This window comes from Orbicella faveolata, unplaced genomic scaffold (genome assembly GCF_042242905.1).
Source record: "Orbicella faveolata isolate gen_17 unplaced genomic scaffold, um_ofav_v1 contig_1, whole genome shotgun sequence".
Taxonomy (NCBI): Eukaryota; Metazoa; Cnidaria; class Anthozoa; order Scleractinia; family Merulinidae; genus Orbicella; species Orbicella faveolata.
The window spans coordinates 7,547,914-7,690,599 of NW_028301536.1; the positions used below are offsets into that span (position 1 = coordinate 7,547,914).

The 142,686-nt window shown below is 39.1% G+C and overlaps 10 protein-coding genes and 3 pseudogenes across 16 annotated transcripts in view; 8 read left to right on the plus strand and 5 right to left on the minus strand.

The window, feature by feature from the left end:
- Positions 1–2,183: 2,183 nt before the first annotated feature.
- LOC110054707 (programmed cell death protein 4-like) lies at positions 2,184–20,811 on the minus strand. 2 transcript variants are annotated; one of them, XM_089287379.1, is made up of 16 exons: positions 20,619–20,811; positions 19,424–19,692; positions 17,253–17,365; positions 16,587–16,664; positions 16,252–16,287; positions 15,694–15,735; positions 14,153–14,191; positions 11,328–11,406; positions 8,972–9,033; positions 8,444–8,541; positions 6,657–6,771; positions 6,462–6,509; positions 5,513–5,572; positions 4,937–5,047; positions 4,532–4,671; positions 2,184–4,157 (listed from the first exon to the last, which is right to left on the minus strand). In XM_089287379.1, the coding sequence occupies exons 2-16, from the start codon at positions 19,638–19,640 to the stop codon at positions 4,106–4,108; spliced, it is 1,290 nt and encodes a 429-aa protein (XP_089143505.1). In that variant the 5' UTR covers positions 19,641–19,692; positions 20,619–20,811; the 3' UTR covers positions 2,184–4,105. The 2 variants fall into 2 exon arrangements, with proteins under 2 accessions (XP_089143505.1, XP_089143501.1); XM_089287375.1 differs by lacking the exon at positions 20,619–20,811 and having other exon boundaries at positions 19,424–19,887.
- Positions 20,812–21,955: 1,144 nt separating this feature from the next.
- Positions 21,956–30,205, minus strand: LOC110054668 (solute carrier family 68 member 1-like). Of its 3 annotated transcripts, none has more exons than XM_020761019.2 (7): positions 29,916–30,205; positions 28,584–28,663; positions 26,699–26,740; positions 25,889–26,287; positions 25,649–25,766; positions 24,448–24,716; positions 21,956–22,852 (listed from the first exon to the last, which is right to left on the minus strand). In XM_020761019.2, the coding sequence occupies exons 1-7, from the start codon at positions 30,060–30,062 to the stop codon at positions 22,420–22,422; spliced, it is 1,488 nt and encodes a 495-aa protein (XP_020616678.2). In that variant the 5' UTR covers positions 30,063–30,205; the 3' UTR covers positions 21,956–22,419. The 3 variants fall into 3 exon arrangements, with proteins under 3 accessions (XP_020616678.2, XP_089143489.1, XP_020616679.2); XM_089287363.1 differs by lacking the exon at positions 29,916–30,205 and adding an exon at positions 27,720–27,854; XM_020761020.2 differs by lacking the exon at positions 29,916–30,205 and adding an exon at positions 27,720–27,791 and having other exon boundaries at positions 28,584–28,634.
- A 1,474-nt stretch (positions 30,206–31,679) lies between these two features.
- LOC110054663 (uncharacterized) lies at positions 31,680–54,413 on the minus strand. Of its 3 annotated transcripts, XM_020761011.2 has the most exons (18): positions 54,194–54,385; positions 53,781–54,083; positions 53,442–53,543; positions 52,973–53,148; positions 51,354–51,469; positions 50,189–50,325; positions 49,565–49,647; positions 48,995–49,117; positions 46,159–46,252; positions 41,732–41,823; positions 41,115–41,149; positions 40,397–40,543; positions 40,047–40,118; positions 36,812–36,931; positions 36,245–36,367; positions 35,684–35,813; positions 34,657–34,778; positions 31,680–33,829 (listed from the first exon to the last, which is right to left on the minus strand). In XM_020761011.2, exons 2-18 carry the CDS (start codon positions 53,881–53,883, stop codon positions 32,824–32,826), a joined length of 2,781 nt encoding a protein of 926 aa, XP_020616670.2. In that variant the 5' UTR covers positions 53,884–54,083; positions 54,194–54,385; the 3' UTR covers positions 31,680–32,823. The 3 variants fall into 3 exon arrangements, with proteins under 3 accessions (XP_020616670.2, XP_089143527.1, XP_089143532.1); XM_089287401.1 differs by having other exon boundaries at positions 34,657–34,775; positions 53,781–54,413; XM_089287406.1 differs by lacking the exons at positions 53,442–53,543; positions 53,781–54,083; positions 54,194–54,385 and having other exon boundaries at positions 53,047–53,148.
- Positions 54,414–54,424: 11 nt separating this feature from the next.
- LOC110054666 (uncharacterized) lies at positions 54,425–84,552 on the plus strand. Its single transcript, XM_020761014.2, has 31 exons — positions 54,425–54,624; positions 56,488–56,634; positions 56,945–57,103; positions 58,889–59,011; positions 59,613–59,666; positions 60,685–60,810; positions 61,174–61,302; positions 62,711–62,857; positions 63,719–63,792; positions 64,379–64,535; positions 66,430–66,559; positions 67,113–67,322; positions 67,573–67,770; positions 68,555–68,707; positions 74,179–74,283; positions 75,584–75,687; positions 75,935–76,127; positions 76,507–76,735; positions 76,875–77,124; positions 77,411–77,620; positions 77,955–78,202; positions 78,297–78,492; positions 78,867–79,167; positions 79,595–79,717; positions 80,898–81,136; positions 81,648–81,950; positions 82,911–83,045; positions 83,302–83,402; positions 83,488–83,590; positions 83,783–83,869; positions 83,961–84,552. The coding sequence occupies exons 1-31, from the start codon at positions 54,550–54,552 to the stop codon at positions 84,150–84,152; spliced, it is 5,001 nt and encodes a 1,666-aa protein (XP_020616673.2). The 5' UTR covers positions 54,425–54,549; the 3' UTR covers positions 84,153–84,552.
- A 6,611-nt stretch (positions 84,553–91,163) lies between these two features.
- Positions 91,164–95,364, minus strand: LOC110052345 (uncharacterized). The gene is made up of 4 exons (XM_089276520.1): positions 95,353–95,364; positions 94,707–94,893; positions 93,681–93,912; positions 91,164–93,007 (listed from the first exon to the last, which is right to left on the minus strand). Exons 1-4 carry the CDS (start codon positions 95,362–95,364, stop codon positions 92,680–92,682), a joined length of 759 nt encoding a protein of 252 aa, XP_089132646.1. The 3' UTR covers positions 91,164–92,679.
- A 1,123-nt stretch (positions 95,365–96,487) lies between these two features.
- LOC149117906 (uncharacterized) lies at positions 96,488–97,520 on the plus strand. Its single transcript, XM_089287408.1, has one exon. The coding sequence runs from the start codon at positions 96,698–96,700 to the stop codon at positions 97,385–97,387; it is 690 nt and encodes a 229-aa protein (XP_089143534.1). The 5' UTR covers positions 96,488–96,697; the 3' UTR covers positions 97,388–97,520.
- An 8,262-nt stretch (positions 97,521–105,782) lies between these two features.
- Positions 105,783–107,495, plus strand: LOC149117907 (uncharacterized). Its single transcript, XM_089287419.1, has one exon. The coding sequence runs from the start codon at positions 106,185–106,187 to the stop codon at positions 106,974–106,976; it is 792 nt and encodes a 263-aa protein (XP_089143545.1). The 5' UTR covers positions 105,783–106,184; the 3' UTR covers positions 106,977–107,495.
- A 6,491-nt stretch (positions 107,496–113,986) lies between these two features.
- On the plus strand, positions 113,987–115,652 carry LOC149117908 (chitinase-3-like protein 1 pseudogene; annotated as a pseudogene).
- Positions 115,653–118,409: 2,757 nt separating this feature from the next.
- Positions 118,410–120,508, plus strand: LOC149117909 (chitinase-3-like protein 1 pseudogene; annotated as a pseudogene).
- Positions 120,509–123,587: 3,079 nt separating this feature from the next.
- LOC110054708 (chitinase-3-like protein 1 pseudogene) lies at positions 123,588–125,186 on the plus strand (annotated as a pseudogene).
- A 687-nt stretch (positions 125,187–125,873) lies between these two features.
- On the plus strand, positions 125,874–129,977 carry LOC110054687 (TIM double twin CX3C motif protein-like). The gene is made up of 3 exons (XM_020761043.2): positions 125,874–126,013; positions 128,276–128,416; positions 128,959–129,977. Exons 1-3 carry the CDS (start codon positions 125,924–125,926, stop codon positions 129,166–129,168), a joined length of 441 nt encoding a protein of 146 aa, XP_020616702.2. The 5' UTR covers positions 125,874–125,923; the 3' UTR covers positions 129,169–129,977.
- Positions 129,978–130,523: 546 nt separating this feature from the next.
- LOC110054670 (BTB/POZ domain-containing protein 6-B-like) lies at positions 130,524–133,127 on the minus strand. Its single transcript, XM_020761021.2, has 2 exons — positions 132,720–133,127; positions 130,524–131,936 (listed from the first exon to the last, which is right to left on the minus strand). Exons 1-2 carry the CDS (start codon positions 133,089–133,091, stop codon positions 130,818–130,820), a joined length of 1,491 nt encoding a protein of 496 aa, XP_020616680.2. The 5' UTR covers positions 133,092–133,127; the 3' UTR covers positions 130,524–130,817.
- A 4,468-nt stretch (positions 133,128–137,595) lies between these two features.
- LOC110054709 (eukaryotic translation initiation factor 2-alpha kinase 3-like) overlaps positions 137,596–142,686 on the plus strand; it is a 30,761-nt gene continuing 25,670 nt past the window's right edge. The window contains exons 1-2 of one of the 2 annotated variants that reach the window (XM_089287463.1): positions 137,596–137,892; positions 137,971–138,100. In XM_089287463.1, coding sequence (XP_089143589.1) covers positions 137,765–137,892; positions 137,971–138,100 — 258 coding nt within the window. In that variant the 5' untranslated portion in view covers positions 137,596–137,764. The remainder of the gene's footprint in view (positions 137,893–137,970; positions 138,101–142,686) is intronic. The other variant, XM_089287466.1, reaches the window with a different exon arrangement.

A 142,686-nucleotide genomic window follows, 5' to 3' on the forward strand; every position in this document is an offset into this window, starting at 1 on the left:
TTTTTCCCGTGAACCGCGTCTAGACGTCTGTCTAATCTGTCAAATTTATTGTATCAAGCTCTACAAATATGGTAAGCGTACATAATTTTTGGGGGGCATTCTTATTTTTATTTCATTGTAGTTTTCTATATCTTGAGGGCGTTTTTAATGAAACAAATATTCCACTCGCGCTTGTTTGATATATAAACAATAGCCCCCATATGCTGGGATATTTGTCCGCGGACATTATCTGTTCCGAGAAGCGAACAGTTTTCCGCAGCGTAGTACGAGGAAAACTGTGAGCTTTGAGGAACAGATAATGTCCAAGGACAAATATCCGAGCATATTTTCGCGCCAAATGGAGGCTATTGTGTTTATTTATCCGTCAAATATTTTTCGCAACACGAGCGGTTTTGAAAATTGGAGAATATATATATCTTATTGGATGTTTTGGTGTGTAGTATCGTTGTATATTTTTACGAGTTGGGTCGTATTTTGACGAACCCGTAGGGCAAGTCAAAATATAAACAATGAGTAACAATATTAAGCGATTCTACACTCCAAAACATCTAATAAGAGATTTATTAACCAACTGCTGTAGTCAATAAATTTATCAGTGAAAGAGGGAGGGTGTGAGAGTTTTGCGTGCGCGCGCCGACTTGTCCGGCAAACAGGTTTTCTACTGTACAAATAACTGTACAATATCGCATACAGTCGAGGCTCTCTTAACGGACACTCTCGTAAGCGGACAGCTCTACTTACGGCCTCCTTGTTTGAAACCCCGTTTTAACTCCCATACAAACTCTGTATTTTTACATTCTCGTAAGCGGACATTCCCGCAAGCGGCCGCGGACACTTTCAGAGGTTACCACTTAAACTCTTTCTTTGTTTTTGAGGTCCCGTAAGCGGACACCCAAAAGAAAATCCCATTAACAACCTCCGTATCTTGTTTTTATCAATCAACTTCACATCGCCAATCGTCACAATGATTTTACAGCAATTACAGTACCATATTTCAGTGTTTGTTTTGTCGTCATCCACGTCCAAATCCCCATTCTTAGCCTCTTCCAGGCGTTCAGTTAGCAGGGGCGCAGCGCGAAAAACGGCGAGCAAAAAAACAGGGAAGATGCGCGGCGAAGAAAAGCGCTTTCTCTCGCCGCGCTTCTCTCGTATTTTTTCGCTCGCCGTTTTTCGCGCTGCCCCCCTACTGACTGAAAGCCTAGAAGCGGCTACCCAATTCTAGGTCTCATTCCTATGAGGTTAATCCGTTTTAAAATCCCTCTCAAGTTAGTTACAGATTACTCCCAGCTTCAGAAATCCCAGGAAAGTCTAACTGAGAATTAGCCAATCCTGTGACGAGAATAATACTCACGTGGACAGCCCAAGCGGGTTTAAACTGAGTTCACTCTCCACGAAAACATCTACATAACGCGCGTAGTAATATCATGGACGGGAGGACTGGATGCCGTATCTAAAAATAGCTTGAGAAGGATGCACGTGGAGAATCAGTCTGCATGGGGGATTAACCCTGTTATTCTTCATACTCTCTTGGTTTAATGGTGATCACAACTCTGAAGTTTTCCGGAGTTTTAGGGATGGTAATTAAATCGAAGATATGTCCAGAAATGCATGCAGTAACGAAAATGGCAGATTTGACGAAATTATGCTGACAAAGTTGACAGACTTGACGAAACTTAATTGGAAAACCTTGGAAAACTGTGGAAATTTTGTCAAATATGGCAAGTACGAGATTTCGTCAAAATTATCAAATTCGCCAACACGTTACCGCCGTATCTGATGAAATAATTTGCATAATCTGACTTCATAGCGGAAAGTCGCCAAAACCGTCAAATCCGCGAACTTGTTAGACCTTATCTGACAAGATAATTTAACTAAGTGAGTAAATCGACCAAATCTTCTAGTTTTCGCCGGAATGTCAGGTCCTGAATTTGGAGGTTTCGTTTTCAGGACTTTGATATGGTTAATAATATCGGAGTACTCCGTCTGATTTTTAAAAATTGAATAAATTTCACATTCTTTGTTGTTGTAAATGCATTAGATTAAGTAAATGTTTTAAACACGATCTGATCAAGAGAATCTCAGACTTGACAAAGTCGGTCCACCTGGACTTTGTAAAAATGCTGTCCCGACTGGATTAGCCTCGTAAGCTCAACTTGTAGGCAACGTAAAGACAGGCGACACTCGACGAGTTTGAATTTTTTATTTGCTTATAAAGTTCAGTAAGCCAGAGATTCTGTACAATTTTCACATAAGAGAAGGGAGACAAAAAGTTTGAATAAGCAAGGATATGTTCTGGGCTGATTTTCACTGTCAAAAATGAAAATACACACATGGCAAAGAAAAAAATTCAAGAGGGCTTCGATATGTCGCACAGTTCATAGCGCATTTTTTAAAATACCTTTTCCCTTGCTACTTGCACCATGATTTTAGGAGCAAACTATATCAAACTAAGAATACACTAAGAAACCGACAGAAATAGACAACTGTGAGAATCAGCTACGACAACCTGTATCTAAACCAATAAAGATTAAAGAAATTTTCCTCCCTGCACATTTTTTCAAATTACAAATACCCAATTCAAATTCACCTTGTCCAGTTTCAAGTGCTTAGATGCTATCAATACCCATCCTAATTTTCCAAGCCAAAGAAGTTTGGACGTTAATTCGCTATTGCTGACTAAGAACTGCGCAAGCATTAGTAGCAATTCTAGATGTGAAACAGAGTAATTCCCCAAATAAGTTACAACATTTTACCTGCACTGAGGAACCGGTCAAAAAGCATGGGGGTAGGTGGGCAGAGCAGAGAGGGGGTGGGTCATCAGTTTTTGAGCCCTTGGTAAGGGGTGGGTCGTTCAATTTTCAGCTACCCATGGGGGTGGGTCATCCTGTTTTTTTTTTTTAACAGGAATTGGCACACATTTGACACAATCGACAACAGAGGTAACTCCTTTCATTCCCAAAGGACTAAAACTTTTTGAGCTGTGGTTGAAAAAGTACACTTGGCTGGTGTACAAATAGAGATGACAATTTATGTGTTGTAAAATCTGTACAAAAGCTAAGAAGTCTAACGGATTGAGCAAGGAGTCCCAGGGCACATATATTGAAACTACTGCACTCTGCCAACATGCTGGTCTTCAAGAACACCAAATGCCAAACTTGTGTCTACATACTATTTGTCCCTAAGGGCACAGGACACATGTTCATAGATCTGGGACTTGTATTTTTCTGGCTATGTTACTTGCAGGACTCACTACAGCTGTTTTCTAGATGGATCACTGTTCCACGTGTAGCAAGGCTGGAGCCCTAGTGTGGAAGGTTAAAGGTCAAGTTTTCTTAGAGTTTACAGACACGACTTTAAGTTGCAAGAGTAAAGAAAAACAATATTATTTTCAGATGATTTTGTATTATTATTATTATTATTATTATTATCATCATCATTATTATTACGAAATAAATCTAAAATCTAAATAGCACCACAATTTCATACACAAAATGTGATTTTGTTGGATTATGCAACCAAAAATGTCATGTTTTATAGGGGGTGGGTCATGTGTTTTCTAACCACCACATTTTCATATGCTCTGGCTCATCCCCCCTGTACTTTTTGACCAGTCCCTGATGACAAACTAAAAACCTTTATTTACATCACAGTTCTAAACAACAGTACTGCACAATACTAAAGTAAACCCTTCAAAAACCAGTAGTTCTATCATGAGTCATCAACAGTTACTGTTTCAGTAATAGCCAACAGTGATAATTTAGGAACCCAAGCAACTCTGTACACTACTCTCAAATTATATATTTTTTCCAATTTCTTTACAGATTATAAACAGTAACAACAGTCAGATATAATGAAAGCAATGTTAATGTATTGAAAGGGGGGGAGGGAGAGAGAGAGAGAAAGGAAGGGGGAGAGGGGGGAGTAACGACTTTAGAAATCATCACTTGACCCAAGTTTTACCCTTTGTCACACATGCCCAGGAAATACCAGAGTGTACAGATAGATGTGAATCTTATTCAAACCAGAATGTTCTCCCTTTTTGTTAGAGGTTATTAATTATTATGTCTGGCTCATCAATTGCTTTCTGGATTTATAGATAAGCGAGTTACGACTTCACAATCCCTCCATCGCCCTCACTGACAAATCGCTTGCGACCCCTGCAAGTACAAAAGAAACATGTTTAGGAGAAGAGGCCTTTCAAATCTTACCATAAAAGCAACATAATGTGAGAATGCAACAAGGCACTATTAATGTTTTATACTACACAAATAATGCATTTGTTGTGGAAAAATGACCGCATTTCTTGCCCCATCTTCAATAAGATACTCCTATAATAGAATCTTAAAATTTGATATAGAAAAATACATCATGAAGAAAGGAAAGGTGACATTGCTCTACTCAGGACTGTATTGCCCTAGTTAAAATTGTATAAATGGACCGAGGTCTGTTTTATTATCACAGGAATTACACAAGTCAGAGGAATAAACCCTGCAACTGGCTATGAAACTACCGGCTGTATTACCATAAATACCTGGAAGGGACTTTCAAAGTCAAGGAGATTGGAATGATTCCATCACGGGCACACATGTCAGTGAACTTTTCCAAAAGGGTGTGGGCATGTGGAATATCCAGCTGAATGTCGGCAAATGAGTCAAACACACGTTGAAATCCCTGTTAAAAAAAATCAGTTACAAACAGTTTTGAAACACAGCCAAAGTCACAGCACATGCATGCACCATAAGCTGTCATACATGATATAGTCATAGGAAACTTTAACTAGACTCATTAACTGCTTAGTGATGTGTCTCCTTAACCTACCGAAACTGTAAGCAAAAATGAACAACTTTAATACTCAATACAAGAGTGTGGATTGCTTACATGACATTAATTAGGTGCACTCTCAAAAGAATTTGTAAGTTCTCAGTCACCAACTTACGCTTTTAATTTGATCTGGCTTGACAATGTTGGTATTTGAAAAGAACTGCAGAAGATTCTTCATCAGTGTCATCACTCGTTCATGGCCATCTTCCAACATCATGACGATAGCCTGTGAAAAAATTACGATCAAATTAAGCCAGCAGGTAAACAATTAACAGGGAAAATCCTACTGTGAAAAAAAGATTACTGAAGGAAAGGATTTTAAAAAAATGAGCTTGGTGCAACCCAGACGTATTAAATAATAAATACAGGCATTTTACATTTTATAATAACTGGCAGAATTCTCACACACTCATTGGTCAAGAGCTATAAACAATGAGTACATGTCATGAAATGGTTTAACTTGTAATGCAATGCAAAGCAACTTTTGGAAAACTCACACACTTTTTTGGGTAAATTTGTAAGAATTCATTGTTGCCTCTTTTTGAGCAAACAGGAACTGGAGAAATGCAAAATGTCAATTGGGGTTTGGGGCAAATGTCAGATGAATTTATTTTCTTCAAGTAGACAAGAAGAGATTTTTCAAACTGCTATGCATACAATATATTGAGCTTAGAGCTAACTTATAATATACCTCATAGACCAGTTCATGATAGAAATGTGGAACTTCCAGCTCCTGGACACAGCGACTAGCCTAAGAAGAAATAAGGCAATTAACAGCCAGTTTTAATGAATCCTTCTACTAGTGATAAACAAGATAGAGAACTTAAATGGGTAAACTATTTGTTCAAGTAAAGTCCGCTGCACACTAGCTGATTTTTTGTCGATTGACAAAAAATCTTGACTTGTTGGCTAGTGTGCCATGAATTTAGACAAGTCTGCGACAAGATCAGGGCTTGTCAGGTGATATCTGACAGTGCTAGATTTCAAAACGTCTTGTCGGGCCTTGTTGGCCAGTGTGCGGTGGACCAAGACAATTTGTCAGGGCTCGCGCGCACCTCAACCAATTAGGAAATGTCACAAGAGTCATGTGAGTGGAATAGGCACCATCTTGATTTTGGACGACTCGGCCCCAAGTCTCAACGCAGTTAGTCCTGACAAAAAATCAGCTAGTGTGCGACAAGCTGATGGCCCGACAAATTTTAACCTGATTTGACCCCAACAAAAAAATTGCAGTTCTACGACAAAAAATTGGCTAGTGTGCGGCAGCCTTAACACGCATGTGTGACTATACAGTATATTCTGTCAAATGCTGCAAAACCTGTTGATTGCATCGTGACACATTACATAGCAAGTTTCCAGAATTAAATTGAAATATGTAAATTAAGTTTATTTAGGTTTTTAAACTGGAAAGCAAGCCACTCTAATGCCTGCATTCATGCTAATATTCTTATCTGTCAATAAAACAGTTAAAAGGTTACAAACTCTGACTGGAAGAGTCTACAAAGATCTACTCATAGGATAAAACAAGTTTGATACGGCAAACAATTCTGGTATTCAGATCTTTGTGGTGAGAACTTGGACGGCACTAATTACCTGATAGGATTTAGAAAAGGTAAAATACACATTTTAAGGTGACTCACTTCTTCAATATCTTCCGAATTCAGGTATTCTTTGAGCAACAAGATCATCTGAAAAACAAGAGTTATACATATTATGTCATCACTATATTGCCAATAACTTAAATGTGGCATCACTGCAGATTTACATTGGAAGTAACTTCATTTTCAGATGTTCCATGTTCATTTGTGGCCAACCTCATGTCCTTTGAAACTCACCTTTTTGACAAGATGTTTGACTGGGCGGCGACCTCCAGCCACACCCCACACACTGTCCAAACGCACCATTCCATGTTTCATTCTCAGCAGCAGATCAGCTTCATTCAAAGCTTTGCTGTTTTAAACAAATATCAGTTAAGTAGTTTATGCTCAAAAACTTAAGCACAAATAATTATATTTGAGCAATTTAACATTGCATGTGTGGTTCCAGAAAATATCCATACCCCCAAAGGAGGGTCATGGAAATTCCGAGGGGTAGGGGTGTCTGACATAAGTAAATTTCCAAAGGGGAGGAGGACTACTCAAAGAGCTTTCTTTCCAGTGGGTGTGAAATGTGATTGAATGAACACTATTGTACTTTCCCAACTGATTCAGGTAACCAAACCAACAGAAATGTTCCATCCGTTGAAGTAAGTGTTTGATTCTTTGTCATATATTTTCCATTTTTCTTCCAACGTTGTACAACAGACGGGAATCCTGAGCATTGTGTTTATAGGATGTGAAGTCGAAAAAAATGCCGACAAAGAGGTGCAGCAATACATGAACAATGAAGGTGATATTTTTTACTTTGAAGATCGTGCTGTATTTAGATTAAACGTAGCTCAGATGCTTTTTCCAGCATTAATCATGCCGTCAATTAAATGAGATTCGTTCTTTGGGCCGTTCTTTGTTTATTTCGTTTGATACTCGTACAAAATTATTCCCCATTTCAGACCTGCCGTAACTAGGTTATCACATATTTTCATCGTTATCCGTGTAGTTAATAGTTTGCTAAGTGAGCAAGTCAATTCAAAGCCATTTATCTTGAACTGTATGTAACTGGTGACAGCGAGGAGTGTTGGAGTGGTAGCCAAGATTTCATTCGGTCATTTATAGAATGACTGAACAATGCATGTTTCACGTATGAAATTTGTGACAAATTAAAACAAAACTAAGGCATAAAATGATTTTACTATCATTTACAAACTACAGAGACAAAGCGTATGACTTAATCGATGTATTCCTTTGGTGAAAGGAACAATAAAGCGACATTTGAGACAGCTGTTTTGAAAAAAATGTTGCGTGACGACTTTACCGCATGTGTAAAGTAATTTGATATGTTGTGTTGACCATGCATAAATTAAAACTTTGACTGGGTTATTTGAACAAGTTTTATGTATGTTTCGAGATTCTTGACATTATGAAAACTTCTTTTAATGAAGAAAAAGTCGGCTGCTATGCCATTTGGGAGTGAAGCGCTTCTAAGTCAGTTGTTTATTAGTTCAAACATTTTAACATGACATGAAGGAACAAGCCGCGTCTGCAGTCTACCGTGAAAAAGTATGTCTTCATCTACAAGGTAACTATAAACAACTGCGGCTGAATTTTATTACATTTAATGAGTTAAGTCTTGTTGTTTATGGTATGGAATTTCTGAGGGGTAGGGGGGGGCCCCTAAGTAGAAAAATCATGGAAATTCCAGGGGGTGGGGGGTCATACTGGAAAAACCCTCTGTGGGGGGTATGGATATTTTCTGGATCCACACAATAAGTATTGCCAGAATGACAAACACTTTCCTGTGGACACAAATCTTCTTTTTTTTTTTCAAATTTCAAGCTGTAGAAAACATCACACTTTTACAAGAATGGTCTTAAAATTAGCACCCTTTATTAATGTTTTCATGCTCTTTCAATTCCTGGCACCTGGTCTGTATTACCTGCAACTACTTAAATATGATTGACAATATCACGTGACAGGGCCGCATGCAATCATTAGACTATTATATAAGATGTCTTCAGATTACTTACCCTTGATTAGAACCTGAAGGAGTGTCTCCTAGATTGGTGACAAATGCTGGTGGCAAACAATCATCAGCAATGGCACGGGCAATGAATTTTCCCACCATCTATATTCAGCATTGGATGTCAAAACAAACAGATCACTTTTAGTGTTAAACCATAAGCCTGCATATCCTATGAAGTACCAAAGCCACATTTTAGTGTGCTTGCATTAGCCCTAAAAAGCCCCATTGGGGGTCAGTGGTTGATAAAGATATTATTTTGTATACATTCATTTTAGGCTTTTCACATGTTTTCTTTCTGATCTACTGGTCAAAAAGTATTTTATGTCACTAAACATGGCATCTGAGTTTAATTTGAATGCATTCAGTTTTTAAAAGGAAAGGGACTTATAATATCTGGACAATGCAGTTGAATAAAATCAATATTTGATGGCTATTATGTAACACACACAAATGGTTTGTCTGTTGTTGCCATACATGAATGTGTAACTCTAGAAATATCTGCATACAAGATTACAGCAACAAGGCATATCACCTCAGGAGCATCTGGGGTATCCAGACAAAGGTCATCAAGGTCATCTAACAGCTGCTGAAATCCTGCAAAGCAGAATACTCTTCAGCTCTCTAATAACATTGAAATTCTTATTAATCATATTGAAGTCTTCATCTAATCAAATAAATCATGCAAAAGACAAGACTTGTACAGTGCAGAAGCATTCTGTTTCAATCTGGTACAAAAGCACAGCTGTGCTCTGAATCAATTCTTTAGTTACAAGCTGATTAAAGCACATAAAAGGCTATGAGGGTTCAGAATTACATGTATTAGGTATCGTGGTAGGTGAATTTTTACGAAAAATGCAAAAAATCTTTGTTTTGCTGTTCAAACTGAGAAGACTGAGATAAATATTTTGCAAAACGAATGGGAAAAAAAGCTTTCCTACTTTTTAAGATAGAGAGAGAAAAACTATTTTGGAATCTCATTAACCCCTTACGGTACATTGACACCTCTAAATAAAATTCACCACGGTTAGTCACAAGTAAAGTGAATTGCAGTGTGATATTTCATTTGTGCAAGCGAACTATTCTTGATCTGGTTCTTTCATCGCAAGCATCAGGACAAAAACAGAAGAAAACTTCTTGCCTATTTCTGTCTTCGAAAAAGCCAAAGAGAGGGGTGGTGAATGGTCCTTCAAAAACTCTGGGTCTCGTAAAATTTTGGTTGAATTTCACAGGTCTCGCAGTTTTTTAGCAGTTATGTGTGTCTCACAGTCTCAATTTTTCTACGAAGCTGTCTTGGAGTCTCGATTTTTCACAAGGCTAATGGTCTCAAAGTCCCAATTTGTCCCTTTATCTGTTTTTATTAATGACGTCTTCCGGCTTCACTTGATATTGAATTTCAATGAAGCAACTTACATATTTTCTGAGAAAAAGTTAATCTTAACTTCTCCTAAATTGTCTTAATTCCACAAAAAGGTACAAAACCTACCACAACATCCATTTTGGTGCCAGAAAAACAGTTATTTTTCTCTGGGATATCATAACATAGTGTGTTATAATCGAATTTCCAGTTCCAGTCAGTTCCAAGAAGCTGGCTTAAGGCTGTACAAGCTCATTCTAGCTCTCAACTAAATCTGGGGCTTGAATTTTAAGAGTCTGAACGTCTCACACTCGCACTCAAAGCACTTTGAAGTCTCGGTCTCACAATCTAAAAAGTGAAAATGTCTCGGGCTCGCAAAGAAAAACGCTTGTCTCGCCATCTCACAAAGTCTCACATTTACCATTCGCCACCCTTAAAGAGGTAAAAATCTGGTGGACCCCACAGGTTCAGCATTGAACAAGATCTTTGGCTCTGAGAGCCCGTGGGTCGCACTGTAACCAAGAAGAATGGTTGAAGGAACTCGAGGACAGTAGTCCCACCAATGAAGCTGAAGAACAAACTACAACAACTTCCACAACAAGAGAGTCAAGGGCAGATGTAGACCTCGAGATTTCCTCTTTTGGCTTCAGGAGGCATGGTTTCAAAAAATATCAGGAGAACAAAGAAGCCTAACCTTGAGCAACATAATACTGATGCCGCTGATGAAATCTTCTAAGTAAAAAAACATAATGGCACTTTAAATACAAACATGTATAAAGCTCTTGGTAGTTTGTCATACCTCAATCAATTTCACTGCGACTGGTTTCCGGGCCAGAATTGTAGAGGTCTGTTTATTTTAAGTTGTCATAAGCCATTGTTGTGGTAAACTGACCCACGCTGACATCTGTCAGTGTGGAGGGGGTTTTTAAGACCTAATCATACCAATCTCATAAAAGGTTTTTCGTCTTTTTCTTTATAAAATAAAACTGCATATAAGGATGAACATCTGTAGTTCGTTTACATGCATCTTCCGACAGAATTGGCTAAAAATTGGCAGGTATGCTCCACAATACCTCTTTCAAAAAAGGGTGTCGGGCTTTGTTTAATTTCACTTCCGTTTCAAAGTTATGGCCTCTTTAGTAGAAGGAAATGTCCACATTGAGAACATAAAACTTTAGGAGGCTTTAGAAAAAAAAAATTAAATGACACCTGGAAAATTGCCGACACCTTTTTTGAGGGTGATGTGTGAGAAAACATTTCCAATGTTAATCGCGCTGCTCCGATAATTCACGTGTGGAAGCGAACCAGTTTAAGCGAAGCAGTGTTTCTGGGTATCTCTTTTAATATCACTGCGACAATAACGTTTTTAGAAAATTACAAAGATATGATTGTATTCAAAAACTATTAAGTTTTCAGAAAATATATAGGTTGATGAGGTTTTCTTTCAAAGCGCCAGCATAAGAGCACAATTTCCAAACCCTGTCAAGCTACCTACCATGATACACTTCAGAGTATGGTGTTAGTCAGAACATACCTTGAGCTATGTCATGTTGAGTAAGGTGCCTGCCATACAAGTCTGAGATCAGGATTGATGCCATCTCTCTCTGAGTTGCCTGTGAAAACAAATAGAAAGAATTAAAGAAGCCCCCATCGTAAGGACGGTGCCTACTAAATACAAAGGTTTTTGCGCCAGGTTAGGACCACGCAGAAAAAGTAGATCTTTGCAAGGGTTACTGGAATCCCCGATGAAAAATTGGGGTAGCCATGCATTTTTTCGAGTTAATTAGCCTTGAATCTCAACAAAAATGCTGACATCAGCATTTTTCTGAAAAAAGAAGGAAAGGATATTTCGTTACAGATTTCCTTAGAATTCGCCTTTACAGACAGAATAGCAAACAAATTTATAAAGATCTTAAAACTACATGGTAAATGGTAACATAGAAACCATTTTTGGTATGTTTTTAATAACAAAATCCTTGCAACGGTGCTTTTAGGGTCTCTGACAGCCTTCCTCTGGTTCAGCTAAAAGACAGTCTAAATACCTTTTGCTCACAACCAGAAACTAATCACGTGTTGACTAGGCTTGCCACTTCCATTTCATAACATAAAATGTAGGGGTAGCCACGCGTTTTTTAAAGTTATTGATCTTTTTTGAAAACTTTTACGGTGTCCGTGACATCTTTTCCTGTCACCTCCCTAGTATGTAAAACATTTGCGTATCACGAACTTGTTTTACGCACGCACTACGCCATCTGCTGGTACATGTTTACAGTTGGATTTCAGTATAATTTTCCACAGATAACAGCTAGTTTTTCAGCTGGAAGATGTTAGCAGTTAGTGGTTAGCAATATGCTGCTATTCTGGTGTTCCTGGTTTAAGGTATCATGGTGGGTGGATTTTTACGAAAAATGCGAAAAATCTTTTTCTGGCTGTTCAAATTGAGAAGACTGAGATAAATATTTTGCAAAAAGAATGGGGGAAAGGGATTTTTTACTTTTTAAGTTAAAGCAAAGAAACTATTTTTGAATATTATTAACCTCTTACAGCGCGTTGACACCTCTAATTAAATTCACCGCCAGTTGTGACAAGTAACGCGAATTACGGTGTGATATTTCATTTGTGCACGTAAACTGCTCTTGATCTGGTTGTTTCATCGCAAGTTGGCTTTCGTTCTTGTCAAATTTTCTTTATGTCAGGGTAAAAAATTCTTGCCCCTTTTTGTCTTTGAAGAGGCCGAAGAGGCGAAAATCTGGTGGAACCCACAGGTTCAGCGTCGAACAAGATCTTTGGCTCTGAGCAACCATGGGTTGCACTGTAACCAAGAAGAATGGTTGAAGGAACTCGAGGACACTAGTCCCGCCAATGAAGCTAAAGGACAAAATACAACAAGTGCTAGTCGAACAAAATTGTTGTAGAACAGACAAGATTCCACAACTTCCACAATGAGAGAGTGAAGCGTAGATGCAGATGTTGACAATGTAGATCTCAAGATTTCCTCTTTTTAATGCTTTTTGGCATCACAAGGCATGGTTTCAAAAAATGTCTGGAGAACGAAGGAACCTAAACTTAAGCAACATAACACCAATGCCGCCAACGAAATCTTTTAAGTAAAAGATCACGGCAGTTTAACTTGTAGTTTGTCCCTTCTCGGACGACTTCACTGCGACGCGGGTTTCTGCGCCAGAATATTAGTCGTCTGTTTATTTCAAGTTGTCATAATCCATTGTTGTGGTAAACTGACCCATGCCGACATCTGTCAGTGTGGAGGGGATTTTTAACACCTATTCATACAAATCTCATGAAAGGTTTTTCGTGTTTTTCTCGATAAAATAAAACTGCATATAAGGATGAACATTTTTAGTTTGTTTACGCGTGTCTTCCGATGGAATTGGCTGAAAATGGGCAGGTATGTTCTAGGATACCTCCTTCGAAAAACCGTGTCGGGCTTTGTTTAATTTCGCTTCCGTTTCAAAGTTATGGCCTTTTTTGTAGAAGGAAACGTCCGCATTAAAAATATCAAAGTTTAGGAGGGTGTAGAAAAAAAAACCAAATCACATCTAGAAAATCGCAGACACGATTTTGAGGGTGATGTGTGAGAAAACAATTCCAATGTAAATCGCGCTGCTCCGATAATTCACGCACGGAAGCGAACCAGTTTAAGCGAAGCAGTATTTCTGGCTATTTCTTTTAATATCACTTCGACAATAACTTTTTAGAAAATTTCAAAGATATGATTGTATTCTATAACTATTAAGCTTTCAGAAAATGTATAGGTTGATGGGGTTTTCTTTCAAAGCGCCAGCGTAAGAGCGCGATTTCCAAACACTGTCAATCCACCTACCATGATACCTTAAGTACAGGTTCATTAAACTTGATTTGGTCACAGTGGGAAAATTTTGCTTTCATTTTAGTCGTGTACTTGGTAGCGTAGTTGATTGCGTCAGTGTCAACCCCAGCGCGCGTGTGGCGCTTAAACCTGCCTTGCGTGATGCACAAAACATGTGTGCACTAACAAAAGTAGGCACCATCCTTAAGTGTGACAAACCCATGCAATCACTGCTCTGATCAATCTGACTTAAAAAATCTGGATTTAATTAAAGATATACATCCATAGTCTTCATATTCCAATATGTTTTGGAGTATCATTATAATTGCAAACATTTGCTGCTCAAACTACAGTAGTAAAGGTGGAAGTCTTTGTTCTAATTCTTCTGCAAGGTGCTTTAGTCTCCATTGTCTGAGTAAAAAAGATGGTATTTATCTCACTTAATGCATGATTATCACAGGTCTTCGTCAATATTAGGATGGTTAAAATAAGGCTGAAATGTAAAATTTCAATCAATTATCCAGCTCACTTACTTTTTTCTCTAATGCAAGAGAAACTGCCAAGGCAGGAACCTGTAAATGAAAAAAGTCATTTGTCAAAACACATTTGAGATAAGGCACCTCCTGCAGAGTCGAATATTGATTATACTAACAAAGAAGCAAGGAGTCCATATGAATGCAGGATTCATTATAATTTGCTGTAAATTCTGATGAAGTGGAATTCTGATGAGACATGACCTCAAGAATACTTATTGTTTACCACATAATTGGAGATTGATGGAAACTTAATTTTGACAATACTAGCCACCTCAGTAAGTGGCTTCTCTGACCCCATTAATGACTGGGCTAATTTCTATCCCTACTTTAGTGTCAGGAGTCTAAACATTCAAATTTCATGTTTCCTCCTACCAATCCTCCTGATTGAACCAGATTTAGTTTTAACTATTGAAGTTTCAACCAATGGAGTAATGCCTCATTCTCCTAATTTAGGCCTTAGAAATATTATGCTTTTTTTGGAAAAAATGGGAAGGGGGGGGGGGTAAATTCAATTTGATTACATGACTGAGGACTTCAAAGAGAGCCTAATTGTATTTAACAAATACAGTCATTTATTTTTTTCTCAAGCATCTGAGTGGGCCGGATTCCTATATCCTCGAATTTGATTGGCTAATCATACGCACGTGACCGGCCCAGCTTTTTACGATATGGCCCAGTCAGGATTTTTTCTTTGCAGCCTAAATTTCGCTCCTAAAAGTTGGCGGTAATCGTCAATGTTTTGCCTTTTTTACACGTCCATTGACGATTAGTCAACGCAAGTTTATCTCTGTTCACTTTAAAATGGCACGGAAAGTCACTGTAAGTAAATTCAATTGAGTGTTTTGAAGTTGTGAGGGTTTGTTTGGTTGTTTGTAGCTTGGTACTGTAATGGCGCGTAATCCTGTGTTTCTCTCGCCATACAATTTGAGTCAATTTCAGTCGAGTTTACCTCTCTGATCGTTGCTGTATTTAGGAGAATTTCTGTGGAATACACTTAATGAATTTCCTCGCTTTCTGCTATTCAATTTACGGTAGAAAAGTCTGATTTCAAGTGATTTTAAAAGCAACAACTGACAGAAATTGTTTTTGTAGTAAAGCTTCAAACTGCGCAGGAAATTTCACACCACAAAAACAATTTTGGAGAACTTACCTGGTGAAATAAATGCAACTAACACAAAGTAGTTTGAAAAAAATCTGTTTTTTAATACATCTTTCTTCGTCTACTATCTGAGTTACTCGCTTGTTGCCGAGATTTTTTACAAATCGTTAGTAGACGGCGCGCGAGCTGATTCAATGATAAGAGTTGCGTAAACAAACCCATTTGTAATCTGTAAAACCAATTTACTGCAGGGAGAAAAAAAATAAACATGTTATTTGCTGGCTTACGGTCAGTCTGTACGGTGAAAACTGTGACCTTGGGCTTGAAAATGCCTGCGGCCTCGGGCAGCATTTTCAAGACCTCAGTCACAGTTTTTCACCACACGGACTGACTGTAAGCCAGCAAATAACATATATATATATTTAAAGTAGTCACTTACCTTATATTTCCTTGAAGAGATGTTAAGTTCTGCTAAAGAGAGCTAGGTTTGAAAAAAGATATAAGATCAATGATGGGTGAACTTGTTTAATTTTTATGCTTTGAAAAACCTTTTACCTTGCTTTAACTGTCTCAGGTGAGGTTTTTTTTTTCTTTTTCCTTTTTTTGCGGGGTGGGGGGGAGAAGCCATAATTAAACACATTAAAAATTCTGTATATCAAAGCACCAAATTAAATGCATTCTGCCAAAGATGCCTCACAAATCCACAATATTATCTCTCTAGAGTACTTCTGTATCCTTTAGGTGACAGCTCAGGCAAAAAAGCACTTAGCTAATCAATCCTGGCTATGGTTTATTTCATCTACGAGTCTGGCTTAAGTACCAAACTATACATCACATAATTTTTGTTGTTTAAACTTTTTCTCCTCACTACACTTTGGCTACAACAAAGTAAAATCAGAACAATCTAGTGATCAAATGGCTGATACTACTCAAGTCTAGCAAGACCCTAATATACCAGTATTGCAAAATAGTTTCTTCTTTGCTACACACAACTCACCACAACATCCTCTGTCTCCCCATGTTCAAAGTATTCCTGAAAATGAAAACAAATATAAAATATCATGTATTTGCAAACAAACATAATTTCCGAGGTTATTGGTTAGTAATTAAGTTGTCACCCCAACCTTTTTAGGCACAAGATGTCACTTTAGGCAGTAACTTTTTAAAATTACTCCCTCAAACAGTCAAAAATTGTTTGGATATCATTATGGAAGTGAAATGATACACTTTTTTCTTACAAGCTGTTGATAAGTCATGATTATATCAACTAGTGCACGTTAGCTCCTGATCATGGGAGATACCTGTGGAAACATCTTAATAACACTTGTTCACCTGTACAATAGGTGTGATGTTTGTGCTAAACTCTTCCTCAGTCAGCTCTGGTTTACATTCCTCTATTGCAAAAGGCTCCTAAGAAATTAATTTCAGATTACACAATAGCACACAACCAGAGTCTAACATTATTCAAAAACTACCTATAGATTGACACTTGAGAAGAAGAATGTTGACACCTTAAACTTGGCGTACATAAATGAGTGAACAAGTTCCAGTGTTGTTGGACAATAAATTGTTGAAATCGCAAACACAGATGGACATCCAGGGCATGGTTATTTGTTAATTTACACAATAAAGGTCATGCCAACTGTGAGAACACAGTATGATCACTTCATTCTGCCCTGATCGTAGGGATGGGCTCTGGCAAGTAATGTGCCAACAAATTTGTCAGTTCTGCTTTTCAATAACTATTTCATATGACAGTGACTTCAAAGTTAAGAAGTTACCATTAACCAGCACATAATGAACTCAGTCTGGTGATCAGCTAATGCTGAGATCCTGGGAAATTCATTTTAAACAACCAGCATTGGTTTTGTTATCCTTGGTAGTACATATTTGTTTCTAACATGCAAAGTTCTGGTTATAGCACAAAAAAAATAATCTCATGGCTTGCTCTTGTAATTTATATTATGATTACTGTTATTATTCAGGTGTAACTCTCACATCTTCATCTTCCTCCGATTCATAGTTCGGATCATGCTGGTCTCTGATCTTTAAATCTTCTTCATTCAACACTTCACCAATGGCTCCCCAGGTACCCTTTCCTCCAGCTCCACCTGAAATTTAATTGTGATTAGTCTCCTGATCTATGTACATGGCAATAATTGCAAACGTTAAGTGCTCCAGTCTTATAATTTGTAAACCTAAAATTTCCAGCCTAAGTTTTAAACCTACCACTTGTGGATGATTTTCTAAATTAACAGAACTATATTTAGACTTAATTTACAATTATCGTCAATCAGCTAACTGGATCAGAATAAATTCACAAATTATAAAGGGGCTGCGCTGGATCTCTCACAGTCCAGTGTTTAGCTAACAAAGCTGCCAAGCACCTCTACAGTCTCAATCAGAGGTAGAAATGTTCACAAACAGCAGTTAGGGCATGAACTATTTCAGTGTACAATACTGTGCATAATTTGTTTCATTTGCACTTTCCAAGAGGTGTTTATGAATATTTTATTTCACTGATCCATGAACAAATGCATCTTTTGTCTTGTTTATCCTCCCATTTTGGTTAACTTGAAACTGGACTATGTTTAGTGAAACACTGATGATGTAGTTGAGAGTTGACATGCACTCATATCAGGATGTACTGTCTTCAGGACCAGTCCAGTAAAAGGGTATGCAAAACAATTTTTGTGTTATTGTACAATACTTTCTGGAAAAACATTTGCATACCAGTAAAACCTGAGGGCAATTATAATGTAACTGATGTTTTATTTTCAAATGAAGAGATATTCTCTTCTGCAGAAAATTTATTAAACTATGTCTTAACGTTCAGGATATTTCATAATCTTTGCTACAATGGGAATCTAAATTCAATGGTTTTCTGCAGAGCTCGATTTACAGCATGCTTTGTTCGAAAAATACGTGCAAAACCACAGCTATAGAAAAATTATTAAACTAGGTTTTGTTTACCATTGTTTTCTGAGTCTACACCCATTCAATAATTACTCAGAATCTGTATTTAGATGTCTATACACACATTCAATAATTACTCAGATTCTGTATTTAGATGTACTTCTCTCAAAGTGCATGTTCAGTCAATGAAAAAAATTATTTCTTACTTCAAACAAATTACAGAGCTGTTTTTCACTTTGATTCACCTTAAAAGTTCGGTTGCAAACCAAAAGGAACAGTCCAGTCCGACTGGCATCAGCTCACTAAAGGCTAGCTATTGTATATATACAGCTGGACTTCAAGTCATAAAGATTTTTCACCCCAGCGGATAACAACGTAAAGGTCTTTCTGTATTAAACGCTTCGCCATTCGTGCATCCCTTGGAAATTGCAATCAAATTAGCAATAAAACAAATCGGTCAAGGTTTGTTTACATTTCCGACAGAAATGCAATCTCTCAGTTGAAATGTAAACCCGTGAACTTGTAACGAACAACTTCTCGAGTCACTCCGCATGAAAAGCTTATTGAAATCGCTAAAAAAAGATTATTCGCTAGCAAAACAGTCATTCAAATCTTACACGTGAGTACGTACGAAGAGTACACAATATATTTGTACTCTTCGATAAATTTTCCATGCAAGTGTGCATGCATGGAAACACTATTTCGAAATTCTAGCTTGGAAAAACTTCGAAGTTCTGGTCCTTTTAATTTGAAAAACAAACACGGAAATTTTACGCACATCACACTGAAGGATTATAACTCCTTTACATAAAAGATGTTGAAAACACAGTATTGTACATGTACGTAGATGCTTTGTACTAAATTTGCATCGTCCAAGGTTTTGTCATCTTGAACGTGCAAGGGCAAATGCACGAAGGACTAGAAAATGGCGAACGCGGGCCCTGGATAAGGCACGACTCACTTTTAGGCTAGAATTGTTGGTGACAAAAGAGGAAATGCAATTTTTCAAGTCAGAGTAAATTCACTGCTCACGTCGGCCGCGTGGCAGGGCTTCAGATCTAGATCAACCGCACTATATGCAATATTCATGAACCGAGACATGTTTTGATACGAAACCATAGCTCGTTTAAAGGTCCGAAATTTAAGTCAAATGCAAGTACAACTGCACGACAAAATGCCAGTCGAACAACAACGCAATACCATATAAAGAGATATCCGAGCACCTTGCAAAAGACATGGCTAAACTTGCTCACCTTTCTTCGGTAAACCACGGCGTCCGCTACGAGATTTTCTGTCGTGATGTTTGTCTTTCGTGGCTTTCACGAACAACGATTCCTCGCCATTTTGCGCCCCGTTAACACCATTCTTTAGGCTCGTATGAACAGCTTCCACTACTACCCGTTTTTCGTTCTTCGGTGGAACCTCTTTGACGTCTTCAACCGCAGAGGTGGACTTGCTTCGAACTCGCATCTTCTTCGTTGATGCAGTTGGAAATGTGGTTGCAGGGACGGAGGAAGGGGAACTGGCCATTTTCACCGTTCCAGAGCGAGAGAGAAAAAGTTTAGCATAGAACGCTTTGCAGAAAAGCCTTGCTGGCAATCCCTGCTAGCCCGGGCCCCGAGAAACAAAATTGAACAAGCAAAGCTTTGAAATACAGTAAGACAAACCAGTGTGAAGGAGATTATTTCTGATTCTGGAAAGTTTGTTGTTTTTGTCGCAGCGGAGTCAGGTGACATTGCGCTCGCCTTCTGATTGGCAATTCAATAATAAAGAGGGTGGGGGAAGGGGTTTGGTTGCCATTGTTTTATCTGGGGAGGAGTGGGGCATTGAATGTCTCATAAGCGATTTGAGAGAGAGAGAAAAAAATAATCAAGGCAAGTCCTATTAGACTTTAGACATTAGACTTAACACATATCTTCGAGATAATTGCTTAATAACGTTGCACGTTTTTCTTGTATTTTTTTTTCAGAAATGGTTAGAGTTCAAAATCCAAACCAAGTACACTTGAAAAACTCTCCCCACTCACAAAAATAATTTTTTAGAGTTAAAAATCCAAAGCAAGTACATTTATAAAGCTCGCCCTGCCCTCACAAAAAATAATAATAATTTAGAAAAAGCAAACACATTACACGATCGCGATCGACTGCTAGCTGTCACGCATCAAACATGTTTGAAGTTGTCACGCAGTGCATGCGGGCGTGGTTTTGTTTTGCCACGTTTTGATGTACGTGCTTCCACTCAACCGCAAAACAATAACAAAGCCAACCAACGGTAAAAATAATAAACGGAATCTATAGAATATAAAACCACGACGAACTGGTAAAACCCACATTGGATATCTGTTTTACGAGTATTCTAAGCATAAAGTAGCAAGTCCTATATTGTCCCAAACGGGTCTACGGGATCGATATTGAATTTCGCCAAAAGTACGGCACTGTATGTACTCACCAATTTAATCTCGCAGCCCTCTGAATCCTTCTCAGGAGAAACCGAGTTGGCTTGATCGATCAGGTCTGAAAAACCTCACCACACGAGCTGTGAAAATGCCAGTAAGATTTTGCAGAAAAAAATTTACAATTATTACCTTGTTTAATATTTTCCCCGTACAACGCCTCAAGCGATATAAATATATGGACAAAACAGTGGAAATTGAACCGAAGTCAATCACAGGAAATTGTAAACATTACACACCCCGTGCTCTCATTGGACAAATTCCTATCCTTTATTGTTTGACTATTTCATCAGAATAGTCACGTGTCCCACGAAGCGACTCGCAATTGATAAAAGGTCACGTCTCGCATTGTTGTTCTCAACTGAACGCTGTACGACTGCGAAAGATGGTAAAAAAAATGAAAAATTTTCTTTCGATATACATACCGCGAGATTTTAGAGGGCATTTATTCATATTTCGTCTAAATGCCTCTTTGGAATTGTCTTTTCTTTTCAGCTCAGTGAGTGGTGGTCAGTGGTCACCCGCTTCTGGTACGTGACAATTAGCACTCGTTTACACGCATGAAATGTTTCGCGTGCGCGTTACCACGCGTAAGATGCACTCAGATGATGCAATGTCAGCCAAGGGCAACCACATGTTAAAAGAAATAGTTTGTTTGCAAATTTTTTTCTATTTGGAAGCCGGTTAAACAGGCAAAGGTAAACTGAATGATGTAACGTTGAAAGATCACAAAGGCGAAAACGAGAGCAAGGTCGGCAGTATTTTCAAAACTTTTTTCTATCTTATTTCTTTCTTTCATCGTTATAGAAATTTTACAAATGATTTGCATTATTTTATTAAAGGCGTCTAACAAATAGTTTGTTTAATCCCAATTGTAAAATTTTAAGCTATCCCAAGCGCATCGCCCTAAAGTTTTCGTATAAGGGAGAGAAGGAGGAGGAGTTGTGTGACAGGCATGTCACGTTACTAATTGCGTCACTCCGATAGCTTTCGTCATCTTCAACCATTAAAATTTGATGTCATATCAAATTTAAATGCCTTCAGCTATCGTCCCTCAAGTTTTATCTCGGCTCTTAAAAAGTCAAAAACGGAAAAAGAGAAAAAAGAAAACTGATCCTCACGGCAAGGCGAAGAGATTGAGAAAGCACTGAAACAAAACAAAAAAATAATACACTTCTCGGGGACAAATTTCATTTCTTTCTCAATTTCTTTTCCTCACCGTGAGGAACAGTTCTGCCTTTTTTTCACTCATTGTATCTCAAGACTATCAACCAAAGATCGGCCACAGCCACAAACCAATGAGTGCCCAGTTCAAATTTAATAGAGTCGCTAATACTCTTAATAGATTTTCAATTTTATTTCTTTAAAATTATCTTATCCTATCCAAAATACATCTTTTATTTACAAATAAGGTGCTAATTTTCGCAGAAACCTCAAAATTTGTTTTCAATGAAATACGTCCCTAATGATTGAAACTGCCTGATTAGCTGGCCAATTTTAACGTGAAACGCATTGTATCACAGGCTTCAGCCCTGTTTCATAAATATTTGACATGTTTTTATATATTAACACGTTCATGTTGATTTCACATGAACTAGCCAATAAAAACCACATATCTTGAACACGTGTTTGTTACTTTGGCTCTGATTGACCATACATTAACTATGGATTGACTGGAAAGTTTGGAAACCAACAAAGTGTTGTCCAGTGTTTGTCTGCAGCATTTTCCAAGTGGCAACGGCACCACGATTTCCGCTTTGAGAGTGAAACTTGAAGGACTATTTTAAACCATTTATTTTAAACCTCTGAAGATGAAAACCATCGCCCTTCGCGCATTTGTTTCACCCACTGAAGTCTATTCCCGTGCAATTTAAACCGCGTCCACGCTAGAATCTGGATGCACGCGCACGCGATTGGAACGTAAACGAGAACATAAAAACATCCCCAGCGTAACGTGTTATTAGTACTGTCGTGAAAACTAGTTCTGCTGTTGGAAGAGGACGCCCAAAGATCGTCCGAGTAAAAGAGTGAGTGACCGGTCTGTTCGGCTAAAAGCCATGTTCCAATAAGCGGCGCTAACGTCTGGCCGGGCTTGGAAAAAAGCGCTGAAGTTCCAAATATCAAGGCTGATATAGCTTGTTTACGGTTGTGAAGAACAAAATCTTCGTCCACGAGATCACTGATGATCAGGTTGAGAAGTTTACAAGTTCCTTCTGTGAACACCCGATTGCTGAAAACAATAAAAGGAATAAACATTTAGTCCTTGTAGTGTAAAAAGTGACGATATCATCTGTAAAACAGTATTTGTCAATTGTTCTCAGACTGTCCGGAGCAGTGTTGTATGGAGTATTTTAAGTTTTTCTCACCTCCATAGTGATATCTGCTGCTGAGGAAAAGAAACAGCCCAGATAGATCTAGGACGATCTGCTCCGTGCCATAACTTATGATTAAACTTTGCAACTGAAGCAGAAGAGGGTTAAATTTATATACGCTCTTTTTTTATGAGAACCTTGTTTATAAGAACGGCTGAGATTAACCAAAATTTTAAGAACGTACCAAGAACATTCCTCAGGCTGTGAGTCGATTAAGAACGTTTTTATTTTGCTAATCTGTATGTATTAAATGACAAGCATAAAATAAAGGTAACAAAAAACGTAACATTAACCCAAATACTTGAGGGCATGTTTTGTACAACATTAACAGTTGTTTTCTTATTGCATGACACACATCTCGGTTTGTAATAATCAGCAGTTCTTATTTATAACTGTTCCAAAATAACTTCCATACCATCAAAGTCATCAGGTGATACAAAGTCTGAAGTAATATCAAGGTAGTTGACCTTGTTTACCATGTAAATTTACGAACATCTTTAAGAACGTTTTCAGTCTCTAATCGCAAAAAATATAAGAACGTTCAGCCACAGCTCCAAAAGTAGATGTTCTTATATAAAAATAGCGTCTATGTTATTTGCCGGCTGTGAGGTCCGTATAGCGAAAAACCGTGACCGAGGTGTTTTCAAGTCCGAGGTCATAGTTTTTTCACTATAAGGACTGACCCTAAGCCGGTAAATAACTTTTTTTATTTTTTTCCTCTCTCTCAAACCACTGTTATTATTACATGAGAGCCTGGATTGGTAGGCGACTACGGGAACGTTTCAGCGAGCACCTCCGCAGCATTCGAAACCGATCGCGCGGGTTTCCCGTAGCTGTACATTTCAACTCCGCCTCCCACTCCCTGGATGACATCATGGTCTGTGGCTTGAAACAGTGCTCTGGCAGTAACATCAGCCGCAAGCAGCATGAAATGAGATTAATCTTCAAGCTGGGCACGCTTCGACCCAACGGACTGAACATTGACTTCAATTTCTTGTGACTGTAGGTCCTGCGCGTATTACACTTACGCGCGCTAAAACAATGGTTTTCCTATTTGTTAACTTTGTACTTCATGCGCACGCTTTCCATGAGTGTGTACGCGTACAGTTTTTTGTACGGCGTGGCTAAATCCACCTACTGAAGAAGGGCTAAGCCCGAAAAGTTTAGTTTATCAAAACAAATTTGACACTTTTCAGAGAATTTTAGCCTTTTTACAACTTTTCGGCAGTGTCACGCATCGTATGAGTTTTTTGTCCATTCCTACTCACTTTTATTATTGTTGGCCTTTTCTACACACACATCGCGCGCGCGTTACCGTGACCGTGGTCAGCAGGGCGCTTATACGTGGTGGTCAGAGATAGGAAGATCCGGACCGTGCTAAGAACCAGTCAGATTGCAGGATTCGTTACCGTGTTCTCTTGGAAAAAATAAGGAATAAAACGTTAAATCTTACCTCGCTATGTAAAAACAAAGCAAAATAGGCCAATTAGGTCCAACCATCAGCATTATCACACTCAGCCCGAGCTTAACATAGAATAACCACTTGATGACAGAGTACACTCCAAAACGACGACATAAACCCAAGAAATAAAGATTGTTGATGTGAGGGGCGACAAATGACACGCCCAACAAGATGGCACCTGTCTGTGGAGAAATTGAGTCCCCAAGTAACTTGTCAAGGAAGAGTGGGAAGAAGTTGCTGTTGAAATGACAGTGAAATACCTGCAAAAATAAACAAGGACAATTAGATCCTGGGTACTTGTCCTGTATTCACTTTTTTATGTTTGCTCTTGGCATCTTGGTTGCTCAGGAAAAGAGAAAGCCTGACAAATCTTCATGGGGGCGTCTAAACAGTCTTCGACTCCCATCATCCAATCACAAATAACACAAGTTTTTTTCCCTTTCAATTGATAAATCGAAGGGAAACAAAGGATCTGTAACTTAGTGTGAACCGAGAAGACGAGATTAGTAAGATATTTATTATCAGTATGCGTGTTTGATGGGTTCGGGAACATCTTCAAATATTTTCACGCGGTAAGGTAGAATATGGCCCGCCAAATTGACCAATCACAGCCTGCATAGTAACTAAGAGGTATAATAAGAGATAGATAGATAGATAGATAGATAGATAGATAGATAGATAGATAGATAGATAGATAGATAGATAGATAGATAGATAGATAGTCATGTTATATACAACATAAAACAACCAGCAGCTCATATCAGTGCAAGCATTTATGGGATTGTTTTGGGGGGGAGCAAACAAAGTATGGTGGAAAGGTTCAATATGCAGCTCAAGACAGGAACCACTGAACCACCGGTGAGCTAGCCGCCAGTGTACTGAATTTAAAGAATGAATATCCTGTTTTCCTTATGATTATCAAAATACTAACCATTCTCAGGTCAGCACTACTCAGTCTTACAGATGTGGTATAATAGACCAACCGCTACTCTTTCGCTTGGTGCAATTCCTGTATTAAGCTGCATCTAACATTTAGAGGAACGCTGAGCACAGCAGGGATTTCAGTCTAAGCTGATGTTCTTTTCAACTCAACCAAGAGATTATGATCTATCATGGTCTCTTGGCTTAACTTTGTTACTACTAACATCAAAGCATAATAAAATTACCTCCATGAGAAATGGCATAAACTTACTTGTATTAGGTTCATGAGAGCAAACCAAATGAAGTTTGAATGGGTCATCAGCTGCTTGACAAAGATCTTTAGCTCAAGAGCTTGATCAGCCTCTGGTATCGTGGATTGCACTTCTATTCTGTAGAGAGTCAAAATTTATCTCAAAACATTTAGCCCAACTTTATTTTAATTATATCCATAGTTTATAACAGTTCTTCATAATTATGCTCAATTATTTAATATGCAACTTCTGTCACTTACTTTTTTTCTTCCTCAGGAGTGTCCACTTTAACTTTCTTTGAGAGAAAATGCTGCTTCAGCAAAACAGAACTGACTAGGAATCCAACCAGAGAAAACACAGCAAGTAATGCACAAAATACATGGAATGAGGTCATGTTGTCCCTGTCCCAGAATTGGTATGACAGAAACACAGACAATGAACCACAACCACTGAATACTGAGCAGTACCAGTTCAAAGAGGTCCGATCTTCAGATGACAGTGCCAGGTCGGCAAGCAATGCCAGATGGTTCAAGTCAATCATTGTTAGAAAGCCGTCGTACAAACACAGACAGACAACAAACTGGATTGATGGATGACCCCAGCGGAACCAGATGCTTAAGAAGGACAATGTGAACAGTGGTCCATATTTCATTAGCGCCCTGTTTAAAAGGAACAAAATTGTAACATTTGTGTTCTTTATTGGACAAGATTTGGATTTTTGGTTTACACTGAGCTAGCCCAAGCCCCTGGTGTACCTGTTTGTACAATTTGCAACTACAGCAACTGAAATTAATTCAGTTTTAAATAATTTCTCATTTCTCAAGATGAGATTCAATCTAGACTCAAGAATTTTGGAGATCTAATACCGCAAGTTCAAGACTTCAAGACTTCAAGACAGAGACACAGCAGATCTGAACTATTAAACTATTGATAACACATGTGGGTGTTTGGAGGTGTTATATGATGATTCCATTAGTACCAGTTACCTCATTTATAGATATTATTTGTTGTGTAATTTCTTTGGGCATCAGAAGAAGACTCTTAATGAGATATTTGTATGGTTTACTCACCTAAAACGTTTTTGAACAATCTCTGGGTGGCTAAGGCTTGACCTTCAACAGAAATTTAAGCATGTCATATTTATAGTTGTCTCATATGGAATGCCTTCATGTACATGTCACCCACAGAATTAAAAATTAAAGGTTTTGCTAATTGTGTATGTTAGAAATTACCATCAACTTGCCATGCAACTGCCACATTGAACAGCTGAACATTATTAAATCAGATAAAACAAGAGAAATTAATTAAGTATTTACATATTCACTTGGTGGGAGTGCCTGACAGACCTGGCACAACAAGGTCTCACCGGCTCAGTCTTGCTCAACCTTTTCAAGGCACCTTAATTGAAAATTGAGCTCGATCTAGTGAGAAAGTTGTGAAAATGTTTTGTTGCTAAATAAATTGTTGACATATGTGGAGCCAGACAGCTTCTCACATCAACCTGTCTAGCCCCAAACTTGTTCCTGGGATCACCCTCCTCAGCCTCCCTTGGTCATTGGGAGAAAGAACCTGGTTGCGGCTGATCACATGAGCACCTGTGACACAAACTTTTCTACTGGGGTAGAGTCAACAAATAATTTTTGTCAATCATCGCTGGTCATCACCATGTTAAATCACACACGGGCAAATAAACCTTTGAAATTCTCCAGTCCTTTTTCCAAGCTTCACACAGGTCAAGTGAAATATACTTATATATATATCCAGTGTATTGAAGTAGCACTCTGACTTCAATTTCAGCTGGTCAAATTAATAAGACATAAAACTGTTTTGCTGTTTGATGTTGCCTGAATTAACCTCATGGCACATTGATTGCTATAGAATGTTTCATATTTTACCATTTCACAAATTCTTGACTATGCCAAGGAACCATGTTTAAACGTCTGTCCAAATATAAACTTATATAAACTGATGCAGATGAAATATAAGCAAGGGCTTTTGTCAACAAAAATGTAAAAATCAAATGCAAGTCAGAATACTCAGCTAAATACTTTTTAACATCCAAAATACTGCACAAAGAAGAAAATAAATTACCTCCAAATTCAGATATTCAAGAGTCTGATCCACTGGTTTCACTTCAATTCAGTATGTGACATTTCACAAGCGCTAAAAAAACGTTGAAAAGTTTGTGCTCCATTTGGTTGCCAAATTTCTTTGTATGGAAGTCTTCTATATTTGGGAGATGGCAGAATAAATGAAGCATTGTTCATCAGCAAAATTCGACTTTGATACTAGATAAAGCGGGTAGTTGTTGGCGGCTGCTTGAGGTTTTGAAACCCACAAAGTTTGTCACAGCAACAATCAAAACACCTTCCCACAACTTCCACCCAACAGATTTTTTTACCACCCAGATGCTGGGTGGTCACATGACCAGCCACAACCAAGGTCTTTCTCCCTAACGATCAAGGGACGCAGAGGAGAGAGATCCTGGGAATGAGGTTGATCTAGCCCTACACCCATCAGTTTGCATTATTGCTTTCTAGAGGATTGCATCTGTAAATGGTTGTGCAGTGGTGTGCTGAACATCTCTTGATACCACGTTATATTAATCTCTTACAATAACTTAAAAGTTCATTACTAGACTGTGTGGTAAATATAGGGTTGTTGATTTAGGATTACCAGATTATCCCTGGCAATTTCCCTACTAACAAAAAAGATCACAAATATACTGATCTATAATTGTGGTCATTTCTGTTCCCGGGGAATTTATCAGCAATAATCTGGTCATTCAAAACAGGAAAAAACCAGCACAACAAGGTAGAGGTTGCAATATAAACAACATTAGGGCCAGTTCACTCGTAGCCTGGAATAATAAACATTTATAATAATAATAATAAACAATAATAATAATTAAATTTATATAGCACTAATTATAACTTAATGCTAATTATAACTTACTGGTTTTTTCCAAGTGCTTTATGATCACTCAGCCAGCCAAAGAGAGGATCATTAAGAGAGTTCCATACTAGAAAAATGGCCTAGAAACAGAACAAGGCAGATTGCAGAAAGAACTCAACAAATATAACTTACTCCAGTCACCTTATTATTACCCCCCACATATGGGCTATATAGATATGACTATGTGCAGTTTTTCAGCCATTTTGGTCACAAATAGGGTATCAATTTTGGTCATTTTGGTCATAACTAGGGTATGGTTTTATTATAAGGAGGGTCTGAAACGGTGTATTGATTTAAGGGTCAGGTGATAAACAGGGTACCAAATTTTTGGTCAGGTTATAAATAGGGTAAGGGTTTTGGGAAGCAGGCTGCATACCCCCACCCAATTTTTCTGGGAGTACTCCTCCTCCCCTCTGGGACTTCAAGGGAGCAATCTGCCAGAAAATAATCTCGAGCCAAAACAGAGAAAAAGGCATGCTCTGTGTTGCATAGATCCACAAATTATATGTGCTAGAAATGCTAGAAACATGGGAGTTCTCAGCAAGCCTCAAGAGCTGTCCCTGAGTTCCACACAAGGCCAAAGAGAGATGCTATTGCTTAACTACTGCAGTGTGCAGAGAAGTTACTGAACCATCTGACTTGTGGGGAGATGTTAATTTGTCAGCAGCGTCTTGTGGCAGACGGCAATATGTATGTTCAATCTAAAATTACAGTCTCCCAGATTTGGATGTTATTAGGTTGCACCAGAAGCATATCACCTATGTTTCTGCTTGGCACCTATTTGGCCCAAATATATTAAACAAAGGCTGCAGACTACCTAAAATCTGAAACTCATAAATTAAACAATTCAGTGCTCTACAAAAACGTCTGATACATTCAAGGCAAGATAAACTAAAACAAACTAAAAACCAAGTGAACGCTCACTTAATAAACTAAACCAAACAAACGACAGTTGAGTTATTATACTGAACTTATAAACTGCTTTTAACTATTCGAGCTTAGATAGAAACGAGACGTGACTTCAGTTTCAGCGGTCAAAAGACTATTGATAGTCACAAATAACAAACTTTTAGAGAGCTACTTCTCCTTTATAGAAACTCGCAAGAATGAGTTCCATACTGACACGGAATAAAATCGTGAGTTTTTTAGGGCAATCGATGCGCCAATGAAGGGCCTTAATTGGTGCGTACATCTTAAATGTGTTATTTTTTTGTCGAGTATCTTACAAATCCAAATCTTGTTTAATGTTCCCGGTCTGATTTTCCAAAGACAAAACATTGTCTTCATGAGACAACAAAACAGGCCACTTGAGACAAAAACAAATGCACCTACCTCTCCCAACCAAAAGGAATTACGATCGATCTTGTAGACAGAAACAAATATGTCCACGTAATACAAAAGGAATACATTGTGAAGAATCGCTATGAAAAGCGACATCGAACCGTACGCTAAACGAACCGCGACACTTTTGTGGTACATTTTTCCCCGTAATTTAAAACTAAAAATAAGCAATGTTTTTTCCTTCTTAAACTGTAAACTACCGGTGTCCGTCGATCTGCGTATAAAATTTTTACAACATCTCCGATGTAGGGAAAATAAATACACCGCCAGGTAGCCAAGCCTTTACTTTTCCACAGGACACCCAACTCATCCGAGCGTTAAAATTTTCACCAATTTTCACGTCTTATTTAAAACCTGGGTTCTTGTTAAAACCCAACACCATTATCCTGACCATCAACGGGTGCTTTTACACCGTTAACAATTACTAACTCCAGGATGGAGGATTTAGCGTAAAAAAGAACATGAGAAGTATTGCAGGTGCCCAGAAGAAGGTTAACTGATAAACTGACTTTGAAATGGTTGTAAGGACTGCCAGGATCTAATAAATATGGGGAGCTATCATATTCTTTCTTATCATCTGACTTCTCCTTGAATGGTCAAAGCAAAATCAAGTGATTATTATATAAAGACAGAAACTGATGATAAATGAACGCTGCCGCCTCAATTAATCAGGGCTTAGTTTATATAAGGGGTAGGGAACAACCGCGTTCAACAATCGTGTTAGTCTTCTTCGTGTGGGAGTATTTTGGATCAGATTTGATCTTGTTACCAGAGGTGCCAACCTAAAAGATCGAAATTAGGGAGAACACCACTTTTACCTCTCAACCACCAAAACTGTTGTTCAAAGTAGAGCTCACCCACAAAAATGCGTCAAATAATCAAGAATACCACACCACACCCTCGACCCCTTCCAAAACGCTGAAAATCGGCCAAAATGTCTGCAAAGTGTATTTTATGCGCTTTCCTCCGGATTGTCTGGGAGATTGAAGGACCCATGAGGGAGACCGGGAGATTCAGTCTGTATCCGGAAGACTCCTAGATAATCCGGGAGAGTTGGCATAGATATGACTGTTATAAAACGAGAGAAAAAATTATTACATATAATAAGTCAAATTATTCTCGCATTTTGATTGGTTATTAAGTGTGATCTATTGGAGAACTGATATTAACATTTTTTTTAGATCTCTTTATTATATAAAACCACGGATAGAAGAAGACAGTCTCTTTACTATCCATGATAAAACAGATGTTATTTGTTATAAAAGATGTTATTTGCCTTGCGTCTGTTCAGAAATCGATCACAGATGTCAAACCACTTCGTTCTTCCGCAAGTTTTGACGTCATCTGTAATCTATTACCGAACAGACACAGATCGAAGATTTTTGAGAATATCAGAATCAGAATCAACAAAGGTTTATTTTGATGACACATTAGACGGGAATAGACCAGTTTTCCTTTGATTGGTTACTGTTTTGATGCCTTGTTTGTTTGTTTGTTTGTTTTGTTGACTGCTCTCTCTACTTGGTTCAAAGTATTGATTCAGCTTGCTCTATCCAACTGGAAAATATTCTTTTCTTCTAGGCACCAGTACGAAACCTGAAGTAAAATAAAGGTTTAATACGCGGGAAAAAATCCCGCGTTTTTCATGTAGGATTCCAATTGGTTCACTGCGCTTATTCAGCAAGTAGTGAATGGTCTACTGATAGCATCACTTTGGGTTTTGTTTACAGTGTACAGCCAACGTGAGATTTAAGATTTCGCGTAGCCTGTCTAATCCGTTCTTTATTGATTTCTTCTCGAGGTTAAGGACAACAAATGTACACAGACCCGATCCAGCTATGACAGCTTCCATTTCAGCGAGGCGTCAACATGATCAATTTCTAAGCATTTAGTATTGATCAGAGGTGTTGTACCGAGAGAAATGATGAAAAAAAAAAAAACTTACTACGACTTCCGATCTAAATTTCTTGGAAGATTGCAAATACCAGAGGTACAATCAATTGCATAGTTGTAGAGATACTCCTGTGATAAAGTAATTACAGTCGAATCCCTATTAAACGGTAACCCCTATTAGGCGTGGGCCAGTAATCCAAGTCTCGATGAGGACTCATCTATTAATTTAACCTCTATTTAGCGGCCACTATCCATTTCCCCGAAGGTGGCCATTTAGTAGGGATTGAACTGTACTACCATTATTGTTTTATGCAACAGCAGAATAATGCGAACTAGTGTTGCTAAAAACAGCAGAACAATACTTGGTAACTTTTCAATGTCGATTCCAAAAGAGGACGAAGCCGGTACTGATTAAAAGGATGGGGGATCATAGGTTACATTTTCCGGCGAGAAGTTCAAACTTGCTAAAATAATAGGAAAACTCCAAGGCTTACGGTTGCTATGTGGTGAAAATGGCTGCTGACCGGCAAGAATATAAGTCGGTTCGAACCAGTCAAATGCCGAACCGTGGAAAGCGACAAGCGGATTCAGAAGGCGTACTCGAGCCTCTTTATAGGAAAAAAATGACAGCTGTACATTTTACCACAATACCTTGTGAGCCTAACACAGCCTTTGTTCCTGCACTAACTACATTGTGTATGTTATGTTTTAATGTTTTTATGAGCGCTAAGGATTAACGACTTTATTTTTTCCTGCGGAGGATTTGCCAAGCCAATTTAATAATTAATTTATACAGAAAATGTCATAAATTATTCTAATTCATGTATTCAGACTGGTTCATAATAAGAGCTGCGTTCCAAACTGCTACATCAGTCACCGCTCGGAGGTCCCACAGTATGTATGAAAACAGATGGCCTTGAAAGCGATTTTTCACGAGTTTCACGCCGAGAGAGACTGATTGCAGATTGATCAGACTGCAAGGCAGCATCACACGTTTTCCAAGCTATCAGCTTTTTTCTTCATCGGAACTAGCCTCGTACGACACCAGGGAAGGTTTTCTGTTCCTGGAAGACCCGCTTGTTTGGTCCCGTAGCCCGAGGGATTTTGATGTCTCCCTTACACGACCCGCTGTTCTATATCCAGCTTCAGATTTGCTTACAAGAACGTCTGTAGAGCTTTGATCTTTGGAAAGAGCATATTCCTTGAAATGCCTTGAACTTGACCGCTCAGTTTCCCGGCTACGTAACTTCTCCGAGCTTCTGTGATCGCTGACAGTATCAATTTTACTGCTAAGACTAGCGTCTTTTTTCCTTGCGCGGTAATCATCGGCATCTTTACCACTGTCTTCTCTGATTCTCTTTAGCACGCTTTCTAGTGATTTTTCTTGAAAGGAAGGCAAAGCAACATTACCCTTCTGTGGGGAATGCATCCTTTTGGATACATCCTCGCTATCTCGTTTATATGACGCCCATTCACAATTCTTCCTTTCCACAGGACTTCGATTTATATCATGGCTAACTCGTTCTCTACTTTCTTTACGTCTTAGTCTTTCTCGTTCTTTCTCCCTCTCTCTGCCGACACTAGGACTCCGTGATGAGGACGAACGACTAGAAGACAGTCTTCTCTTTTCTCTCTTCACTATGCCACGTTTCAGGCTCCAATTGTCCGCTTTTTTCCCGTCCTTTTCCGGTGAGTACTCCGTCCTTTTGCGACTCCGACGGTTTGTCTCTTTGTGTGAAGCATCTGTATGAATACGACTTTCTCGACCACTCTGATGCCTATGATCTTGTTTAGAATTATTTCCCTGTTGTCTACCTTTCTTCAATTCGTTCTGAGCTGTTCCAGTACTTTCCAACCATTCTTCACTGTCACTGGATTGTATGGAGGATTCGCTTTCGCTGGAAGATTCGCTGGAACTGCATGATGACCTAGACGAGCGTTTTGAGCGGCGGCGAACTTTCGCCGTGGATTTCTTTTTCTTTTTCTTGAGATGTTTGACCTTCTTCTTCTTCCTGAAAAAATAAAGAAACTTAATCAAACCGAGGTCACTACGCCAACTAAAGAGACGTTGCCTTGTAGGGGTGGCCATACTAAGTCGGTAAAACTTGGGTGAACCCGAGTCTCCCTCTCACAACCCATTTCCGATTTTATGCTCAGCCTAGATGGTTTTAAGCGAGTTTTTCATGGGCTGCACCAAACGAACTACATTACCTGTATCATGTAAAATTTCGGAAGTTCTATTTCAGACAATTTTTATCTCATTTCGGACAACAATTTCGGAAACTTTGCTGAAACAAATAGATTACCAGCTACAGTAAATTTACGCCTTCAAAACACGAATTAGACTGAAACGACATTGGTGAAAACGATAATTTTACTAGTGCAGCCTCGAGGTTTTATGAATTCGCCGACGAGAAAATAACACAGTTTTATTTTCGCACACGTTTTTTGGTCCGAAATTAAAATCGTCCGAAATGTTTTGCACGTTATGTACGCGCACAACTCAGATAAAACCCAAACGCAGCTCCTGCATTAAACCTAGCAAAACAGAAAGAGCTGACTTCTTTCTCTGCCAAGAAAAATTCATACTTGTTCACCCGTAATTAAGAGGCAGGAGTAGGGCAGTAGAGGCTAGCGCGAGCTTGAGGTTAACTAGGAAGAGGCGAAATTTGACCATGTAGGGGGGAAATTGATTCCTATAACTTTCATTGGCTATATGTACCATTCCAAGCTAAACTAGTCAAAATGATAAACAATTGGTTCACGTGACTTTCCCCGCGCTTACAACGCGTTACACAGTGATTGGTTAATTTCACGTATCAAACTGTACAAGTCATACCTGTTTTTCTTTTTCTGTTTCTTCTTTGCTTGGCTTTGTTCCTCCAGTATCAGCTCCCTCACGTGACTGAATCTGCTCTTGAGCCCCTTGTCAATCATTGCAGCGGCAGCCTGGGCTTTCTTCTGACACCACGGAACAGAGGATTGGAACAAGGGATGGGTGGGATGGTAGTTTTAATAAGGAGGTAAATGTCAAGGCGGGAAAATTTCAAAGGGAGGTTACGTGTATAAACCATTGATTTGATTAACGTCAGAAAATAATTGGGGAAAACAAAATAACGTTTCAAGAGAAGCATTTCAAAATTGTCATCAGAGGAATCAAGATAAACAGGAATAAGCAGGATTTATGAACAACAAATTGGACAAAGAATGAAACAGAAAGACGGATGAACAGATAATGGAAAAAGGGACAACAGAAAACAAAGCATTATAAAGAAAATACCAAGGAAATGGTCATTATAAATGATTAAATCGCCCATTTAGTTCAAAATGTGGTAAAATAGTCCATTCCAGATTTGGAGGAGAGGGTGGAGAAAGTAATTACAGTAAAGCATGCAACACAAAAAAATATATAACCATACAATAAATAAATAAACGATCACGTAAATAAATAATAATAATAATAATAATAACAATAATAATAATAACAACAACAATGCCAAGAATAGTTTCATATGTAGTTTTATTCAGTTCAAATCAATAACCAAGTTATTCAAACCAAACATCAAAGTGATTGCAAAATCCAGCGAAGAGATTCCATAGTCCAAATGACAACACAGAACATGAACGACATCATCATCCAACAGTTGATTGGTGGGACAAGAGAGCCAGGCATGAAAAGAAAAAGCAAAACAGAACCGCATTAGCAAGGAAATGTAACTGTAATGCTTGGCCTACTCCCCAAAGGACATATCTTCAAAACACTCCTACTACAGTTGTCAAAAAAAAGGTATCTGTCATCATGATCCAAAGGAATTGTAGACTTCAGTTACGTTACTTTTAAGTACTATTGGCAACAAGTCACTCACCTGTTCGTTATGTTCTAGTTGTTGCTGAAGTTTTTCCAGATTCTCTTTAGCAGTTTGTTGATTGTGATCAAGTCCCAATGCTTCTTTCAAACTCTGCACAGCTTCAGTCAAAAGGCCTTCTTTTTCTTGTCTGAAAATTATACACACAGAAAAGAATTAATCTGCTACGGGTTTAATGCAGACCCTTCACCGATACGAAATATTTAACATGTTTAAATGGAGTTCATGTTGTAACTCATAAAAACATCTTTTCCTAGAAAGGAGCATGGTTGACAGAACAGGACGATTAAATCTCTGTAGTTGCAAGGTGATTTCTGTGGCACTGCCAACGTTTTATACAACCTGAACCTGTTGAGTTAAGAATAAACCTTATAAAGCTTATCTTAATTTGATGATTTTCTGTATCCACGTCTATTGTTCTTATAAAAGTCTTGGCATGTCATTCAGCTCCGAAATGGCGCAAAGAGGACCTAAACTCGTAGTATCGACAGTTATCACACAGTTTAAACCAATGTTTTACTTCTCAGAAAAAGTAAGTAAAAGTATTTTCAATCTACTGACTGTATTCCTTGCTCCACTAGCGTTGCTGTGAGATACTTCTTGGCGTTCCTGTGGCTTGGACAAATTGTCAGTGCACGCCGAAAATCTTTGATGGCAGCAGAGAGCTGGCCTTGATTAGCGCAGCTAGAAGGTGGAATTTTGAAGTTAATGAAAAAAGTAAATGTTATATGAAGGATCTTTAGTGGACCTCCGTAACGGTAATCAACCTAAAAGTACTTATTTCTAACACTGAACTGTGAAGAGAGGGGTGTTGACGGGTGGGACGATGTGAAGGGGGGGGGGGGGTGAATTATCCAAATCATCAATTGGTTACCATATTTAAAATAAAGTGTAAAATGCTTATTACAGCTTGAAGTTCCTAAAAACAGTTGATTTCATGTCCAGTAATTGTCTTGGTTTACTCTAACTGTCTTGTAGAGTGGGGCTCTTAACTGCCAAAGAGAGGAACTTACTACAAAATAGAACCTCTGTGGAAGGCTTTTAAAAATAAGTGAACACAACTGAGCATTGACTCAACTTGGCCACTTTGGCCAGTTAATTGAAAACCGCACTACTAGAGAGACTCACAGAGCTCCTTGTGCTACAAGTGCCTCGACATTTTCACCATCAATCTGCAGCGCATGCTTAAAGTACTTCATTGCTGTATCATTATTTCCTGCTTTAAAATGTTCCACTCCTTTAGCAGTGCTGAAAGAAGATAGTAAAAGCCTTTAAACAAACGAGAACTTACGGAAAATAACTGACATACTGAGGAATATCCACCTAGAGAAACACGCACTAATATTTCCTTAAAGACATTATCTGTCCTGAGGGGCAAATTTCTGAGAATTTCTGAGAGGGAAATTTCTGAGAGGCCAAATTTCTGAGAGGGAAATACAAGGAAAGCATTTCGAACCTGAACATGATATATTTGACTTTGAACAGGCATATTGAATGTCTTTTTAAATATTTGACCCTGGACATGATATATTTGACCCTGAACATGATATATTTGACCCTGGACATGACATATTTGACGCTGGACATGATATATGTGACCACGAAGATGACATATTTGACCCTTGACATGACATATTTGACCCTGGACATATATTTGACTTTGAATGTACATATCAGATGTAAAGTATTTGTCGTATTTGACTCTGAGAATGATCTAAAAGATTAAGGTAGTAGATACCCGCAAAAATGGCCAAATTTTGTCAAAACTGGAGTCCAGAAAGTATGACCACTGAAAACCATATTTAATCGTAACTTATGCTACATTAAGACTTTAAGTCTTCAGCTACCTGTGGCAATAAGTTTTAAGAGGTTTCGTCAAATCCTGGCCGAGCTAAGGGGTGTTGACTAGGACCCCTACTGTGAAATAGCTACAATTTTGGGGCAGGTCAATCTCCTTCAAAACCTGTCCTAATTGGGCCGAATTTTCGTTGCAAATGCAGGAGACATGGTAGAATGCAATGACCTACTTTTCACCAGCTTCTGGGGGGGTTCTGTTTCCATGGCAACAAGCAAACATAAAAGAAAACTTTTTTCCAGTTTGGCACTCATTTAATGATCTATGTTTCACCTGTATGGCTTCAAAAACTACATCATTGCATTCTACAGGCAAAAATACACACCCCTGCCAACTTTGGTGAGAATTGGACAATTCGTTCTCTCAAACGACTTGCCCCTAAATTGCATAACCTCAAAAAACGTAACTTTTTCATCTCCAGATTTTACTACATTTTTGAATAATGAAATACATTTGAGACATTCTCAGCAGGTAAATGTTATTAAGACCTTAATAAAAAAGTATCTAAATAATGTTTGAAGTGAAAAATTAAAGTCCAAAAGCCCCAGGCTCATATGTTGGCCCCTCCTGCTCCTCATTCCTTTCACTGCGGCTTTTTCACTGACTGCGACGAATTTGGTACTGTTGTTTTGTTGCCTCTGAGGACTTTTCTGCAGGTGCACAGAGTCTCTGTTTATCAATGGCTGTCAGACCAGACTTGCAGTGCTCTCCAACCGCCAGGTTGAGCCCTCTTAGCATTGTTTGGACTGCTCTAGCACCCCATTGAAGAGGCAAACAGCAATAGCGCAAGCTGTCAACACTGTCTCAGGACCAGCAAAGAGTTTTTTTGGACTGATGTCCCAAACAAGGTGATTTAGGGCCTCATTGTTGTTCTGTGAGAGGCCTTCCAATACACTTTGGAGAAGGTTTCTGTCCCACAAAGCCTCAAATGTGGGAAGAATCTCTTGCATCACAGCAGGGGCCACATTCTTTGGGCTGAATGTGTTGGTGCCATTTGCCTGATCACACTGCCATTTGCACCATGAATCAGGCCCTTCAGGACAGCAGTCATGAAGTGGAGTGTCTTCAGTTGAGGCATAGTGGTTCCAAATGTGAATAGAAGCTGATCTTCTATTCACATCATAGAAATGGGATTTCCCTCGAATAATCCTCTCAGATGTTGGAAGCTCCGTGAAAGTTTTGCAATCATTGTTTGAGCATTGCAACACGAGAGTTCTCGCCAAGCCACAACCACTAACCTCTTCGAACAGTTGCAAAGTTCCTTGAAAGCACTCTTTACAAACAGCACAGGCTAAAATAACTCGCCTTAGAATGTCGACATCCTGGAATCGATATCCATTTGGCCTGTTGTAGGACTCCTTGCTCGATGCCTGAGACGAACTGTCATCTTCCAAGCGAAGCTTCTTCGCGGAGGGAGTTTTCTCTTTCTTCGAGTTAGGTTCGTCTTTAGGTTTCCGTGAACGTTTTCCCCGCGTAACCGATCTTCTAAGCGATCGAAATTTAGTTCTTGGCATTTCTAAGCGAAATTCTTCGAAAAAGCGAGCAAAAACTGTCTTCAAGGCGAGAGAAAGCTAAATATATTTTCACACTTTCGAAATATTGAGTTCCACGTTTCGGAAAGCTTCACGCTTCGTGTAAACTTGGTTCCAGTCTCCTCACGGTATACAAAGAAGTCCCAGGCGTCTCTGGAACAACGAAATCGGGTTTGGGTCTTTCGGGTTGCGTTTTGACCTCGAAAATTGACAAAAAACAACGCGTATGCTAGCTGGTTACCATAGAAACGAGAAATAAACAAAAAATATACAATTGAGGGCCCTTTAGATTTTATTATTTTTAAAGTGCGCAGGATAAGAAAAGCAAAAAATAAGCTCAGACATAAAAAATTTAGATATTGGGGAGGGTTTGTAGCTGCAAATAAGTTTCTTTCAGAATGATAACTTTTTTATGATTTTGCGGGTATCTACTACCTTAAAAGTTTTTAGACCATGTTAGGGGTCAAATATTCTTCCACATTCCTGCTTGAGAGAAGGTAACATGTTAGTTATATTTGAAATACTCTGTTTAATGTCAAACTTTTTGTTGACCTTCCACAAGAAAATAAGTGACTTACAAAGCTTTTAAACTTAGTTTCAATAATCTTCCATTTCACACTATTTGATGGCAGCATAAACTAACATGCAGTACAGGTGTATTTTGGGCACACGAGTGCACATTTTTGTATTAGGCCACCATGTTTGATTTGGTAACTGTGGAGGATTGGGGCAAGGAAAAATTTGCCGAGGGGGGAGGGGGAGGGAAGGAAAAATAAGTGCCCCACCCCCACCCTGCCTCTGCACCAACCCTCTACCAATCAAGCATCTAATTACAATCCAAGATGGCAGCATCAAAAACCTGGTTTATCGAGTAATCTGTTCCAAAATAACGTCTGCACTGCAGGCTACATCATAACTAAATAAAGACTGGTCATTCAAAATCAGCTGCATAATATTTATTGAAGCTCTTTCTTACGTCTCCATTGACCATTTGGCAGACTGTTGTCTCCTTAATGGCTCTGCATATTCACTTTCAGGACATTCATACCTGAACACAGAAACATCAGTGTACAATAACTTGCAATCAAGCCATAAAACAGCAAGACACAGTGGTTAACTGTACCTTGAGGTAACAGAAATGAAGCTGATACTGGTGGAGAAGGTTGGTGAAAAGTCAAATGTATGATATTAGTTAGGACTTTAAAGTCAACTTAAAAATGTCACAAAAATGAAAAAAAATGTATTACAACTTCAGCAAGCATCTAGTAACAATCACTGCCTTACACAAAGAAATAACCAAAACAACGCCCGGTGACACAATGATACCTTTGGATGCTTCTCAACAATGAACATGGAGCAGAAGTGTCCACACCAAGCAGGTCTGTAAGCGTATCAATACTCCTTGGGTTGTTAAAACCTTTATGCTTGGTTAGATGTTCTTCAAACCTAAGTCCCTCTGGATTACTCTGTAACCTGGCAAATCAAAAAGCAGCCTTCATTTATAAATCATTAGTCACGAGGAATAATTTCTAAGCAACTATTGGATAAGATGGAAAAAAACTATTTTGACTGTGGAAAACAATCTATGCCAATGTCCAAGACATAGGAAAAAACTTGATCCACACTTACATGTAGCACTCACAAAAAAATAATTTTTTCATAGGTCATTGTTGTTTTAATTAATTTATTGTTCTATCTTAAGCCAAGAAGTTGGCAGGGAGGGGTATGGGAATAGGACTTCTGACCCTGCCTGCCCACCACTCCCCCATCACCACAAACTACAGATTACATTGAGAACTCAAATCAGTGTATGCAAATGGCACATCTTTTCAAACAGTTAAACCCCACTATTTTAAACTCCTAGGGGAAATGAAAAATAGTTTAAAATAGCAGGAGATTGAAATAGCCGATATCAATAAAATGACTGAAGGGTAAATCCAAGGGAAACAGTCTTGAGTTTGATATAAAAGGGAATTAGAAATAAGCAAGTTCAAATTACCGGGTCCAACTTTACATTGTTTTTATTCTAGAGAAACATACATACCACTTGAAAACTGTATCTGGATCTTCGATGACACCCTAAATGCAGTGAGATGATAAACAATTTCAAAATCTTCAAACACCAACAATGATCACCTATCGTGTTTACAGACCTAATTACATTACTGGTATGATTATTTCAATGAATTAAGGCAGTTAAGAAGACCCATAGTTTTTTTGATAACAACATGCATCATGAAAAACAATGTTATCAATTATTATGAAGGTCTGTAAAAGACTCCTTTACATGTATGATCCAAAGCTCATTTACATTCACAACTAAAAAGGTTTCATAAAGCAGTACCCCAAGAAGGCTGGTGGTTCTAATGTAACAGCAAGAGTATAGTTACATGTAACTTTGAAATACTCTTAAACACGCTGTGAACCTTAGTGCAGTGCAATAGTTTGTTAAGATGCATATTGACAATACTGTGTTTACTTTATCAGTTACTCTTAAAAATAGAGCTACAAAATGTACAATGATGCCATGCATGTGAAACTATAAACAACAAATCTTGGTATCATCAAAAAATGAAAGATAATCAGAATACTGTTAATAAATTAATGTCTTAGTACTATAAATCTTATTACAATAAAGAAACAAAATCAATATATATTTACCAGGCGCAAGTGTTTATGTTCATCGGGCAATCTTGATTGTTTTAATGAAATGGAAACTCTGTTCTCTTGTAAATTCACAGCTATGATGACTCCTGAACATAAAGAGAGTCATATTAATTCCAGAGTTTGTCTGTTGCCAAAGAAGCAAGAAATTATTTGGAGGAATTAAACCACAGCTAACAATATTTTTTTTTTAAATTGATAAATTATATACATCCAATGGACACTTACATACTTACTATACAAAATTACATTATTTGCACAAGCAAATGAAACAAATAACTAAATTAACATGTGTAATAATCAATTAACTCCTACCTTACACTCCTATTTCATTGCTACTAGTTTTGGTATAACTAGCAGCTAACAATAATTAGTATTTCCAATGACAAAAGTCCCTCGAACCAACATGTATTTACATAATTTATGAATTTTTTTAAAAAAATGAAATATTTCAAATGCTGTGATTATTAAGGACAGTGCCTACTTTTGTTAGTGCGCACATGTTCTGTGCATCACGCAAGGCATGGTTTAAGTGCCATGCATGCGCTGGGTTGACATTGACGCAATCAACTATGCTACCAAGACAGGGCTCAAAGTTAACGACCAACTGGTCGCATATGCGACTAGATTTTTGGCTGTGCACCAAAAAAATCATGTATGGTCACATCACCGCGCCTTCAAAGCCAAAGTACAGTGCGACTTCTCTAGTACTTACTCACCTGACCATACTAACGTACTCAGATTGATAAATATCATATAAACATAGATATAACACAACCAGGCACCAAATAATAAAGTTGCATATGACCATTTTCCTTTCATCGGTGTGTGTTCTATTCGTCATCTTTAAGCCTAATTTCCTAGTGGATTCTCTGAACTCAAACGTTCATTTCTTCCCCACGTTCTGTGTTGTAAACAACTCCACTGACACATGAAAATGAAGAAATGAAGCACATGCTTCTTGCGCAATCGATGATCTAGTGGAAAGCGTGGAAACTGGGGATGAGAATTAAATCGTGTGCTCATTCTTCACGAAGAACAGTTACAGAATGCTGTGTTTTGTAAAGAAAGCTTTGTTTTCGCTTGTCTGACATACAAAAATGTCCAGCGTTTTGGGAATGGGCCGGTCCACGAGTTCTATGGCTTGAAAGCTAGCCAAATGAGCAAAGTTCGTGCTAGTTCTCACAAATACCCAGATGTTGAATAAATCAAGAATCTTCGTGAACAGAATTTCAAAGGGAGGCAAACAACAAGCAATTGGATAGTGAGGATACTCAACGGAGCGACGTCAGTAGTTAATATCTAAGCATAACCCTTGTGTGAAATATCCTGATTCTTTTATTTGTTTTCGTTGTGTTCAATACTGCTAGAATAGGCCCATATTACAACACGAAGGCTGAGTCAATCTTTTCGGAGCGTTAAGTATTCTTTTCGAGTAGGTGCTCCAAGTATTTGAAGCTGTGCACCTAAAATTTTTAACTCTGTGCCTAAATTTCCGCAGTGCGCCTAAAAATTTACACCTGGTCACACAAGTGCTCCCAAAGCCAAAAATAAACTTTGAGCCCTGCAAGGACACGACTAAAATGAAAGAAATATTTCCCTGCAGTGACCAAATCAAGTTTAATGAACCTGTAATTAAACCGGAAACACTAGACTAGAAGCATCTTGCTAACCACTAACTGTTACATTTTCCAGCTGAAAAACTAGCTGTTATCTGTCGAAAATTATACTAAATCCAACTGTAAACATGTAGATGCAGATGGCGTAGTGCGCGTGCAAAACAAGTGCGAGATAAGCAAATGTTTTACTTACTGGGTAGTTGACAGGAAAAAATGTAACGGACACCGTAAAAGTTTCCAAAAAAGATCAAAAACTTTAAAAAACGCGGGTTTACCCCTACATTTATTGTTATGAAATGGAAGTGGCAAGCCTATTCAACATGTGATTAGTTTCTGGTTGAGAGCAAAAGGTATTTAGACTGTATTTTAACTGAACCAGAGGAAGGCTCATTTACCATGTAGTTTTAAGATCTTTATAAAATTAATGTGTTTGCTTTTCTGTATATAAAGGCAAATTCTAAGGAAATCTGTGAAGAGATATCCTTTCCTTCTTTTTTCAGAAAAATGCTGATGTCAGCATTTTTGTTGAGATTTAAGGCTAATTGAAGGCTTTCATACAAAAAGGGCGTATATAGCATTTTGGGCCGATTTTTATTTTTTGCAGGATCAAGCTAATTTTGGCAGACTGACTTGTTTTGAGATGAAAAGCACCGTTGCGCAATTGTTTTTGTTGATTTGCATTTCGTTTTCGAGAAATAACGTATGCAAAAAAACTCAGTTCTCCGAGTGCCATCTTTTGGAGCAAATCCTTCCAAGGTGGATTTTGACAGGGCGCGAATTTAAACGGTTACTTTTAGCAGCTTCAACAGCACGGCTTTTTTAAATAGATGTTTTGATTTTTGAAAGAAGTAGAGAAAAAGACTGGGAAAAAAATTGACCAACCTTGTATCAAACTGGTGTCACAACAAAGCAAACTTGAATCCGGCCCCTTCAGCGCCTTATTCGCTTGCGCTAACGAAGCAACAGTAAGAGAATTGCATAATTATATAAAGCTTTAAAGTCAATTGTTAAAGTGCAGTTAATGGAGCGTGACGCTATTTACGTACAGTCACTAGCTTACTGTTGTTAAACGTAACGCAATAGAATTGTTACGCGTTAGAACATTAAAGAAGTCTTTCTTGTCTAGTTTAAACAACATTCACAATAGTCTTTCATGTATACATGTTGCAACAACGTCTGGTTTAACTATATCATGCTTTTTGTATGGCTAGTCTTTTAAATAGCCCCATTCTTGTTTCGTTCAAGGCCGCATGGACTCTGTACGTTTCATGGTACACGATTTTATATTGGTTTAAACCTAGACATCAGTCTACCTATAAAAGAGCTTGGACTTTAGCATCATTCGCTCGTTATATCACTACTGTAACTTTTAGTTAGCCCTCGAAATTGTAACTCCCACCCTTCCCTCCCTTTGGAGGTTTATTGTCCTTGTTCATTAATATAAATAATAAACTGGGGTTCACCTCTCGTGCCACGCTATCGGTTAAGTCTTGCAGCGACTTCCCCAAGCTTCGTTTTCGCTAATTTAGTGGCGCTATTTAACGCTCTTTTATGCCCCTTCTTGTCTGATCCAGCATGTGCTGGTGGAGTCGGCTCGTAGTGCTGGGGAGATAAGTAAGGCTTGAGAACTGTCTACACTCTAGCACGATGCTGACTGGAGGTCAGCTCGTAGTGCCGTTTAGAGTTACGCTACTAGGACGCGCAAGCTTTTGGCCTCACCGACTTGTCCGACCCAGTGCAGAATTAACCGCTGGAGAGATAAGTTTGGCATTTGGTCACACAATGGAAGTTCGTCCGTCACACTGATTGCGGAGCGGTGTTCCCCCCTTTACGCCATAGAACGCATGTTTATTGCTTCTGTTTGTCGGGATAATTAAAGCATTACTCCCTAGGAACTGCAACATTAATGAATAATAAAACTAGCGGCAAATACCACTCTGCGGTGACTTCACCGTTTAGCAAAACAAAGGTTTCTTTAGTTTTTCGCTCAACAAGAGATGTCCAAAAGATACATATGTACCCTTGGAAAACTGAGTTTTTTGTATACATTATTTCTCGAAAACGAAGCGCAAATCAACAAAAACAATTACGCAACGATGCTTTTCATGTCAAAATAAGTCAGTCTGCAAAAATTAGCTCGATCCTGCAAAAAATAAAAATCGGCACAAAATGCTATATACGCCCTTTTTGCACGAAAACCTTCAATTATCTCGAAAAAATGTGTGGCTACCCTAATTTTTCTTTGTGGATTCCATTAGCCCTTGCAATGATCTACTTTTTCCATGTGGTCCTAACCTGGCACAAAAACCTTTATATGTAGTAGGCACTGTCCTTACATAGCAGTAGCTGCTCTGAAAATTTATGGAATCAGCTGATTAGCCCAGTGGTCCACCAAAAACCCTGGAGAACTAAGAGTTATCAAGGAGAAGGGAAGGACAAACGAGAAACAGCAAACAGAATAATTGGCAGTGAATGTAGAAACCCACAGGTTCAAAGCAGGGTGACAATCTGAGAGCAAGATGTATGCTGCCATGCAGGACTAAACAAGGTGCCAGTGACAAGAACTGATCTTTGTGAGCTTTAAGAATTGCACTAAACTAAGGACCATGGAATGTACAACATCAATTTGTATAAGTTATCAAATGTACCACATACTAGTCATGTGTTATTTAACAGACACCCGTCAAAAGACAGCTGAATGAGAGACTTATTTAATCCTGAGTGAATAAGTGATTGTTCAAACATGTGAGTACTCAAATGAGTGAGCTGAATCTTACTTGAGCAATAAGGATACAATTCAATTACCTCTTACAACATCACCAACCACATAAGCATCAGTTGGATCTTTGTATTCCTTGGATATTTCTGAGCTATCTAATTCAGATAACTTACATAGGGCCTGTAGAAGACAAAGAGTAAAAACAGTTGGCATAAAAAGTCCACAAATAAGAATAACATAAAGGACAATTTCAATGCCACTTTACACTTTATTAGCCTTCAGTTGGTGTTAAACATGAATAGTACATCATGGCCAAGTTACGAGGTACCCCACTTTAATAATTGAATCTGAAGGTATCAATTCAGAATTTGTAAAACTTTTTTCATCAAGTTTAAATTAGTACAAAAAGAGGTTGAGTCGACTCCATGATGGTGGTTTTTGGAATAACTAATCTCTAATTACATCAATTCATCTATTTCTTCTTTTCAGTTTTATATTTTGAGATATATGACACTCACGTATTAAACACTATTGGAAGATAATGTTACATCACATTTCAAAACAAATTGAAATTTGTGAAATTATTCCACTCTCTTCCCAGTATTTGGAAATGTGATAAAATACGATCTCTTGTGCTTCATATATTATGTCTTCTACATTTTGCTACTCTTGATATAGAAATGAGATTGCATGTTTATAGATGCTTTTATTAAACATCAGCACGCAAGGTGTGCAAGAGTTATTTTTTTGTGAATTAAAAGCTCCTGGATGTAGCACCACTTAGTGGACTCTTCTTAACAGTTATTATAAGGTTAATTTAACAAGTTTGTCTGGTTATGATGTACAGTGAAAAAAAAACAACAAATTTAAAATTTATTTCACGATAGCATATGTGATATCAAGCCTACTTTTATTGTTTTTTATTATTTTAAGGTTTGATTTTCACAGTCAAAAGTGGCTTTGTTTATTAGAACTACATGGAGCTGTTACTAGCAAGAGAGGTAAACATCATGCAGTCTGTAAAAGCAGCTGACAGTAAAGGGCAGATTGGTGTTGATTCTGGATAATTTTTCTGAGTCATTTTATTACAAGAACCAATTAAATTATAACATCGTCGCGCAATAGTATGGTCTTATTCTGTTGAGAGCAATGATCGTAGTTTTTTGGTTTTGATATTCCACCCAACCACTTCAAATTGATATCGATTTCAAAACCCATTTAAACAAGAAGACATTATTGAAGTTAAAGAGCATTACCTAATTTAAGACTTGAAACAACCAGACACAAGAAAAACTGTATACATTTTACAAGATGCCGTGAAATCTGTAGACTTTGGGAAGTTTCCTCGTCTCATTACCCTTCTCAACGCCTGTGAGCCTTTTTGATGATAAAAAGTCAGTTACAGAAAGATGTAAGTTTACCACTTTGAACTACGCAAGATATCTGTTTCAAAATAAAAGAACCACTGTGTCGCCTCAAAGTCTAACCTAATTAACTTGTGGTTTACTACGATTATCAGTTGAGTAAGGTAAGAGGGAAGTTTGGTTACGAAGTTTTAGCCTTAATATCATATGTTGTCATGGGCAACTCACCTTGTTTCCGTTGGTAACAATATCAACAGCTGTTGGTCGCCTGTTGCGTCGCCTACAATTTTGTGCACTTTGCTGCCAATGACGTTAAAGGCCAACAAGTTGTCAATGGATACAGAGCCAGTTGCTCTTGACAACAACACGATTTTACGTTAAAACTTGGTGACCAAACTTTCGTCCCGCCTTACTCAACTGATAATCGTAGTAACTTACTGCCATGGAGTCTTCAGGAATATTTGAAGAGTTTCCATAAAACAAACCTTTAAGAAAATCTCTGCTAAAAATTTCCATTTATAAGAATTGCCTTTAATGCAAGATATTAAAATGCCACTGAAGAGACTGAAAAAAGAGACTTCCAAACATTTTGTCAAGTCTGGATGTGCCACTAGATTGACTTCTTGTTTGTTTATTCTGACCGTGTGAACAAGAGTCACTGATTTGTCAGTTTTAAATGAAACTACTCATGCGTGAAAAACAAAAGTGTCAAGTTACCATTTGAAGCTAACAAATAAAAAATCCCATTGCATTTACCTGTGGCAAAGACAAATTTCAACACTCCAGCAGCATTCTCATTCATAACTACAAGTCAGTAATTTCTTTGGTTTTGACAGAGAAAACAACTTCAAAGGAGTATCTCAGTATTGATTCCAAGAAACGTTTTAATGAGAAGACAGTATTACTCAGTAAACGGCACTTTTTAATATTGAAAAATCTGCGCAAACATAAATGGTTTCAACTTAATTCTTTTTTCGTGAACTGTACATAGTGAAATGATATCACTGGGAACTGTCACCATCGCAAAAGTGTATTTTGCGCTAAAAACAATGATCGTTCCTGTCCTAGAAATCATTAAGTTGTCTAGCACCTAAGACTCATTTCATTCAAAATTTCAAGTAATGCGAAAAGCAAAGCCTTGATGACATGTTAGTGCGTACCAAAGACTATGATTCCTTGCCTGATTATTGAACTTTAAAATCTTTTGAAACCCATCTACAAAGTCCTGGGCTTAAGCACAGTAAATGCAGCATTGGAAATGTCAGAATAAGGCCAATACAAGAATACCTGTTTCTGTTTATAGAAAAACAAAGATGTCCATTCTATAATTGGGATAAAATCTTCACAAACATGATTCACCTTTACAAGCAGCAATTTGATTGGTTGTTTATAATAGCCTCAATCTGATTGGTGTGACATACATGTATACATCTCTCACTCACTCACTCACTCATCCATTGACCCGCTCATAACATACCCCATACATGTACCCATTGACTAAGAGGTATTTTTTTTACAAAAAAATAACTCAATAAACCTTACACATGTACATATGTACCTGTATATCAAGATCAGTGAAGTCTCTGTTACATCCAAATTCCAGCATTTTCAGTGTCACAATGATACAAAATGGTCTCTTGAAAGCTACTTTTCCGACAACAATGTCTCCTTCCTTCATGCACTGCAAAAAGAAGACAAAATAACTTAAGATTACTGTTAGTACACTTTCGCAGGTGTCCTTAGCTACACAAAACTGTCAGCATGCTAATTTAAAGCCAACCACCACAAACTATGTATCAATGCAAAGCTTAGAAAATGTATTGTCCAATAAAAGTTGTTTCTAATCACTGCCTACATGTCCTCCACCCTACCGCTATCTAGATTTGTTCTCGGTAGCCCCGAGTTCAACTCCTTGACCGCATTGTGTAAATAGCCAACTGGTCAGCCTCCATCCAGTTGGGATTCTTAATAGTTTATGTTATATTTGAAATATTTGTTTATTTATTTACAGTGTCCCCAATTAGCACATTAGTGCTAAATACATCGACACTTAAATAAAGTGATTATTATTATTATCATCATCATCATCATTATTATTATTATTATTATTATTATTATTATATGTAACCTTAAACAACTGGTTCCTTCGAACATCCAAAGGCACTTCCATCAACGTCTCAAGAGGAGGTGTATCAGCATAGAGATCCAACACTAAAATACATAAATAAATAAATAAACAATGTTAAACATGTACATGGGTTTTTAGATGCCATTGAAATAACCTGTACCAAAGAGTGTGCTGAAAGCTTTACTTCTATAACTTGATAGCAACACAGAAGAAGCAAAAGCAGTTGAAATATTCAATGACATATAAAGAGAGTGTCTCTCCTTAAGTTTCATTTTCTTAGGGTATTTCCTAAAAGAAATAGGAACATTTTCTCTTTGTTTCAAGTTATAGAAACACTTGCAAAAGTTAAGGAGAACAAGAAAAACTGTGGAAGCACATGCTTGCAACTCCTTTTCTCACATCATTTCTCATTCTCTCAAACTTCCACTCGTGTTTCCAAAACTCAATTGAGACACTGACAGAAATTTTTTCTATTTGTTACAAGAAATGTACTAAGTAAACCACAGCTACTACAAAACCTTAGACCTACAAATTAATTTTACTTGACTGTTGATTATGCATTGATGTGGCAAGGGAGAAATTAGATATAATCAGCCTTAATAAAAAGAGTTCTTATTCATTAACCCTCTTGGTTTGAATGCATGCCATAGTCTATCCCTCTTCTCAGCTTCTTCTTGCCTTCCATTGAAAACAATAAGTCTGCTTTGGATGCAATAAACTTCCTCACTCTTTGGTGGAAATTTTCGTCTAGGTTACTAGATCTGCATAGAGTGTAAATATATTAATAAAAGGGTTATTGACCAAGCTTGTTCGGTTGAGATGGCTGGATATTGGCCAAGTTCTTTTTTTGCGTGTTTATAGACCGAGACAGAGTTGAGGTCCACAAACTCACAAAAAAAGAACAAGGCCAATATCCAGCCATCTTGACCAAACAAGCTTGGTCAATAAAGGATTTATTATATGGCTATCGGAGGAATTTTTCTTGCGGGACACAGCAGGTAGTCCCGAGCGGGTAAGATAGCTCCATCTTGCCTGCTCGGGAAGCCAATCACAGTGCAGGATTTGATTCATCTTGCCTGCTCACAGAACTAGTCATTTAAGCAATAGACCACAAGTTTGTGGTTTATAGGCTGATAAACCAAGCGGAATGCTGGAAGAACACGAGAAGAATTCTTCAACAGCCTATAAACCATAAAAACTTGTGGTCTATTGCTTTTATATAATAATTCAGAAGACACACGAAATTTCCATGAGTTTACTGGCACAATAAACCATAGCTGATTGACCAATGAGAGCATGTGCATTCATTCAATTATTATATGAATAATAATTGATATTTTTTTTAAATATAGCTTCTCGATACCAAACCATGCATGCATTATCTTTTATAGATGCAAGTACATGTATGTCTGGAATGTTATGTTGCCAATGCAGTCAGAACCCCTTTTCACATGAAAATGTTTTTTGCATCCTAGATTCTAAACTAAACAGATGATGGTGTTGCTATGTTTCCTAACAAAATAACTAAATGTACTTTTGAGGTCTAGTAAAGCTGCTGAACACACTCTCTTCCTGCTTATGTGAAACATTTCCGTTTGTTAGTAGTTGTGGTCAGTACTTTGACTCAGCTTGTTTTACAAGTGTACCATTTGCAAAAAATGTATTGAACTATGGGCCTGACTAATTTAGATGGACCTTTGTACCGTATATAACAAGCAAAATTGCTATAATAGTTATCAGTGGTACTATTTTTACAGTAAACCTGCAAGAGATATAATGATAAGTATACCGTTTGATTTCTTGCTGCTTATTTGATGGATGTAACTCTCTTTCATTTTCAGGCATCGGATGTACTCCACTCATTTCCCCGAAAAATTCACTTGCTCCTTCCGTACGACAACTTGCCTAAAGTATACGGAATTTATTAATAACACAACTGTCAACTGTTTTCAACAAAATGAACAAAAATATCACCCCTAACCAAATGAAATGGAATGTGTTTTGTTTTGTTTTGTTTTTTTTTTCATATTTGAAAAAAAAAATGATTTGCACACTTTGTAATTTTGCATATTTTCAACAAGTACAGTAATTTGTACCTGCTACACAGTTCAATTTGTTTCTGTACTGGTACATCATTTATAAACCTCTATGGAAAAAACCTTTTCACAGTTTCTGCAGCCATCTTGCTTGGGTGCAAACACAGCAAAAATTAACAGTACATGTATGGGGAAAGTTTAAAGTTTGATGGCCAATAATTTGAGAGTGAGTGATGTTCTGAAGATTTAGTGAGTTACAAGGAAAAGAAACCAAAGAGAAAGTTTTTTTCTGATCAAACTTGAAGGTGAGGAATTGCACTTAGTATATATTTCATACAAATGTCTCTAAATTTTCCCACAAATTGTGACTTATTGTTACAGACAAAAGCATGGAAAAATGAAAACCTTAAACAATATAATTTTTGTGGCTTTTCTGACTTTTCTAGAGAGGTTATTTCCTTCAGATTTTCACCTGGTATCATTTTAAATTCATTAATAATATTTCAGGGCTCACATTTTCTGTGAGTTGGTAGACATTGGATTCTCCACTTTCCCCAAACATTAACTGTCAGTTATTTTTGCCGTGTTTGCCCCCTCCCTCCACCAGGCAAGATGGCATCACAAACCAGGGTGCATTCCCCAAGAACTCCAAGCCAAAGATATGCCAAAGCTTTTCAGCCTTTTTAAATTCTACACCAACAATTTTATTGTGGCTTCGCTGCTCACTGTTAGTAGCTTTGCCATAAAAAACAAAGACCTCTGGCACCCAGGATACCAAGCACCTGGCAAGCGATCAAATTCCCGCGCCACTCTGCCCAAATAATCCCAATTTTCTTCTTATTACGTTTACTGGGAAACGTTGGACTCAGATCATATAAGATACCCGTTATCAACCAGGATACAGTATTCAACATGGGATGAAGTGGGGGATAAGGAGAAGTTAATAAGCCATACTTGTCACACCAAGTTGCCTTACATAGTTAAGCGTTTATACACCAGCACCAGCAAATATAAATGTGCTCGCCGCTGAATGCCAAAAACTCCAATAGCACGCCGGTATGCCACAAAATTTTAAAGGCCACACTGAAGATCTTTGGCATGAGCCACACATAAATTATGCACCCTGGATCGGAAATTATTTTCAAGCCCAGACCTCAAAAGTTTATATTTCTGTATTTAATGGAACATAGGGAAGTTATGAGACTGTTTACAAATACTGTTTTTGTTGTTCAAATTTCCAGCCCATAAAACAAAACAAAAAACTTTGTTTCAGCAACCAATAGTTCTCTGGTTGGCACATGAACAATAATTGAGGTCAGGGACATCTTGCTATCAAGAGCAAGCCATAAAAACTAAAATGTTTCCAACTTACTTGAAGCCTATTTCTAAAGTAATTCACAGCCAAATGGTCTGCAGTATTAGGACAAAGGAAGTCTGTTGCCGAACCTTCTCCATCACCTTGTTCATCTTTAGTCAAACTGATCAGGGACTTGCCATGGTATGCTACTGACTGGGCAAAACGATCAATAAATGTTCTTTTGTTTACGTCTGCAAGCACGAAATATTAACGTATGTAGTAAGCACTAAATATTTTCTAGGACACTCAATAAAATGGGTTGAAATAAAATTTAAAAAGTGCATCGCACCAGTTGAATCAATTAAATGATTCATGCATGCATGGCCACACTTGAACAACACATGATACAGTAACGGCAACTCCAAGAGTAATAAGGAAATTACCCTGAGCTTCCTTTTTGTCATTGGAAGCTAGAACATCGAGAAAATTATTACGAGGAACAAAAACTAATGTAAAAGACACGAAAAGATAAGCAATTTCTTACCCATCTCTGTCGCCTCGCTTGATTTGTAGGTATGTACTTCATGTAAGACTACGTGGATGGAAACCTGGAAATCTGGAATGCCGGAAACCAAGGCCTGGAATCCTGAGACCCGGAATGACTTTTTATTTTCAGATGACAAAAGGAGTTAAAATAGGAATAGTTTTGGGTGATGTTTGAAGCTCTTCAAAAATACGGGTCAATACAAAATAACGTAAGAGTTGACCTTATCCACACTTGATAGCACCTGATCATTGACTATAGTTCATGTTGTAGTTGATATCTGAATGTCTCCACAATTCTCTTTACTATTTAACGCAATTCTCCATCTTTTATACATACCTCGAAAGCTTGCACCACCATTCTCATCCCCAGAGGCCACGCTCCTTTTGGCCAGCACCAAGAATTGCGACCAGTTGGGCTGGTCCAACACCCAAAGTTCCATTCTCTTCTCCAGAGGCCGCGTTTCTTTTGGTCAGCACCGATAACTGCGACTTCTAGCCAGGTCCAACACCAGAAGTCCATGATTCATGGACTTTCCGTCAAATCCTACAAATCTGATTGGCTGAGAAAACTAAACAAAAACTGTGCGCATGCTCAGAAAATTGGTTCTGGCCAGAGGTCACGTGAAGAGAAGTGCCGCCTCTGGAAATTGGAATTTTTTATGAACATTAAGTCAAGTAATTTTCGATTTAGACAAAATAATCAAAATAAGTAACATCGGTTGGCTAATAATTAACAAAAAGTAGCCTAACCTTTCCAGATTGTGAGTTCCTCACCACCCATCCGGTCCACGCGTCGCCCTGCTTGGGGAATAGAAGGACGAATAACCAAACAGATACTCGGTTGTAATTTTGTTATGCAGAGCAGAAAATAAGGGACAAGACACACTCGCATACTATTAAACCGGTGGAGATTTCGTTTCAGGCTATATAAAGTATAAAGCTTGCTGTCGTCCCCAATCCCTCGCTCAAGTTAGCGTCGAAAACATTATCAACCAATATATTTTCGGTAACTTTGTGGCCATGGAAGTTAGCGTCTGTTTTGTTAAGGGGGTACTACAGTGGTCTTAAGTTAACAATGTAAGAATGGTATAAACATAGCTTCAAATATGTCCGGCAAGCTGTTGTCATCCCTTGTCCAAACCAAATCGATTGAGTTGGTTTTGGCGCCGATCGCTGCACAGGTTAGTTGATTTTTTGTATAATTTTGATTTGACAGTTTTGGTAGCTCTAAAGATAGGGTTATACTCACAATCGAAGCAACTTCGGATTTCATAGCACCATTCTGCTCTTTGAAAGCCTAGCTTGTATCAGTTTGTCTGCTCAAAGTGGATCGAATTTTGCCCTGGTGGATGTCACCAGTTTGTGGCTTGTTAGTTTCTCAATGGTAAGGGTTCTTGAAGTCCCTGAGATATCTGAAATTTCCCTGTGGTTGCTACCCGGAAGTATGGTTCCAGAGAATGTTGGGCACCGGGGTTGGGCACTGGTCAACTTAAAAGCCCCAGGGATAAATATCTGCAGGGTGCAAAGAAAACCAAATTTTGGTCTTGCTAACTATGGTTTACTAGCCTGAAAGTCAATCTCACTAGCTCCCAAAATTTAATCTCTTATTTCTGTAATTTGAATTTCCTCCAGAATTTTCCCAAAAAACGTTCCTTGTCTAGGCAGGTAAAGGACAGAGCCATTAGCACAACTGCTAAATCCACTAATCTTAAGACTATCAGACACAAATTTCTTTGCGCTGATATGTAGATGCAAAAATTAATTTTGCATTCTCAGTCTATTCTTGGCATTCAATCAGAGAGCTCGCTAGACTGGGAGTTCATATTGTGGTAGGAGGGCTTTAGGAGCTACAGGGCAGGAAAAAACCCAGGTCTGATTGCCCGGGGCAAGTAAATTTTGCTCTTGGGCAAGTGAAAACGGACGATTGGCAGTCCAGTGGGCAAGTGAAATCAGCCTGCGTGGTCTTGTTAGTGATAATTTCCAAAGACTGCAAGATGAGCAAAACAATAAGGTGAAAGCGTGAATTAATTTAGTTGATAAGGCATGAACATGCCTATTGGGCGGGTAATAGTTTAGTGGGGGCAACTGAAAACTGAAATGTACCAGCCCACTGGGCAACTAGATTTCAAATTTTTTTCCTGCCCTGAGCTAGATATCAACAAAGTCCAAATTATTAGCTTATTTACATCAATTTGTTGGAAGTACACAGGTGGTTATATGTCAAGAAGATTTCCTTGTGTGTCACAATCAACTGTCAACTGGATCCTGAAAACGTGCTAGAGAAACTTCAAGTGTTGTTGTTGTTATTCTGATTTGTAGCTTCAAACTGAGCAGAGACTCTACTTTGTGTAACTGAATAAGAGGCAGAATATGACAATACTTGCAAATATTTTACGCAGTTCAGTACTGTAACAGTATTTACTTATTAGAGTACATATACATCTTTGTTCACCTAAAATAAAAGGTTCAGAACATTCTATGGTACATGTGCTAGTAATTAAAAATACTATTTGTGCTTATTTATAATCTATCAAATCTTTGAACAAAGGGACTGTAATAATAAAATTATTCTTATAAAACAAACATGATTTTTTACACAATAAAAGTTGGGAAATTATGTCTAATAATAGCAAGCCAAAGGATTTCAAACTGTGCGGATTGGTTGCCCGGGGTTCACATGGGTAACGATCAGAAATGAAACAGAAAGATTAGACTAAGTGTAAAAATTTCCCAAATCATTTGCGTACAAACTAAGAATGACTTGTTGACATGAAAACATTGTTAAGAGGAGAGAGAAACTGGAAAGGAACCAAAAGCCATTATATACTTTGACTGCTGGAATTTTAACAGCAAGTCAGTAATACCTTGCATTGAAATGAAATGATGTGGTTCCCCATATTAGTCTTGACATAATATTGTTACAGTCAAATCCCAGGGCCTGCAATAGTGGGAAGAACTGAATGTGTGTTGACTGGTATCTGCTTTCATAGGCTTATAATGTTGTTTACAAGTATTAAAATTTAATTGTTTTTAATTACCTTAAGGTATCACAACTGATTCTATTGAATGAGGCTGCACAAAGAGATGGTGTTCCATTGCCTGACTTGGTGCCCAGTGCCCAACAGATCAGAGAGGCTATCAAGAGCCTGATACTGGCTGGACAAAAGTTGGTCTCTGAAACTCCAGATAATGTAAGTGAACCAGTGAACATGCATGATTTGAAAACCCATAATCTATACTCATCTAGATAAGTAGAGCTTTTAACTGACCAAAATTATTATACATTTGTCATAATATTACATTTGATTATTCCCGTATCTTGGCAATTGATACCACTTGTGGGTGCAAGTTTAATGGCCTGGATTGTTGAGTATCTGAATGTGAAGTAAATAATATAATCATGGTAAGAGTTAGAGGTTAGAGAGTAAGAGGTAGAGTTCTCGTGATCATGCTTTTGTCTTAATGAAAAATAAGCTGAAAAAATTTATTGTTAAATGTTAGGATTTGAAGTCAGAAATGCCATCAGCTTGTGATACTGTAAGAGATGCAGGGAATGGTCTATTAATGGCGACACATCAGCTTAAACAGCAGCCATTCTCAAACAAAGTGAGGTACAACTTGGTTGACTCAGCTAGAAATATACTTGAAGGAACCATGAAGGTATTAACCTCACTTTATTTACTACCAACATGTCTAAATACAAATGCTGGTTTATTAGTGCAACTTTCTGCAATATTTAGATCAATGCCCCAAAGTGAGTCCTTCGTGAGAGAGAATAAACATTCATCTTCTATTATTAGAATTTATTTTCTATTCCAGATTTCCAAGAAAAGTAATTATGCTTCTCTTGAGACATGATTTCCAGCCATTCCTGGTGAAATCTTTATTTACATTTTAAGTATTTTTGCAGATCTCCATCTAAATTCCTCAGGAATATAACAATAATGATCTTTGGGGATCCTCAGAATTTTTTCCAAAGATCTTTATCTCTACTCATGTATTTTCTAACTCATGCGCCGTCCATCTTTGACACTTGCCATACAATTAGATTGCAGGCGGTCTTTCATTTGGTCAAAAAGTGGAGGGAAGAAGGAGAGGAATGCAAACGACAATTCAGCAAACAAGCATTGGAAGACAAGGGAAAAGAGAGACTGCACTGGCTTCCTACTGTGTTTCTGAAGCCCTTTAACTGTTCATATCAACGAGACCTTGGCCTTTTTGTTTATGACACTTCTGTATCAAATATTTTTCTGCAAATTGACTGAAGCTGTATCTGTATGATGCGATCAGTGATTCAATGCCAAAGGAGCTTGTATTGCTCAAGGCCAAAAACTGAAAATCCAATCTGCCGCCTGTATCTGATTTTTGTCATACAAGTGTTCATTTAAGATTTTCCATTGAAAACAGTGGCAAAGGAATCTTGTGATGTCTCTAATGGTGATATCCATGACAAGAAACAATACAACTTGCAACAGTTTTAATTACACCTGACATACACAAAATTCAAGTAACCAACTTGTTCGTGGAATATTTCAAACTCTGTCATTATTGTACAATTGGAGAGATTAAAACATATCTTGCAATGGTAGTGAGCAAAAGCAAGCTACACTTAAAGTACATGGTGAATTGCAGGGGTGTCATAATAAAGCAACAGATAACAGCTGAAACCGTGCAGGCCTACAGTATGACCTCTAAACATTTTCCTGTCATTCAGTCAAAAGGCTGTACTCTACTTTAAAGTCCTTCTAATAACACAGCCCAATTAAAAACAGCCTGATTAAACACAGCCTGATTAAAAGTAGAGAATTCAAAATTCAAACAAGAGTGGCAAATACACAAATGTTGTGAGTCATAGGAGACAAACTGTACACTGGAATTGGCAGAATTTGGCATGTGCTGTAGGTTGCTGACAGACGTGGGACATAACTTTGTAGACCAACCAATAGAATTATTCTATCACCAGAGTGCTGAGCATCAGAAACACTGTATGAGACCAGTGCAGTCTCTCTTTACTGTTTGTCTTTCAACGCTGTGCTACTCTCAGCTCAATGCTTGCCTCTTTTTTTTTTTTTGCATTCTTCCCCACAGATTTTCAAGCAAAAGAGACACTGCTTGCAGTCTACCAAACATACAAACTGTGGTTTAATCTTCAGACTTATAGTTTTATCAACAGACTTAAATATAATGTAGGCTGTATGTTAAATACATGTATATGTAGGTTGCTGTATATCGCCTTGTGGAACGTAATAAACAGTACTCTACATATGACAGTATTGCTTAATAACTGTTGTTGTCAGTGGTTTTCTTCCAGAGACTTAAGCACATGCTTATACATCATCATAAAGAGTGCCATATGAAATGAGGGTCTTCGGTTGGTCATCAGAAAATATTGTTTTATTTTAAAGTTTGGGGGACTAGAGCTAAATTTTTGTTGTTTACATGTAGGTCTTGCTTGTTTATGACGAAGCAGAGGTGCGCAAGATTGTGAAGGCTGCTCACTGGGTTATGGACCGACTTGGTTTAGTAGAAGGTGTTACATCTCCAAGGGGATTGCTCGTGAGTTTCAAGGTACTTAGCTTACAATGTGTACTGTTTTTTATAAGTTATCAAATAATCAATGTAAGTCTTTATTTTTAACTGCTTCCTGGGCCTGAAATTGGTTAAAAAATTATCGGTTAAAGAGACCACAAACACTACAACTTTAAAAGAGTGGATGATCAACCAAGTGGTACATTCTTTAGAGAATCAGACCATTTACAGTACGACTACTTCTACCAAGTCCACTTGAGCAAATTCTTTGCAAATTGACCACTGGCATTTTAAAAGATTTTATCAAAATGACCACAAATCTGTTGCCTTTGTAATGTACAGCTTGATTATATTTGTACATGGATAATTTGTTAGAAAACTATTGTTAACCTTCACAATTCTTATTCGTTAAAATTTTAGAAAATTTTGTTGGATGACCCTTGGTTAGAATAGTCGCACTGTAACAATGAAATTGTTTTTTGCCTTACCAGAGCTTGAAAAAAATCATGTCGAATAAATCTGCTGTGCACAAGTTGCACATGCTTCTACATTGTATAGTATGCTTGTTCCAAATAGACTTACATCTATCTGTTGCTACCTGCTAAATTATCATTTAGATTTTTTTTTTCATATATATTAGGGTTTCACAGAGTCTTTGATGCTCTTAGCAAGCTTGTGCAACAAGAGGCAAAAGGTACATGTAGATGTACTCCATTTTAAATTTTTTTTTAGCACACTATGTCAGTGTTATAAAGTTAACCTCTAGTGTAATTGTTAATGAAAGATCTCTACAATCTGCGGTGAAAAATGCTTGCAAAAGAAACACACTTTGTATATTTAAGCAACAAATTTTGCCAGGGATAACTTTGATGTTACTATGTTCAGTGCACATTTACACACAATAACCAGTGTGTAAATAAGCATTTGGAAGGTGAAAAATACATATAGGAATGTGCCCAAACAAACAAATGATTGTTTTGTGTGAAAAGTGCCAACAGACCATTTAATTTATGGTAATTACAGTAAGCCTTTTAAACTCTGGTTATATACATGTAACTCAACATGCTTCTTCTTGGAGTATTCATTGTTACTACTTTTGGTTGGGATGCTAGTTCTTTGCAAGTTCACCTGGGTGAAGTGATGCACTGTAAGGGAAAAGTCAGTGCATTGTCCAAGAAAAGAATTTAGCAATCTGGCTGGCCAGGGCTACAACTTAGACCTCTTGGTCCTGAGTCCATTGCATCGCATAGATTAAGGTTTCTAAAAGGAGCTTTATGTAAGAAGCAGTGGTGTGATGGTTAGCATTGTGAATTCCCGATCAGGCCTTCTGGGTTCAAGCCCCAGAGGAAGTCATTGCATAATGGTATTGGGCAAGACACTTTACTCCCACACCCAGTTGTTTATAATAGGTACTGGCAAATTTAATGCTGGTGGTAACCCTGTGATGGACTAGCTTCCTATCCAGGAAGAAGTAGAAATACTCCTAGTCACTTCACACTACAGAAACCAGGATAAGCTCTGGCTGTATACTCAACTAGCCTGGTGCAGACTTTTAAGGAACATAACTTATAGATCTTTGCATTGATTCAGCAAAAACTAAAAACCAGATGAATGTTGTCCATTTCATAAAATTAGTTGAAAACCATTTTTCCATTTTTCTCACTCATTGAGTTACAAAGTCACTGAGTTATAATTAATTCTCATGCATTCAGGAGCTCAGTAATCCATGTCAGAGGGACAGGCTTTTGTCAGCAATGATGACTCTAAAGAAGTCTATAGGATTATTGTCAACATCCATGCAGACATATCTGAATAATGCAGCCAATCTCCAAGCAAAGGTATACAGTATTGACCATGTACTGCATAATGAGAAATAATGATCAATTTCAAATTAATTTTACTGTGAAGCACAGAAGAAACAAACCCATCTGTTGACAGTTTCCAAAAAATCTAGTAGTTGTTATTAACTGAGTTAGTTCAGATTTACATGTATGCGTCTCTATGTCAGACAGTGATCTGTCCTTGGGACAATTAACTCAAGGTGCCAGTGTAGATCAGAAAGGGGAAATTTGACTTAGTGTTGTGGTCATGTGTAGATCTATTCCTGAATAAGATTGTTAAATAAAAAAAATTATTTTGAACAACTTTATTTTGACAAGATATCAACTGGCCATGCTTGGGTAATTCTGTTTTCCTGACAGGCTAGTCGTGACTACGTGGTCGGTCAAATCATGCTGGCTTGTACCGAAATTATCAAAATAGTAGAAGCCCGGGAAGATCTGGATCAGAGTGTTGATCAGCCTGGTTACATGGCTGCTACATTGGAAAAGGTACATTTAACAAAATGTAATAAACCAGGGTCTGAGCCGGTTTTTAATGCATTAGGGTCAATTGATTTTGTCCCCTCATCAAAAGTTTTAAGGGCATTTTTTTCTTTTCCAATCAGTGGGTCAAAGAACAGTCAACAAAAGTTTATTAAAAGTTCTCCTGTTACATGAATATTTACATTAAAAAGTAGGGAAAGATCAAAAGGCAAGACATGAAATGAGCTCTGATTAACAGAGGAAATTCATTACCAGTAACTAAAGGTAATTTAAACATTCCAAAAAATGTCAGTCAGTCATTGTTATATGCACAAAGATGTACAATAGCTCAGGATATCTTGCTGCTGATTGTAGAACCCTTCACTTGACCTCACTCTTGTTGATTGTTTGTCCATAATCCTACATCATATCTTCTTCACCAGTCTAAAGGATGTAATAATGGACTCATGGGTCTTGGACCTCCTAGATAATCAGGTCTTTCTCTGCCTTTTTCAAGATTTTAAGTGCCACTCCTTGTGTAATTATGGGCGAATTGTACCCCTTGTGACAATACAGGAACACCTCTCCTGTTGACAATCTTAGCTGCCTTGACTCCATCCACCTGGTCTTTTAATGAATTAATACCACAAGGTTGTAACTACATTACTGATACCTGGACTTTCCCCCTATCTTATTTATTGTTCTCACTGGCAGTTCATGTTCCAGTCTTTACGTTTGCAGTAGTAGGCAGAAGGATAGCTGGCATTTAGTCTAACTTCCTTTGGCTTTCCCCACAACTTGAAGGCCCTTTTATTCCAGGACTTACAAAGTCTGTTGATCAATTCTTGGTTATCTCAAGCATGTTTGACTTATACTTGGTTGGATTGCTGGTCCCATGCATGACCTCCAAATTGAAGGACCAAGCTGTTTCTTTTGTTTGGAACTTCTCTGTGCAGACCAATCAGGCAAGGTTGGCATATCCTTGGGAATCAGGCTGACATATCCCTTGGGAATGAAACACCACATGATGTCTTCCTGTTAGTGTCGTGCCCTCTCCTGGCAAGGAGACTTACTAGGTGACTTTTTCATTTTTGGCTTTTTTTCGGCTATAATGCTTCCCAATTTAGTTGTAAAAAAATGCTGATGTTACACTGGGGATTTGCTAGCATTATGGCTGTAAAGTCACTCTTTCTTATTTCTGAAGACATGCTCAGACTGCTGAAAAGATCTCATTAAACTAGATGCCCTATTGCTTTACTTTCAAGTTCCATCAACATGTTAGGGACTTTTCCGTGTTAATCAAATAGAGAGGGACAAGTAGAGAGGGAGGGAACTTGCTTCAGATTGAAACATTTATTAGCCTGCAGGACTTTTAAATGAAAGAATCAGCATTGGTTACAAACAGAAATTTTAAAGTTGTGGATTTTCAACACAGGCCCACAAGCAACTGTCTCCCCACAGTAGACTGGGAGCTGGTAATGAGCTTGACTGTTACTTGGATGCTATTGTGCGAAGCAGCATGGGCGTGGCCAACAGCTGTGATGGTCGAAGAAGGGAATGCATTGTACAGGCCTGTCAAAGTGTGAGTTATAATAATTTTTTTTTATTATTACACTAGAAGAACTGGTGATACATGTAACTAGCATATTGCATGTTTTCTAATGCAACTTCTTGAATTGGGCCACTTGAAACAGAGTTAACCAATCAGTGGTGATCTTTTAAAAAAATGAACCAATAATGTTGAAAAATATAAGCGATAGATCGACAACAAAAATTTAAAACCCAGCGAAGTTACAGAATGTTGCGGACATTTTAGGAAGCTTGGAGATTTTATAATTGGTTAGCCTTCCTTCCTACAGTTTGAGCCATTTTCATTGGTTTAATATAGCTGTCATAAAATGAGTTTGAAAGCAAAATCTTTTTGGCAAATTTTTACTGGTAATCATAATAATTTTTGATCTGTTTGTTATGTGCATTATAGATTGAAGAGTCTGTATTATACAAATTCAAGTAAAAATACTTTTATTGGCCTTTTCATGGAGTATGGTCTGGATTCTTCAACATCAATGACTAGCCTCTTTACAAAAGATCATCAATTTTTCTCAATTACTATGCGAGTCAAAAAATCATGCCCAACTTGATTTGATTCTGACAGGTCAGTTGTGTACTGACCAATCACAGTGAAGTTCAGAACACATAAGCAAACCACAAACTAATTAACATAATTGTTGTTTGCAGTTCAATCAGCTTTTTCACTCTTAACTGGCTTTTTCCTTGCTACACAATAACACTTCATTAATACTTCTGGTGTTTATGGTTATCTGTCTTAGTTTCACAGTAACATTTTGATAGGTCAGATTTTTTTGATTGGCACAATTCAAGTAGTTGTACATACCTATTAAACTAATTATTGTTTTTGTGCAATTATATCCTATCTTTCAAGGTTCTTAACATGAGAAATGAGCTTGCTGAGCTGCAGAAAACGTTTTTAGCAAACCCTTTGTCACAAAGGTCAAGGTGATGCAGTTATGCTGTACTTTTGTGTTGGGAGGGCAAATGGGTCTTCAAAACATGTCTCAAAGAAGTTTAGTTAAATTTTGTGGGTTTTACATGTATCATTTCACACTTTTTGCAACACTGTCTTGAAATCATGTCTTCTTTTGTGAGGACAGACATTAGTTTGCCATCTTCCAAAGAGGCTTTTGGTGTGACTTAACTAATTGACAAAGTGGGAGGGACGGTGGCCTCATGGTTAGTGTGCTCATCTCCAGATCAAGCAGTCCAGGTTCGAGCCCTGGCTTGGGACATTGCATGGTGTTCTTGGGCAAGACACTTCACTCTCACAGTGCCTCTCTCCACCCAGGTGTATAAATGAGTACCAGCAAACTTAATGCTTGGGGTAATCCTGGGATTGATTAGCATCCCATCCAGGGGGGAGGAGAAATACATGTACCCCTAGTCGCCTCATGCGGCAGAAACCAGAATAAGCTCTGGCCTAATGGGCGGCTTGGCTCGTATCCATACTTTACCTACCTAACTAATTGACATAAGTGATAAGCAAAATTGTTAGAAGTCGTTCTTATTCTAGTAAGTATATCAACAGGCATGAACTTGACCTGGCATCAGAACGGTTATCAGTTGAGCTGAAGAGACTAGACCGTCATGTCTCCACTGCTGTCATAGATCACATCACCACTGTGTTTGCTGATGCTGAGCTCCCAGTACACAACATGATCCAAGCTGCTACAGCGCCACTCCTGGTAAGAATATTTGAGTACGGGACTATCATCAGCTAGTCTGTGTATTAATTAAATAAATAGTTTTTAGACAGTCATCCATTATTACTATTGTTAAAGACCTCTAAACAGTCCGAGCAAAAACTGCTAATCAACCCTGTTGACCTTCAAGAATATGGTGTTCAAAGCAGTACATGAGTATGAGTTCTATCAGCCTAGGGAGACTCCCATATGTAAAGGTCAGGGATGCTTGTCAGAAAATTTGAATTAGCATTAAACCCCTAAAGGAGACCAGTCTGGGCGTGGCTCAACTGATATTTGATCCCTTAGATATACCACTTAAAACAGAAATGACAGCATTGTTTAAAATTTTTTTCCTTCAACCACACCCTAAAAGGTTACTAAAAATACTAAGTGAGACCAAAACCCTTGATTTACACTGCTAAGCTAGACAATGAGCATCCCCAACCTTTTCATATAGGAGTTCCCCTCTGCCCCCCCCCCCCCCCCCTGCCCGGGTCTATCAGTCATATCCAGTAGCTTAATGCTTCTACCAAAAATCCTCTGATATTTATTTTTATTAACAGTTTTATAAATACTTCTATTTTTCACTCTAAAGGTTATTGAAAGTTAATGAAATTACAAAATTATAATGCACACCCCAATTGGGTTGACCAGTTGCTTTGTGAAGTTAAAGAGAGAAGAATATTAAGATGATTTCCACAGAACATTCAAGCAATGGCAAAAATTAACTTACCAAAAAAACCTCATGGCATGGTAATATTTTGAATACAGCTAAGAAGAACCATTCTTACGAGGTTTGACATTAGCCTTCTCAAGAATGCTTGAGAATTTAATTGCGGGGTCACCTAGAGAAATAAACTATAGTGAGTTGTTTAAATAGTATTCCAAAAGTTACTGTGCTGTGAGCAGATTTTTAGTAAATAATTTTTGCACTTATTGCTCGAACTTTGAGCGGAATCCGTCTTAAGGTCATTCCACTGAAATAGAACCTGCACTCAGATTTTTGTTAAACTTTGCCTAATGATTGTTTATATTATAGGAACTTAAATTTTGAAATAAAAATGAGGGGTCCCCATGTTCGTTTAGGAGCAACAGCATCTTGTTTATACCCATATAAATCCTTATAATGGCATCATGATTGTAGTCACAATTGCTTGCTAAATTCACGTTTCCGACGATTGCGTTTTGTCCTACATTGAGAATTGGTCCATATTTATTTTACACAGAGAAATTTATTACTCAATTCAAAACAACAGAAAAAAATGATAGGTCACCATACTCGTTTGCGAGAAAATGACGTTTACCTCTATGGCGAGGTCCAGCTGTAAACAAAAAGCCGCCATTTTTTAATGCGCACGCACTAATCAGGCGTGAAATTATGCGAAGTAGGGATGCGGAATGCAATACTGGGGAATGACCTAAAAGCCTTTGCCTATACATTACATCCTGGCTGACATGTTTAGCATTGCATCTTGGCTGACATGTGTAGCATTTTGTTGCAAAAACTAGTTGAAATGACCTTGGAAGTACAGTGTACGGTTTTCTCCCAAAGTCATCCGGCCAGCTTAGTATACTAAGTACTTACAATACTGTGCAGTTTCACTTAAAACAATACAATCACAGGAAAAAATTGAAAACTGTTCATATATCTCAAGACTTCTGTTCCGATCAGGACAGATAACAGGAGTTTCTGACCTAGTTGATTTTGAACCAAAAATTTCAATATTTGCTTTGGCATATACTGCATCCCATTCAACATTTTTTCCTAATTTTATAAATTGACATTCAGTCAAAAAATGATTGATTCTACCTTGAGTGAATGTTTTGCTTTACATTATTGGATCAGATATCAACAGTTTTTACTTTACTGTGGTGTTTATTACTTTAAATGTAGGATATGAGTGTACAAAGTCAAGAACACGCAATGATGAGGATAAAGGGAAAAGCTGACGAATTTCAGAAACATGCATTGAGGCTAGCAGAGGTAGCTAGACAGTCTGCAGCGATTTCAGCAGATGCAAGAAGTGAGTCATGATTAGTTGTAACTTTACCAAAAACTACCAGAGACCCAATGACTTAAGCTGGAGTCTCTAGACTAATAAACAAGACAATGTCAGCTTTTAGTTATGGATGTGATGAAAAACAGTTCATTTTCATAATTAACTGGAGCTGAACTGAGTTAACCATGTGCCTACTGTAATGGTGCTAATTAAAGCCACACCCACATCTATTTATAATCACAGCATTATTTTTTACCTGTAGTAAAACATAGGAAATCTTTAATAATGGATTAATTTGTGGGACAGCAATAACCCAGTTTTGTGGAAAACAGTGCCGTAGCCCGACATGTTGAATTGATATGAGGCCACCCAGTCTTACACATGTCAGTTAGGATGCATGTAATGCAGTGATCAATGTTTGCTAACAAGAGTCATTGTGAGCCAAATGTTAAGTGCACTAAAACCCAGACCACATTAATCCAGGGTCTAACATTCTAACCATAAAACCACCAGCATGGCACTTACTTGTAAATTTGCACCATGCCTTAGTAATGTGTATTTCTTTCTTCATTTACAGGAGTACAAACAATCAACAGCACAGCTAGTGACATAGAGAAACTCGCTCCACAGCTGGTGTCTGCAGCTGTAAGAGTGCGACAGACTCCTAAAGACACAAGCTGTACAGAGCGTCTGGGACAGCTGAGAAGGGAATGGACGGCAAAGATCCATGCTCTTACATCAGTGGTTGATGATGTCACAGACTTCAATGACTTTGTGTTGATGACTGGTATGTTTAACCTTTGATTTCCAGCAGTTGAAGTAAGACAGGTCCTGAGAATGACTGACCTGTCTTGATTTTAATGCTTAATTCTCCCAACTAGAATTATGCAAAATGTTTTAAGTGTTGTAAGAAGAATTTGGAAGGCAATCTTTGTTAAATGTTCCAGTTTTCTTTCTCTTGGTTTGGGCTTGGTTGATGCAGTTTGCAGTAAAATTTACTGACGTGTACATCGACTTGATAATTTTGCACCTTCCAGACTTTAACATCCAGGAAGATATTACTCGTTGTCGTCAAGCATTACAACAGCAAGATATCCAGAAGGTGTCCCAGACCTCTCTCAGAATGCTTGGCCGAGCAAGGAGAGTAGCCCTGGTTACTAAGAAGGAGATGAATATGACTGCTGACCCAATGTACAAAGGAAACTTACAGTCAGCTTGTGGTCAGCTGGAGTCAGGTGTGTGGCTTATATAGCTCAGTCAACTCCCTCTTAACCAACCCCTCTCTATGATGGACCCCTGGCGGGGATGTTCATCAAAACTTTTAGGGGATAAAAAAAAAGTGGTTTTGGTAGTTTTAAGGCATTCAGCCCCGGAAAGTCCACAGTGGGAGGTTTAGTGTTACCGTTTAGGGTATTGAGCTGAAAAAAAATATGACAGGAGATAGTGTTGTTTTAGAATTTGTGCCTTTTGTGCCTTTTTTATGTGGGAGTCCCCCCAGGAAATAGACACCTGTACCGGGTAGTTGGTCCTTGCTCTAAAGTATTGACACTGTCAAAGGATATTCTAGAAGTGGTTTCTAGGTTAAAGTCGTATCAGAGATGGTAACTATGAGTCTAAATATTGAACACAGTGCCAGACGGATAATAACCACGTGATTCAATTCCTAGAATTTTAACAGACTGAGAAAATGCAATAGATATGCACCCAATCAAACTTGATGAAGAATGCACGGGACTTAGGCCGTATACCTTCTTGACATATAAATGAGTGTGAACTGTTGGGCAATGGTGCATGCAGTAGCTTGCAATATCAATTTTAGCTGTGAGAACATTTGCTTCTGACACTATGCTTCTAATCAACAAAAGTAATAACTATCCATTGTTTTTCTTGGAATCCTCCTTAAAAGTGACCTTTCATGGTTAGTTTTGGTAAGGGCAACTCTCAAGTCAGTTTGACAATTCTGTCAAAGGCTATAAATGACAAACTAACCATGTTGTCATTTTTCTTTATCTTTTGTAGTCCTTCCAGCTCTAGTTCAAAGTGTAGAAGGAACCTTGGTAAATATGTCAGATGTTGACCTACACAGCAAGCTTTGTGAGAATTCTGAACTGCTAGGAGACAAAGTGAAGATGATCAAATCAGCATTGAAACGTCCTGCAGGAATCAACATAGGTTTGTTGTGTTGATTTTGTAGTGTATTGCTTAAGTTGATTCCAAAATTGCACTTTGCTCTGGTTTTCTGTATTAATATGTTATTTGCCCGTGGAAGGGAAACTTGTCTAAAAAGCATTCTTGACAGTGTTTCGTGTTCTCTCTCTGCACTTCTGTAATTCACTTTTAAAGTACTGTAAATGTCCTTCAATGGCTTTTAAACCTTAATCAATTTTCATTTGTGATCAATAAGTTAAGAATTTTTGGGAATCCCAAACTATCTAGTTCTGTCTTAACCTTTCATAATAGTTACCTTTATTATATGGAGAAGAGTGTTTTACTGGGAACTAAACCACTCGTAGATTCCATACGCCACTTCATCCGGGACCCGAGTGGCGTATTTTCCGTATGTCACCTTTGTGAGTGTCATATCGTTCAATGACGTCACGATTCCCGCCTTTTGCTTTTGTTGAATTGGTTTCTCCATATAATAAAAAGAACATTACACGTTGGCTCGGAGATATGAATTTTATGTTCTCGTGGCAAGAACAATATCTCACTCGTTCGTTTCGCTCACTCGTGAGATATTGTTCTTGCCACTCGAACATAAAATTCATATCTTCTCGCCACCGTGTAATATCCTCTATGTATGTAATGTCATGGGAGGTAAGAGTGGCTTATAACGAACTAGTATTGCTGGCATATAACACTGGGAGGCAATGGGTAACTGTATTTAAGAAGTAGAAAACATGTACTGTGTTTCTATCGAGTTTTAGCATAAATCTAAGCGTTCTATCACGAATGCCGTTCGCTGATTGGCTACGCTACTCAGTCACTATCTATTCTGTGATAGGTAGTTAGTTGTGTAGCAGTGTGCCCTTGTTAACAAATTGACGGCCGCTTCTTTGCGTTTTCGAAGTGTCTTAGATTAAGTTTAGAACGGCCAATAGATTTATACTAAAACAATTAGATTATCCGCTCTCGATTTCTATGCGTGATAGTTGACTCAGGCGATAGAAATCTCGAGCTCTTAGTCTAAATCTTTTAGCGTTCTATCACGAATGTCATTCTCTGATTGGCTTCACTACTCTGTCTCACTGGTTGTAGCGAAAACTAAGACCCCCGAAAACTAAGACCCCCTTATTTTATTAATTTTTGCCCTTTGTTTATCTTTGTGATCTATGATCAAGGTGTTCACTTTTGTTTGATTATCGTTTCCTTCGTCTTTGAGTGGGATTTATTACAAGTTTTGCCAGGGAAACTAGCTAGCATGGCGGCTATTGTTTTATCGTTTATGGCCCGTTTTAGATTGTCCGAATCCTGGTAAATATAAAGATCAGATCGATTGTACAGATTTGACAAGCTCTCTGATTTTCCCGACAGAAGAATGTCACACCCCACCTAGCAACAGTCTGACAGTTCGCCTCGCGACATGTGCCCCCTGCCGTCCTTATTCTAGCTAGAACAATGAAAATCCACCAATTAGAGTGTGCCGTTGTGAACTTTTCCCAAGTCAAAGCATCTTTAATGGCCTTCTTTCAGTCCTCTCAGGGATTTAATTATCCATTTGCATCTTAACTTTCCTCCAAAACGTCTGGAAAACGAAAAAACGTCGCCATTTCGTAGACGAGCGACAGCCACTGCACTCAGTGAATAGGGACTTTAAGATATGGTACGGCTAGGCTATAGTACGGCGGCAGGTAGTGAAGATCACTACCGGTGACGTCATGACGCGCGAACCGGTACGGCTTTCCCGCCGTAGCCTTGCTTTCTACTACGGAAAAGTGCCTGGTCATTCTCGTCCCCAGAGCCTCCGTTTGGTCAACGACATTTTAAGACGAGTAGCACTGGGGACGAGAATGGTGCCTGGTTTCACGTACTCTTCACTACGTGAGTATAAGTTAAGGGTTGTAGCGAAAACTAAGACCGTTTCCGCGTCTCCGCCGCCATAAATTCAACAATGTTTGGATGTTTCAGTTCGTTCATGATTCGAACTTCCTTTACAAATCTCCTGGTGTCTTCTTCGCCTTGCATTTCAAACATACGTTTTACTACAACCTTTTCTGCAGGCTCCATGTCTGTACTTTTGAATTCCGTAAGGAATACCACACCAAAGCTTCCTCGGCCAACGTGCTTCTCCACGTGAAGCTTGTTGCAGTCAAACTGAGGAATGTCCTGAACTGCCGAAGCCACAAGCTTTGGAAGCCGGAATGGTGCTGACATTTCGCAAGTTATTTAGGTAAAACCAAAGAAAGAAAAAGAAAGGAAATCGGGCTTTACGAAAACAACATCGCTATTTCGGAAGAAAGCGCCATCCTTATGAAGCGATGTCGTAACACCATGGCTGGCGGACGCCAGGTCAAAAGTTCACAACGGCACACTCTAATTGGTGGATTTTCATTGTTCTAGCTAGAATAAGGACGGCAGGGGGCACATGTCGCGAGACGAACTGTCAGACTGTTGCTAGGTGGAGTGTGACATTATTCTGTCGGGAAAATCAGAGAGCTTGTCAAGTCTGTACAATCGATCTGATCTTTATATTTACCAGGATTCGGACAATCTAAAACGGGCCATAAACGATAAAACAATAGCCGCCATGCTAGCTAGTTTCCCTGGCAAAACTTGTAATAAATCCCACTCAAAGACGAAGGAAACGATAATCAAACAAAAGTGAACACCGTGATCATAGTTCGCAAAGATAAACAAAGGGCAAAAATTAATAAAATAAGGGGGTCTTAGTTTTCGGGTCTTAGTTTTCGGGTCTTAGGTCTTAGGTCTTAGTTTTCGGGGGTCTTAGTTTTCGCTACAACCCTGTCTCACTATCTGTTCTGTGATGGATAGTGAGTAGCATAGCAGTGTGCCCTTGTTAACAAAATGACGGCCACTTCTTGGCGTTTTCGAAGTGTCTGTGAAGAGGATTTAGATAAAGTTTTGAACGTCTAGTAGATTTATACTAAAACAATTAGATTATTCGCTCTCGATTTCTATGCGTGATGAGGGCCCATTACGGGGGGTCTGAATATCCCGTATCCCATTAATTCCTGTAGTTTGTATCCCTATAATTCAATTTCGATATCCCACTATCTCTTTTCTAAATATCCCGTATCCCTATAATTTTTTTCGCAAATATCCCGTATCCCTAAAACCCCTAACGGGGCCTCCGTGATAGTTGACTCAGGCTGACTCATAGTTGACTCGTAAACTATCGCGCGATAGAAATCTCGAGCTCACAATCTAATTGTTAAATAGAAACACGAGTGGAAGTTTGGCAGCACCAGAAATGCTGTGGGATCACGAGCCGACAGGCGAGTGTTTCCACGGCTTTTTCGAGTTCTCCCAAACTTTCACGAGTGTTTCCATAACTCGATAGAAACACAGAGAACATGTTTTCTATTTCGTTTAGAAAATACCGCGTCGAAAAAAGAAAACAACTTGTCTATTTTGATCATCAAAATATAAATTCTCTTTGCTCGCGCCATCATTACGTCAACAGCTCGTGCTACATGTAGTTCTGTGTTTCTACCGAGTTTTATAAAACTAGGATATCTAAAAGACAATAACACTGCGGCACATTCTGTTGATAGTGACATATTTTACGCAGTGAATCATCTACAACTTCATGCATGATGACGCATCGATGGGGAGGTGTGACAAGTGATCGTGACAAAAAAGCACGTAGTGATCTGAACTATGTTTGGACATTAAACGATACACATCAACCTCTCCTTTAACAGATCGCGAAAATCGAAAGATGTGGAAATTGTAGGAGCAGAAATCTAACTTATAAATTCTGTACTGATACGCATTAAATGTCTCAAGAATGTTGACAGACTGTGTCGAGGACGACGCGTCCATCGCGATGTGTGAACATGCTAAAGCTTTAGCTTAAATTCATGTTTGGATGGAAAGCAATAGATCGCAGCATATATGAAATTAGCGTGTTCTACGGTTTTCGTTTGTTTTGATTATTCTACAAGCTTTAGTAGCGACGATTTCTCTGTATTGAAGAATTCGGCCAAGGAGGCGAGACTGCTAAGAAATGACATACCAAGTTTAAAAATTAATCGTCCAGATTTACAAACTTTCACATACTGCATTAAGAACAAAAGCAAGAGTTGTGAAAGTCAGGCACAATCTAATTCACACAGTTTTACAGGTAAATCAGAGCAAAACATAACCACTAATCTTTCTCACTGGAATCCACAGAAAAGGACGACGGCTCGACGTCCTCGTGTTGTTCGTGGCGCAACGCACTTTGATAAAAAGTGGCGCAGTGCACTCTGCTTAAATGCAATGCATTCTGGTAAAAAGTGATGAATTCGAGAATTCGTACCCCCTTCTGTATATTCTTCTTAAATCCTGATTATGTTGCTGCTCGCTCGCTACGCTCGCTCCGCAGTAATAGGGACTTAAAGATATGGTATGGCTAGGCTGTAGTACGGCGGCAGATAGTGAAGATCGCTTCCGGTGACCTCATGACGCGCCTCCCAGTACGGCTTTCCCGCTGTAGCCTTACTGTCTACTACGGGAAAGTGCCTGGTTTCACGCACTCTTCACTACGTGAGTATAGGTGTGTGTTTACTTCTCATTTTACAATGTTACGCTTTTTCTCTGTTTGAACAGCCTAGTTTGAAGCTAAAGTTCTCAGTCATAAAAATCAGTTCTAAGATCATTGTTTCTTTGTCATTTGTACGATTTTAACACCTACCGCGAGATGATCAATTCAGTCATATTAGTATCGGGCCGAACAGCCGTAGATAAGAAAGCTTCGTATGTTCTAATCTGAGCTATATTTGTTTATTACTGTTCAAAATGTATTTTATTATAATCGAAAGTTTTGTATTTTCGGGCTTATCACGTAATCGTTGTACGAAAAACCGGTCCGTGTTGAAATCGAGCTTTTTTATATCAGAGTTTACATCTTGTTTTGTGGTTAAAATTACAGGCGGTTCTATCAAGTTCTAAAAGGCAAATCTGAGTTCTGGGAGATGTAAGACGAATACAGGAGACGAAAATCATTGTCATTAATCAAGCCTATTTCGTATGAAAGTACGATAATCTCTGGTTTCCTTGAAAGTAGTCATTTTCGTAAAGACACGTAGAGACTATACATACCTTTGCCGTACAGCAAAATCTCAATCATTTGAGTTTGGCGGGTAAAACACCGTTTTCAGCCTAGTCCCTCACGGCCAAAGTAGCCGCGGTAGCACCTCGCCGTAGCGTATCTTAAAGTCCCTAATAACTGAGCTACTACGCGCGCTCTCATTGGTCGATAGGTGTGTTTAGATGAGAGTATGTAAACACGGTTGTGACGTTTTAGATTCGCGCGTATTTTTGAACATTATGACAAGTGAATATTTACATAATCACCTTAGGATAAACAGTCAGGGTGCACACATTTGGTACTCCTGGTGTTGCTATTAATCACTTTGCAATCTTTTAATTGCTTGTGGTTTGTATGATGCGAGATAAATCGTGATATTTTATTGCAGATTTAACTGATTATGGCAGTGAGGACACAGGCATCAAAGGCTTTGATGTGAAAGACAACATGCTGGATTTGTTTGAGGTTTTAAGGGCACGTCACCCTACGGCAGGTAACCATTTATTATTATTAATATTATTATTATTATTATTATTATTATTATTATTATTATTATTATTATCATTATGATGATAATAAATCATTATTATTATTATTATTATTTTGATATTATTATTATTACTATTATAATTACCGAAAACTTAAGGAACAACAGAATTTCTGAATTTTTTACCAGATACATGTAAGATTCAAGTTTGTATGAAAAGTGCTCAATAAAGTTTGCTATTATTATTATCATTACTACTATTATTATTATTATTATTATTATTATTATTATTAGATTTTACAATGCATTGCTTACAACGTAACATACATTACACACATTAACAACAACAAATTACACACACACGTTACGTTTTTACGACACTACTTTCCGTGTTTTGGTACTATCCATCAGTATCCACTGCAATACAACTTTTCAAGCATATATAAAAGCTCATGTTACACGGTGCTATGAGGAATCAAAGATTCAACATTATTCTAAGCTGTCGATATATTTTCTCCATTTAAGATTATGACTGGACTCTTTGTTATTTGATTTCATTACTTGAGATTCTAATTGGTATACATAAGCCAGAGTTTTACAATACACTCTAAAAGACGGGCGAGTATTATTTTTTTCGGCATTCATAGATGTGTTTTTTAGCTATAATTAAAAGGTGATTGAGCAATAAGAAATCTTCTTCTCTTTTCCAAATCCCAAAGAGTTTATCAATATTAGAAAGTCTGTCTAAAACTATATTTACATTCATACACCAATCAATAAAGTCCAGTCAAAAATAGTTAGTGAATGGACATGTGATCAATAAATGCCCTAGGAACTCGCTCTCTGCACCACAGAATGTACATAATGGTGAAGCTATCAAACCAATTTTGTGTAGAAAAGCATTCGTTGTTAAGTGTCTATTGAGAATTTTATTCTGAAACTCCTAGATTTTGTGTCGATTAGTACTTTACGGCAGGTAACCATGAGAAAGCTCTGTTTCTCCTTTCTTACATCAAACGTCGTATGAAATTTGAAATATACTTTTATTCTCTGCAATTGACAAAGTTCTGCTTAAGAGTAATTTGTGCATGCTCCAAAAAATCAGCTCCGGTGTGAGGTTTTATTTCTTAGTGCTGACCAGAAGGATTTTGACCTTTAGGAATGGGAATGTCATTGGATTGTAACGCAGTGAAAGTCGTGTGGTACCTTCACAAGGATTGACCAGAAAATGATTCTTGTTTCCCTGACTGATTTGTTGAATACTCTTCACTTGTTAAGTCTGATTATTGTTGCTGTTTTTCTGCAGTTAGTGACACAGTGTCAGTTGGTGAAGCAGCAGATTTAATAGAGCTTGGTAGTGAACCTGTTAAAGTAACACCTTTGGAACCTACTGGTCTCCATGTAGAAGAAGTAAGTGGAACATTCCCGGTTTAGAACTATCAGCAGATTGTCTAAATCAGCGATGATCCTTTTCAAGATTACTGTCATCCATGTTATCACATAATATGATTCGGAGACTACTCGTAATGTTTAATTTTGAACTTTTCCTTTTTCATGTGTTATAAAATAATAGTCTAAACAAACCCTATGCACCACTGCAACAATTATGTATTAATTTGAAACAGTTGAGGTTCAATCATGTTTTGACTCACTTCAGATCGAACCAGAATCACAACCTCGTCGCCATAAGTTGCCAAGAGACGCAAAGAAACGGGACACCTCACGGGACGCTTCACGGGACGCTTCACGGGACAGATCCCAGCTAACCCGCAGCATTGATTCCGAAGACCTGCTCTTCAACTTCTCAGAAGATGATGAAATGGATAGGATCAACAGGAAAGCTCTACTAGGTGCATTGTTTTAAAAATATGTATATTCGACTGTAGGAGGGATCTCCACGAAAAGTACTTTGGAAAGTTCAGAAACTTGTTTAACTTTGATTTTGCATTCTCGGTTGGTAATAGTGATAAACATTGTTTTAACTGTATTTTGTGAGAATTTGGTTGTGCATATTTGTATGTCATCTTCTTATGAGCCTCTTTCTTTCAGCGTAGAAAAAGTCTATTACTTTGTTTTATTTTTAATGAAATGTGGTGGTAAAAGTTAAAGAATATTTTGTCACTTTGTCTTGTTCAGTGTCTCGCGTGAGAGCGTTGAGGTATTGTCCTGAAGAATGTATATTTTGAGTTTGGAATTCAATGTAAAGTGTTTTCATTGAACTATTTTCAGGGATAACTGAGAGGCACTGGGACGAGGCTCCATTGTCGGCGGCCATTGTTCGCCCCATTAAACCGGCCCAGACCTCTCGTGCACCAGTCTCCAGACTCCTGAATGCCGTGAAGGTCAGAGACTTCGACTTGGCTGAGTTGGAACTAAGAAAAGTTGAGTCAAGAGCTTCTGCACTGAGAACACTGGCAAGCTCTTCTGCAGATAAATCAAGGAATTTGGAAGGAGTAAGGTAAGACGATATATTGCAAAATAAAAACAGCGAACTATCATTTAACTTCCTTGCCATTAAAACTAACAGTAGCGAGGGCATACGAAGCAATTGTTGTTAAGAGGTTTTTTTTTCATGTTGTTTTTCCTTCATGCTGCAGGCTTGTTCGAGTGTCAGCAGGAGAAATTGAAAAACTGACGCCACTTATCGTACAAGCAACACGTGATTTCAGAGCCAACCCACGTGATTTGGTTGCTGTTGAACGCTTGCAGACCATTGGTCGAGAATGGGCCTCTAAAGTTCACGTGCTCTCTGGAGCTGTTGATGAAATTGTGACTCCGTGGTCAGCTGCCGCTTCTAAGCTGGCTTTAGCTGCGACTTCTGGTGACGCAGAAGAGTTAAAAAAACAGGTAGAATATTTTTTGACGGAATCTATACTTAGATGCTGTATCAGACAACGTCAATTTCCTTCTTTGACTCTCTCCTCCTATCTGAAACCCTAAGCAACATAACGTAACCTAATGGCGACATACTGACGTCACTCCTTTCGTAGTGCTTATGCGAAAAGCGCGAAAATGTACATACTACATACTAAATCAGGCATGACAAGTCTAACAAGCTAGAGCAAGTCTTACTAGCTTACAGAACCAATCGTAAAGCTTAGTGAATGCAAGACAAACATGTTGTTCTCGTCAGGTGGACAACATAAACAAGCATGTTCTGCGACTCAGACAGCTTGCTGTGGCTGCAAAAGCTGCAGGTGACGCTGAAGACTACGCTATGGATGCTGGGAATGAAGGTGAAGCGCCTGCGCGTGACCCAGCCTCTCTCCAGCGGGTAGAACAAGTTCATATGACGTCAGCAGAAATCGAGAGAATGACACCTCAGCTGATTACAGCTGCTCAGGTGATAAAGCCATTTGATTTTCCATTTGCATCGATTCAATTCTGTACATGTTGTCATTACATATCTATGTGTGTCTCTGTGTTGCGGGACTGAACGGGAAAACCTTCTGTGTCACGTGTGGGGTGATTTTGTTATTAGTTTCTAGTCTTTTTTAGTGGGCATTTTCTGAGGTTCTCTTATTTCCCTCCCTCCTTAGAAATTAACATATCTGAACTCCAATTTGGTCTACTTAAAGGACCCTCTCAAAGCCAGCTATAATTTATGTGGCTTTCGTCTTTAAATCCGGAAATGTGTTTATCTTCTCGTTTATTTACCTAATTATTTGTCTCTGCAGGCGCTGTCAAGAGATCCAACGGACATTGCAAATGTTGAAAGACTGGAACTTCGTAGAAGGGACTGGGCCTCAAAGGTTCACAGTCTGGTGTATGCAGTAGATGACGTCACTGTAGGGACATCTGCGCCTGTCGAACAATTGGCTGCTGTTGCCTTGGCAGGGGACCAGCATGCATTGCAGGAAAACTCCCGGATGTTAACGTCATACGCGCGAACTCTAAAAGGAATGGTTGATGCAGCTATAGCAGGGTGAGTAGCCTCACGTGCGTGGTTATCTCCATTCATGTTTTAATCTTTATGAATTGATGTATGTTTTCTTCCGATAATTTGTGTTTTGTTTTAGTTGTAATGATCCCAAGAAAGTCAGCTTAGCCAAGGCAACTGTAAACTCCGTTGAGAAGTTGACCGCTGACCTACAAGACACAGCTCGCTCGGTGTCGGAGATGGCATTACGAGGACGAAGAACACTGGAACAAAGCTTATCATACATGGGGGTGGTAGAGAGGATGAATATGCTTCAGAGAGAATGGGCTACAAAGGTAGAGAAAATTCAGCATTGTTACTCTGGGTACGGCCAGACGGGGGAACTGGCGCCCAAAGAATTTCAAATTGTTGTTGTCCAATAACAATTGGCGTGACTTCTCTTAAACTTGTCACGTTATCTTGCTGCTATGTTGTGGGTAAAGCAGAGACACTTCATCTGGTATACATCAAGGCTAACCTTAAACTTACGAAAAGAAAAAGTCTGAGAAAATAAATAAACCATGTTGCTGTCAAATCTGTGTGCTTTATTAATACATCTTTATGCTTGACTCTTTTCTATAAATCACTTCCAAAATGCTCGGTTATAGTATGCTAACTTCGAAATGTTTGGTTATAATCGGTTCTAAATTGGATTCTCTGTAAACTGCAGGTTCATTTGCTGACAGCTCTCGTGGATGACCTGACCGCTGAAGCATCTGCACCGGTGGATCGCCTCGCGGGCGCAGCGCTTGCTGTTAGTAAAGCAGAACTCGGTGAAAGAATACAACAACAAAGCAGATTTGAGATGCAAGCGGACGAACTGAAAGCACGCGTGGCACGCGTCAGAACGCACGCTAGTAAAGCTGTGGAGAATTCCCGGCACGCGAGTAAAGTCAGGACTGTTCGCGTGACTGGTGACTTCATTGATAGGCTGACACCGCAAGTTATTGCCGCGGCACGTGCTCTGGCAGGTGAGATAACTTCGTGTCTCTTGAACTGTTGACAAGGTAACGCGGTAATGCCGTTAAAGATCACGTGTTATATAAGTTTGACACATTGACCCAAAGAACGTCTTCACTTAAGTTACATCCTCAATTCTTTTTTCTTCTTCTTCTTCCAACTTTCCTTTGCTTCTTTCCCTTGAAAAATGAAAGATGTAAGAAAATGTTAAGTCCGCGATCAATAAGAATTGCGCGCTTGAAGTTTACATGGTCTTTCGAGTCCGTGATTTTGGAATTTTTGTAGACATTTTCAGTCGTGTAATAGCTCTCTTATTTTAATTACTCGAGACCGCTCTTGGAGATACCCAAGAGGTAGGGCCGATATTCTCCCATGTAGTAAGCAATCTTTGGTTTTTTCCCATATGTCTTAGTCACTACTCATTGAATGAAATTTCAGACAATCCAGATCAGCCAACTGTGGAACATTTCCAGATGTTGCGGCGTCAGTGGGCGTCCAAAGCACAGCTGTTAATGGCTACACTTGATGAACTGCCTGATGCTGACACTGCAGCAGTGCAAGGTAGATAACATCACGTGCAACACGCGCGAATAACCAGGGTGTGTCCGCTTCAGGGTGTGTCCGCTTCAGGGTGTGTCCGCTTTGTTTTTACACTGCGCTGCTCGCGCGGAAAATGTCACATGAGACAATTTCAAGTAGTGTTGGAACTCAGAGTGGGGCAAAATGTTTTTACGACAGTCTAGAGCAGGTCATTCAAAGCGTTACGAATGTTACTTTCAAACTTTGGACCACAAAAAAAGAGGCCATAAATTGTGCGGTTGATAACTTTGAGTTTCCACGTGTAAGTCAAATATTGTCCGCCGCAGCTTTCCTCTAATAATGGTAAATACTGTATTTAGTATTACCCCTTCCTGGTATATTCCTCCCCCAGCGTTAACAAGGAGAAAGTAATTAATTTACCCTCAATGGTGAATAGGTTTTTTTCGTGGCGTCGCTGCTAGGTTGAAACTTTATAAATCATTCTATTCAGAACAATATTGAGTTTAGTTTCGATTTTTTTCGGTCCTTTTTAGCTTTTGTTCCTCTTGATTGTTCCTTTTTTTTGTTTGGGGGAGAGGGTGACATTTTTTTATTCTTGTGTGGGACACATTGGTTCAATCTTTTAAGCAACAAGTCGACGCAGCTTATAAGGATTAGTTTAGCATTTTTCTCAAATTTCTGTTTTCTAGTTTGGTGCAGTTTTCAAATGACTGTCGTAAAGTAATGAAAAGTTTGTTTAACCTACGCGCAGACGCCTACTGTCTCCTTTGTTTCACATCACGTTTGCGCGTGATACAAAGGAAACTGTGGCCGTCTGCATCCAGGCTACAAGTCCTGTGACGTTTTACAGCCAATCAGAATAAACATGCTGGAGATTTTTATCAGTCTATCTGAAGCAAACAAAAACCTTTGGCGACTTGGCTTTGCATTCTTTCTGGGCATGGCACGTGTTCCGTGGATGTCCTACTTGAACTTTGGATTGGTTCATTACATCATTTGCGTTTGTTTTGATTGGCCATCTATCACTCGTCGTTGGGGTTTGGCGACGTTTATTCGGAAACGTCCTCTATTCTGCAACTGACCAGTGAAAGTAATCTTCCATTGAAATAACCTTGTCCCCAGATTCTTGCAATTCTTGGAGGCTAAACAGAGAAGATTTACGTTGAACAACAAATGAGTGACCATTAATGTTTTTCGTCAGATGTGTTCCAGGATTTATTAGGCATCCCACAGTTAGACCCCTCACAGAGCTTTGAGTCCCTGAACGAAGAGGAAAAAGAAACTATCGCGGGCTCAACCCGTGGGCCGCCGTCAGTAACACCTCTACACTCCCAGGAAGACAGTTTGCAACAATCCTCCACCCCGTCGAGAAGTTTGCTACCTGGAGTGGGTCGATCGCCAGAGATGTGCTCCTATTTTGATGACATGGCATTGACCAGTGTAAGCTTTTTATCCTTCTTTAAGACAAAGAAGTGGTGTCATAATCAAGCCATGTTTCCAGTCGTGTTTGTTTCGAATTCCTTGACAGTGTGTTTTTTTTTGTAGTATTGTCAACTGACAATAATTCTTTACCCCAATCAAAAGTAGAGAATAAGAACTTTTTAGAAGGGAGTGGGGCGGAGGGGGGGGGGGGGGGGGGGTGGTATTACTATCCCGAATTTGTGTCATATTCCGAATGTCCACTTCCGAGATGTTATTTAGCAATTTATATTCAGCATAGAATGTTTACTCGTAAGCAAATACTTTATCAAACGTTATCGCCATTTAAATATTTTACAGAAAGCATGGTAAGATTCCATGTGTTAATTTTATATTTTGGCTCTGTTTTAATTGCCTGTGGAAAAGGTAGCCTTTTGGAAGTGTCTGTAAGTCAAGGTAAAGTTTAGGGAAACAACAGTGCTGACAGGCTTGTACAGGCTTGCTAACATTATGCTTATTTCGCCCCACAAAGAGGACGGATTCCCTGGAGAGATCATATTCATTTTCCGACACCGAGAGTGCTCCAGAGGTCCGTCGGTTGCGAGGGCCTTGGGGATCAGCTAGTGAAACGGACCTCATGAGAAAGGCCCTGGTTGATGAGCTCCATCAACGCTTTTCCTCGGCCGAATCTCTCAACCGGGCTGAAATTGCGGCTCCTGCTTCTCGTCGTCGGCTTAGAGCTGCAAGTATTTCGGGACTTACTCGCGGTGACCCCGAGTGGAAATCGACTTCTATTGAAGAACTGAGGGCGAGGAAAAGCTCCAAGTCAATTGAGGTATATTGAAGTTACTGGATGATAAATTTCATCTCCTTGCTTTGTTATTTAAGCATGCCAGACTTGAAGAAACTTGTGAAAAATGTTTAAACCAATGAGGGAGGTGTTCTTATGCCTGTCATCAGTCTATAAATTTTACTTACCCCTTTATAGTTCAGGAGACTCAATGAGCCAGCCTCTGAGACTGGAACCAGACTGAAGTGCTAGGACAAAGGCGACTAAAAAGAGTATTATTTTTCCCTTTGAACGGGACTCTAATCCATCGCAAGTAAGCCCCGTCATTTTCGAAATTTCTGAATGGACTACTTCATTCATTCTGCTGGTTGGAGAAAAGCGCGGGAAGCGTGTAGTGTCTGGCCCAAGAACGCGACCTCCCCCAGAGCTCGAACCAGGACTTCTCGATGTGGTACATTAAATTAGGTAGCCACTATATATTCTTCGTTTGCATGTGACGTCATCGTGTTCTAAAATCCAAAACTAAAGAGCCACCAAAGTTTTTATCCCCATCAGGCATAAGAGGCGTTTAATTTATATCTGTTTACAACTTTTCGGTTCAATAGCTTGCTTCATCTGGAAACAAGCGCAGTTTGAATTTCAGAGTTATAGCGGTGTGTGACATAAAGCTACGTTCGCGTTTGTCGAAATATATATACTTATCTCGTGATTTTTAACATTTTTAGAAGTATTAGGAAAAGTGTTTATTTAAATGTTTCCTTGTTCAGTTCAGATAATCCGCCATGTTGGTGTACAACGGAGGTACACCAGCATCGCGGATCCATACCGGGCTCTGTAAATTTGTGCAAAATATTTCGACGAATATCTGAAGTTTGGGAAAACGCACAGAGCTAAAACTTGGAGAAGTATCTTCCTTTTTATCTACTATGTAATAACAATAATTTCTTGACTTTATCATCTCAATGGTTTTCGAATTTTATCTTTATGAGCGAGGATTTCTTTCAGCTCGCCGCTCAACTCCTACAAGAAGAAACAGACAAATGGGAGGAAGAGAACAATTCAATCGTGATGGTGGCCAAGGAGATGGCTCAACAAATGCTACAGATCGCCAAGTTCGCTCGAGGAGGAAACCGACTTCAGGTACCTGGGCTGGGGTGGATAATTAATGCATCCCAACCGGGGTAGGGTCGGTCATTGTATGGTCTTGTAACGAAAACCTTGCTTCGGTTTCTGCCATTTCGCCAGCAATGTTTAACGAAATCGATTTCTATGTAACAGTAGGACTCGAGTTTTTGTTCGGGCGAATTTTCGGCGACGCGAGGCCGCGTTTATGTGCTAATTTAATTGTGTAGTGGAGAAAAGGTGCCCATAGAAGTTCTTTTCTCGTCTTTGACAGAATAAAATGGAAATGATTAACACAGCAAAAGCTATCGCGTCCAATGCCAAGTTTATTCGCAAGTTTGCTCACGTCATTGCTGAACAGAGTGTCGACGAAAGGTAAGGAAAAGATCTGGCGGTCTTAATTTTCAAATTTGAGTGAGACACAAACTGCAATAGGATATTGTTTTGTTGCTTTTTTCAGGAGTAGAAATGATTTGCTGTACTATGCAGAATACCTGCCAACCATCAGTACACAGCTCAAAATCATTTCGTCTGTTAAAGCAGCCACTCCCTCGGACATTTCGGTAGGTTAACATGTATAAATGACTTGTTCTACCTTCATTAAACTCCCTTCCGACCCATGCGTAAAAAAAAAAATACTTGCTACGCAACGCTTGACAAAATGGACCTTGTTACAACGCATGCGTTCCTGTTCCAGTACTGTTCCCCAGTTTCCGCTCGCTGTTACCTGATCTGTTCTTTGCTATCTCTTGCAGGCAGACGCAATGCTGGTAAAAAATGCACAAAATCTTATGCAAGCCGTTGTGAAAACTCTAAAAGCTGCTGAGGCCGCTTGTGTAAAGGTAACGTGACACTTAGACTAACGCGTTGTTAGTTGTTTCACTGAGAAGAGAATCATAGTTAATTCAAAATATTTTTCTTGTTTGCTTTTAGGGTCTCCGCCCACCTGGGCCAGATGCCTCGTCTGATCACACGGAAGCCGCTGATCTCGCTTTTCAGTGGAAAAAGAAACTAAGAAGACAACGTGCAATCGAGGTTCTGACCGCATCACGTGACCAACTAGGCCTGCGCAGACTAGAGAAAAACAGCTCCACTCCTTCTTTGGTAGATATTGTTCACGTGTAACACAAAGTCCTGCTTGCAGAGATGGGTCAGCTTATACCACAGCCAAATTATCCGTCAAGGAGAAAACGTCGTTCCCAAAAGGCTTTTATTAGTGTAAAGAATGATAATAATGTAAAGGCCATTAGCAGGTTTTCGTTGTAAAACAGACATGTAAATAGGTTTTTCACAAGTGAGTTTACAAAAAACCAATTCCTTCCACGGCTGTTTACATCTTTTTGGTTTTAGTGAGGCACGGAATAGACATTTTGTGAAAGAACTCCTGTGTACAAAGCCTCCTTTACAAGAAATACATTGTCTACATTGTCTCAACAAATTCTTCTGTTCTTTCGTACAGTGTTCATTGTTACTCACTTCTTGTAACTGTTGCTGTTTGAATAAAGCAAAAAACACAAAAACACAATGGTTTACGTAGGAATCTCGCTTTAAAGATATAACCAATCAGGGCATGCGTTGTATCGGCTACAAACACAAGCCTTATAATAAACAGCCAATATGAACGACCGAGTGCTTAAGGCAAGACTGGGCACTAGACGTCTTCTCAAAATCTACCCGTATGACCCTGCCTCGAAATTTCAGGAATTAGAGCTAAGCTGTAATTAAATATTCACGCAAAACAAAATAAAACCTGGCAAACCAAGAATTTTTTTAGAAAACGTACTTGGAATCTGTCTGGTGCATTTTTCCCCCTGAGCAGATTTTTCTCTCTTCATTAAAAGAGTTTGAAAATTGAAACCTGAAATTTCCGCCTGGGAAGAAATAATAATTATTTAATACTTGGAACTCGAATCGTCACTGCAGTCATTTGAAATCACACGGAAATCTACACCGTCTGCTCTGGTGCAGATCCCTTCCAAAACAACTAAAAAAAAGGCAGGTACACAGGTAAATCAACACGCTTCATTCCAATGGTATAAACAGGCTATAAAGTGCTGAGGTTGACTGTGAAAATTCAGTGGTTTCCTCTGGTCGCTGTGACCTTACTTCACCTCGGCTCCCTGGCTCAAGCGTTGCAAGTAAAGGCCGATTAAACTACTTGACTGATTTCAAGAGAAAAGAAGACTGACAACAGTCTAATTTGAGATTCCTATAACTTTTCAACACGAAGACAGAATTCTATTATTGCAACTACAAAAATCGGGCTAACAATGATATGAGCGGTAAACATAAAAGAGAAACACCATATTCTTCTAACACGATGTGCCCGATTCACTTACACTTGGAGTGTTTTGGTTGCTTCATATCACTTGATTTAGTTATTTTGCTTTCACTCAGGAAACTTGGGTTAAAGCAACTTGACCGAAAATAGCCGACACACATAACACAGACATATATGGAGAATTCAAGGTTTGGTGACCATCTTTCGTAAGCTGTTCCCACTTTGAGCAAAAGGAACAAAGCGACGGTACGATAATTTTTAAAGAAAGTAAAAATGAGAGCTGAAAAGTTAACGCTGCTCGAAATATCAGCAAAAGCAAAATGACAGCAACACCTGTGAGCAAAAGTAAAGTAAAAAAAAAAACAAGAGACAAGCCAGGAAAACTCAATGACAATGGTGTGTTGGCGGTTTGCCTGTATTTGAACATCTCTGCAGTGTGTGCATCTGACTTATTTGAGCAGCTTGTCGTGCGGTGTGTAGCACAAATGCTAAGAATACTCGGTAAGAAAACTTTTGTGACAACAGTTGTCAAGCACATCTGAAGTATTAAAACAATTATAGTCGAACCTCCGGTTGCGACCACCTCTCATCAGCGACCAATTTTCCAAAATAACAAAAGTTTTCAAGTCGAATCACTATATTTGGAACCTCTTGTAAAGCGACCACCTCTCGTAACCGACCGCGACCACTTTTAGAGCTAAAAGTTTGAAATTTTCTTTTGTCTTTACCCTCCCGTAAGTGACCACTTGACAGATAATAGTGCGGAAATTGGATAATATGGCGTTGTAGTTTATCAGAAACGAACCATGATACTCTGAATAATTATATGGGTTTAGATGGGCACTGACGCATGGGGTACGTCTCTGCAGTTACTACATGCTAATGAGGCAAACGTTTGACCTAATGTGGTCTAAGCTCTTGTAAGTGACTGCCTCCCGTGAGCGCTTACGGGAGGTTCGACTGTAATTCAACAACAACTGGCAAGCATTTGACTGTACAAGTAAAAAATCAAACACGGAAGATCGTGCTTCACCACATTTCCAAACGCCAAGAAGATAGTTGAAAATACGACACGTTGCGGAGTATTTTTGACGAGCTTCGAAGTGTTTGATGATGTGTCAAACTCTGTCTTGAATGTTTCATACATCCTCTCAATCGAAACTGACTAAGGAGAAAATGAAGTTATGAAATCGTAAAAAAATCCATGCTAGTTAAGATCAGAAATCCAAACACTGTCACCGTCATTGATTTCCATTGTTTAAGCTTGATGAATTATTAATGAGTTTGAGAAGGCTGTAGCCAGAGGAAGAGCCCGGAAGCCCTGGATACTCCTATAATTTTGTTGACTGACACAGTCAGTTTAGAAAGATCTGTACCCTTTACGTAGCTTCTGCTGAAAGAGTGCTTTTAAGATAATCCATCAAACTTCACTCTGGTTACTTTCTCTTTAATCCGGATCAACGAAATTGACTCATAAAAGGATTATTTTAGCATTTACAAATGGTTCGATTTTTAACTACGACGTAGCAAGGTTGATTTAATCAATGTTAATTGTTGCACCATATTTCTTCGTCCTTGTTTGTGCTACAAACCATATCAAAAACGTTTTTCTAAAATAGCATATCGAACCATCTGGTGATACCAAATAGATAACTCTTATCCATAGAAATCCAATACATTCCTTACACAAACACTAATTTAGAAAAAGGCAGAATGTCTTCTGCTCCACCTTTGTGTCCACTGGTTTGGTCGCCAGCTTGGCCCTCCCTCTCCCTGCCCCTTCAAAGAAAACAAATGCAGTAGAATACACTGCAATAATTTCAATTTCATTGCGCAAGTTTTAACTCCAAAACGCCGTGTTTTTATGGTTAAACAATAGCACAGAAAGTAGCACATACTTGACAGAAGTGTCACGTATTGCGCGGTACTTCATAGACGTGTGACGTGCACCTGACATGCTTGAACAACTGAACCTACTTGTTGACAGACGGACATCACCCACCTCTCACGCCTTGGACAACAAACAAACACAATGGGTCAAGGGATAACAGACTAAACACACAAGTTTTGGTATTAAAGATCACAGTTAAACTGCTTGATCTTAGTTTGCTGCGACTGCAAAGGCAACCAAATCATGAAATCAATACTCTTTCTTCTGTTCCTTGGGTGTGTGCTACATTTCCAGCCGACGGCATCAGAGGTATGTCCGTGGATGTTACTATACCAACTGGTTCCAGTATCGACCCAAAGGTGGAACCTTCTGGCCTGAAGATATCGATCCTTTTCTCTGTACTCATGTGTTCTTTTCCTTTGCGAAAGTGAGCCGAACCACTCACACGCTGGCCATCTACGAGGAAAACGACCACGACTTGTACTGAAGAATCAACGTACTAAAGAAAGTCAACCCAAAACTGAAGACACAAATTGCCTTAGGCGGATAGACTCATGAAGAAAAAAACAGCCCTTTTTCCAAGATGGTGGCAGCGAAAGAGAAACGAGCGATCTTCATCAAGTCATCCATTGTCACCCTGAGGAAGTTTGGTATCGATGGTTTGGATCTAGATTGGGAGTATCCAGGCATGCGTGGTGGCTCTCCCACGTCTTTACGCATTGTAAACGATAGTGCGTGAAGATTACGGAGAGAGACTGTAAAACGCTCTCTTTACGCGCATCGCAAAAAGTCGTATATAGAATGTTTACGATATTTTACGGCGACTGTAAAGCGACCAGGAAGGCGATCTTTACGCGTTATTTAACTATCGTAAATAGACAGTATTCGCTTGCCCATTTGCCATTTTGCAATTGTCTGAATTTTCCACAAATTTCTCTCTTTTTTTAACAAATGGGAGTTCGCGTCAACATATCTTCAAGCGCACTGCGAAAAGTCGTGTAGACATTTACGATATTTTACATTTCTGTAAAGCGATCACCGAACTATCGTAGTTTGGGCTATTATTTACGCACATCCCTTTCAAGGACCAACCCAGCCACAACAACACGCTTTTAATACCTGTCAAGACATTTTATTGTCGTAATTCTTTCAAAGTTACTTAGCTAGAGGTTTAAACGACGAAAGACATATAATTATACATACAGGATAAGGAATGAAAAATTAAATTATTATAAATATAAGTATAGGATTCGCTATAAATATATTGTCGTGAAGCTACCATAACCTCTTTACGTGACCTACATGTATCCTTAGTTTTCAAATAATGATACAAAGTACAACAACAGCGTGGAAATGTAAATGTGAAAGAAATTAGTAAGTAACCATACCTGTTAATCCTGGCTTATATATTTTTTTTAAAAAAAATTGTTCATATATATATATACACCTTTTGCTGTTCATTTACAGAAAACAAACATTCATTTGTGTCCAAATTTCTTTCATTATGGTCATTAAACTCTCATTAACACCAATATGGCCTTCATTTGCGCGTAAGGAACGTTCAAGAAAAACATTTACATATGCATTAACATTCAAAATCATCAAAAGGAAAACAATACCTTCATTTGACATTCATTGACTGTAAATGTATTTTCATTTTGATGGAAAAAAAATTCGTTGTCACGAAACGACAATCATTTACACTTTACGACATTCAGTTTTCAACAAAAGACTTTCAATAACACAATTTGCATGAGAACTAACATTCAATTGCATTTTTATGCAACCATATCCATGAAGGTAACAATCTTTAAAGCGGCGAGACAAACATTACAGCCATAATAACATTTATTTTTGAAAGATAGAAGATCAAATTCGCTGAACGATTTATCCTTCAATTGCCTCACTAGTAAATAGTAAATAGTCTTCGTTGACATCTTCAAAAGCCCTGACTATCCTTTCGCGGTGTTCAAATGCGATTCTATTTCTTCGTGGCATTTCTGGACAAATCGAACTGTCACTACATGTACATGTACATGTATGTCACACGGATACTGTAGTGCGCCCTCTGAGTTGTACGCAAAAAGTTTCGTAAGTGGCCGAATTTATATCTGCAAGGGGAGGATTGTGAAATTATGATTTGAAAAAAGTACATATGGTCCCTTGTTCTATAATCAAATTTTCGAGGAAAATTGGGCGAGATATCTCTGTGCAAAAGAATTACGCTAGTGAGCGATTGTTTTCTCTTAACGTTAGGTGAAAACACGGTAATGTATGTCTCACCGCATTTAAGATTGTTACCTTCATGGATATGGTTGCATGATAATGCAATTGAATGTTAGTTCTCATGCAAATTGTGTTATTGAAAGTCTTTTGTTGAAAACTGAATGTCGTAAAGTGTAAATGATTGTCGTTTCGTGACAACGAATTTTTTTTCCACCAAAATGAAAATACATTTACAGTCAATGAATGTCAAATGAAGGTATTGTTTTTCTTTTGATGATTTTGAATGTTAATGCATATGTAAATGTTTTTCTTGAACGTTTCTTACGCGCAAATGAAGGTCATATTGGTGTTAATGAGAGTTTAATGACCATAATGAAAGAAATTTGGACACAAATGAAGGTTTGTTTTCTGTAAATGAACAGCAAAAGGTGTAATATTTACTTTTAATTTTAATTTGTGTGGAATACCTGTGTGTCATTTTTATCTTTCCTGCGATGTCACACCTCACATATAGCTAAGAATATTACACAATAAATTTCTATTGCATTACATTGCATTGTATTCAATTGTGTTATTTTGTAGTTCGTCACAGGAAGATTCAATACTGATAAAGTATGGACGTTTTTCCCGGTATGCAGTCACCTGAGATTTAGACTGCGACGTTTCGACTGTTTATTGAGTCTTCATCGACTGATTACACATTAATATATAGATTTAGGCCAGCCTAAAAGCGTAGCTCCTGGGCCGCGTTGTTCAGAGTCAAATAACCCAGGAGAAAGGTAGAATTTTGATTTCAGTTTTGTAGCTTTGCGGCGCGGTTCTCTGTATATTGTTTGGCCTTCTGTTTTGAGCTTTAATAATCACTGTATACACAAAACAAAGCAGCCAAAAAACATTTGTATAGAAAAAAAAGTTATAATTCAGTTAACTTTTAATCCTTGGTTAGCGTTAACCGGCTTCCGAACAATCCTGCCCTGTTTTCAACAAGTTAACCTGAGATGATCCCGCAATCCAATCGAAAACCAGCACTTGGTCAGCGGTCAACTTCAAAAGAACACGCGACCTCGATAAGCTGTAAACTTGAGCCCGCGATATGGTCACGTGATACTGGTCAGCGGATACCTTGTTTTGACAGGTGTCAATTGATCATAACATGGATGTCCAATATCAAAGAAGTACACGGTAAACCAAGACTGCATGTCTCTGTCAACCTATTATTTGGAGTATGGCGGCCATGTTGCGCGACTCCGTCGTCGTCGCCGTCGTGCGTACGCGCCCACGAGCAATACCGCTAGCCATGATGACCATGAGAAAATCAACTCATGGGTTTCCTTTTCTCTCCTATATGAGTATGGGGCTCCGCTTGGCGGCCCTTCGGGCCGCCGGAGCTCCGCTACAAACTGATTACCCGTTAAGCACGATGTCGTCTGTGATTGGTGTGAAGTTGTTGCCTCAGGCGTTTGTTTTCGTACAGTGGTGTTGTTGTGTTTCTTCATCTCGACCAATGAACATTGGTACTTCGATCCAATGTAAATGATGCGGTCAGCCTCGTAGGCGTGCTCTGAAATGTAAGAGGCCTGGTCCATTTCACCGCTATAAACTCTGTCGCATTCACAAGGAATGCAATCTTAGAAAAGAATCATCGACAGGCTACATGGAATACCGTGAGCTACTGAATTTTCCTTGGTTGGATCAACAGCGTCCTTCGGTTGCACCATTTATTTATTTATTTATTACAATTTAATTTCAATTAAATCTAAGTCTAAAGGCATACACAAACAGGCAAAGCCATAAGGATAATCTGTAAAAGAGTGGAACACTCCATGCGAGACATATCACCATGTAGCTAATCTAAATAAATAATCGTGTAATAACAATCAAGAAAAAAAAATTAAATTAAATATTCATTCCTCACTTAAAATCTTCTTCATTCCCGACTTAAAAACTGCACAACTAGGAGATAACCTAATATCTAAGGGTATCGAATTCCACATCTCAACAATTCTATTAAAATGTGTGATTTAAGTGTGGTGTCGAGCTTGAAAACTGCGTGCACTGTTGTAGGCAGCGATGAAACTTTCCCAGGAAATTTTTCGCTACAATTGTTTCCCATTTCGAGACTTTGAAATTTTTGATTGAATGGAAAACGCATGGACATTAAATCTTGTTTTGTGGCTTTTCTCTTAGTGCATGGTTACCAAGCATTTTGTTCGTGACCTGCGGCGTGTCGTGTAAAGGCAGGCGCAGCATTGTTTATGACTGACTCTACTGCGCAGCCTGCCTTGCTTCAGGTTATTGTTTTATTGTAGAATCAGGTCACGGTCATTTACATTTAAACCTGATACCGTGACAATTGTTAATCTATGTCGGATGAATGTAACGTGACGTTGTTGAAGCGCTAACAGATTGTTACATGGGTTGATTTATAAGCAACACGAACCTTGCATACGACGGCTGCTCCTGCTGTCCGAGCGGCAATCAAAACGGAGCTGTCCGACCAAAATGACACGATAATATTCCTTTTCTTTCCAGCTAACAAAAATAAAGGCAATCGTTAAGTTGCTTTGGCCTCTTCTAATAGTTAATTTGAGAATGCTGGGTTTATTTTCACGAGGGACGGCATATTTTGTTTAAAATAACACAACTGTTATCCTACCTGGCGACACTTGACGAACGACGAGCGACTTGTCATGCCGGACGCCGGCGATCCATTTTTGGCGCCAAATTAGCACTCGGAGACACAAAATGTTTCATATTTTTCTCTTTGTACAATCTTATATAGTCTTTACAACTGTAAATCCCTTTTCGTGAATATTAAATGCCATCTCCAGCGAGAAAAGCTGCCTGATTTTAATACTACTCCTGTTAATTTACATTGACGTGAGGACAGTAAAGCTTTTCCCACATGTTGAATCCTGATTGGTCAATTCAAATTTCAGGCGCGCCAGCCGTATGCAAGGAAGCCACTTCAACAAAGAAGATCGGTCTAACGATGTCGCGTTAGAAATCATTTGCGTGACAGAACGTTTAACGATAGCCTTGATGTCGGGTTGGGTAATGTCTGCTAATGAGATGTGCAGATTAGCGGAGTTTGAGTTTCAAGACCGGCGGTGTGTGACGTACTCGGTGGAACACTGGCACGAGTGACGAGCAGCTTGATATCTCTTTGCACGTCACACGCGTGTTTCGATCTACAGAGCACCGTACGCGCGAGCCTTCCGTTCTGCCGGCTTCAACAAATTCAATTGTCGTTTTTAAATAGAAAAGTTGGCCATAAGAAGAGGGCAGTCCATTAGTGGGTAATCATAATCGTAAAACAAAGTAATTTTCTCAGGTTCGTCAGGCGGTAAAGTGCCAAGAAATCCAAAATCCTTCAGCTTCATACTTGACGCCATTTCCTGTTTTTCTTCCCGTTCTTTGGATTGATAAATTCTTATGTTTAACGTGCATGGTCCCAATTCCCGCTTGACAATCAGCGTTATTCCATATACGGAGATGTTCGAAGGGACCTGGACACTAATGGGACTAGGAATTGAAGTGACATCTTGCATGGAGACACTGCACAAGTCCAGCATGATGTAACTGCAGAAAAGACAACAACTCGTAAGAATATAAGAATTCGATTATTGCCCGGGGGTGGGGGGAGGGGGTAATTAAATTACGGCTTCTAGCGAGAACGATAATTGGAGACAGGGCGCTTGATGTGCTCTACCAGGAGCCCATAGCTCTACTGAACTCAGGGCGTAGTTTACCTTTGTGCACTGGGAACTAATATTGGAACTGTTGGGCAATAGCGGCAATAGATCGAGTTATTACGGTTAATCTTACTCTTTATGCTTTCTTTGTTTCAAGATTTTTTTTTCAAGATTTTTTATTTATAAACTACAAAACATAGTTGCATTTCATTTTAACATGTAATACAAAGTAAAAAGTTACATTTCTCTGGCACGGTTAGTCGAGAGCTTAGTTTAAGGAAATAGAGCTGAATAGCGTTTTCCATCGGTTCTGTTGAGTTTGGTACTGTTCAGGATCTTTGTCAGATTCCCAAAGAGTTATGGAGTATTTCTAAGAGGTCGTAAAGTAACGAAGCATTTAAATTCGTGAGGGTAGAATTCAATGTTGAGTCGGTAATTATTTTCTGTCAATACTGGCAGTCTGTCAATTGCTATTCTTCACTGATCAATGTAAACGAATCATTTCGCAAATATGGCGCTCGCTAAAATATAATGTTTTCTGCAAAAAGTGTTGTAATTACCCTGAAATCTCCTCAGCAACAGGCTCCCACAATCCCACACTGCAGTTAGGACAGGGCTGTAGTTGAGCCGATGGTTCTTCGTAATATTCGAGGTCAGCGGCTTTCCTGATGGGTTCGGTCAATTTAAACTTACGACGAAGCTTCTTAAATTCGCGGTAATCGATCTCTTTGTCACCGTCTGAGTCCAGAGCCATGGCCATAAGAATGATTTCCACTTGAGTAGCAGGTGCTCCTGCAAAATGTTAGTAAAGAAGTCTTTAGGAATGAAAATGTTTTAAGCGCACATCCGTGAGAATGCCACGATCCTCTTGGTCAACATTAGAACTTGGGACCTCTGGGCGAAATAGGAAATTAAGAGAGATGAGGAGAGCGTTATTTACAATGGTTGCTCGTTCTACGCATTTTTGGAAACCATCCGTGAACTTGGACGCATGCGCACAGTCAAACCGTAACCACGATTTTGTAGAGACGTGATTGGTTAGTGTCAAGCCTGAAAGAAAAACCTATGCAGCGCCCAGGGCCTCGCTTTTCCTTGGCCTTTTTCTGTCTGCTCCGTTAACTAGTACTTCCTAATCCGAAAAACATAAGAAACTTAATTGATCAGGAGTTTAAATGAAGAAATATTACATTTGACCTCTCATTTAAAGTTTGATCTTAAGTGCATGTAATAGTTTTTTCTTTTCTCTTCGTAGTGTTTATTCCATGTTTGCATAGTAGATACGTACTTCTGACAGGCAAAATGTCGGTCAAGTTAGTCGGGTTGAGTGCTGGTTTGATATGAAATTAACCGTATTCAACAAACTACAAATACGTTTAGCTGCTTCGTATTTCAAGAATGCTTTATTTATTTGTGCTATACAGGAGAAAAATATTTAAGCCTCTTGTTGCTATGGAATCATGTCTAGATTAACGTAGTTCATTATTAGCTTGAAAAAACCCTTTAAACTCTTTTAAAGTCTACAATTTAGCTTGTTTATGAATTAACCCATTTAATTCGTTTTTCTATGTACTAGTTCAGATACCTACCCAAGTCTCTCATACCATCAGCAAACTCTTCGTAAGAAAGTTTACCACTGTTGTCTGAATCGAATCGTCGAAAAAGATCAAGTATTCGCCCATAGTTTTCATTCATCCAGTGCACCATACGCTCTTGGAAGTCGTGAAAAATCTTCTTCGAGGAGACCAGACTGCTAACTTGCGATCGACGAATTCTCTGTTTGAAGATCAGGCAAGAGGAAGGCGATTAAACGATGAAATACTTGTTGTCTCAGAGTAATCTACTGATGACTCATACGATAAAAAAGCGCTTTCGAAAAAGTGTGAAGTGATTTTGCAGTTGCATTGATCTTGTGCCACTACACTTTTATCTCACTGAAGTGTTTTGGATGTCCAACTTGCCCAGATTAAAACACACAGGGGTAAACCGTAGTTGAAATTTGCGTAAAATGATGAACAAGATAGCATTTGATATGTATATTTATCGCTAAGAGGTTGCATTTTATCTCTCGCTACAATCGAAGCGAATTATTTTCAACGTAATTTTCGTCCGTCGACAGCTATCGCGAAAACATACAGTATACTAAGATAAAACTGTGAAGTGATTTTAAAGTATATATGAAATTTTGATAAAGAAAAAAAGATAAAATATGCAAGGTGAAAACAAGGATATTACCTTTTCGGCCATCATACAATTTTAAGGTCGGGCACTTTCTATTTCATTAACGAAAATCGTTAATCGCTCGCGTACAAGGTGTTTCGTTACTTATAACGGAAACAATTACTCACATTAAAGACAATCGCAGGGTTATTGCTTGAAAAAGATATTTAATTATTGTGGTTTCCCCAGCTCATTACCATGTTTTGATGATCAAAAGATAACACTGTTAAGCTGCTAATGAATCCAGGAAACTTTATAGTCGACCCCTTACGAAATTAGGTTTCAGAGTAAGCTTTGACTGATCAAGACACAGATTGTTTGGTTTTACGGAGTTTACTTATAGGAACACCTGCGGTTCCTCTGTGTGCCCTTCCGAAAAAACATCAATTTTGTTTTTGTTATCACCTGTGGTTATATTGTTGTAATAGCTTCTAATTTCCATTGGAGCAGCGAATGTCTTTCTAATCTACCATTTTTCTTGTTAATGAGCTGCAACAGCACAGAAAAACGAGATTTTTGTATGCACGGGTTTATAAAATTTTGATCGTTGGGTTTCGCAACAACAGTATTTTGGAGGCAATATCAGCGAGGCATCGAAACAGTTACCATATGCAATGTGTTTTCATTGCATTTCGAGCTTACCTCGTTACAGCTTCAGTAACAAAAATAAATCTGGTAAACCAGTAAGATATTAAATTTAGTTTATTTAATGGACATTCAAACAAAAATAACACACGAAGAAAAATGTGAACAAAGTTGCAGCTATTTTCCCCCAGAATATTAGCAATATAAAATTTCTCTCACTCTAGCGATCTTGGCCTTGAGTACAATTTCAACCAGCTCTTTTAATCAACACATTTCGGCGATGTATTAATTTTTTGTTCGTAAAGCAATGGCAGAATGATACAAATCCAACCTGTAATATTTTATCAACCAGCTGCCCGTGCGATATGACAGAAATCAAACGTAGTCTTAGGTGGCTCACTAGAGTATTTACGAACACCCTCCTTATATAGAGCGCGAGCTAGGAAAGGAAACTTAGTTTATTTCTCTTAACGTTTTCCCCTAGATATTTACCAGTATGGGTACTCTTATGATAAGACTTATTTTTTGAATGTCAATGTTTGGATTAAAGCCGTTACCACAGCAACATCTCATCTAATGATAGGCAGATAATGTAATTTGTGATGATCTTAAATTAACATAAATTACTATTTTGCCGGCACGGACCAGAGGGCTGGGTACGGGTTTGAGGTGCGCAGTGTATAGTGGGATTTGAGTTTGTAATCGGTGACAGTTGGCGAGGTGAGACATTCTATGGCCAGCCTTTGCCGTGTTTAGCTTAAGTTTGGTTTTTACAATGGATGAAGCTAAAGTTAAAGAGATCATTGCCCAGAACAATCGCGATCTGCTTGGCCAGATTAAGGATTTAGTTTCCACTTCAATTTCTGATCTAAAGAGATCTAATGATTCGAATGCCGCGGAGCAGATGTCTGAGATCAAGAGGCTAAAGCGAGATGCTCCACCTTTGTTCAAGAAGAAGAGTAACGAGGAGCAATTTAAAGCCAACAAATCAGTCATGGAAGCTGTCGAAGACGCTAGCGTCGCTCTTGAGCGTAAGGACCTTCTGAGGACCAAGGAAGCGTTGGATCGGGGTATGTTTTTGCTTAAAGATCGGCAAAAATTAATTTTGTTGGCTGATAAGTCGCCGTACGGTTGGAAAACCGTTTTGGAATATAAGCATCACGACTTGGCGGATGACGAAGAAGACGAGAAGAAAATCTATAGAACTGAGGCGAGGGCGCCTAGAGCCTCGAAACGCTTCGCTCCACGTGGTCTGGGATTACAGCGCCGATCTGGAATACCTGTCTCAAGAAATTCGCAGCTCACCGTCGGCCAAATTCCTAATTCCTTTACTCGGGTCAATCAACAGCTTTCCGTTGGCAGATCTGCCGGACTTTGCTTTTCCTGTGGAAAACCTGGACATTGGCGAGCTTCCTGCCCGAATGTTCTTTCCTCTTCCAATCCTGCCAACCAACAGGCAAAGTGACTAGACAGCAATACCCAGGATCAAGGTGTAGTTGGTTCTAGTTTTTTTTTGTGTTGTTTTCCGTTTGTCTTATTTTTCGCTGGATCTTTCCTACGAGTCGTGCTTAGTGCTTTCAGAGTTAATTTGCATTTATTAAACTATGTTTTTTCCCGTCGTGTATTATTTATTCTCTAGACCATGAGTCTGAGGCTTTGCCATTGCCGTATTGTGAGCTATCTCTTCTAGAGGATCCATCGCTGAACTGTGAAATTGCATGTGATGATGCACCTGTTTCGGTTAAAGGAAGATTGCGTGAATCGCTTCAGTTTTGGAAAGATATTGACGCACCTCGTTTCATAATTGACACTATTGAGTTTGGATATAAGTTGCCACTTCTTCAAATACCAGCACCTTTTGTTGCTCGGAACAATAATTCAGCGATTCAGGAATCTGATTTTGTTGAGAATGCTATTAACGAGCTTATTAGTTTGGATTGTATCACCGAAGTTTTTACACCTCCTACTATAATTAATCCATTATCTGTGTCTATTCAGAAGTCAGGGAAAAAGCGCTTGATCTTGGATCTTCGTCATGTCAATCTATATCTTTTCAAGTTTAAGTTTCGATGCGAGGACCTGTCCGTTGCCAGAGAAGTTTTAAATCCCGGAGATTTCATGTTCTCCTTTGACTTAAAATCGGGTTACCATCACGTGGATATCTTTCCAGATCATAGGCAATATCTGTCGTTTTCTTGGACCTTTTTAGATATTTTCAGTTTTCAGTTTTGCCATTTGGCCTTAGTTCTGCTCCTTATTTATTTACAAAGCTTCTCAAGCCGTTAGTCAAGAAATGGAGATCCGAGGGAAAGTCTATAGTCGTCTTCCTAGACGATGGTTTAGGGGCGGCCGCTGACTGTATCAAAGCGAAGATCTCTAGTTTGGCCGTTCATTCCGACCTATTAAAGTCTGGTCTCCTACCTAACGAAGAGAAATCCGTTTGGGATCCTACTCAAGTGATTACCTGGCTTGGGACTGTTATTAACACTTCCCAGTGCGTTATCAAAGCCACGGACAAGAGAATTGATTCTCTTATTAACGATTTATCATCTCTTTTATGTTCGGAGCGCTCCTTGCACCAGGTTCGCAAGCTTGCAAGCGTGTGTGGAAAAATTATCTCGCTCGGGAACTGCGTCGGGAACGTCACTAGACTTATGACCAGGAACACCTTTCTGGTTATTAACTCCACTGCTGATTGGAATTCACTTGTTTCTTTGACACCTGAATGTTTACACGAATTGAATTTTTGCGAAAAGCAATCTCGCTGATATCAACGGCCTTTCTTTGTGGCCTATTAAGCGCAAGCCTTCCAAAATCGTTTACTCTGATGCGTCCAATTCAGCCTGCGGGAGTTACATACAATTCGAGGACAAAACTTTTTCACCAAAATTGGTCCGATTACGAGAGTGCACAAAGTTCGACTTTTCGCGAACTTCTTGCTGTTTCACTGTCCTTGAGGGCGTTCAAGGATTCTCTTGGTGCGCAGACTGTTGTCTGGTATACAGACAACCAGAATGTTGTTCGCATCGTTAACATCGGATCCAAAGTTCCAGCTTTGCAACAGTTGGCTCTTGATGTTCACCGACAATGTCTCATCGGCAGTATTAGCATTGACATGCAATGGATTCCCAGGGACCTCAACACTTGTGCCGACGATATTAGCAAGTTAGTTGATTACGATGATTATGCAATCAACGATTCTGTTTTTTATGCTCTCGACGAGCTCTGGGGTCCGCACACTTGTGATAGATTCGCCTGCCATTACAATGCAAAGCTTCAGGTCTTCAATTCTAGGTATTATCAGCTCGGTTCGTCTGGCGTCAACGCTTTCGTCCAAGATTGGTCCAACGACAACAACTGGCTTTGTCCTCCTGTCTGTTTGACATGCAAAGTCGTCAGTCATTTGAAGCTCTGCAATGCGTCCGGCACTCTCATCGTTCCCCTTTGGAGATCAGCGCATTTTTGGCCCATCCTTTGTTTCGACGGTGTGCACTGGAGCAGTTTCGTTCATGATTGGGTGGTCCTCCCTGATCTTCCCCATCTGTTCATCAGAGGCAAAGCCAAGAATTCCATTTTCGGATCCGGTCCGCTAAATTTCTCAATGGTAGCTTTGCGCATTAATTTTAGTATTGCACCCAGGCAAGGTTCTGCGTTAGTTTGCAATGCATTTCGCGTTCCACAGTGTTAGCGCATTGTTTTCTGGCTTTGAGGCGCCTTGCTTGAAGCAGGCGGCCCTTTGAGACGTACCCTTGAGGGGTCTGTGATATTTGTATACAGTGCCCTTGAGGGGCCTTTGATTTGAGACTGTTAACGTTGAAGATTTCTATACAGTGCCCTTGAGGGGTGAATAGATTGTGTTTATTGCAGTTTTGTTTCTGCGTTGTATAAGCGTACTTAAATATAACATTGTTTTTTCTCTGAGGCTCCTTGTCTGTATTTATTTGTTGTTTATTCTCTCATTGTGTTGTTTAGGCCCCATTTGTCTTTATCCCTGGGGAGCTTCCCCTTGTCCTTTGTATTCCTTTATTATCACTTGGTTTTTGTTTTTTCTCTAGATGTTTTTGATACAGAGTTCTGGACTTCCCCTACATGTGATACAAGAGAGGTTGCTTTGTTGACGGAGAACATGAAGTTTACAGCTCTTGCATCCAGGGCTTCCGGGACTTCTCTTTGTTATACAAGGGTTTTCAACAGATGGAGATCATTTGCTACTACCGTTCTGGGTACCAGTCCCTTCCCGGTAGAGCCCTTCCATTGTGCCTTGTTTCTACAGTATCTACTGGAGTCAAGCAGATCAGTTTCTTCTATCAATTCCGCCTTCTATGCTTTCAAGTGGCTGCACGATCTGGCGGGCGTGAGTTCCCCTACTAGTCATCCCACTGTTGTGGCTGTGAAAGAAGGTGCCGTTCGTTCTGCGTCCTCACCGGCCAACCACAGAAAGGAACCTCTTGAGGCGGAGCATCTCAGGAAATTAGCTGAAAAAACTGACTTGCATGACCTCTTACAGTTGCGTAATTTGGTTATGTTTGTTTTAGTTTTTTCCGGCTTTTTTCGTTTTTCCGAGTTGTTACTTATTCGAAGCAAAGATGTTAAGTTTAATGATGGTTTTCTTTCTATTTTTATCGAAAAAAGTAAAGCCGACCAATTAAGGGAGGGTCAGTCCGTGGTTATTGCTGAGTCAGCTGGTTCTAGTATTTGTCCTGTGGCCCTTCTTAAGCTATATATGTCAAGTTCTAACCTTTCTTTTGATTCTGAGGAGTACCTTTTCAGGCCTATATCATCGTCTAGCAATCGCAAGCGTCTTGTGTCAGTCAATAAGCCTATATGTTATTCGACTTATAGAGAGTCGTTTAAGAAGTCTTTTCGCGATATTGTTCCAGATATTTCTAAATTTAGTACCCACTCTGCCAGATCAGGTGGGACGACTTTGGCTGCGAACTCCAGTGTCCCTGAGAGGAATCTTCAACGTCACGGCCGTTGGGCTTCAACCTTTGCCAAGAACATTTACGTCAAAGACTCTCTAGCAAGTAGATTAGAAGTGTCAAAATCATTGTCTCTCTAGCTCGAGCCCTTTCTTTTCACCTCTGTGTTGGCTTGGCTGGCCAACGCACCCAATTTAATCACTGTCTAGTGTGTCCGGATGTGTAGTGGAGGCAAAATATGTAATTTGTGATGATCTTAAATTAGCATAAATTACTATTTTGCCGGCACGGACCAGAGGGCTGGGTACGGGTTTGAGGTGCGCAGTGTAAAGTGGGATTTGAGTTTGTAATCGGTGACAGTTGGCGAGGTGAGACATTCTATGGCCAGCCTTTGCCGTGTTTAGGTTAAGTTTGGTTTTCTTTTAATAATATCATCAGTTGTAATCCACTGTTGTACGTTTATTTAGTTCTCTTATTGCTATTATATCGCTGTATAAAGCCTTAGGTTTATTATTCTACAGTACTGATGTTAACTAAGGATACCCTAAAACCCCGAGGGTTGCACCACTGCCTTGGTCGGGGGTATACGTTCCCAATTTTCTCCACTTGCTGGTTTTAGGGTTTTCGTGTCCGGCTTTGGTGCACTTAGCAATTGTCTTTTTATTCATAGCTTGTATTATATGCTGAGATGGAATAAACGGGACGATGGCTTGGCTGGCCACCGCACCCAATTTAATCACTGTCTAGTGTGTCCGGATGTGTAGTGGAGGCAAAATTATTCCTCATTTTGGCCTAAACTCCTTAATATTTATACTTTCCTTGGGTAAAATTTTTAATACTTTCCAGATCATAGAAATGATATTGCCTGACGTTTTGAATTGGTAAAAAGTCAAGGTTGTTCAGACGGTTTTTCCAATATTCTGTAATTTGTCATTCTTCTAAATATATTAGATTAGCTCTGACAGATTTTAACAAAAATAGCTAGGGTATTTTATAGGAATTGTATGTGGTTACAACTGAGCCAAATTTTAAAAGAAAATTCACCGAAGGAAACGCGAGAAAATTCACTGTCACTTCTGCTTTTTGTCCTTATGTTGACATCATAAAAATCGAAAAACACTTACGTTTTCCTTTGAGCGCTCGCAGACTACGTGCAATCGTAAAACTATGGGAGCCACCTTAAAGCAAAAATATTAATTCTAAGAAAAACAGTTTCCTCGAGCGGATAGAATTCTATTTTATAGGCCTTTTTGCATATCTTGCAAATTGGTGAAAGAAAATCGCAAGAAAAAAAAGCCGTGATTTGTGTACCCTTCTCAGCTCTCGACAAAAAATTTCGGTTTCCAAGTACATGTGGAAAGTGGCTGTTTTTACATCGAGTGCTTTCTGCAACAGGTTTAGGATGAAAAACTCATACAAGCAGTGACGGCAACTTTGCCTCTCTTTTAGCCAATCAGTGAAAGAGAATGGTCCTGGCAAAGGAACCCAATTATTATCCGCGCTTGGACTTAATTGGTTCATTACGTCATTTCAGCTGTGATTAGTTCCTCTTTTTGTCCCTACAATTCGCCTTCCCAGGGCGCGTTCCATTCTCCCCAAATTTCGGGAAATTCTGGTTCAAACTGGTTCAAAGTCGTATGGAAAAGAAAGTTTCCGGAAATTCGTTTCGAAAATTTGGGTCAACCTCTCGAGGTTGTCCTTTTTTCCGGAAATTTGGAACTTCCGAAATTCCCTGTTCCCTTTGTCATTTCTACCCGGTATGAATCGGCCCCAGTTCCTCTAGTCCAGAATTTTGCCTCGACCAAAGCAACAAGATGGCGGCAAGTCGGCACTACACTGGATGCAAAAACGATCTGTCACAATTCGAACCTGTTCTTGATTACTTATCTTCCACAAAAACGTTAGAATCTGGTTTTCTGGAGAATTGTGGACTGGTCGTTCCGAATTTCCTGTCGGTATTCGCCCGGTTTGCATAATCCCCCGCGAGAAAAGTTCGCAAGTTTCTCTAACGAAAATGATGTTTGAGTCAGTCAGGTAAATATCAAAGAAGAGTTTGCCTAAAATAATCGTGAATGCGTGTTAAATTTCTTTACATGAAGCAGCTTACAGCCCTCAAGACAGCCACTTCATCATGATCCTTCATGATCAGCATTTTTTTGAGTATGAAATCTTGGCGGCCCAAGCGGGAATGGAAAGCCGAGATCGGTTCGGCCTGGTGGAAGGCAACACTGTACTCACCAGCCGACATTTTGCATACATCATTCATCCACTCGCAAACCTTCCTGGCTAGGTCTTCATCGTATTCCGCGCGCTTCTTGTTCTCCAGTTCGCGGGTCAATCCAAATCCTTTTGGGCGAGACATTTTAACGCGGAGTATCGTCTTTTCAAAGCGTGCTCAAAGTGGAACGCTTGCTGGTCTGCGAGTAGACCTCTTATGTAGCTGTCCTTTAAAAGACCTTAACACACACCCACTAAATACAAGCACTTATATCACAATACAGTCCCCCAAGAGGCTCTGTGTAGGACAAAGGACTGGGTGGAATAAGGACAAGAGAGCAACTGACTGTCTTCTCTGAGGTTGGATTTCTAAATACTCTATATATTATTTTAACGACGGCAATCGTGCAGCTATACCATGTTTAGGACAGATTCAAACCCTGTTTAGTTGAACCATAACCCAGGACCATAACGTACAAAATTTTAGAGATAAAAACCTTGTAGTATATTTCTACGGTAGAGGTGTTACGTTGAATGTTAGTTGTGTTAACAAACGCCACAACTGAGTGTAAACGACTCGACTTGATTGACTCGGTTCGCTAAGTGAGAATGGTTACTATTTAAGAACAACGCATAAAGGCTGGTTTTCACTCGCACATAAGTGACATGCGCAGACTTACCGAGTCTACCGTTAAGAAGTAACAATTAGCGCCTTTTGTAAGGAAAATTCCTAACAAAATACGCCACTAAACAGCAGCTTACTGCCTGCGTTATGTTACTTATATGAGTACATTGGTCGGGTCCGATTTTTGTACCTGCGCTTTGATTATGTAAACAAAAACAGTATTTTTGGTTGACGATTTCTAGTAGCTTTGCCACGAAAGCAACGAAAAACCCTCTGGCACCCGAAGGATGCCCGCCTTTCTTCTCTGAGTTGTTTAAGTTGCGTAATATTCTTTAGTTTAAGTTTTTCTTAAGGTTCTTGTTGTTTGAGTTTGGTGTTATTGATCTTTATAATTTTTGTATTGCGCTGTTTATGCTATTTTGGTAGCTGGAGGTTTCGCACCCAAGTGATTTGACACCCGCCGAGTTGGCACCCACATCGACTCAACTAGTGATCAAGTGCTTTAATAAAACTTATCTTTCCCTTACCGAGAAAAAAGGACAACACTGTAGGCATAATGAAACAAAATCACTTAAAACATGTTTATTTCTCGAACTCGAATTAGAAAGTTTATAATGAGTTCAGGGGTGCGAGCTCGGTGGGTGCGAACTCGATTGAGTGTGAAACAGGTAGCCTTCGTTATTTCGGCCAGATAATTTTTATACATATAAATCGTACCTTTTTCGTAGCTTCGGCGACATATCAGGTGAGTTTGTTCGCGCCATGGTTCGTAGTTTGGCGAAACGTAGTCGAGCTAAAATAACCACGGCGAGACCAAATGAGCCTGCTATGCCGCCAAAGCGTACCAAAAAGGTTAGGTATTTACCGTACCCAAATTCGACCAAGTGAGGATTACATTGTAGCCATACGGGTCAGTAACTTGATATCGCAGAATATCAGGACAGTAGACACGGCTTCTGATTGGCTAATTGCAAATTTGGGTGCGGTAATGGAACCGTAGTGAAAATTAGAAAGAAAATTATTTCGCTTCTGCTTACTCTGTCGAGAGAACTTGTACACAATCGTACTTTCGCATAATGTGAACTGTGCAAGTCCTTACAGAAGCATAAATTTCTCAAGATCAGTAAATTTGACATTTGGTTGATGGTTTGTAGTATGGTCCTCGGGAGTATGGTCCTTATAAAGAACGCGAGCAAGATCCGAGTGTCAGAGCTATTCTAGAGAAATTTTTGAGATTTTTGTCGAATTGTTGCCCAGAGTCATAAGGATGTAACAGCAGTTAAGCCAGATTATTATACATTGAACCCGCTACCTCTTTTCTGATTGGCCAAAAGCGTACGGTGAATTTTCGAAATCAGCGCCTGTGACGTCATCTAGCTGCAGATTATACAAAAGTCATGTCAAGGACACTCAAGGTGACGGGTAATCATGTCATGTATGACCGCGGTGCACGGTAAGGGTTATTAGCCGAAGCCGAAGGCTGAGGCTGACAAAATCCTTTGAAATCAGACTTTTCAACCGTAGATTGAATACCAAAAAGCGAGGAAATTCGTTAAGTGCTTTCCACAGAAATTCTCTTAAATACAGCAACGATAAAGGAGGTAAACTCAACCGAAATTGACTCATTTTTTACTTAAAATTTTACGGCGAGAGAAACACAGGATTACGCGCCATTACAGCACCAAGCTACAAACAACCAAACAAACTCTCACAACTTCTAAACACTCAATTTAATTTACTTACAGTGACTTTCCTTGCCATTTAAAAGTGAATAGCGATAGACTTGCGTTGACTAGTCGTCAATGGCAGTGTAAACAAGGCAAAAGATTGACAATTACTGCTAACTTTTCAGATTTTTAGGAGCGAATTTAGGAGGAGTCCGTACTCGGTCCCGTACTCGGGATCCGGATGAGGAAATCAGGACCGCTGGAGCGCCTGCGATTAACCAATCAGACTCAACGATTTAGGATTCCGGACCGCTGGGAAGCTGGAGAAAAAATATATATTAGTTTTAGGCGCATATGTAATCGTTCTTCCATCAGTGATACTTCTTATAACGACAACGTTAGATTTCTAGCTCGATTTAACAAATTGACGTCAGTTTTTTATGCGTCTGTCCTCTTATTGATGATAAAAATGAGCCAATCAGCGCTCGTGAAATTGGACAGTTTTTGTAAAAATTTCATTGACTTACTTCTATGTAGAGCTTTTCGCCAACTTCGCGGAGAAAAATGAACAAATCCGAAAGAGACTCCAAAGAAGCTTTCGATCAGGTCGACTTTAATTGGGACTGGGTCGAGTAATGGCGACGTAAAGACGTGCGTTGCTGCCGCCCGCCGATCTTTCTGCTCTGTCTTTGGTAAATGGCCGTTTTTTTCGGTCAGTTTTTGAGCTAAAGAAAAACCATATCCTCAGACTCTTCCGACGAATCATCTCTTTCGCCGGAAATCAAAAAAACGAAGCCATACTCCTCGCCAACGCATCACGAAGACGAAATAATGACAGCTCTCAGTATGACACAAGATGTTGGTGCAACTCTACAAGCAATCTTAGCAAAGCTGGAAAAGCTTGATTCAATAGAATCCGCCGTGAAGAAAATTGAAGCCAATCTCGAGAACTTAGAGAAACGAACCCAAAGGCTAGAAGATTTCCAAACAACAGCGAAGAAAGATATTGACGATCTAAAAGAAGGGATCAACTTTACTGGACAACAACTCAAGGATAAGACAGAAGCTATGGAGAAGGTGCATCGACTCTATGAAACTCAATTAACAGAGCTCACGACAAAATGCCAGAAAAATGGGGATTTGTTAGACGAGATCCACACTAAAAATCTTTACTTAGAAGCCTACTCTCGCCGGGAGAATATCAAATTCACGAACATAGAAGAATCGACAGAAATAGGCGGCCGCACTAGTGAAGACACCGAAGAAGTTCTCCGAACTTTTCTGGAACGCGATCTTGGTTATAGGGATGCAAGGAATGTAGAAATTCAGCGAGTACATCGCATCGGAAAAAGCAAGGATGGAAATCCGCGTCCTATTCTGGCCCGTTTCCTTAGATATAAAGACTGTCAACAGATCTTTTTACTGGGTCACCGGCTTAAAGGCACTAACTTTCAAATGTTCCGAGACCTTCCCCAGGAAATCATTACCCGTCGCAAAGTACAGATGGGAGCTTTTAAGGATGCCAGGAAAAATGGAGTTGCTGCCTCCTTCAGCCAATCTCAACCGGATAAATTGTATATCAGAGGTAAATTGTGGCCGATCGGGCAAAAATTTACTATTTAATTAACACTAAATAAACTTTGTTCAGATTGACCGGTAAATTGTTCAAACTTCTCGCAGTTTCGTTATTGCCAATATGCTTTTCACCAATTAGAGGCGGTCGGCAACTTAAACGGGCTAATAGAGTTGCAGGCTTTTTCTCTTTTTTGCTGTAGCAAGCAATCAAGTTGCCTAATTTCTCCACCATAAGTCCTTTAGTAATTTTATTCATTTTGTGTGTGTTTTCGTTTTACTGTCTCCAGGGCATAAAAATCTATCTAATTAACAATAGTTTAAAGGCATGTGGTCATTTAGATATCTTTTATTGTGAAAATGCAAAACAGTCAACTCAGCCTCCTTCATTACTCACAATACAACAGATCTGAAAATAATTTCCCTCAATGTCAGGGGATTGGGAAACAATGCCAAAAGAAAAGAGGTGTTTAACTGGCTGAGAGCGAAAAAGCAATCTATATATATGCTGCAAGAGGTCCATTGTTCTCGAGAAACTACCGATATATGGTCTTGTGAATGGGGGTACAAAGCGCTTTTCAGCTGCTGCAGCAGCAACAAAGCAGGGGTTGGTATTCTTTTCAATAATAATTTCAATTGCCAGATCCACAAGGTTTTCTCGGATCCGAATGGACGCTTTTTAATATGTGATATCGTTGCTGATAGCAAGCGTCTGACTGTGGCTAACATCTACGCTCCGAATGAAGACGATCCAAATTTCTTTCAGGTTTTTTTCGATCATTTATCAAACTTTAAATGTGGTGAAATCATAATTGGTGGGGACTTTAACTTAGTTCTTGACGTCGAAAAAGACAAGAGGGGTGGCCTTGCCAGAACACACAAAAATGCCTTAAAAGTGATTCGAGATTTCTCTGAAAATCTTGGTTTGACTGATATTTGGAGACTTTTCAACCCAGAAGCCAGGAGATATACTTGGCGCCAAAACCAACCAGTCATACATTGCCGACTCGATTTTTTTCTAGTAAGTGAATCATCTTTATGTGATGTGACCCATGCAGATATTTTTCCTGGTTTCAAAACGGATCATTCGATGATTACTCTGAATCTAGCTTTACACTCGAACCCCAGAGGCAAAGGTTTTTGGAAGTTGAACACGTCCCTTTTATCCGAAATGAGATATGTCCAAGAAATTAAAACAACAATTGAAAGCACTGTGAAACAATACAAAGACGACACCTCAGTGAACCCAGCTCTGCTTTGGGAGATGATTAAATTAAAGGTGCGAGAAAAATCAATATCTTATGCTGCATACAAAAACGCGACAACAAGGAAACGCGAAGAAATGTTGGAACGCGAAATCGCCTTGTTAGAAAAACATTTAGACAATGCAAGCAATAGTAACCCCTCATATCATATTGTTGCTGAAAGAATTTTTACCTTAAAGAAAGAGCTAGAAAACATTTTTGAGTATCGAACCAAAGGCGCTATCATTAGGTCAAAGTCGCAATGGTACAACGAGGGCGAAAAGAACTCCGGATATTTTCTAAACCTCGAAAAAAGGCACTGTAAACAAGGAACAATTAGTCAATTAAAAATTAATGACACCGACTTTGTCACCACAGACAAAGATATCTTATCTGAATGTACGGCTTTTTATAAAAATCTTTATACGTCAAAAAGCCCCGACAGCATCCAGTCAACATTCCTCTCTGAAGTGAACTCCACTTCTTTGACCAATGAAGAACAAACTTTATGTGAAGGCCCCTTAACTCAAAAGGAATGTTTCGAAGCCCTGAAGAAGATGGAGTCTGACAAAACGCCAGGCACGGATGGACTTCCCGCCGAATTCTACAAAGTTTTTTGGAAAGACATTTCTTCTTTTTTAATCTCGGCCCTCAACTATGCTTTTGACTCTGGCTGCCTCTCAGTAACACAAAGACGAGGGGTTATAAAACTAATTCCAAAAAAAGATGCGGAACTATACTTCATCAAAAATTGGAGGCCTATTACCCTTTTGAACACTGATTACAAAATCGCAGCAAAATCTATTGCAAACCGAATTAAATTAGTACTTCCAAACCTTATCAATCACGATCAAACAGGATTTTTGAAGGGCAGATTTATAGGCGAAAATATCAGACTCATTGACTCTATTATCCAATATGCCACAGAAAAGAATATCCCGGGCCTGTTACTTTTTATTGACTTTGAAAAGGCATTTGATTCTCTCGAATGGTCCTTCATACATGGAACATTAAGATCCTACGGTTTTGGTGCTTCGCTAATTAACTGGGTGAAAACCCTGTATAGTCATACTGAAAGCTGTATTCTGAATAATGGATGGGCAAGTAATTTTTTTGAAATTCAAAGAGGTGTTAGGCAAGGCTGCCCGCTCTCACCTTATTTATTTATCCTATCGGCAGAGGTGCTGGCCACGGCAATTAGGAAAAATACTAATATAAAGGGAATCTCTGTAAATAATGTGGAAATTAAGTTAAGTCAGTATGCCGATGACACAACACTTATATTAGACGGGTCACGTGAATCTCTCCTTTCATCCCTTGCAATGCTTGACGATTTCAGCAAAGTCTCTGGCCTCAGACTCAATGATAAGAAAACGGAAGCTCTATGGATTGGCGCAAGTATTGGAAGTGATAAAATTCTGTTATCAGGAAAAGAGCTTAAATGGCCAAAAGACAAAGTAAAATCCCTAGGTCTATGGATTTCAACAGATCCCGAACTATCTGCCTCTTTAAACTACAATGAGAAACTTGAAAAAGTGAAAGAAATCCTGAGATGCTGGAAATACCGCCGACTCACATTGTTAGGGAAAATCACTGTTATCAAATCACTAGTGGTCTCCCAATTGGTTTATCTACTCTCGCCTCTTCGCTCAAACTACAGGGTTTTAAAAGAAATAAATGATTTACTTTACACTTTTCTATGGAATGGTAAAGGCGACAAGATAAAACGGAAGGTAATGATCAATGATTTCGGTGGTGGTGGCCTAAAAATGATTGATATTAGTTCCTTCAATAAATCTCTCAAAACCACATGGATTAAAAAATATTTAGATAACAACAATAAGGGAAAATGGGAAATCTTTTTTGACATAACCCTAAAAAAATATGGCTGTCAAAACTTTTTTTTCCTACAACCTCAACGTTAGAGACACCTTATCGACAATAACAACCTCGGATGCCTTTTTAAAAGAACTATTAGGAATCTGGGCGGAAGTTAACTTTGAACCTGAAATAACATCGAAAGATCACTTTCTGGATCAACAACTTTGGCATAACTCCCTAATAAAGATAGCCAACAAAACAGTTTTTTTAAAAAATTGGTTCACCAAGGGAATAACTCGGGTGAAACATCTTTTAGGACCGGACAACAACTTTCTCTCGTTAAATGATTTCCGCTGTAAGTATGAAATAGACCCTCGCCCTCTCAGCTTCTACGGATTAATATCGGCTGTAAAGTCTCTTCGGACTGATTCTAATTTTCAAGATTTACAGAACACCGACCACGAATATGAGCCACTTACAACAAGAATTTTGCAGGTCAAAAAAGCAACTACAATAATATATAAAAAACTGATTAGTAACAAGAGTTTAACCCCAGTGTCAAGTCAAAAGAAGTGGCTAGAGGATTGTGGCCTACCAATAAATGACAACATAAATTGGAATGCTGCCTATCTTTTAGCTAAAAAATGCACAAAGAGCACTAAGCTGATAGAGTTTCAGTTTAAATTCTTACATAGACGTGTACCAACCAATAAGTTTTTATTTAGAATAGGTCTACAGGGCGATGAAAAGTGCAGTTTTTGTCACACCTCCTCTGAGTCAATAATTCATCTTTTTTGGTCATGCCGTCAAACATCTCACTTTTGGAATAAACTTACTGAATGGCTGAAAAACTTAAATTTACTTCCTAGAGATTATGCTTTGACAAATATTACTGCTTTGGGTCTGAGGCCAGATATCTCTCAATTTGCGCTTCTTATAAATTACTGCTTTCTCTTAGCACGATATCACATATGGCTCGCTAAAACAAAAAATGATCATCCAAATCTTACGCTTTTCATATGCACACTAAAATTACAGTATGAGATAGAAACAAAAAGTGGAGACACGAAGAAATGGAAACCTCTTACAGGATACATGAGGATTTAATTAATATTTTAGATTATATTTTCTGTAGGGTTATCTATCTCCTACCCATTAAGCTATTTCTAATCTCCTGTCAGATGCATAACTCATTTTACTTTTAATGTACCACATGCCTTTGGTCTGTTTTTTTATGTTTCTGTACTACAACCTCAAGCTGTAATGATAACTAGCTATTTTTCTTCTCAGTTTTTTTTTTCTTTGCCCCTTGTCGTCACTGTATTTCTTAATTGTGTAAGTCGTGTAACTGTATTTGTTAGTAATGTAAGTCGTTTAGTTATTGTAATTTAAATAGTGTAAATAATTAGAGCAATATAATGTAAATAGAGTTAGTGTTGTAAAAAAAAAAAAAAAAAAAAAAAAAAAAAAGGTCGACTTTAATTTGGACACGAAGTCGTCAAGTCTAAGATTTTTCAGTGATTTGTGCAAGTAGTTGACAGCGTCACCTAATGTGAAAACATAAAGGCAAAGTTATCTACAGTGTATTGGGTCTTTCGGTTGTATTACTTTTAACTGAGTAATCTGAGAGAAACGTCTGTTAAGAGTTTCTCTCAGATTACATAAAATAAATTTTAAAAAGTATTTCTCTCAGATCTACAACGAACTGTGCAAATAATTTTTCAAATTTTAACAAACATCTAAAAACCCAAACTACGCAGAAGCATGTTCTGAGACCGCCATACTAATGTTTTTGTTTTCCAAGTCAGACCGTTTAGCTCATGGCCGTTCTACAACTTAGCATAAACATCCCTTCCTCAATGGAGGAGAGGTATAACATAATCAGCCGTGGGGTTTTTGTCATCACCGTCGTTGCATTTTTAAACCAAGAATAGACAGACCTATTGTTAAACTTCTTGTCTTATGAGAATTTTGAAGAGCCTGAAAAGTTAATTCCAAGAGATGTCAGAAAGCAAAAACACCATATTCTTCTAACATGAATTGCTCGATTTACTTATACTTGGAGTGTTTTGGTTAATTCATATTACTTGATTTAGTTATTTTGCTTCCACTTAGGAAACTTGGGTATATAGCCGACTCAGATAATACAGACATATATATGGAGAAATCAAGGTTTGGTGACAATCTTTCGTACGGAACAAAGCTACGGTACGATTATTTTTAAAGAAAATAAAAATGAGAGCTGAAAGGTCAACGCTGCTCGACATATCAGCGGTCGCAAAAGCAAAATGACAGCAACACCTGTCAACAAAAGCCAACAAAAACACGAGAGAAGCCAGGAAAACTCAATAACAATGGTTTGTTGGCAGTTTGCCTGTATTTGAACATATGTAGTGCGTGTATCTGCCTTATTTGAGCAGCTTATCGTGCGGTGTGTATTTTGTGATAACAGTTGTCAAGCACATCTGAAGTATTGAAATAACTACAGTCGAACCTCCCGTTGCGACCACCTCACCTCAGCAACAAGTTTTCCAAAATACCAAAAGATTCTAAGTCAAATCACTATATTTGGAACCTCTTGTAAGCGATCACCTCTCGTAAGCGACCGCGACCACTTTTAGAGCTAAAAGTTTGAAATTTTCGAAGCGACCACTTGACAGATAATGGAGCGGAAATTGGATAATAAGGGGTTGTAGTTTATCAGAAACGAACCATGATACTCTGAATAAATACCTATTATATGGGTTAGATGGGCACTGACGCATGGGGTAAGTCTTTGCAGTAATGGTCTAAGCTTCCGTAAGCGACCACCCCCCGTAAGCCCTTACGGGAGGTTGGACTGTAATTCAACAACAATTGGCAAGCAGTTGACTGTACAAGTAAAATGTCAAACACGGAAGATCGTGCTTCACCACATTTCCAAATACAGAGAAGTGAGTTGAAAATACAACGCGCAGCGGAGTATTTTTGACGAGCTTCGAAGTGTTTGATGATGTGTCAAACTCTGTCTTGAATGTTTCATATATCCTCTCAATCGAAACTAAGACAAAGGAGAAAATGGAGTAATGAAATCGTAAAAAATCCAGGCTAGTTAAGATCAGAAATCCAAATTAAACACTGCCACCGTAATTGATTTCCATTGTTTAAGCTTGATGAATTATCAATACGTGTGAGAAGGCTGTAGTTAGAGGAAGAGCCCGGAGGCCCTGGGTACTCCTATAATTTTGTTGACTGACTCACACAGTCAGTTGAGAAAGATCTGTACCCTTTACGTAGCTTCTGCTGAAAGAGTGATTTTAAGATAATCCATAAAACTTCACTCTGGTTACTTTCTCTTTAATCCGGATTAACGAAATTGACTCATAAAAGGATTATCTTGCCATTTGCAAATGGTTCGATTTTTAAGTACAACGTGGCAAGGTTCATTTAATCAATATTAATTGTTGTTACATCATATTTCTATGGGCTATCTGCTATTCGTCCTTGTTTGTGCTCCAAACCATATCAAAAACGTTTTTCTAAAATAGCATATCGAACAATCTGGTCATACAAATAGATAACTTTTATCCATTGAAATCTAATACATTCCTTGCACAACACTCATTTAGAGAAAGTAAGAATGTCTTTTGCTCCACCTTTGTGTCCACTGGTTTGGTCGCCAGCTTGGCCCTCCCTCTCCCTGCCCCCTCAAAGGAAACAAATGCAGTAGAATACACTGCAATAATTCCAATTGCACTGCGCCAGTTTTAATTCCAAAACGCCGTGTTTCTATGATTAAACAATAGCACAGAAAGTGGCACATACTTGACAGAAGTGTCACGTATTGCGCGGTACTTCATAGACGTGTGACGTGCACCTGACATGCTTGAACAACTGAACCTACTTGTTGACAGACGGACATCACCCACCTCTCACGCCTTGGACAACAAACAAACACAATGGGTCAAGAGGTAACAAACTAAACACACAGGGTTTGGTATTAAATATCACTGTTAAACTGCTTGATCTTAGTTTGCTGCGAATGCAAAGGCAACCAAACCATGAAATCAATACTCTTTCTTCTGTTCTTTGGGTGCGTGCTGCATTTCCAGCCGACGGCATCAGAGTACGTCCGTGGATGTTACTATACCAACTGGTCCCAGTATCGACCCAAAGGTGGAACCTTCTGGCCTGAAGATATCGATCCTTTTCTCTGTACTCATGTGCTATTTTCCTTTGCGCAAGTGAGCCGAACCACTCACACGCTGGAGATCTACGAAGAGAACGACCACGACTTGTACTCAAGAATCAACGCACTAAAGAAAGCCAACCCAAAGCTGAAGACACAAATTGCTGTTGGTGGATGGACTCATGAAGAAAAAGACAGCCCTTTTTCCAAGATGGTGGCAACGAAAGAGAAACGAGCGATCTTCATCAAGTCATCTATTGACACCCTGAGGAAGTTTGGATTCGATGGTTTAGATCTAGACTGGGAGTATCCAGGCATGCGTGGTGGCTCTCCCAAGAGTGACAAAGGACGATTCACTCTACTGTGCAGAGAACTGAGGGCTGCATTCGAGGCTGAAGTTAAGGCGTCTGGAAAGGAACGCTTGTTGTTAACAGCCGCAGTAGCAGCAGGACTCTGGACCATCAAAGGAGCATACGATATTGCTGACATTGCCGAGCCTCTTGACTGGATCAACTTAATGACTTATGATCTTCACGGTACGTGGGAGTACAAGACCGGACATCACACTGCTATGGGACCGGACGGTGACAAGCTAACCCTTCCTTTCGCTGTCTGGTACTGGATGAACAACAGAGACACCTGGGAGAAGCCAGGCATCAGGAAAGGAATGCCAGCCAACAAGATCGTCCTCGGTCTGGCCACGTACGGACGGGCGTTTGGTCTAGCGAGCCCGTCCACGAACGGTCTAGACGCGGCACGTGATTACCAGTACACCCCCAAAGGGCAGTTCACAGGTGCCGAAGGCTTCCTAGCTTATTATGAGATCTGCAAACGGAGACTGACGGTTGTGGAAAAGAATAAAGCCATGGCTCCATACGGTTACAAGGATAAGGACTGGGTAGGATTCGACAACCCGAAGAGTTTGATTTACAAGATCGATAATGTGGTGAAGAAGAATTCCCTCCGTGGTGTTATGTTCTGGGCCATTGACCTGGACGACTTCTCAGGACAGCATTGCGGACAAGGCAAGTACCCACTGATGAATGCCGTTAAGGAATACCTCACATCTGGAGTGCAGCCTCCTCCGGTTACCACCCCACCACGGCCACCTCCTGTCACCACACAAGCCCCGGATACTACACAAGCACCACCGCCTCCCCCGGTTACCACCACTCAAGTTCCACCAGTTTCTCCAACCACAGGGGGAGGGGGCCCTGGAGGTAAATGCGTTGCTACTGGTGTGTGGGCCGGTCATGCTGGAATGGATGCCTGGTGTGCGTCAAATTGCGCCATTGGAAACTGCCCGTCTTCCCATTGCAAGTGTAATTAAAGAGGCAATTGGCTTAAGTCACCTGGTGACACTGAAAGCATTACAAGTACACCTAGGTAGAGACACAACTGCTCAGGCTTAAAACTCATAGTAAATGTGTTTTAATCGATTAAATGACCATTAAATGTGATCATCATTAAGAGGAATGTTGATATCTTTCAAAAGTGGGCTTTGTGTCATTACTCGAAGGGTGATCGTATCCAAACAAATAATGAAAATCAATGATATCTGCACGCGAAGATTTAACCTTTACTCGTTACTAACTCATCGTGAAAATGTGACTTTAATCCAGTATAAACCGTGCCGTGAAAATAGGCAGAACTCGTGTACATGCGTTTGACCTCAGTTTGCCTCAATCAAATCTCAGCTCACGAGATAAGGAAGGGTAACTATCAACGTTGATGATTTTCCCTTTTCAATAATTCGTGTTGGTATCAGTTTCTTGTTGTCTCGAAGAGGTCGCCTTTCATTGCAAAAAAGAAACACGGAGTTGTACGGTGACTAAAATCTATTGACCAATCAGAATACCGGGAAACGTTGCACTATTTTCAGTCCTTCAGTGTCGAGCAAGAAAAATGTACGTACTGATGAACAACAAAAATTCGATCGCTTGACGCTGCAATAACGGCTACTACTTAAACCTCTGTCGGAACATTCAACCCTTAGCTGACTGCGGCAATATTCGCGTCATGTACGATAACATGAAGAAGGGGGCATATAGGGCATTGTATGGGAGGTACCCATTGAAAACAGGAGACTATTAAAATGACCACAAACGGCTGATGATCCTCTACACTCATCCCAAAACTCAACAAGGTCCTCGTCCTGTTTCGTTGCTATCAAAGCTTTAAAGAAATAAACTCTACATGGAGAAGAGTCTTATGAGGAAATGTGTAACATAATCCGCTTTTTTGTCATCAACTCATTTATCAAACAAGAATAGAAGCAACTGTTGTTAAAATACCTGGCGTAAGAGAATTATGAAAAGTTTATTTTCGGAGACCTCAGAAAGTAACAGCACCATGCATTCTTTGAGCATTCCGCATTTATGAACAGCATGTACTTGCAGTGATCTTCCAGGAGGTTGCGGTTTGACGTTTAATTCGCACGCAGTTTCTGAACAAGAAAGAACAAATCTACGCCATTTAATTACAAAAGCCTACAAAGAATTTGACTTCTCTTCAATGACATGGGAGATTGAACGTTAAAGCTATTCGAGATATCAGCTGTCCCAAAGGGGAAAGGACAGCAACAGCTGTGAACAAAAATCACCAAAAACACGAGACAAGGCAGGAAAACTCAATAACAATAGTTTTGTAGGAAGGTAGCCGCCCGAAGGGGGGAGGGTGCACTGCCATATACGGGCTATATAGGTATGTGCTGCTGTGAAGGGTATGGTTTTCAAGCAGTTTACTCTAGGATAGGGTATATAAATTAGAGCGTTTGGCTCTAGAATAGGGTATCATTTTTCCCAAAACTGACTAGTTGGTTGAAGATTTTATCTAGACTAAGGAAACCAGGAATTGCCACTCAAAAATATAAAAAAAAATCAAATCGGGAAGTTTAAATTTACGCAAATCAGCCTCAATAGTGTCGATAGATCGGGGGATTTGGGGAGTTTACTCTAGTATCGGGTAGCAAGATTCAGCTGAACTAGCTCTGGTATAGGCTAAGGGTTCCAGGGTCTCAGCGGCACATCCCCACCCAGAAATTCCCAAAGTAACCCCCTGGGGGTAGCCGTTTGCATTTATTTGCACATCTGTAGTACGCATATGACACATTAAAACAAGTGGTCCAACGGTGTGTGGCAAGCAAGTGACTGTACAGTACTACAGCTGGAGGCCGAGGGGCCGGGAAGCCTTGGGCCCCCTATGATTTTGCTGGCTCGCTCAAACAGTCAGTCAAGAAAAGATTTGTCCCGTATACGGAGCCTTTGACAAAGAGTACTAGAATGTAATAATATAATTCACCAAACATCACTCTATAATTGCTTTTTCTTTTTTACTTACGGAAGGATTATCTTGCCTTATTTATCTAAACATACATTGTGGCAATCAATAGCAACGAAGGCCCATTGTAAATGTTACTTATGCCTGCACTCTCGCACCTTACACGTAGCTTTATCATTAGCTACTTTTGTTAGAAAAAAAGAAAGAATTTATCATTCTTCTCAATGGTTAATATAGTTCATTTAAAAGTAGTGTGATGTTATTGTATTTCAGTTTCCATCAACGTGTAAAAATGCGGTACTCCCAGAAAAGTTGGGTGAGGGTGTGCAGCCCGCTTCCCAAAACCATTACCCTATTTATGACCAAAACCTGCGATTTTTGCTACCCTATTTATGACCTGGCCAAAAATTCGATACCCTATTTATGACCGTTGCGGCTGACACAGTTGCCTAAACATAAGTTTTGAAGGGCTTTTGTTGGTGGTCTCATTAATAATGATGAAAAAGTAGCTTCTTCTAAGGAACATACCCAATTCAAGTCTAGAGTGCTAAAACCATACCCTATTTAGATCAAAATGGCCAAAATCGATACCCTATTTATGACCAAAACGGCTGAAAAACCCTCCCTTTGGGGCCGCACATACCTATATAGCCCATATAAGGGAGTACCCCCTCCCCCGGGTATATTCTCAAGCAAGATTAGATCAAGGTAAGTACCTTGATATTCTCTTGTTCTTAATATATTCTAAAACGTTCGCCAATTTCAGCCTCGATATTCTAAAAAAAAAACCGTATTCCTTTCCCATTGTTTCAGTGACCTAGAGCACTTTCAAACCTTGCTACTAAAGGTTAATCTCATTTCAGTTTGGGAGATTATATTTCAGGTTCGTTTATTGTTTTCGTAGTCGTAGTTCTTTATTACTCACGCAACCCCCCTTAATTTCGTGATCTTTATAGAGTGCGGTGACAAGCAGGTTTATTTCTCTTTATTAAGGCTATTGTATCTCCGTGAGCGGGGAAGAGGAATCAAATCCTGCGTTGTGTAGCAGGCAAGATGGCGCTATCTTGTATTCGCAATGACTGCTGTTGTCACGCAACTCTTGCTTTGGATCACATGATACATGAAAGTGATCTTAGTTTAGTGTTGCGAATGCAAAGGAAACGAACAATGAAGTCAATGCTCTTTCTTCTGTTCCTTGGCTGTGTGCTGTATTTCCAGCCGACGGCATCAGAGTATGTCCGTGGATGTTACTATACCGACTGGTCCCAGCATCGATCTAAAGGTGCAACCTTCTTACCTGAAGATATCGATCCTTTCCTCTGTACTCATGTTATGTTTGCCTTTGCACAAATCAACCGAACCACTCACACACTGAAGATCAAAGAACAAAATGATCACGACTTGTACAGAAGGATCAACGCACTAAAGAAAGTCAACCAAAAGCTGAAGACACAACTTTCTGTCGGCGGATGGGGTCAAGACCAAAAAGACAGCCCGTTTTCCAAGATGGTGGCGACGAAAGAGAAACGTGCGATCTTCATCAAATCGTCTATCGACACCCTGAGGAAGTTTGGTTTCAATGGTTTAGATCTCGACTGGGAGTACCCAGGCATGGGTGGAGGCTCTCCCAAGGGTGACATAGGACGATTCACTCTCCTGTGTAATGAACTGAGAGCTGCGTTCGAAGCTGAAGCCAAGATTTCTGGAAAGGAACGTTTGCTTTTGACCGCAGCAGTAGCAGCAAAATTTTCGGTTATCGAAGAAGCGTACGACATTGCGGGCATTGCAGTACCTCTTGACTGGATCAACCTAATGACTTACGATTTTCACGGTTTGAACGACAACAAGACCGGACATCACACTGCTATGGGACCGGACGGTGACAAGCTAACCCTTCCTTTCGCTGTCTGGTACTGGATGAACAACAGAGACATCTGGGAGAAGCCGGGCATCTTAGACGGAATGCCAGCCAACAAGATAGTGCTCGGTCTGGCCACGTACGGACGCTCATTTGGCCTAGCGAACCCATCGATGCACGGTCTAGGAGCGCCACGTGATTTCCAGTACACCCCCAAAGGCCAATACTTGGGCGCTGTAGGCGTTCTTGCATATTTTGAGATTTGCAAACGGGGACTAACAGTTGTGGAAAAGAACAAAGCCATGGCTCCATACGGTTACAAGGATAAGGACTGGGTAGGATTCGACAACCCGAAGAGTTTGATTTACAAGATTGATAATGTGTTAAAGAAGAATTCCCTCCGTGGTGTTATGTTCTGGGAGCTTGGCCTGGACGACTTCTCAGGACAGCATTGCGGACAAGGCAAGTACCCACTGATGAATGCCGTAAAGAAGTATCTCACATCTGGAGTGCAGCCAACATTTCCCCCAGAGACCCAACCCTCGCTGACAGGCAGCTCAATCTCTAATAACGACTATGGCTCCTCCCTAACCTACTAACAGCAATAGAGATAGTGGCCCCGGGGTCTGCAAGGCGAAATGGATGCGTGGTGCGTTGCTAACTGTGCGGTCAGTAACTACCCATCTAACATGTGAGAACTGGTCAACAAGCCTGACTGATGTTGCCGTGTGTCTGTTTAGTAATTGATTACAGGTGACGTCAAAATGTTGCAAGAGGCGATAGCCGAGTGTGTCACTGATGTTCTTACCGCATATGACCTCTACTGTGATCAACTTCTGAACAGACGCAGCTATTTGTTTTATATAATATGGAAAAAGTGTTAAAGACGTCATCAATGCGTCTGTCCTCCAATTGATCATAAGTAAGAACCGATCAAAAGGCGGAAATAATTTGATTGATTATATGATGTCTCAAGCTATAAAGCTGTAAAGAACCAGAAGAACTGAAGCATCCAGTCATAATAAAATGGAAGTGTCAAAATAATTATTATAATCTTTTAATTATTTTAATACTGATATGATATTTTTCTATGTGTTATTAAATACCTGTAAACTAGCTGATGAGCTGCGCAGCCTTTGGCCTTTTGTGGCGTCTCATTCTTATTATATAGCTAAGCGTATTCACACAATAAACTTGAGTGTTGTTTTTCTCATTTGTTCTCCCTTCTATATGTTTATGGCATGTTAAAACCTCGAAATAATTTTCCCTAACACTCATCGAATGAAGTCTTTCTTCCTTTACAAGAACATGTACAAAGCAAGCTGTTGGGACTGTGATGATTTTTACGTAGGAAATGCAAAGCGTCGATTGTTTTTGAAGTTTTCAATTTCAACAGGTCACGATCCGATATATATACATTGTGTAATAAAGAATACATTTACATTTGCCTTGAATGAAAACGTTGACAGTGAGAAACGTTTTCTATACAAGCTTGGATTTTACCTGATTAGCCAAGTTTCTTAAATCAAAGTTCTCCCAACTGGGTTGTTCAGTCATGTTTGCCACGGTCAGGGTCGGCCATGGGGGGTAGTTGTATACCAATATACCTGAAGAGACTGAAAACCCCATTATACCCAAACTTTCCCGTCAAATTCATCCGAAACACCCAAATTTGGAAAAACAAGGTATATTTTAAGGCCCAATTTTGGCGTTAAAATACCGTATACTCGATTTAAAAATCCCCCTATATACCGTATACCCAAAAACCCTGGCCGACCCTGAACAGTTGTATTTGTATTCCTATTGAATTTGAAATGGCCGAAGAATAAGAGTCTTCGTTTTGTTTTGCCTATGTAAAGATTTATTTTGCAAATTCAGGAACCAGCTTTGCAGATAACTTTAGACATTTAAGAGCGTTTGCAGGCGGTATATTTGCAACAATGCAAGCGAAGGAACAAATTCGGAAGCAACGATAGCTCATGCTGGGCACCGGATGAGATCAGTCATTTTGTATAGACCTTATCACTGTTTTGGAAGCCATCTTGACGGGCAGGCAACACGTCACCGACAGAAATGGCAAATAATTCTTAAAAGTCGAATTCTGAACAATTTATGAACAGCAAAGTTAAGATAATAGACAAAAAGTTCCATTAACCTAATTTGAGGGATGTATCTGGGCTAGAAAGTGTCCAGTCCTGTTTTGGATTTCCCATATATTTGTCCCCGAATTTTTTCCTCGTATACCTCTTATTACAAGTTCAGGCCATTTCTTAACCAAGATGGCTTCCAAAACCGTGACAAGGGCTAAAAAACCCTCCGGGTAATCGATGTCATGAGCGTGTTGCAGAGCTTTGTTGGGGCAGAGTTTCACAAGGATATATCAGTCGCAATCCTCCCTTAAAGATCTTCAAAAATTCTGCTGCAAAATGGTTACCCTCTTGGTATTATCGCGTACAACGAAAGCAAGGCAAACAACCCTGTTCCAACAGTTCCAAAAGCTATCATTATTCTATTACATGTATTTTACTTGGGTCTTCATAGCAACTAAATCGCCAAACGTCTGAATTCTTATGCATACAACTTCTACTCTTTCGTCAACCTCAAGATTCAGTATATTTCAGAATACACGCCACATCAAAACTGTCTTCCCTTCGTAAACGGACCGCCTGGACCCCACTCTCAAATGTCTCCAGCTATCTACAAAGCTAGTTGCCAAGATTGCACTGGATTTTACACAAGCAAAACAAACCTTCAAGAAATTCACGACAGAAGAACTGCACATTTCAAGGCCCTCGCTACAAGTGACCACTCATCAGCCATTGTTGTTACAACATAAAATGCGATCGTTTTGACATTTCCAATTGTAGCCTGATCATGAATGTAGATGTCAACTATTTCCCGCTTTCACGCGGAGAAAAACATCGTAGACGTCTTCACACAGGGTAGGCAAAACCGACTTTCGTTGTAAAATTAAGAAAAATTTGCTCGTTTAAATAATGAAGCAATCTTGAAATGTCAACGTAAGCAGTAAGAAGTTTAGGAACACTTTTAATTACACATTGCCTCTTGTACGAATAATTCCTTTATTTCGGTATATTTAAGTTCAAATGGATTCTTATAATACGTTCTTGAATTATTCCTATTCTGACACGTGTGAAAAATTTGGTATTCATGTAACTTATAAGGTCACCTTCTTGTCTCGTTTTACCTTACTGTGCTTCTTGTACGTACAATGTATTATGTAATATTCCTTAGTTTTTAGTTTTTCTCGAGTCTTCTGTTTTGCCATTCTTGTTACTTGAAAATAATTTTATCCTTGTAATATTAAAATTACTTTATCGCTCTTGTTGTTTCATTTTAGCCAGATTCTTTTGGAATCATATTGAAAATTTGGAAAGGAAATATTTTTGACTGTGTTGACTTCGTCGAAGGAACATATGCAGACGATACTGATACGCCAGCGTATTCTCTCTTAGTGAAGTGCGCAAAGCCTTACATAAGCATATCAATTTATAGAGAGTGCTACTTTATTTGGTCGTTATAAAAGGAGCGAGCAAGATCTGAGAGTCAGAGATATCGTAGAGATCTTACAGAGATGTTGTTGACTGAGTTAAATTCAAGTTGTTGTTAATCTCGGATACAGAGTTTCAGTTTACAACACACAGAGATTCGTGAAGTCATTGTTAAAATAATCTTCCGAGAGAGCCGCTGTTTATTACCTTTTGTTACATAAATACGTAAAATATCCGAGCAGCCAAACATTTTCGCAAAACTATACCATGATTCTTTGACATCCTTTTTTAGTGTTGTAAAAAAGTCTCCTTACTGAATATTTTCCAGAGCTGTTACTGCAAGTAAAATTTCACTCCTATTGTTACAACGACTTTATAAAAACGAAAACAATTTTTATTTTTGAACAACGAACGAACTACATTGAAAGATCTATTAATTATCGGTGAAAAAACGATGAATAAGTAATTCAATGAAAGTGATACCTTTTTCATGCCCTTTGTAATTCCTATGCCGATTTAAACCTTTTACGCAAACGGACATTCCATATCCACTAACACTGTCATTATTTTGTTTGAAACATCTGTATTTTATTTACGTAGAAAACCAACATTAGAAGGGAGCAAAACGCCCCCCATATTTGAATTATTCCAAGTATTCTCAGCTGTTTTGCAGATGAACAAAGACATTAGTGCTAGCATGCCCAGGTCTCAAACATCCACATAGTCATTTGACAATCCTATCACTTTCTTTGGCGACAAATGTAAACACCCTTTTTCTTTAAGAAATAGTCTGTGGCTTGTGCTAGTCATACACCCGTATCCTGTACCTAAGTCAAAATGAACCGAGTTTTACTCCTTATTCTCCTGGGCTGTATTCATCTTGTAGCATCTGAGTATGTCAGAGTATGTTACTATACCAACTGGTCCCAGTATCGACCCAAAGGTGGAACCTTCTGGCCTGAAGACATCGATCCTTTCCTCTGTACTCACGTGATTCACTCGTTTGCAAAAGTCAGTCGTACCACACATAAAATGGAGATCTATGAAGAAAACGACCATGATCTTTACAACAGAATCAACGCACTAAAGAAAGTCAACCCAAAGCTGAAGACACAAATTGCTGTTGGTGGATGGACTCACGAAGAAAAAGACAGCCCATTCTCCAAGATGGTGGCAACGAAAGAGAAACGAGCGATCTTCATCAAGTCATCCATTGACACCCTGAGGAAGTTTGGATTCGATGGTTTGGATCTAGACTGGGAGTATCCAGGCATGCGTGGTGGCTCTCCCAAGAGTGACAAAGGACGATTCACTCTCCTGTGCAATGAACTGAGAGCTGCATTCGAGGCTGAAGCCAAGGGGTCAGGAAAGGAACGCTTGTTGTTAACAGCCGCAGTAGCAGCAGGACTCTGGACCATCAAAGGAGCATACGATATCGAGGGGATATCGAAGCCACTAGACTGGATCAACGTCATGACCTACGACCTTCACGGTACTTGGGAACCTAAGACTGGTCACCACACCGCTATGGGACCTGAGGGAGATAAACTCACGCTTCCTTTTGCAATCTGGTACTGGATGAACAACAGAGACACCTGGGAGAAGCCGGGTATCCGGAATGGCATGCCCGCTAACAAGATTGTCCTGGGCTTAGGGACATACGGACGCGCGTTTGGCCTCGCAAACCCAGGGAACAATGGTCTTGGAGTCGGTCGAGACTTTACGTATACGCCCAAGGGGAAGTACACTGGTGCTGAAGGGTTCCTGGCGTACTTTGAGATTTGTAAGATGGGTCTCACCGTGGTGGAAAACAACGCAGCCAAGGCGCCATATGGCTATAAAGGAAAGGACTGGGTGGGATTTGATAATCCCAAGAGTTTGATTTACAAGATCGATAATGTGGTGAAGAAGAATTCTCTCCGCGGTGTTATGTTCTGGGCCATCGACCTGGACGACTTCTCAGGACAGCATTGCGGACAAGGCAAGTACCCACTGATGAATGCCGTTAAGGATTACCTCACATCCGGAGTGCAGCCAACATTTCCCCCAGGAACCGAACCCCCGGTGACAGACAGCCCAGTCACAAAACCCCCTAAACCGGGGACAACCATGGCTCCTCCTAAACCTACTACCAGCGGTGGAGGTGGTGGCTCTGGGGCATGTAAGGCGACAGGTGCATGGGCGGGAAATGCTAACATGGATGCATGGTGCGTTGCCAACTGTGCGGTTGGTAACTGCCCACCAAACATGTGCGTCTGTTAGAGGGTTCAACATGCCTGATTCAATGCATGTAGTATAGAGTCTTATGCTGTAAGGCTGTAGAGAACCTGGAGACTGAAACATGCAGTCATAATAAAATGAAAGAGTTAACGAAATGAAGTTACCTTAGTCTCTCTTTGTTTTCCCTACATGCCTGAATTCTCGATAAATAGGCCTCAACCTTTTTTGTTCAAATGGCTTTTTTGGTTGAATTGGTCTCGTTTGAATTATCCTGGTAGGAACTCATTATTCGAAAGGAGTTCTGCGTCAAAAAATGATTGGAATCGGGCTGGACCTATCATCTCAAAACTTTGAGTGCACATAAAAGCACTGCATGGTGAATTGAAGATTATCTTTATATACTTCATCAATTTAGTGCAAAGCACGCAAACGTGTCATCGGTGGTAAAAAGTAATCCACGTTATTGCAAATTTGAACGCGAATCGTACCTTTTAAGGAATCGTAACTTTCACACTTTCCGCTCCATGAACTTCTTTCATGCAAAAGACGAACTCTCTTTGGCCACGAATTTAAAAATCAACTCTGGTCTCCTTTTCTTAGACAAAACTTATGCCTACAGTGTAAACATACAGTCGAACCTGCCCTTACAGAGACCTCCATAATACGGAGAACCCCTTGTAATGAACCCTTCACTTACTCCCGCTGAAACCAAAATTCATTAAATGGCTACCTCTATAACACGGCCACCTCCACAATTCGGACACTCAGGTGGTCTAACAAACACGTGACGTAAGGACAGTTTCAGGAGAGTAGATTTGCTGCTCTGACTATTTCTAAGAGACTGGGAAAGGCTCTTTCGACACTTGGGTCCAGTCTCCTATGAAGATTTTTCCAATATGGCGGCTAGTGCGGCTCAAACACGTGTGAAAGAAGAAGTCGAGAGATCAATAGAAAAACTTGAAAAAGAACAGCTGAGAGGGCTTCAGGTCAGTAAGAAATCAGCTGGTGCTTTTGTTACATAAAATTGTAGTGAAAAATCAACTGTTTTCTGGGATATAGGAAATATTAAGTGTAATGTCCTCGAGCTAAAAGATGATTGCAAATGCTCACTTGACACGGCCGTACTATCTGAAAAAGTCTTCTTTTACGTTGATTTATTTTTTTAACACATAACCCCTTACGGGATATTCAAATAAATAAATAAATCAGAATAAATTAAATGTTGTTACCAAGTGCTTGGGTTCGCCCTGCTTGAGTGGAAATTTAGTCATTTGAGTACCCTAGCTATCAAACATTGCATGCGTTTCAACTGAATATAACACCGCATGACATTGTTTAGCAAAATTTTGTTCTCCTTTCAATAAGATGATCTAAAAGTATTTATAATCCATACAGTTTTTGATGCAAATGCTGATGTGTTTCTGGACAGGGTATGGTATTTAGGGTCTTTTGTTTTGAACATCTATAAATTCTGACAGTGTCTAGGATGCGAGCAGTCTCTCTGCCAGGATTCACAGGAAGAATGCTTGCAGGAGGCCCTGTTAGCGGGGGTCTTTATGTCCCTCATCTGAGTTTCAAACCTTTTCATGTCGCAATTTCAGAAGGTTCGCATGTCGCTGTCAGAATTTTGTCCAAAGCCACTGTTATCGATATCAGAAAATGTTTGAAGGCTGATACATATGAAGGGTTTTGCTTCAGGAGCATGCTCCAGGGTCAATTTGCACAACTGGTATACACTGGGGAGCATGCTCCATGTTATGGTACACATGAGGGAGCGTTTTCAAGTTTGTTCAATTTACCTCGGGATCTTGCTTCCAAATATTTAACCAGTTTAATGTTGTGGAGCATTTTGCAGGATGGAAATTCTGCCCCCGAGAATGAATTATGCCCATGAAGTTGTTGGTACACACGGGGGAGCTAGGCTCCTGGAGCGTGTCCCAGGAGCAAAAACCCCTGTGTGTATCAGCCTTAAGTATAGAATATGTAACATAAATGCATTCTCATAATTTTGTTCCCGAAGCATTCTATTTTTGGTTGATTATCAACCAAACTTTGATAGCCTTGCAAAGAGCGACATGCATGGGAATACAAAGAGAAAACACCCAGAAAATATACTTTTTGATCTCTGTTTAAGCTCGACCATGTTAATGTGTTTCTTTCGTGGCATTTTTTTTTCTAAATTTCTAAGCACTTGATGGCTATAATCTTTTGTGTGAACCTATTTTGATATGAATGCACGTGTTCTATTTATAAAATTTACAAGTCATGCTAAAACTTGGTGCGTATTTTTTGCTTTTGGTCCCTTGCCCTTTCTTTGCATAGAAAAACAGCACGAGGATATATAGGATATCTGCGATGTAAAGAAGCAACATACTGTACTTGCAAACAATTCTAACCAAACAGCTGGGCCCAGCGTTACAATATGTGATCAGTAAGCAACATACTCATAGAACTATCATTCAAAAGTACCTCAGTAATAGACTCTCAATACTCGCAGAAAGTTTAACTTTGTTGTAAAATGCAAATTCTTTTGCCCAAATGCGCTGCAGGTCGCTGGCTAATTTTTAAAACGCCATAGGTGCTGTTGATTTTACTTTTCTCTTTGTTGTCTTTCTTAATTTTGCGTGAGCGGCTCATCGTATGTCGCCATTTCAGCTCCTTCGTGTCACCATTTCAGAGCAGTGTCGCCTGTCAGAATTAACCCTAACAGGGCCTCTGGCAGAGCTGAGCCTAGTCACAGGCTATTTAGTTTCTTAAACAGGGTGTTGGAGTATTTTGCCCAGAAATCTTGCACAGGGTGTATGTGCAGTCAGTCATTAAACTGGGGCACAAAATTAAGTGTCCTGTCTTGATAAAGGGATATGAGTCTGGGTTTGAAGGCCTCAGCACCACAGCCCCACTCAAGGCCTCAGGCCTTTGCTCTGCTGTTTATTAAGGAGGGAAAGCTTTTTATTTTTAGAGTAATGGCTCTTGCTGTGGAGAGTCACATTTGATTCAGAACACTGAATCTTTCTTTAATATATCATGAACTTGGGTGCCTGTGGCAAGTTAAGAATTAAAAGTCTTTGATTGCTTCTAATCAACATAGATTTCCCAAAAGCCTCTATGCTTTCTGGGCCAGCTAATGTTCACTCTACACTTGTAAAGCTGGACTTAAAAGTGATATCTTTCATGATGTAGGGTTTCCTTTTGAAAGCTAATCAGTCCTTGGTCAAAACTGTACTGAATCTTTGTGGTCTTTTGAACAGGCCAAGTCTCACTTGTGTGCCGCCAAATGTTGTGAGAATCTCACTTCTAGTAAAGGGGAAGTTCAACAGTGTATGAACAAGTGTTTTGTGCCAATCCAGCAAATTCAAGAGTACCTTGGTAAAGAACTAACTGGATTTCAGGTAGATATTCTTTTTACCAGTACAGGAATAAAGTTTGGGATTGCATATTGTAAGTAAACAACACTGATTAGTTTCTGAAGTTGTTACATAGTACCCGATTCCAAACCATTTGACCATCAAGTTTTGTTTCATTTGGTGACTTGTCAGGATTACTGCTTCATGTACTCAGTGATGTACAATCTTCATATATAAGCTGCCTAAATGTTGCTTCAAGATATAACACCTGTATGTAAATTATGCCAGATAAAAGCCCATACAATATCTCGTCATTTGGATTGTATATAACTTGACGCCACATTTTATACCATAAATCTACACCTTACCCCCCCCCCCCCTTACCCCCATTCTACAAACAACATGGTAGTAATGGCATCATGTCCATCATAGCCAGTTTATTCATTCAGTGTTACAACTGATAAGTCTTATATATATGGAGTACCCCTAGGGCTTAGGTTTCTATGACTTTTTATGGTCACCGTGATGTAAGATTGCTCATTGAAAAAAAAAAACCATTTGTTTATTATTTGTTTGTTTGTGTTTAGGATCGACTTGGTCGCTGTGCTCAACAATGCCAGGACAAAATTCAGGACAATATGGACCCAAATACAACTCAATCAGAGCTCGCAAAGTATCAAGCTGAGCTGGATTCTTGTGTTGATCAGTGTTGTAAAACACACTTGGAACTTGTTCCTAAAATGTTTGAGAGAATGAGGAAGGTCTTGTCACAAGTACAGGAACTCAGCTCAAGATAGTGCACGGTGATACTTAGGTGGAAGAATTGTTAAATTAATACATAAAAGGAGCTGTGCTGCAAATGGTGCATCTTAAAAAAATTAGCCTTAAGTTTACAATGCTGTCATTTGTAATCCGTAATTTGTTCTTTTTGTTTTCTTACTACCAAGCTCTGATGGTTCTTTTTTTTTTACCTTGGTATTCTTTTGTTTTTCTCAAAGCTTTGCACATCACAAAGATTGCTTGCCATAGCTTGTTCAATCTCCAACTCTGAGTAAAATTTGGTTTATAACACAATCATATGAATATTTCAACAATTTTAAAATGGTTGAACAATAGTGAATGAAAAGATCAACTGATCATCTTGGAAGAAATATCTTGAGTAAAAACTTTATTCTTTGAAGACAATATTAGGAGAAATGTGTGAAAAATTAAAGTAAGCAGTATTCCAATGCTGGCCATGGGATGTAAATGTTAGTAAAGGTGTCTGAATAATATTGAGTTAATATTGGTCTGAACAGACAAAGGAAATCTAGATAAGTGATGTTTTGGGACTTAATAGTTTTTTGTCAACACAGAAATGGAGACTTTTATCTGACCTGAGGCAGCCCCAATGTCCAGACAAGAGATTTCGAGTGAAAACAAAAGTCTACAAGAAATATTTTTTTTCAAGGTCAGGGAAATTTTGAATTTCATTTTGAAGTCACAATTTATGAAGATAGTCGAGCCAGGGAATTAGATTTTAATGTTGCTGCTGGGTTTACTAACAAGTTGTTGATAAAGACTCTTGGTATTATTAATAAAACTAAATGATATGGATTTTATGAAATAGTTTGAAGAGAATTTAAATTGGCTGCTTTTCATTGGATGGGGCTTCTTATAGTAAGGGAAAATTGTTTTATTCATTAATAGTCAGAGGGTGGGAGGCGCATTGGCCTCGTGGTTAGTTCGCTCAACTCCGGAGCAAGCGGTCCTGGTTCGAGCCCTGGCCAGGGACATTGTGTTGTGATCTTGGGCAAGACACTTTACTCTCACAGTGCCCTCTCTCCACCCAGGTGTATAAGTGGGTACCGGCAAATTTAATGGACTAGCATCCCATCCAGAGGGAGTAGAAATACTCCTAGTCACTTCATGCTGCTGAATCAAGGATAAGCTGTGGCCTGATGGGCCACTTGGCTCGTATGCAGACTTTGCCTACCTTACCTAATAGTCAGGGGATTGATGTGTAGAACTGGCTGACTCATTACCACTGTAATTTCTGTACTCTCGCAGTGAACATACATATTCTTGTACTTCAGGACCCTGAGATCCATGCTTTATAGTTCCAGAGCAAAAGTAATCTTATTGTATCTATAAAACAAAGGAAACTGTTCAGTCAGCTTACAATCTTTCTTTTCCATGCACGCCTCTTGACAAAAAGTAGTGCAGGTAACGATAAGATCTTAATATGTTAGTTATCATGATGTTCTGTGCTTTTGTGATACTACTTGTTACATTTGTTTAGTATTGCGAGTGATGAGATCAGTGTCTTGTAGGTAACTCATGTAATAACGCATTCATGAATTCAACTTCTATCAAATTCCTTCCCCCTATAAGTCTATAGTTGAAGAGAAACTTATAACTAGAGAATGTCTTCCATGGCAGATTATATAATAAGCCAGCCATCATTCTAATCATCCTCAGCATATGATGAGGTTCCTTCTCCCAGAGGTTTAAACAACAGCTCTGGTATCTGGCCCTTGTCTTCTTCATCGCCTGAATCTTCAAAGAACTCAAAATCAACGCCCTCGCAAGTGATCTCACTTATCGAGCCTTCTCCATAGCGCTCCAGGACCTCTTCTGATGCGGCAGTAATAGAATACATGACGTCACTTTGCAGTGTGATCCCACTTGGAAAGAAAATGTCGTGGATGTCGCTATCGTGATGTTTGACAACATCTGCGTGATGTGTTGCTAAGACGGAGCCACTGTTGTCACGCAACTCAACTTTACAAAGCTGAGCTGATGATTGTGTCACGGCTGAGAAAAGTGCCACCCCTTTAATGCTGATTGGATGTTTAACCTTGAATTTTACAATGGATTGTTGAGGCGTGACTGCTTCCCACTTTGGGCGCAGCGCTGTGGATTCAAAACGCGGGCAGCGGAAGGCTGTGTCTTGCGCAGGCTTGGCGCGTGGCTCTGTTGGAAATCTTATGTTACATGACTGGAAGTTGGAGTTGTATCCTATGTACATGTTAGCAACTTCTTCATGACTCAGAAAAGATGATTGTGCCACGTCTTCAGTGAATTCTTTCATACTCATCAACGGGAAACGAATGGAATAGAATGCATCCCCGAGAACCCTACGCTTGTTCTCAACTGTCAGTGGAATTGACATCCGCTGACACTCTCGCCCCGCCCACTTCACAGCCGCACGATAAAGTACCGTCTCCTTGGCAACCAGCGTGTCGCGTGTTAAAAAGGCAGTTAGTGTAGCGTGGTCGATTTCAGGGAATTGATTATCCTGGGCTATTTCCGAAGCGTGTTGATCGATGATTATCCAACATTGTTTCTCAAGGCCTTTGCTCACGCCTAGCAGACAACAATGGTTCAGCACAGGCAGAGTGTTCTCCACGCTTAAGTTGTTCAGAACGAACTCTGAGCAGATCTCGGCCAGGCTTGGAATGAGGTATTTTCGAGCCAAGAACAAGACCTCTGGAGCGTTATCTGTGGTCAGCTGTACTTCATCGTAGTACATGAACCGGAGCATCTCAAGAAATGATTCAGGCTCACACTCGGACATTTCAATCTAAAAAAGAAAGGATGGCAGGTGCCTAGATGAACATTTTCACTCCAAAACTCAGTTTGCACTATTCAGTATTGAAGTTTAATTGCCTCTGTCATGGGCTCCTCAGTTTTTCTGTGTAATAAAGCCCGCAACCAAAATTTGTCTTTATTCAAACAACCAAGAACAGCTTATTTAAATTTTGATTTAATTATTGTTGAAGTCGGCCTCATGCAAAAAGTGAGCAAAGAAAAAAAATATATATACATATTTTTTATTTGGATTAAATGTTTATTACGTTGATATACACCATCCATCAGATAATTGTTTGACCGTAGTTTGTTTTGTGAGCTCTTATTCACTGGAAAGTGATTTATCCAATGGATAGCGTTATCCACCCTTCGAACAACTGTCTCTTAGTATTTCGCCTTGTAACTGTCGTGAATCGAGTAGCAGCTCTCGTAAAGTCTCACATGAATGTCTTGATACCCTTTGAGAGGACAATAGAAAAAACAACAGAACAATAACAATTGCCACAGTAATAAGACAGTGGCAGCTTACGAGAGCTGCTACCGTAACTATCAAACCATGCATTTCTAGCTTCCCACCTTTCTACGGTGGCGGGGAACGAATCGACGCTTTTGACAAATGAATACCTTTTTAACTCGAGAAACGAGTCGCTTGGCGAAAAAAAAGTTGATTATGCACTACGTGTAAACACATCACGTGATACATGTGTACTCATGGTGACGAGGGTGAAAGAAGTGGGTGTCGCAGTTCATTGGAAAGAATAATGTGTTTGCTCACCTGCTCTCTAGCGGTAAACTCAGTCTGAAGTGCACCAAATGCGTAGAAAAGCGACGAAAAGACGGGACTACTAATAGCCAATATATAACGATGAGCGGGAATGGATGTCTTCTCTCTGCTGCCCACAAGGAAGCGTACATCACTGAATAGTTCACGATTGAACATGTACTTGTTTCTGTCACGAAGTGAGCGGCAATTAGTCTGCCACTGGTCGTCCTCTCCCGTGTAGCGCAGGCTCGCGCGGAGAGCCAACTTGCTTTCGAACAAATCGATCCTGGTTTCAAGTCGAGAACTTACCGGACAATCCAGTTTTGAATCGTGTCTGAAATCCAGTGTGTTGAGGAGATGCACTTCCTTGCCAGTGTCACCCATCTATGACTGATGAATGTTATTAAAATGAATGTACAAATATTATATAATTTAGAAACGATTTTTGGAAATTCCCGCGATTGGAATTTAAGTCAGTCGTATAATCCAGTTTGTATTGAAAACAAAATCAAATTCAATGCAGCTGCTTCGTTGATCCGAAGCTAAAGTACGAGACATGAAATATTCAACTAACGGAAAAGGAACTTCTATTTTACTCGATAATTCCTTGTGCTATGTCAGCCTATATGCCGGCAACACGCAAATCTCTTACGAGACTGGAAGTTAATTAAAAGAAAGAGTTAACCGCAGTAACGGAGATTTCAGCTAAAAACCCCTTTGTTTGGTCTCATTTCACCAAATTAAATTATTTATCCGAGAATTCTAAATCTTCATTTTTAAGGAGCAGACCACGCTAAAAAAGATAAACTCCCTTTTGACCTAATTGATGTCTTCAGTTATAAAAAAGCCATTTAATTTAGTGTAAGATGTAAAAAAGATTTTCCAGTTAAAATTTAATCGTATAGAAAAGTATGTAAAACGTGAAAGCTTACTATTATTGCTCTGTTATGATAACGCATGCAATGTGGTTCTTTATTTCCAAAATGGAAGCTTTGTTCATGCAGAGACATTATAAACACTGACTCACCCTTTATGCCGTGTACGCCCAGTAAAAAAAACAAAAAACAAAAAAAAACAAAGTTAACAAATTTCGTCCAATACTCTACTACGGCTAAATGAAGGATAGATCAGTCAAGAAAAGTTTTATCTGGCTTTTACAGGTGAGGAATGGATTTTTCTTAATTACTAGGTTACTGTTTTATTTCGCAGCATTGAAGCGGTAAAAGATTTATTTTCAAACTGTGCTACGAATGGTTTGTTTTGTCTTGCATCGCTAACACCTGCTCAGATTTTGTTTTGGAAAGATCTTAATTTTAGAAAAAAAAGTTGAAGAACAAATTAATTTTTTTTATAGATCTTATCAAACTGTATAAATCTGTTTTGCGGAACCATTCTGTGCGTTTACTTCACGTACAACTGATGTCTTCAAATTGATTTCTAGGTCATTCACTTCACTTCACTTAGCTTCTTTGTGCCTCGTGGCACATAAGGCCTCTAGGTCATTAACTTACGCAAAATAGTAATAATGCTGTGATAAAGAATTGACGAATCGAGGAGGGATGCTTCTTCCGTTTTCTTCCTTACTAAGTGCTATCCCAAATTCAGTTGACTTGGACTTAGTTTTGAAAACTTGTCTCACCCTACTGTGATAAGAGGTTAGTAGAAAAGCGAAGTGCAATGAATAAATGTCCAGTCTTGTTCGACACGTCCGAGATAAAAAATAAGGTCAGTGGACTTCAGCTACTCAAACACTTTTTCATAAACCTCAATCTTTTAGGCTGGATTACCAACCGCGGCGGAAATTGAATCCGTCTATCTCTCGGCTAAAACAGTTTTCGTTTCAAGATTTTGGTTTAAAGCCCGTTATGTTATTTTAGAGAGCCACGGCACAACAGATGGCAAATTTACTAGTTAATAACCGACTACCTCCAGTTCATCACGCACTTTTTCCTTTTATCTAATCGAAATAAGGACATAAGCTTTACCTTAGCTTTGTTACTGAATTGATTAACAATCCAAAATTCTCCAGAAGTACTGCAAACACTTTCCGGCCTTATACTGACACAGTTATGATGACTACAAAACCACCGGTATCCTAACTGTTTATTCATGCATAACAAGAATTGCAATTGAAAAAAATGTATTGTCTATAGTCTCACCATTTCTAAGGTTACTTACAAGACGATTTCAACCAATAAACTATTGAATTTTCTAATTAGCATCTTTGATCGACCGTAATCAAACGAAATCCGCAAAGCATGGATTACCACATTGAGATGTATTCTTTTTCTAGAAAAAGATAAAAGAAACTAAAAACATTAATTAAGAATGTAGCTTATATTCTTCTTTTGAAGACAGAATATTTTGAGTCACATTCAAATACGTCTGATCGCATTCAGATTAGTGGGTCTTTCACCCAACAAGTTCGCTAGCCTCCTACAGGTATGCAGATGTGACGCAATTTTTCTTCGCAACGTTTGTTGGGAGGGAGAGATGTGACGAGCCACAAGGACGTCTGCCTCTTAGCCTGCCCGTACGAACACAGAGCGCTGAGTTGCATTTTTCCCGCGCGAAAATTGTCGCGAGAGCAAAAAATTTCGACAAAGCACCCCACCACCCCCGATTCCGTCTATTTTCTACCCTCCCCAACCCAATTATCTTCGCGCGTCCAGACTTTGCTCGTGCACTCTATCCTACGAAACACAGACTGATCAGTTTAACAAACTGACGTCAGTTTTTTATACGTCTGTCCTCTTATTGATGATAAATTGCGTCATAACATTGTCAAAGTGGCTGTTGCAGCCGCATTTAATTCTTTGTTATTTTTTCCGTTTGTGTGTGCATTTCTTTCGCGATCATCGCATTCTTTTCCTTTATCTCGCTTTCATGTTATCGACATTCTGTTAGGTTTTTTCGCATAATTTTGTTTTGTTTCAGTCCCCTTTTATTTGCGTCTTCCTAGTTTATTTGTGCATTTTCATCGCGACGCTACTGTCATCTCGTTTCATTTACCACCCTACCGTTTTCCTTTCACGTGTTCCTTAGCTTCCTAGTCATACGATATTTGTGAGTATCGTCTACCTTCGGCTCGTTATTTCTGTTTCTTTTATTGTATTCGTCTATAACTTGTAATTTATTTTGCTTGTAACAACCGCTCCCTTTTCATCGCTTTCTTCGCACTCTATCGTTAAATTGCACATTTCGTCTTATCGATTAAAGCCAAGTAGCGTGTTGAACGTTGACTACAATAGTGACTGTGGAACCACGAGCCGCAGGCGAGTAGTTCCGCAGTAAACAGACCCATAAAAAACTGACGTCAATTTGTTTTTTTACAATAACAAGACCCCGGAATGATCAAATGCCGGGAATAAATGAGGGGAAAAGACGCCGTAAACTTGCCGTAAACAAAGATAAGTGAATTTTATTCAAAATGACGCGAACATTGTCAACAGCTTTTCTCGCTTTTGATTGGCTACTTTAAAAAGTCCATAAAATCTCATTGGTTAAAAAGTTGACAGTTTGACAGCTGAAAGTTGAACTTGAAAGCTTGCATAAATTAAAATTTTATCCGTCTGTACTCTTATTGATGATAAATATGAGCCAATCAGCGCGCAAGAAATTAGACAGTTATTGTAAAAAGCCTGATCGGGAAGGGGACTAGAACAAATTTTAAACCGTCATATGCAAAGTGTCTGTTATCATGAACAACATAAAAGATTCAAAAATCGTTCCAATTTTTAATTTCCATTTGCCGCTACGCAGTGGAACTGGGCTGAGATGGGATGAGTTCAGTCAGATTCTCTGACAAGCAAACACACTTATTACTGACCTCATTCTACTGGTATGAGCTTCATAATTTGCCTCAGAATTGCGAAGTAGAACTGTTCTGATAAGACCGAAAGGTATTGTGGGTAGTAGTAGCTCACCTTTGTTTGATCCGGCGTAGGTCTTCAATGAAGGGTCGAGATGTTATTTGGCTTATGTTGATGGGACTTTGCGCTTCTCTTTGACAACCTCGACACAGATGTATACGGAGAAAAAAATCGTTAATGACATTAATTGGATTGGGATATGAGGAGCGACACTACTGTGAAGCCATAACGGACACCGGGTGACGGACACACAGAGAGCCTAGAGCAGGGTGCAGTCTGATTTCAGCCGTTTATTCTCCCATACCCAAAGAGACGGCTGAAATCCAGACTAGAGCAGGTGTTGCTGGTGGAGTAATGGCCGCACTGGCCTTTTCCCCCGCCCCCAAGCAAGGGAAAAGGCCATGGGAACGAGGTTGGGCAAGGAGCGCACGCCAAAGTGAGTGCTAATAAGAAGATACATGTACCAAAATAGAAAAGAGAAAACGCTCGATTAAATAGAAAAAATGCATCACACTCGCAGCCATATATATGAAACAAACACGTTTTGCCGCCGAAAGACCTTGGTATACGTGCACTAGCCGCTATAGTGGGGGGTTGTTAATACTACCGGTAGTGGTAGGAGACTTCAGTTATATAGGCGGGAGAGAACCATAACGATAACATGTCATTTCCCCGGGAGTATGTCTCACAGGCTTATTCAAACGAATTTCAATGCGGTCACGATTTGTACGGGCTGGTGGCGTAATTATCTGTGCCACAAATTTAGCAAGTGCAACAAATTTTGTAAAAGCTCCGTGAGTTTTTGCTAGCTGCTACTCCTTTTCTGCAACAGATCTTCTAGAATGTTCTCCAATGTCAGAGATCAAGGAGTTGGAAATCGAAACACGTACAATATGCTGGTCTAAGCAGAAGACTACAAGTGCCCTGCTGAACCGCCACGTTTGCTCGAAGTTGCGCAGTTCCAAGTTGCTGTGTCATCGTAAAAATAATATTACGTCACCTATATTCTGAACCAATCAAAGAACATCTCAGAATGGTATACAACAAATATGGTGAACGTTGTAGTCAAACACGCGGTTGAAATTCGAAGGCAGTTCAGTTCAGGTTTTCAAACAGAGAAGGGGCCTTACTAGTGACATATCTCTTTTCCTACAGCAGGGAACCTAACCATGGTCTTGTGATACAATGAACAATCTTAATGCCTTGGCGGCTTTGAAATTTGTAGCGTTTATGGCGGCGTTGGTTTCACTAGAAGGAAATGGAAAATCGGACAGCGAGAAAAACAGTGGTTTGTCTGCTCGGAGCAGCTCCTGGTAAGTAAAAATAGCTTCGAAAACGAATCAGAAGGTTTCCTTTCCGTTATCTGATCGTCAGTATATGGCTTTTTGTAGTTCGCTCGTGCTTGTGAGTACGTTGGATGGTCAATTGAGCGCGTTGGATACACAAGAAAATGGAAAGCTATTGTGGAGTTTGCCAGCTTTTCACGGGCCTCTGCTATCATCAAGCCTCAGTTCGATTCAGGTATTCTACGGAAAACTTGTTCTTTAGATAATGCTCTTCTAAGAATTGATGATTGCGGGGGTGAATGCAGATGAATGGCATATTTTCACGAGTAGAACTGATTTTGACGGATAACAGTCATAACATGCGGGAATCCCCGATCGAAATTAATTAGTATAATTTTGAGTTATTTTTTGTACATCGTTATTGTTTTTAATAACTATGATATTTATTTTACATCCATACCTCTAAAAACACAAAAACACTGTGTTAAGTTTCTTTTGTTGTCAGTGACTGCTGAACATGCACAGATGCACAGGTGCATTTAATACTCTGAGTTGATCAGTCAATGAAAATCAATCACAGGAAACCTATCAACGATCATTACAATCAATAACAATAAATGGTTAATCCCTGTAAATTGCTTGCTTCAGTGAATGGAAATTTGAATGAAAATCTTTAGAACTCTGGCTGGTGAGCTCCTCAGTGTGATACTCAGTGATTAATTTTGCAATTTGATGGCCTCTCTAGCTCAAACTGTTGGAGAAAACCCACGATGTTAACCTTGGAATAATAATAGTATTACAGAGTTTGAAGGAAGGTAGCAAAATATGATGGGCTTCTCATATATCAAGGCTGTTTATGAATGCACTCCTCACCTTCATAGCAGAAAAATATATTATTATTGTACACCACATTCAGGTTTATCATTCACAAGAAAGCTAGCCCGCCAGCAAAGAAATACTGCAAAGAAATACTGTAGATCTGATCCAATTCATTGCATTGCCATGATGAGACTGGCCCACTCTGTCTTCGCATGTTAAATATAGTTTTAGCCCGTGCGCTATATTTTTATTGCAGCAAACACATCAATTAACAAATAAAGAAGCCTAAGCCATGTATTACACTGTGATAAAATGCTCCGGTCATTTGAGAACTCTTGAGAAATGTAGCAAATACTTGCCTGCAGCTCATGTTTTATCACAGTGTAAAACATGTACATAGCTTAGGCTTCTTCATTTGCTTTATGATATAGAGGTAATGTGGTGAAAAACAATAAAACACGCTTTTCCTATGTTTTATACTGTCACCGTGATAAAACATGGGTTTTCGACCAATCAGAGCGTGCGCTGTTACCTATCTATATTATAATGAAATATATGCATTTGAAGTCTGCTCACAGTGCCAGATTTGTTTATTTGTCTATGTGGTCGGATAATTGGCTCTATTGAAATCAAGGTCCTCCAAATTGCACACTACACCTAATTCTGCTATGAATTTGGAAATGTGTCTGGGATAATAATTATGTTGTCCTGTTGTATCGTATTCGTTTGAGCAGACGACTTGGGTTGTAAAGTTTAGGAATTTCTGGCTCCATGTGATTCCCAACAGCAAACTTTGTTTACACAGAACTTATGTACAGATATTGCTTCTAAAACAAACACGTCCAGAACTATAATTGCTGGTGACTGGAACACCACTCTTCATTCAATAGATAAACGTGGAGGGCGACAATGGCAAGAAACAAGTTACAGGAATTTTCTTCTTAGTTTTATGGGCGAATTAGGTCTTGTTGATGTTTATCGAGTCCTACACCCCAAAAAGAAGGCATTTACTTATTAATCAAAATCTCTGAAGCTCAAATCTAGAATTGACTTTTTTCTCATTGCACAGTCTTTAAAGTCAAACATAAGAACAGCTGAAATCTGCTCCTCAATTGCTCCAGACCACAAGGCCATTTACTTGAGCGTAGAAATCAACGATGCGTTTCATCGCGGCCCAGGCACGTGTAAATTCAATAACCAATTATTAGAAGACGAAAACTATGTTCAGCTTATCACGGGATGTTTACCGAGAATTTTATCAAAGTATCAAGAAGTTGAGAGCCATCAACTTTTATGGGAACTTATTAAGATGGAGTTTTGCTCTGAAACCATATCATACTCGAAAGCAAAATGCAAGGAATTTAAAAACAGGGAAACTTATCTTCAGGGAAAACTCGATGCCCTTGATAATGAAATATGTCATGGAAACAACCACTTCAACCAACCACTGTTAGATGAATACAAATCCATCAAGACAGAACTCAAAGATATTTACAAAAAAAAGGGCAAAGAAGCCATGTTCCGTTCAAAAGCCCGCTGGATTGAAAAAGGTGAGAAACCTACCAATTATTTTTTCAATTTAGAAAGGCAAAACTTTGAGAAAAGGGTTATTGCACAGTTAGCTTGAGAATGGCGAGATTATTTTGGACATGAAACAAATCAACCAAGAAATAGAATTATTTTATAGCGATTTACTAGAAACAAAATCATCCGGCTTTCTTTCCATGAATTTCAGAGAGAACTTTTTCGCCTTTGTTGAGGACCTAGACATTCCCAAATTGTCTTTTGAGGAATCAGTGTCTCTTGAATCTGACCTGACACTTGATGAGATAAAAAACATTTTAACATCCTTTCAGAACAACAAATCCCCTGGAGAGGATGGCTTTTCCAAAGAAATTTATGAAACATTCTTCAACCTAATTGGCACACATCTCCTTATTTCATATATTGAAGCTTTTACCAAAGGACAATTGTCAATATCTCAAAGGCGTGGCGTTATCTGTTTGATACCAAAAGACGACTCCTGCCTTATTGAGCTGTCCAATTGGCAACCGCTAACTCTCTTAAACATTGATTACAAAATCTTGGCAAAAGCAATTGGCCAAAGAATTGAGTCAATACTGTCTTCGATTATACACTCAAACAGGCTTCATTAAAGGTAGATTCATTGGCCAAAATGTTCGGCTTTTAAATGATATCATGGAATATACAGAAGCTAAAAAACTCCTAGGCATCCTACTTTTTACTGATTTTCGTAAAGCCTTCGACAGCATTGAATGGAATTTTATCCACAAGTGTATTGAATTATACAACTTTGGTCCAAATATTACAAAATGGATATCCATTCTTTATAATAATGTTGCAAGTGGCGTGAAGAATGTGGGTTTCATGACTAATTACTTCAAAGTCTCTTGAGGTGTCCGTCAAGGGTGTCCCCTGAGTCCTCTTTTGTTTGTGTTAGCGGCCGAAATGCTAGCCCTCAAATTACGCCAAAACCAACTCTGCCGGGGCATCGAACTCCCAAGTGGACAGAACGCTAAGATCTCACAGTTTGCAGATGATACAACCCTGATTCTTGAAGATACCACGTCACTTAGAAATGCCATGAATATAGTTAATTCATTTGGAGTATTGTCCGGTTTGCAATGAAATAAAGAGAAAGCAAAAGCCTTGTGGATTGGTGCTTCGAGCAAAAATAAGATAGAGCCTTTAAAATTCCAGTGTCCAAAAGATCCCATAAAATTCCTTGGAACTTACCTTTCCCACGATGCAGCTGTCAACAACAACAATAATTTTTATGTCAAAATAAGGAAAATGGAAACGAAGCTTAATATATGGCGGTCACGGAACCTGACGCTCTTTGGAAGAACTATGCTAGCAAAATCTCTAGGTCTGTCTCAGCTAATCTATACTGCCTCCATGCTTTCTGTCCCAGAAACAGCGATACAACAAACCCAAAGTAAACTGTTTGCTTTTCTATGGAAGAATAAGAGAGATAAGATCAAGCGACAGGTTCTGTTCCGCCCCTTATCTAAGGGTGGGCTAAGCTTTCCCTGCTTCAGGACTGTTATAAAAGCGCTACATCTCAGTTGGATAAGTAGACTCTTAAATCACACTCATGACACCTGGACGGCAATCCCTAATTACTACTTCAATAAACATGGCGGGCTCCTTCTTCTAAACTGTAATTACAGTGTCGAGAAATTAGACAGAAAAATCCCTCTCTTTTATCGAGAACTCCTTGATCACTTTCAAGAACTGCGTAGCAATTACGAAGATCCCTTGAAATGCGAATTCATTTTGTGGAACAACAGAGATATAACTAGAGAAAACAAATCGGTCTTTTGGAAGGCGTAGCGGGATAGTAATGTTCTTTTTGTGCAAGACTTGCTGAACAATCAAGGTAATTATCTTTCACCACAAGAATTCAGTGATAAATATAACATCAAAGTTAACTTTCTGCAATACTACCAAATCACCCCAGCTATTCCCGCTTATCTCAAAAGTTACGCATCAGTTCATGTGGACCTTGGGGATCTGAATTCAATTTGTGAAAACTTCAATTTCTAACTATCTGAAGATATCACTCTCAATTTAAAGAGAAATTTTTGCAAGCAGTTTTATAAACTTTTTGTTGAGGAAATCAAAACAGAACCTACTGCTATTAAATCATGGCAGAAAAATTGTCCTGAAGTTGCTGACAATTGGGTGAACTGTATCCAAAACAATTATAAAATCACTCAGGATAATAAGTTAAGACAATTCTATTTCAAGTTGCTGCACAGAAAACTAGTCACTAATAAAGAACTTAATCGATTTGGAATAACTGACTGTGCCAAATGTGTTCTGTGCGGTGAAAATGACTCTATTCAACATGCATTCTTTGATTGTCAATCTCTCTTGAAATTATGTGATGAGTCTCTTCAATGGTTTAATAGTTTACACCAAATCAATGTCAGCCTAACCCTGCTACAATGCTTTCTCAATTTACCAACACCAAAC

Excerpts from the sequence above, each read along its gene's own strand:
- LOC110054687 (XM_020761043.2), top strand. The coding sequence starts at position 125,924 with ATGGCGGCTAGTGCGGCTCAAACACGTGTGAAAGAAGAAGTCGAGAGA. Across the intron at positions 126,014-128,275 it reads AACAGCTGAGAGGGCTTCAG|GCCAAGTCTCACTTGTGTGC; the intron begins GTCAGTAAGAAA and ends TCTTTTGAACAG. Across the intron at positions 128,417-128,958 it reads AAGAACTAACTGGATTTCAG|GATCGACTTGGTCGCTGTGC; the intron begins GTAGATATTCTT and ends GTTTGTGTTTAG.
- LOC110054707 (XM_089287375.1), bottom strand. The coding sequence starts at position 19,700 with ATGGCCAGTTCCCCTTCCTCCGTCCCTGCAACCACATTTCCAACTGCA. Across the intron at positions 5,573-6,461 it reads ATTCGGAAGATATTGAAGAA|GCTAGTCGCTGTGTCCAGGA; the intron begins GTGAGTCACCTT and ends ATTTCTTCTTAG. Across the intron at positions 4,672-4,936 it reads AGCCAGATCAAATTAAAAGC|GGATTTCAACGTGTGTTTGA; the intron begins GTAAGTTGGTGA and ends TTTTTTTAACAG.
- LOC110054670 (XM_020761021.2), bottom strand. The coding sequence starts at position 133,091 with ATGGGTGACACTGGCAAGGAAGTGCATCTCCTCAACACACTGGATTTC. Across the intron at positions 131,937-132,719 it reads AGTTTACCGCTAGAGAGCAG|ATTGAAATGTCCGAGTGTGA; the intron begins GTGAGCAAACAC and ends TTTCTTTTTTAG.
- LOC149117906 (XM_089287408.1), top strand. The coding sequence starts at position 96,698 with ATGGATGAAGCTAAAGTTAAAGAGATCATTGCCCAGAACAATCGCGAT.
- LOC110054668 (XM_020761019.2), bottom strand. The coding sequence starts at position 30,062 with ATGTACCACAAAAGTGTCGCGGTTCGTTTAGCGTACGGTTCGATGTCG. Across the intron at positions 28,664-29,915 it reads ATTCCTTTTGGTTGGGAGAG|GCCATTTTTCTAGTATGGAA; the intron begins GTAGGTGCATTT and ends TTCTGTTTCTAG. Across the intron at positions 26,288-26,698 it reads ATTGTTCAAAAACGTTTTAG|GGCGCTAATGAAATATGGAC; the intron begins GTGAGTAAACCA and ends CCTTTTAAACAG.
- LOC110054666 (XM_020761014.2), top strand. The coding sequence starts at position 54,550 with ATGTCCGGCAAGCTGTTGTCATCCCTTGTCCAAACCAAATCGATTGAG. Across the intron at positions 79,168-79,594 it reads CGCGGCACGTGCTCTGGCAG|ACAATCCAGATCAGCCAACT; the intron begins GTGAGATAACTT and ends ATGAAATTTCAG. Across the intron at positions 83,870-83,960 it reads CTGAGGCCGCTTGTGTAAAG|GGTCTCCGCCCACCTGGGCC; the intron begins GTAACGTGACAC and ends GTTTGCTTTTAG.
- LOC149117907 (XM_089287419.1), top strand. The coding sequence starts at position 106,185 with ATGACAGCTCTCAGTATGACACAAGATGTTGGTGCAACTCTACAAGCA.
- LOC110052345 (XM_089276520.1), bottom strand. Across the intron at positions 93,913-94,706 it reads TGATGGTATGAGAGACTTGG|GAGCACCTGCTACTCAAGTG; the intron begins GTAGGTATCTGA and ends AACATTTTGCAG. Across the intron at positions 93,008-93,680 it reads GTTGCTGAGGAGATTTCAGG|TTACATCATGCTGGACTTGT; the intron begins GTAATTACAACA and ends TCTTTTCTGCAG.
- LOC110054663 (XM_020761011.2), bottom strand. The coding sequence starts at position 53,883 with ATGGAACTTTGGGTGTTGGACCAGCCCAACTGGTCGCAATTCTTGGTG. Across the intron at positions 51,470-52,972 it reads ACTTTAGAAATAGGCTTCAA|GCAAGTTGTCGTACGGAAGG; the intron begins GTAAGTTGGAAA and ends CGTATACTTTAG. Across the intron at positions 49,118-49,564 it reads GAAGGAACCAGTTGTTTAAG|TGCATGAAGGAAGGAGACAT; the intron begins GTTACATATAAT and ends TTCTTTTTGCAG.